Source organism: Numenius arquata, chromosome 22 (assembly GCF_964106895.1).
Source record: "Numenius arquata chromosome 22, bNumArq3.hap1.1, whole genome shotgun sequence".
NCBI classification, from domain to species: Eukaryota; Metazoa; Chordata; class Aves; order Charadriiformes; family Scolopacidae; genus Numenius; species Numenius arquata.
Window position 1 is genome coordinate 2,512,705 of NC_133597.1, and position 137,204 is coordinate 2,649,908.

General features: G+C 55.1%; 7 protein-coding genes across 11 annotated transcripts; 2 read left to right on the forward strand and 5 right to left on the reverse strand.

Annotated features, from left to right (window-relative positions):
• Positions 1-1,437: 1,437 nt before the first annotated feature.
• On the forward strand, positions 1,438-44,725 carry CBL (Cbl proto-oncogene). Its single transcript, XM_074162353.1, has 16 exons — positions 1,438-1,584; positions 9,238-9,485; positions 24,198-24,344; positions 25,674-25,830; positions 27,331-27,452; positions 28,484-28,621; positions 29,430-29,517; positions 30,059-30,190; positions 30,614-30,817; positions 32,350-32,481; positions 33,595-33,972; positions 34,871-34,965; positions 35,505-35,660; positions 36,154-36,257; positions 36,726-36,908; positions 40,064-44,725. The coding sequence occupies exons 1-16, from the start codon at positions 1,438-1,440 to the stop codon at positions 40,342-40,344; spliced, it is 2,712 nt and encodes a 903-aa protein (XP_074018454.1). The 3' UTR covers positions 40,345-44,725.
• A 4,199-nt stretch (positions 44,726-48,924) lies between these two features.
• On the reverse strand, positions 48,925-60,370 carry MCAM (melanoma cell adhesion molecule). Of its 4 annotated transcripts, none has more exons than XM_074162375.1 (15): positions 60,279-60,365; positions 55,393-55,520; positions 55,069-55,282; positions 54,875-54,945; positions 54,699-54,786; positions 54,323-54,502; positions 54,113-54,240; positions 53,786-53,948; positions 53,576-53,697; positions 53,130-53,268; positions 52,897-53,018; positions 52,660-52,795; positions 51,798-51,939; positions 51,233-51,350; positions 48,925-50,367 (listed from the first exon to the last, which is right to left on the reverse strand). In XM_074162375.1, exons 1-15 carry the CDS (start codon positions 60,343-60,345, stop codon positions 50,338-50,340), a joined length of 1,848 nt encoding a protein of 615 aa, XP_074018476.1. In that variant the 5' UTR covers positions 60,346-60,365; the 3' UTR covers positions 48,925-50,337. The 4 variants fall into 4 exon arrangements, with proteins under 4 accessions (XP_074018476.1, XP_074018475.1, XP_074018478.1 ...); XM_074162374.1 differs by having other exon boundaries at positions 55,387-55,520; positions 60,279-60,345; XM_074162377.1 differs by lacking the exon at positions 51,233-51,350 and having other exon boundaries at positions 60,279-60,370.
• An 8,676-nt stretch (positions 60,371-69,046) lies between these two features.
• On the forward strand, positions 69,047-70,474 carry RNF26 (ring finger protein 26). Its single transcript, XM_074162483.1, has one exon. The coding sequence runs from the start codon at positions 69,047-69,049 to the stop codon at positions 70,472-70,474; it is 1,428 nt and encodes a 475-aa protein (XP_074018584.1).
• A 7,682-nt stretch (positions 70,475-78,156) lies between these two features.
• C1QTNF5 (C1q and TNF related 5) lies at positions 78,157-81,004 on the reverse strand. The gene is made up of 3 exons (XM_074162489.1): positions 80,930-81,004; positions 79,827-80,059; positions 78,157-79,216 (listed from the first exon to the last, which is right to left on the reverse strand). Exons 2-3 carry the CDS (start codon positions 80,050-80,052, stop codon positions 78,699-78,701), a joined length of 744 nt encoding a protein of 247 aa, XP_074018590.1. The 5' UTR covers positions 80,053-80,059; positions 80,930-81,004; the 3' UTR covers positions 78,157-78,698.
• Positions 81,005-82,804: 1,800 nt separating this feature from the next.
• MFRP (membrane frizzled-related protein) lies at positions 82,805-86,739 on the reverse strand. Its single transcript, XM_074162500.1, has 13 exons — positions 86,686-86,739; positions 86,470-86,581; positions 86,090-86,218; positions 85,659-85,829; positions 85,337-85,580; positions 85,113-85,243; positions 84,830-84,955; positions 84,609-84,685; positions 84,321-84,469; positions 83,998-84,128; positions 83,378-83,512; positions 83,108-83,235; positions 82,805-83,029 (listed from the first exon to the last, which is right to left on the reverse strand). Exons 1-13 carry the CDS (start codon positions 86,737-86,739, stop codon positions 82,805-82,807), a joined length of 1,812 nt encoding a protein of 603 aa, XP_074018601.1.
• Positions 86,740-88,948: 2,209 nt separating this feature from the next.
• On the reverse strand, positions 88,949-99,966 carry USP2 (ubiquitin specific peptidase 2). 2 transcript variants are annotated; one of them, XM_074162325.1, is made up of 12 exons: positions 99,235-99,966; positions 91,593-91,643; positions 91,176-91,299; positions 90,737-90,848; positions 90,548-90,658; positions 90,316-90,380; positions 90,119-90,222; positions 89,956-90,036; positions 89,723-89,801; positions 89,510-89,617; positions 89,154-89,274; positions 88,949-89,036 (listed from the first exon to the last, which is right to left on the reverse strand). In XM_074162325.1, the coding sequence occupies exons 1-12, from the start codon at positions 99,964-99,966 to the stop codon at positions 88,949-88,951; spliced, it is 1,776 nt and encodes a 591-aa protein (XP_074018426.1). The 2 variants fall into 2 exon arrangements, with proteins under 2 accessions (XP_074018426.1, XP_074018427.1); XM_074162326.1 differs by lacking the exon at positions 99,235-99,966 and adding an exon at positions 94,272-94,412.
• Positions 99,967-106,001: 6,035 nt separating this feature from the next.
• THY1 (Thy-1 cell surface antigen) lies at positions 106,002-111,735 on the reverse strand. Its single transcript, XM_074162428.1, has 4 exons — positions 111,633-111,735; positions 109,183-109,264; positions 108,709-109,044; positions 106,002-108,054 (listed from the first exon to the last, which is right to left on the reverse strand). The coding sequence occupies exons 2-4, from the start codon at positions 109,217-109,219 to the stop codon at positions 107,942-107,944; spliced, it is 486 nt and encodes a 161-aa protein (XP_074018529.1). The 5' UTR covers positions 109,220-109,264; positions 111,633-111,735; the 3' UTR covers positions 106,002-107,941.
• Positions 111,736-137,204: the final 25,469 nt, after the last annotated feature.

A 137,204-nucleotide genomic window follows, 5' to 3' on the forward strand; every position in this document is an offset into this window, starting at 1 on the left:
CCGTGTTGTGAAACTGACTGAAGCGTGTACCAGCCTCACGAAGGAAGTGTTCTTCTGCCTGGGAAAGGAGGCTGAAAAGAGGTACTGAAGGCAGTGAAGAAACAGAACTTACTTTTGAGCCCATGTTGTAATTTCTGAAGGTTTGGTGCCGTCAGCTCTGCCAAAAGATTGACCTACTCCCTCATTTCCTTTTCTCTCCCTGTTCTTCCGTCCGCTCTCAGCCCCTGGTCTGTGTGTGCTCCCGCTCCCAGGGGCCTGTTGGAGCTGGGCTACAGGTAACAGGGAGCTCCAATGGTTTTTCTCTTCCCCTGTCTTTGCAGAGGGAGACACCTTGAAGACACCGACAGCAGCCAGGTGCCTTCCAACCGCACCACGGTGCTACTAGCTGTTCCCGTTTCCATCCCTCCGAAGGAGACGTTGGTTCAGCTCCCTGCCGCTGGCTTTGCTCCTGCCTGGCATCCGTCACAGGGGAGCAGTGCTGCGGGAGAGGGCTGTGCCCCCCAAAGCAGGGGCAGTGCCCGGGGCGCTGCTGCATCCTCCACCCTGCATCCCGGGGGCGGGGTCCCGGGGGCACCGGGATGGGTTGGGGTCGGTTTTCTCCGCCGCGGGGGCTGGCAGCCCCGCTGCCGAGGGCTCGCCTTTGGGGTGCTGTCCCCGCCCCGGGCCGGGCTCAGCCCCGCTCCCGCCGTCGCCCGAGCAGGCGGAGGGCCCGGCTTCTGGTTTCCCGCGGCCAGGACGAGGACGTTTCGCCGGCCCGGTGCGTAGGGCGGCGGGGCCCGCCGGCACCAGCAGCCGCCGGGGCCGCTTCCCCGTTTTCGGGCTGAAAGAAGAAAAGGGAACCCGGCTGCTGGAAAGGGGAAACGATCGTGTTTCGCAATCTCCGAAACCGTGACCGCGGGCCCGGGGAAGGAAGGGACGGCGGGCAAACCGCCGCCGGGGCCCGGCTCCTCCCGGGCGGCGGGAGCCGGGCAGCGCGGCCCGGACGCCGCCCTCGCCGTTCCCATAGCGACCCCGCCCCGCCCGCCCGCACCAAACATGGCCGCCACGCCGCCCTCGCCACCGCCCTGCGCCTGCCCTACGGCGGCGGGGCGGGGCCTCGCGGCCGGGCCGCCGCTCGCCCGTCCCTTCCCCCTCAGGCCAATCGGCGCCGGCTCCTCCCCGGCGGAGGGGGCGGTCCCGGGCGCGGCCAGCCAATCGGCGCGCGGCGTGGCCGGGGCGGAAGGCGGAGCGGCTGTAGAGCCGGGCGCCCCCGCTGCCGCCGCCACCGCCCGCGGCTCTCGCTGCCGCCGCCTGCCCCGGCCCTGCCTCGCCCGGCCCGCGGGAGCGCCCCCACGCCCGCTTGCCCTGCAGGGCCGCGGCCCGGTGCCGGACGGGGGCGACGGGCCGGGCGCGGGTGTGGGCGCGCTCGCGGCCGCCCCCCGCCCCCGCGCCGCCCTCATGTCGGCGCCGCTGAAGAAGGGCCCCGGGGGGCTGATCGGGCTCATGAAGGACGCCTTCCAGCCGCACCACCACCACCTCGGCCCGCACCAGCCCGGCGCCGTGGACAAGAAGATGGTGGAGAAGTGCTGGAAGCTGATGGACAAGGTGGGCCGGCCTGGGCAGGCGGGGAGGGGCTGTGGGGCGGCTGCGGGGGGTCGGGCTGGGGCGGGAGCGGGCCCTGTGGGTTGGGGTTGGGCCTGGGGTGGGTAGGGGGGCCGGGGGTTAGGATAGGGCGGTGAGGGCTAGGGCAGGCCGAGCTATGCGGGGTTGGGGTAGGGCTGGGTGAGGAGTTGGGACCGGGGGCTTGGCTCGGGGGGTTGAGGGAGCTGTGGGGTGGGGTAAGCCTGGAGCTGCAGGGTTGGCGGGGCCGGGGGTGGGGGGGGGGAGAGAGCTGTATGGCTTGGGGTGAAATGTTTGGGTGGGGGGCAAGAGCTGTGTGGGATAGGGTGCTACGCTTTATGGGGGAGGGTGTGGGAGCTGGTGGAGAGGTGTGGGGTGGAGGAGAGGCCAGAGGTGGGGTGGGAGTGGGATGTGAAGACTGGAAGGTGCGGAGGGAGAACAGCAGCTCTGCGAGGGATGAGCTGCCTGCAGAGCAGTGGGGGAAGCAGGTTGGAGAGAGAGGGGGAAGATCTTCGGGGGGTGGGGAGGAAGTAGAGCTGCTCAAGAAGATGTGGGATTTGTACCATCGTATTCTCGTAGAGACTGGGGGGTGGGCAGTGGTGGTGTTGGTGGGGGGAGAGGCTGGGTATGGGTAGGGCCTGGTGGGGTGCAGGTGCATCCTGATGGTGTCAGCAGTAAACCCTACCTGCCTATAACTGCACGAGGGAGGAATTTAGGATTTGCTTGTCTGAAGGTGAGCCTCGGCCTGTGATAGAGCCTGGTGTGTGGGTACTGAATGGTGAGCCTGAGTATCTGCTTTGTGGCAGTTCAGATTATCCCTTTCTGAATTAATTAGGGACACGTTACTGAGCTCAGCACAAAGCCTTTTCCTTAAACCAGGAGTTAGATGAAAACTGTGTAAAAGTCTGAATAAAGCCCTCTGCAATAAATGCATGTAGTTACACAAAGATAAGGCGTATGAAATCTAATGTTAAACAACAAAAACCTGTGGGGAGGGAATTGGAAAGGCCATCTTCCAGTCCCATGCCTTTATGCGGGGCACTGCACTCTGGGGTCATTAAGACTCCCCCCTCCTCCACCTTCTAAAATGCCAGGAAATGGCTATTGCCGGGGGGCAGGACACCAACCAGACCTTTTGGCCTGATGGTGTGATGGGATATGGCAATTGATTTACTAGCCTGACTAGGTGTGTTGGTAAATCCATTGTTTTAAGAAATCCTGGCGAGTTGTTAGTGGATGCTAGTGTTATTTGCAGAATGATACAGTAAATGAGCATAGGCATTCAGAAGCGGACATAAAATAAATGTCTTCTAACATTTTTCCTGGGATTTTGATTGATCCTCCAGTGTTATTACTGTTCAACCCTGAGAATTGAGGCTAAGCTTGACATGTTGGGAGTCTGAAATGTGCAGTGCGTTTTATAATGCTGGGTTCAGAGCCCTAAAACTAGTGCAGATTAAGAGCATTGCCAAAGTTGCCTGCGGTACTTGGGGAGTGTCACCTTGCCACCTTCTTCCCCTCTGGGAGCACAGCAAGCAGGGCTGATGGGCTGACCTCATCGAATTGCCCCGCAGGCTTATGCATTTCAACTTTTCTTTCTCTTTTCCCTGCATTGTTTATGCATGCAGTGTCTAAATCTGCCTGCTTTAGCATTTACTGCAGGAGAGTAGATGACTTTTTTTTAAAGACATGTTAAATTATGTTCATGCCAAGAAATCACTTTGTGTTGGCTGGCTCAACAAAAGGCATGGTTTACAGTTGTGCCTTGCTGTGCTTGTGATGAGCTTTGATCACCTTCTACAGACAGAGATTAGGGTAAAGAAAAAAGCCTTTTGAGAAGTGCCAATCGCTCGCTTACAAGCACTGAGGGCAAGCATAAGTGCTAATGTGGGAAAGGTACTTTGAGCATGGAAACAAGGTCCTCTTAGAAATAAGTTTAACTTGCAGATACAGCTTGTAAAAATGCATGTCTTCATTCTCGTGCACGTGATACGGTTGTGAATGTCAACTTGTGTTTGACCTCGTAACCTGGTCTGGTCAAAGGAAAAGGTTGGCCTGATTACCTTGGCATTTTGAATTGCAGTGGGATGGTTTTTTGGGGGGATAGTTTCCGTTTCAGATCTGCATAGCCAGTCTTTGGCTGGATACCCTCTCTACCGTAGTACCACTTACAAAAAAATCCAAGGCTACTGTTGTATTTGTCACAAGTTAAAGTACCCTCTTTTAAATGTGCACTGACTTCACAGTTTTGCTTGGAGGCAGCATGCAAAGGTTCAGTCTGATTTGTACAGGAGGAGAGGTTTGGCTATGAAAAACCTTTCAGATTTCAGTTAGATTTTAGTTGTACTTATGCGCACTTACGAGAACATATCTGAATTAAAAATCTTTTTTAGTAGGGTAGCAAACTTCCAGGCAAACCCAGTGCCTGTGAAACTAGTGGTGAGAAAGGTTAAATGAATGAAAGGTGTTGAAAATGGGTTAGTCTTCTGGGCCAAGTAAATGGAATTACAGGTGCAAATAAAAAAAGACCACTTGTGTGCATGTTTAATAGATGATGTGTTTGCCTTTTAGAAACGTGTGCTGTATTTGTGTGCATACAGTACATTCACGACCTGATTTGTTAGTCTGCATAATTAGTTGGTGTTGTCAAAGCATTTGTGTATCTCTGTTTTCGGATGCGACTGATGAATTTCCTATGCAAGTTGATTCTTGTCCAAATATTTTCCCCGTAATGTTCTCCATCAGCTGCTTGACATATTCCTGTCTTTCAGATTCTTTTGCTTGAAGTTCTAATTTTTGTCAATACTAACTATTCCTCCTACGGTTGCATGTGGTCACATACAGTATGGATGTAAAATACCCCTTTTCATCACTGGGCAGCAGGATGTTCACCTTCAGATGAATTAGGTGACGTTTGTATGTTTATCTATGGAATAGAGGTTGAATGTGTTTTCAGGCGTCTTGTGAGCCTGGGAGCTTGCAGTGACAAATAGCACAGTAAGCAGCATAGCAATTACCTTGCAGTGCCTTGAACCCAGTAAAGTGTATAGACTGGTTCGAGTGGGGGAAAAGTGTTAATTTGTTTTTATCGTGCTTGCTTATATTATCTCTGTCTAGCAAATAACGCAGTGCTTAGTATAAGAAAACGTATGCTGTATTGACTGGTGAAAACAATTTGTATTTTTTGCACAAAAGATAAGGTTACGATTCAGTTCTTGCAAAAGTGATCTGGGCAGCAGATAATGCAGACCACTTGAGTTCATTGCTGTGGATGGTATTTGAAGAATAGGTGGTATAGTCACGAACCGCTCAGGATGAGGCGTAAGGGATGTAGCAGAAGAACGGTAGAGTACATGTAAGACATGGAGGAGGAAGACGAGCTTTGAGATAAAGCTTCTCTAAACAGTGTACTGACACCACTCAGTTTCTAAAACTCATACAGAGAAATGCCACTATAGGTCACCTTCATTGTAAGTAGAAGAGAGGCCAAATACAAATTCAGTAGAAGATAAGAGGCATTTGAGTAGGTTTTCTTTTGCTGTTGACTGAAGATGAAATGAGATGTGATTTCGATAAAGAAGTTAGCTATTTAGCTCTGAAAGGAAGGAAGGAACTGTGGCTTTTCAGAACTGTGATAAAGGGGTCTGAGCTGGAAGGGAAAAACTGTTATCTGCCACAGAAGCACCTGGGGTCTTGTCGGGCCTGGAACTCTGTGACACTGTCCCACATCTGAGGTAAGCAGGTGGGTGCTGTCTGTGCCGGGATCTTTCTGCCAGAACAAGAAGTGGGGTGCCGTACCAATGGCTGCAGCAAACAGGCTGGTGGTGGCTTTTTTGTGGGTAGGGCTGGGGATGAGCAAAATGGGGAAAATAATGAACCAAGAGGATGGGACGGGTAGATGGGGAGCTGAGAGAGGGGGGGTTCAGGGTGTGTTAGAGGAATCAGCCTGCTAGTGTGGCAGTTGGTAAGTCTGCCTTGAGAGGCCACACTTTGTGTCCTCTGCTAAGCAGCACTGTCTGCCCTTCCTAAAAAATACTGTGTATTGTTAAATGAGTGCATTTGCTTAGGTATCTCATTTTACCCGAATGCTTCTTCCTTGCTTCTACTGACTTGTACCTAATCCGACTATGTAACCTGCCTGCAGTATTTAAAAGAACTCATGGGTTTTGCTGTGTTTCTCAGGTTATCTATATGTTGTGCCTGTGACAGAGCTCTGTACATAGTGTCACTGTTTTCCTACGGTAGTTACCCAGTTCCTTTATTTGTGCAAGTCTAATGAAGCAGCGCTGAAGAGAAGTATTTTAAAACCAGAGATCAGTCAAGGCAAGCTGCAGAATCTTGAGGGGAAAGACTTAGTTCTGGGCCTAGAAAATCTATGTAAGAGATTTTTTTTTTTTTCCTTGAATGAGTAGATACCATTCTTTCTTCAAAACTGAGGGGGGAAACTGTTTTTGATTATTTTCTTCTCTTGAGTTTAGAAAATGAAAATCAGTGAAGTCAATTTTAGGGTTCTTCACAGGCCAACCTCTTAGAATCTTTGTGCTAAACTTGACATGCTTTATTGGTATTTCTAAAAACCCCAAAATGTCTCTGTAAAAGGCTTGTTCCTGAGAGTACAAAAGCATAAGCCAGGGAAACTTGGATGAGTTTGGATGGTAGTTGAAAAACATGGACTGATTATGTTTGTTGCCATCGCACCTAATCGAAAATATTTGCTGCTTTTTGCTCGATTTCCTACCATGTTGCTGGTCCCTGTGGAAGGCAGGGTAGAGGCTGAGGGGTGGCTGTTCCCAGGGCTGGGAACATTCCTTTTGAGGTTGTCACCATGTTGCAAGTGCACGCGTAGAGAAACAAGCAAAATGCAACTGGTTTTGTTGCTGCTGTGTTATAAAATGACCAACTTTGCTCAAGAGGCAGCAGTTCCTAGTTACGCAGCTTTGTTTAAATGCTTATTTTAGCTAATTTTGGTCTACTTGGTAAATAAAGAAACTCATTTGATAATAAAATCACAGCGCTTTTGGCCTTTCAGTTAACTATTAGCGATATCTTTGCAAGTCACCTCTTGGGAAACGTTCTCATAGAGGCTATGGGAAAATTTTTCTAATTAATATTGAAGTTTGTTACATTACTGAAACACAGTGGGTCTGCTGCTTCTAGAGCTGGATATTTTCAAGGGGTAACAGCCAAACTTTTCTATTACAGATGACCGAGAGAAGTGCGTACTCCGACTTGTACGCTTGCTTGATGTCGTTTCCTCATAAGAGCTGACTGTGTTTTTATTAAGGTTTTAAACCCACTGTGGAATAAACAATTCTGTTGAAGAAAAGATTTTGCTCTTCATAGCTCAGTTCAGCTGTGTCTGAGGAGCATATTTAGAACCTAGTCATGCTGTGTAGTGAAATTAGTTTTATTCAGGGGACAAATGTGTTGACTCAGTTTGTTGATATGGTTCATTGTACAATGTTCACAGGCTCCAAGGAAGCAGCAGTTGAGGCATCAGAATCAATTGGATAAGTCGGTTGTCTGGCCATCCATCTCCTTATCTAGACCTCCTAATCCTTGGCAGCCTCTTCAAAATGGAGGGAAAATTTTGGTAGTTTTTTTTCCATGTATTCTTGCAGAGGCTTTTTTAGCCATGTAATTCTTTTAATGACAGTTTGGTTTTTCTGTTAGTGTCTTGATACACTGGGTGCCTTCCCTGGAATTGAGTCTTTCTCAGTCGGCAAGTCCGATATAATTGGAGACATCAGTTAACTCGACAAGGTTGCTTTTTGCACATACCCTGAACGGCTGTTTCAGAATAAATTTGTTTACCGTAAGCATTTAAGTGTTTAAGGGAAGTAGGTATTTAAGTATGCATTGTAGGGAACTAGTCAATTCCTCTTGAAGATTTCACAAGATGTTGTGGAAATGCTGTACTGCAAAAGGTTGTTAGATTGTTCTTTTACCTTTTCCAACCCACTGCCCTTAAGCTTTGCATTTTGCAGCGCTACATTGTTTGATGCCAGTAATACACTTATACCTGGTGGTGTGATTAGTTTAGACCTTGTTCATGTGCTTGGTATTAAGCAGTCAGATAACATTGAAGTGAAGAACTTTAGGAAGCCATTTCATACTAGCCCTCTCTCAAGTTTGATGTAAATCACAGAAGCCAGAAGCTATCAGCCAGCAAGACAGCAGTAAGACTATACCAACTGCTGGTTCTTGGCTTGTAAACTTCATCTGATACTGACCTTTCAACTCTAGAGGTTCAGCCCTTTTTATAAGTGAAAGTGCACCACTGTTCTCTCAAATTGCTGCTTTGCCATTATCTCTCTCTATGATTCTCTCAGTCTAGATAATGGAAAATTTTGGCTATTGCATAAACATATCGTGAGCTTTTGGCATGTAAGCGCTCTGTTCCTGTATGTTAAAGACCTATATTAAGTTCAGCTTGCATCCTGAGGTTTGTGTGGAGGTATAACAGCTGTATTGCTTGTGAGTTCTGAACAGGAATATTCTACTTGTAGTGAAGGCACAAGTAACATAGTGCAGAAGTAAGTGCCTAAAATTATTTTATTGATGATCCAGTAAATTCACTGTAGATAGCAAAAAATTTGGGTTGATAGATTCAAGTTCTTAGGTTTGAGAATATGTGATCTCGCTGCTAAAAAAAAATTAATAGAGAATATATGGCTTGGAAGGAAGAAAAATGAGATTTTTAGTTGTATGCAGAAGACAGGTTGAGGTCATCTAATAACCTTTTAATCTAATTACTAGTATCACTGTGGATGTGTTATAAAAAAAAAAAAAGGACAAAAAGCCAAACAAAACCAGACAAAAACCCACAGAAATTATTGTGAAGAATCTATTTTTGCTATGAGATTCATCTAACAGAATTCAGAAGCAAAGTTGATGCATAACTTGGGAAACAAGTTCTTGGGAGCTAAACTTTTACCCAGACTTCTCTTACCGTATCTATTATGCTACTGCTTATTTCTCATTCTTGCACAGAAGAATCCCTCTGCATTCATTCTTTCTTGATGGTCATCATTATCCATAAAAGCTGTTGTTCCTCTTAGTCCTTGTATGTATTCAAGGAGGAAGAAAAGGTTCTTCTAGCAGTGTTGCCTTAAAAGACTTTCAGCCTGGGAACGCTTACTGGCATCAGTGGTATCTGTAGCAGTGGAACTTCCTCTGTGGGCATGTTTGTCCTGAAAATATGGATCAGTGTGAAAAGTCACTTTTGCAGCCAAAATCAGGGCAGCTAGACAGGTAAAGCTCTGCCTGTCGGCATGTTCAGAGTCCAAAACATGGCAGGAAGCACTAGGCATGTACATGGTAAGTTACATCCTTGCCATTTACAAACTCCATATTGAATTTTCTTGAATTTCAGTTTTGAAAATGTATTTCATGAGGCTGCGCTTCACAAGTGCAATCATATGTATGTTGGGAGTTGTGTCAGTCCATGTGCACTCCAGTCCATATGCTGGATTCTTTTATGGTGGCTGGGCTCCCTATCTGGACTCAAGCAACAAATGCAGTTTGTTGAGAGTGAATGTTTCAGTGTAGTGTGTTTGTAAGTAACACTGAATTGTGTAACTGATCGCTACTTGCTATTTGTAAATTTTCAAATGGTATTTTCTTCATTAACCGTAGGTGGTGCGTTTGTGTCAGAACCCAAAGCTGGCATTGAAGAACAGCCCACCCTATATCCTAGATCTGCTGCCTGATACCTACCAGCATCTACGAACCATCCTATCGCGCTATGAGGGGAAGATGGAGACCCTAGGAGAAAACGAGTATTTCCGCGTGTTCATGGAGAACTTGATGAAGAAAACCAAGCAAACCATCAGCCTTTTCAAGGAAGGGAAAGAGAGGATGTATGAGGAGAACTCTCAGCCTAGGTGATGTGGAGAAATGTTTTCAAATGTTTGTGACATAAATTTGCCTTAGTGAACAAAAGCTTGAACAAATGTCTGCTGTTTAATATGTTGTCTGTACATGAAAACATACTTTAAAGAGATATAAGTCTGAGTGTAGAGTTTTAAGTAAACTATTTTTGGGTATATTGAAATCTGAGTGCTGTAAGTGTTCAGAGCCTATATAGCCGTAGTTGTTGTGTAGTTCAGCTATGCCAGGTTAATATTAAGTCTGCTATGAAAAGGTTTTGCAGTCCTGTACATTCTCACATAGAGAATGGCTTGCGAGAGAGGATTATAAGGTTCAGAATGATCTTTTAGGCAATTTTAGGAAACTGTATTTTGTTACATAGGAAAAGAGTCATCCGGACTAAAGCTTGTTGTAATCGGTCTTTAGGCTTTACAGAACTTTCCTTTTTCTGGAAATAAAATGTGTCCAGTATTTCCAGAGGAGGGGAAGTAACCTTGTTTTGTGGGAATAAAACATCTTAGTAAAACCCCATAACTTTTGAATATTGGAAACTTCATATTTAAGGTAGATCAGGGTGCCACGCTTGCAAAGCCTTCTTTCATTTTGTTCAGAAGGCATAGCTGAGATCAAGGGACATCTTCAAGGTGAACTGTACTTGCTAAGAAGGGTAGGTGGAGGTAGAAACTGCAATTACATCTGAATATAAGGCCCTCTCAAACAAAGTAGCATGAATTTGATGTGCGCTGTACTGTACTTGAAAAGGTGCTTCTTTCTTTCATCCAGCTTTAAGGAAAAGGAGAGCCAAGGTGATTTAAGAGTAGAATAAAGCTCTGGAAAGGGTTCATCTTTCATATTTGTCTAACTGTTGGCAGCAGGTCTAACGGGCAAAGATGTACAAAGCATGTTTGTAACTTTAAACTTACTTTGGAGTAGGCACTGAATTAAAAAAAAAAAAAAGTGGAAAAAAGTGAAACCCACCCAGTGGCTAAAAATAATTGCTCTGAGGAGAATATGTGGTTAAGGCCCTGGCAACTACATTCTTGAATTACTTGGTGGGGGGGAGCGGAGAAGTGCTGGCACATGTTTCTGGTACATTGAACTCTATGTAGCATATTCTATAATACTGAACTCCAACAGAAGACTATGACAGTGGCTCCAGAAAGCGTTGCTAATGCCGTTTTATTTTTCATCGACAGTGTTGAAGAAAGAAACTTAACTTTCTAAATTCATTCTGGATTGTTGTTTAGCATAACTTCTTTGAGATTATAAGACTCAAACTTGGAGAAACTCTCGGAGCTTGCTTGAGACAGGGTTTGGGGAGTGTAAATATGGCATTTTCATGTGGTACACTTGCTTATTTTAAAATTTTAGTTATCTGTATGAGGCCTTGAGGAATTGGGTTCAATGCAATGTGTAAAGTCAAAAGTTAGATGTAATATTATCTGCTTGCCCCTCTCGCACTGGCTTTGGGAGAATGTGGTTAGTGTAGGCACAATGGGTTCTGTGCAGGTCTGAAGTAGGTTTGGGGAGATGCTGATAGCTGGAATTTTCAAAAACTCTTATAGAAGATTATAAATATAACAAGTATGGGGAGAAAAAGAGTTCATTAGCCTCATGTTTTGCGGATGAGGTGATATTTAATGGAAAATTACATATTTGTTTTAACCTTCACTCAGTTCAAAATGAGCCACAGTATGTAAAGCACTTCTTACTGTGAATGAATTTATTAAAGTGATTAAAATTAATCTCTGGGTCTTCTGCTAGAACTGGTAATTTTCTTGTATCATTCTTTGAGATATTAGCAATGTGGATTATCATTCAAGACTGAGTGATTTTTACAGTGCAGCGGGTTGCTCAAAATATTTTAAGTAGCATTTTTCTTGAAAATGGTTTTATGTGTTGCTCCCATGTAATAGAGTTGATGTTATTTTCTAGAACACTTACTGTTGCCTCCAGAAGTAAGGTAAAAGGGTAGATGAAACCTTTTAGAATTTCTGTGATATTTTTTCTGATTAACTGTGCATGCATTGTGATCTGTCCATCATAGATAGGGAACATTTGATGAGTAAATGATAGCTAGCTATTTTGATCATCAGTCTAACATCTCACCTCCAGTCCCTTGTTTTTCAGAGAGAAGCAAAGAGAAATAATTCCAGAGTTAATCATCCTAGTCAGTTTGTAGTCCAACTAATTGACAAAAGGTGGGGGGGAAATCGAAATCAATAGATGTGAACTTCAGAAACAGGGCTCCAGTAGAGGCTTGCTTTCTCACAGAGGTGATGGGAGTCTTTGGGGAATTGCTAATTGTACCATTTATGAATAAACAGCTTACCAGGGAAGCAACTATGGTGAGACTTGTAAACACAAGCGTAAAAGCAGAATCACATCCCGGCTAATCTCGTCACATCTTCCTTAGCTTTTCACTCAGCGCAGGAAGCAGCAGTTACTGTTTTGTCATAAAGGGGAAATATCAGACCCCCTTTTCCTGAAGGTGCTGGAAATGAGCCCGGTAACTTTCTCAGTTCTCTAATTTGTTATAGAAAAGAAGGAGGTTAGAGTAGTCAGTGCATATGGTTTGTGTACTAGTTCAAGAGCTAACTCCACAAAGAATGGCGCTTTTGGTTCCATGAGGTCTTCTGTTAAATGCTGCGTGTCCAGTGTCAGACTTTGTGGTTTTGTGAGCTTTTGGAACCTGATCACTTAAAGTGCTATTTGTTTCATCTGAGACTTAGGTGAATGAAATTTTGCTATAAATTCATATTTAGATTTAAAATGTATATAATAATTTAAGGTGAATAAACTTAGGAGATTTTCTCACCTTGTTAGGAGTTGAAGAAAAATACCAATTTTGTTTGGTTTTTTTTTTTTTTTTTGCAAGAATCAATGAATTCAAATATTCAAAGTGCGGGGGAAGCTTTCTGGAAGGTTGTCAGCAGCCTGTAAAGCAAGCAAACAACCTGAATCTGGTGCTCACTGGAAATGTACTCATGGCAGTTGTGTGTATATGTATGTATATATAAAAAAATCTAGTTTGTTCTTGGTCTCTTGTAAGTTTGCAGCTAATGTTAGTCTTTTGAAAACATGCCTTTAAAAAAATCTCATCTCTACTGAATAATCTGTCTTGACTCTTTCTGACTTTTTTTTCCTGTTGTCCTTGAAATTTCTTTTTTCCTGTCTTCCAGATTTAGCATTAATTTTGTTTCCTGTTGTGTGTGCCCTTATTTTCCTCCCCCAAATGACTCTTGTTTTAAAGCAAAGGCACTATTTTTCCATTTGCATAACTAGTGTGAAATCTGCGCAGATGTTTGCTACTAGTCAACAGGCCAGTAATTAGAAATGACTGAAATCTCTTAGATTGTAGTATCAAAATTGTCTTGATCACTTGAGCATCAACCTTCTCTTTTTATTATTTCTAAATTGCTCTTTGTGCATTTCCTCTCAAGCTTTTCAGAGATTCTCCAGTGTGTTCCTCCAAGGTGGATTAAGGCAGAATTGGAATACAGCTGCGGAGAGCACCGTGTGTTGTAACTGCTTGTGCTGCTTTGAGAGTTTGTAATAGCTGCAAGATGTGTGTCATCTAGCGTTGAGTGGTTTGGTACGCTGTGCTGTGTATGTGTTTAGACTGTGTGGGAGTATAATATGGATGCTATTTGCCGTTTGCTCTAAGGCAGGCGGTTTAAAATCCAGTAGTACAAAATAAGATTGCAGTTGCATATTGGACGTTTAAAGGTGTGTATGTAAAGAGAGCACACGCCTTGATGTATTCTCTGCTTTTCAAACTACAGTAGAGGAGCAGGGTTGCTAAGAACAGGGTTAGAAAAGGCTTGTGTTAACACTTGCTGTGTTTACGGATGTGGGTGAGTGTTTGTTCCTTCAAACTAGTTGCACTCATAGAGTTGCTAAAAGTAAATGCAGCCTTCCTATGTCATACCTTAACCATCAGCATGCTGAAAGCAACCTCCCCTTGTGGCTAACACCACAGTTAGCATGACGTCCAATGCTATAAAGGCTCAATGGCTTCCTTTCTTTTCTTAGCACTCTAACGGTTGTTTTGTCTCTGTAACGTTGTGGGTTTGATGTATGGTCACCGAGATGAAATTGTTACTCTTGCATAAACTCATACTGCAATTTTTGTGAAGAGAACTCATTTTATTAGGAGAGCTTTAAAAGACATGCTATTTAAATTCTACTTTAGCTTACTTCCATATCTGTTTAAAAATTAATGCTGTTGAGAGTGCTTTTAAAGCCATGTATGCACTTCCTGACTAATAAGTATATGCAGTAACCTCTAGTTACTGTTTAAAGACTGAGTTTTAGCAACTAGATTGGATTCAACTTGGTGATTTTTGGGTGGGTGTGGGTATTTTAGTGGAGATACTATATCGCTCCTCTGAGTTTTGACAGCCTAGGAGCTTATTTGGGTTGTCCTTGCTAATAGGTAGGTTGGTCTCTTAAAATAAATCATGTGTTTGGGCATCTGGTATTTAGCAGGTCTATATGCAAAGGAGAAAGGTACACCTGTTTAGCACCGAGTGGCTTGCTGTGCTGCCTACAGTGGTAAATAGGTGACTTCTGACCCTGTAAATATTGTGCATTTCTTAAGTTTACTTTTTAACTAGTAATTACAAACACTAGTTAAACACAGATATTTTTTTCCTGCAATGTGATGGTTCCGTTGATTGATAGTGCTATTAATGCTAATGCCACAACTACTGTGAACATGCTAAACTTGGCGAAGCTCTTGATTACAGTTTAATTTAGAGGCTCAGTGGTTATGTTGGAATATTTTCTGTTTCTGTTGCAGAAAGCTTTTACTTCTCCAGACCCCTTACTTGCACAGAGGAGCTGTCATTTGTCAGTTTTCCCCACTACATAAATTACTCATTGCAGCAGCTTTTTTGCAGTTGTGTAAATAGATTATACTTCACATAGCAGGACAGAAAAATAGCTTTCTGATCAGCAGACAGAGATAGAAATTGTCTGTTACTTGGGAAAGGATGAATTAGGCTGAAGAGTCCGTTTTTAATCAATGAATCAAATTGACTGCTTATGTTAAAATAGTCTATTATGAGAGAAAATTCAGAAAACTTGTTTTCTAATAAAGTCAGATCATTGCAAATGTTTCCATGTGAGAATGCAGTTATGCAAGCTGGAGGGTGGGGGTTAGGTGAAAGGCTGAGGAGAAGTAATTACTCGGGATGTGGACTGGATGTTTAGGAAATAGCACAAGTTATTTTACTAGTTTAGCTTGCATACTCTGGAAACAAACTGTTAACAAACACGATTAACAAAACTAACATATCTATAGAGAAGAAAATGGAGTTAAACAGGGAGTATCATAAACCCTCTCCATATAACATGGAGTTGCAAAAAATGTGTGGGACGCTAGTCCATATTTAACTGTTGTGTCTCTGACAATAGACTTACGGGATGCTGGCTCAGCAGGATTTCATATTCTTTTGTAGCTCCAAGGTGAAGACTTACTAATTTACACAGGAAAATGCTCCCAATATTTAATGTCTACTGGAAATGACCATGCATATCTCTAAAGCGGAAGGAAGCACATGAAGAATGACTTGGAAAAAAAATTGGGATTTTAAAGAGGAAAGAGTTGGAAAACGCTTGTGCTAAGCCATGAACCAGAAAAGCTCTCTGGGGGGAGGGAGGGTTAGTGCTCTAATCTCATATTTTCGAGTGCTTGTGCATACTTCTGCCCAGTGAAAAAGAGATAGTATAAAACGTAGAGCTCAAATGGTGCGTGGTGTGTGCGTGTCCTCCTTCTGTCACTTCCTTCTAATACAGCTAATACTTTTTTTTCTTTGACAAAACCCACTAGTGTGAAGTCTGCATCTGCATTTAAATTAGAACATCTTAAAGAAAAGAACAGGCTCCAAAGCTGCCCACAAGAAAGGTTTCCTTGCCAGGCTCCAGCATATGAACACTAGCTAACTGCTTATTACCCAAGAAGAAATTCATTGTCATTTAAATGTTGTTGGAGAGAGGAATGTGAATTATTTCTTTTTAATTTGGCTTTAAATTGCTAGTTTAGGTGATAGTTGTGGAACTTAAGTAACACTTAGCATGATTGGCATAAACTTGCACTTATTTTAGTTATCTTTCCATCAAAAACTGGAACTCTGTCTTGAACAAGTTTATGCACAAATTTAAGCTTTCAGATTATTGCATAGTAAGGAAGTAAGATTTTTATTCCTATAAAATCATAGAGTTTTATGGAAGGCTAACTCTATGGGTTTCATACTGTGGATGGAAGTGCAAACATGTTACTTAGTTTGTAGTAATTATCTTTTGAAACATGGATAGATTTCTTGACACTGTCAAAAATATGTTACTGCTACTTGGCAACTGCATGGTGTTTCTTGGGTGCTTGGCTTGTGGATTAAGGGCTGAGATGCCATGTTTTGGATTTTTGTTGGTGTGAAGAAGTCTGCAGCCGTAGCCCTTTCAGCCAGAAAACAAATTGGGTTGGTGCGTGAAAGCTGTTCTGAACTACAAGGTAGTGTTGAAAAAAACTTCAGCTTACTAGAAGGTACTGAACAAACTAAGGCCAGCTGCTTCCCACCAGTTAGAAGCAGTACCTTCTGTGGCATCAGTTTGTGAACTTGCTGGCTTTGTCCTGTTTTCATCTCTGGAAGGCAGATCAGATGGCACTCAGTTATGTGCCACCCACAGCTGGCTCAGGTAATGCGTCTTGCTGACTGCTACCCTCCTGTAGAAAGGACTGTAAAATTACTGTAGAGGATAAGCTGGTCATGGTAAATGAGCGTGGTGTGAGGGGGAAAAATGGAGATCTGTTCCTGAATCTCTCAGCCGGACACCTCTGGGCCGGGCAAGTACTGCCATTAGCAAACATGCCAGAGCTCTGTTGTACTGGAGCGTGTATGTTGCAAAATATCTTGGGTTTAGTATTTTGACAGGATTCAAGTTGGGAATGAAGCGATAGAGCTTACAGCTACTTCTGCTGTGGAAAGCCCAGTGGCGTCATGATACCCAAGATGGTTTTGAGGCAGCTGAAGATCAAGTGTGAAATACGGGGTCTTCTTTGACTTGTTTTTCCTTTTAACTGAAGCAAGTAACCCCTGAAATACAAGCTTTGACTCCAGTGCAGAGAGCCCAAATATAAGTATAATGAGTAGTGGTGTTCTAAGCAGTATGTTTTGCCGTGTAGTCTCTTGAATCTGGTAAAAGAATTAATCTCTTACCTAGGTAAGAGGTTATCCTTTATCCTCTGAGTATACATTGAGCTCTTTGAAGTCCGTTAATCATGACAAATTAAATATTCTCATTAAAGTGCTTTCTATAATATTTAAATACAGAAAAAAACTGGATTTTCACGCTGTAGCCTGTAGTTCTTTAAATGCAGAAGTATGGTTGGAGCCAAATATCATATTAACAAGAGGTGATAAATGGTATGTGCTTGTTTCCTTTTTTCTAAAGGGTGCCGGGATGCGCTAGTCTACAAAATCAATGCAGCATTAGCTGATGCTGTAAAATTCTGTAGTACAAGCAATTAATTTGCTGATTCTAAAATGTCTGGTTTGCCATTAGTCTGCTATATTAGTTGTCCTGTGGAAGAACTGTAAATGTGACAGAGCAGTGGTCCAGCATAACTTTGTAAGGTGACTTCTGTTGAGCCAGTAATAGTTAAATGGAATTTCATTCACTTCCTGTGTTGCAAGTTTTGTTGAAAGTAGTTCCGCTGTTTCTATTTTTAAAACTGATTACTGTGTGTAGAGGACTCTGGAGCTGTCTCAGAGTTATAAAAGACATCTTGGGATCACCTCAAGCGTTTCCACTTACTGCTTATATGCATAGGCTGGAGTTCTATGTTAATGTGGAGAACACGCAGAAAACTCTTTGCTGGTGTGGTAGTAAGGTATAAGATACAGTTGTTCTTCCTGCAGCCAGGCGCAGCCACCATCTGCTGAAATTGGGTCTAACTGCTCATGTCTGGTGCATAGTTCGTAACGTCTGAAAAGCGTGCGTTATATGATAAACTCACACCTTTGTTGTTTTTGAAAGGTGCATTTTAGTTGTCGGAGACTTGTTAAAAGAGCTGGGGTTTGTTTGTTGTTGTTTGTGTGGGTTTTTTTAGCTGTTAAATCTTCAAAATATCAAATTGTTAGATGTAAAGTACTTACAGGAAAAAGAAACGTTTGGCTCTTTGCAGGGCTCAAGAACTGTGATATTGGGGATATATATTTTTTTTCTTATGTACTGGATCTTTTGTTTACCTGTGGTGGATGCTAACCCTGTCACCTAAACATCATCTGGTGCCAAGTGTCTAATTCCAAATTAACCCCAGAACTGAGAGGGCAGGAAACTTGTATTTCCTTAGTTATAATTTCTTGCAGTAGTACTTATTGCAGAATACTATCCACTTACTAATGAGCATGTGATAAGGAATTAGAAATTCCCTAGCTGTAGTTCTAGCTTCTAGCACTTCCTCTCTCTGTCCTTTAGCTGCCTCACCTGTAAAATGAGGTAAAAAAACCTTTTTTTGTGCCTCAGAAAACTTAATAACCCATATTCAGAAGAATGTCAAAGTGCTGAAGGAAGTCTTATCCATCAATAAGCTTTTGAGGTGTGATTTACGGAAAAGCAAGCATTGATTGCTCAACTAGTGAAATAATTAGGATGAGCTTGCAGCTCTGCATGTCAGAAACTTACGGGGAGAGCCACTGGAGACATGAGACTGGGGTACTACAGAAGCCATTTGGACTGCCAGTAGTTTAAAAAAACACAAGTTTTCAGCAGAAGCAATGAATAAATAATAGTACCGCAATTACAGTGTGTTTTCCCTCAGTTTAACTGAGCAATCCTCTCATTTCCAAGCCACGAGTTTGTAATTCTTTCACCAAATGAACATAGAATTTCTGAAGAAAGGAAATGGTGCATCTGAGTTTTCCTGAGTGAACATTCTGCAATTCTGTGTGGACAGCAGCAGTCAGAAACTGCAGCATCTCTTCTAGGAGCCTTCAGTCTATGAGTTTAGTCCTAAGGTGTCAGACTCTCCCACATCCTCTGTAATGCTTTTTCCCTTAATCTTGCATTAGAATAAATAGGTGTACTTTTTAGAAAATGCTGTGTAGTCATCCCTCCAGTGTACTGAGTGAATTTCTTGTTGTGAGCTGCATTTTTGGGTCATGCCCCTTTAAACAGCCAAGGTGATGTGTAGGGAGGGCCTTCTCTTGAGTTTGAAATAGGATGGTTTTACGGTAATTTGTGGCTGCCCCATCCCTGGAAGTGTTCCAGGCTAGGCTGGATGGGGCTTTGAGCAACCTGCTCTAGTGGAGGTGTCCTTGCCCATGGCAGGGGGGTTGGAACTCGATGATCTTTAAGGTCCCTTCCAACTCTAACCATTCTATAATTCTGTGATAACTTAGGTCCTATGATTTGAATTCTTTTTAACTACTTGAATCTTCATTGTTGCTGTGTAATTTTAGCCAGTTTGGTGCTGATCTCATGAAATAGTGTGTTTTCTCAAAAGTGTGTTGAAATGAAGTCAGTTGAATCATGTTCAGCTTAATTTCGTTTTGGGGCTGAGGTGGAGGTGTGGCTCTGTTTGCTTTAGCTTCCGGTGAAGAATCTTTGTTAATCGCAGCCTATTCTTAGAGTGGCTGAATGCTATTTGTGAAAACCCAGTGTTCACGTGTGTAACTGAAGTCACTGGGATTGCAAATACAAAAATCCCTTGGAAAACTTGGTCCTATATAAGAAATATGCACTTTTGTATTTGGTCGTGTTGTGTTACAGCTCTTAATTCCTCTGTACAGCGGTGTTTGTAGCATGCTTTGAACAGAATGAGCTTTACAGACTTGACGTGTCAAATTATGGCATGTGAGAACAATATTGTGACTGAATCATCCAGTGGAGCAGTCTCCTTGCTATGTGTGAGGAACAAAATTACACTGTGTCAGTTGGTTAGCTGTGAAGTAGTGAAGAGATATTGGAAGAAAATGAAAAAATTCTAGCTGGCAGCGGCAGAAATGGTAGTACTATATTAACATTGCCTTGAGGTAAGAAAGGCATTTTAGTCATTTGTAACGTGAATGAATTTAACTAATTGTGTCGACAAAGCTGAAAGAGGCGATGCTCTGATTAAAGCCGTCCTCTGCCGTTAATGGTTTTGCAAGACTGGGCTTATACAGTGGAAAAACGCTTTTGTCCAGCAAACAGGAAACTGGAAAAGAAAAATCTGCTGCAGGTCTGGGGGAGGCAACAGCATCAGAAAGCCCAGCTGGCGCCCGGCCCGCAGTGCAAATGGAAGTGCCTGCTCGACCTTCTGACTTCTGCTAAGATGCGTGGAGCAAAAGCAGTCATGAAGCAGGAAGGAAGTAGCACAACCACAGCGGAGGGGGGCACGGAGGAGGGAGGATGAAGGAACATGCCTGTTCAGCCTGCAGAGCCGCCAGCAGGCCCAGCCTGGCCTTGGGGAGCACCGGGTAACTGAAGAAACAGTCTTGCTTCGTGCTGGTCTTTGCTCCCCAAAAATGGTTGCTTGAAACCTGCATCTTCAGAGCCTTGTCAGTGTCAAGGTGGCAGGATTTTACAGGCGAGTGTAACTGCAGCTGAACAGGCTCTGGTGATGTTTCTAGATTGTTAAAGAAGTGGTTCTCTGTTAACATTGTGTGTACGAAAGGAATAATGCCTCCATGCTAGAGCTGCGTATGTTTCTTAGTAAAATATTTGGTTACTGCATAGGGTGGAAAAATATTTGGCTTTCTAAGCTTTCACTTTTTACATTGTCGTTGATTCACTGTCTAACCAGACGCTTTACATGTATGTGTGAAAGCACTTGCAGGAACATAAAATCCTACCTAAACTGTAGCTGTTGCTCTGTCTCTGGACGTAACCACTGAACAGAAACATGCCATAGTTTTTCGTTTGAGGCTGGTACAGGTGTTGCCTTCAGCTCGGTTGCAAACAGTGAGGAGAGCCAACTGATGTGGCCTGCGGTCCCTGGGTAACGTTTTCAAAAGTGCTTATATGACAGATGTTTAAATTCCACTGACTGTCAGTGGGATTTAGGCGTCTAAGTCAGTGATTCCCAAACTGCGGTTGGCATACCCCTGGTGCAGCTCTTGGTAACAGTATTTGTGTTCATCACTGTGTTTAGCTGAAAGTTTGGAAGAGGGCCATTGTGGTCTAAAAGAAACATGGAAGATTGCTGGAGGTCTGTGGCCAAAAATGTTTGGGAATCTCTGGTCTAAGTAATTTTAAGTGTTCTTTGAAAATATTACCCTTTTTCCGGGAGACCTCTTGCTTCTGTTTAGTTGAAGCAATTGAGATGAGGACAGTTGCTGATGTTACTAAAAATAAAATAAAGTCATAATCACTAAACTTCACCGTGCCAATTAAAAAACATTCACTGTAATTGCAAGCATTTATTTGGTCTGTGTGACTTGGCTTGTTAAAATAAAGGAGTGCACTCTTGAAAGAAAATGTCCTTTTAGCACAGGATGGGTAACTGGTTGCTGTATGTAAAAGCTAGTTACTAACAAAATATTCTGTAATTTGCTGTTCTTTATGTTCACTTCCTGTGTTTTTCCTATTGTTTACCTAAGATACATCTGAATATTTGTAAAAAATGATGCTTACCTTAAGAATTGAAGGTGTTGAGGTATTAGAAACTTTTTTGTAAAGAGTCCCTCTGTCTGTGTGTAAAAAAAAAAAAACAAAAAACAAAAAACAAAAAAAAACAAAACCCAAAAAAACCACAAAAAAACCCAAAAAACAACAAAAAAACACAAACAAAAAAAAAAACCACAAAAAAACCCCACCAAAACAAAACACCCCCAAAAAAAAAAAAAACCCCAAACATTTGTTTATCCATCCTTATGCCTGTGGAAGTTCTTACTTCTCTTGCTGAAATGATGTGCTCAGCTGAGTGCAAGCACTTCCTGAAACTAGATAAGGGAGAAGGCTCTTAGGCGGAAGTGATAAGCAACCGGACCCAGCAATACATCTTGACTTCTTGCAGTGTTAACTGTTGCTTTGTTTAAACCATGCACTTGTTCCCTTAGCCTCCTGTTTGAGGGTCAGATTGCACACAAAGAGCGTGCTAACCCCTTAAAGGAAAGGATTCAGAATTTAATTCTTACCAATTACTTCCATGTAAGTGTAACAAAGTAATTAGCAGGTTTTGCTCAAGCCTTCGTTTTTATAAACTCAGCAAATAAAATACCATCTCTTTTGCTTGAGCTGCAGATGGATTAAATGTTTCACAATAGCATGTTGTTTGCTTTTTTTTCCTTGCACTGCCATAAACTCTCATCTTTTCTGTCATTTTATGGAAGTGAGGGCTTTCAGAAGACAGCTTGGGGAACAAGCTCTGCAGCTAGAACCTCTGATTTGCATTTTTTTTCTCTCATGTTTGTCAGCCAAAGACAGTGCAGGGACATGGTGGAACCTATCGGAGGGAGGGAGGGAGCTGAGGTGTGAGTTTACAGTTAAATAATCTTTGTAGGATTAGCCAGTGGCTGTGCCTCAGAATCTGAGCCTTCCCCTGGTAAATGCAAAGTTGCTTATCTGCTACTGGAAAGAGGAATACACAACTTTGAATTGCTTAGGGTTATACCAGGGTGGGGAGATGCACAAACAGATACTACTGGTAAAGTAACAGCCTGGTTTTGTACTGCTGCAGCTTCTGTGTATCCATATGTCTGGGTCCTGAGCCACTCATCTTCATAAATGTGATCGTGATCATACAGGAAACCCTTACTTTCTGATACAGCATAGTTTTTCCTACATGCAGGGTTCTTTATAGTTAGTTGGTTTCTTTAAAGATGTTCTTCCTAAAAGCAGAAGATGGGGAATTGCAGTAGCACTTCAAAGGTATAACAGAATTGCAAAACCAAGGTGACTGGAAGCTGTGATACACTGGTAAGGCAAGGGGAATTTCTGACAGCCCTTCTCTGGGGAGCCCAGTTAACTGACAAAGAGTGGTGAACAGCAAATCTTTTCCGTTTGTGTTTATAGAATCAAACAACCAAAATGTATAGCTGCTTTAAAATACAAACAGTTTGAGTCTGTAACACATCTAGCATCTGCGTGGTTTTACTTGTGTTAATCTTGAGCACCTGTTGTTATTGGACATGTATGAAATTGCAAAAACCAGGATGCCTTGCTGTATAGCTGGACCTTCTATAAACAGTTTGAGCACCTTTCACTGCTAAGACACAAATTAAAATGTAGTTGAATAAATAAGGGTAAAAGAGGAGAACTACTGTCAAAGAAGATTTGGAGTTTTGAGTCCTGTATACCTTCTGGTCTACCCAGACTGTAGCATGGAGAAAGGGCTCACGTGGAGCTGAGTTAAATGGTAGAATATACGTCAAGCAAAGTAGGTCACTTCCACTTGAGTTTAGACTCTATGAAAGTATGATATGGAGCTAGAAGACCTAAGCCCGAATGTCCAGGGAACTTTTTCAGAAAGGTTGGAGGCAGTTAGCTATCTCCCTTAGCTGGAGGTCAGTTCTGAAATCAGGGAGCAAGTTGTATCTGAAAAATGTCCAAGATTAATAAGTTGGAACCAGTCCAGCCAGAATACTAGAAATTCGTGAAAGGCTGAAACCTGGGGAAGCGTAGTTTGCTGCCAAACACAACTGTCTTCAGGGAGATGGCACACTACAATAGTAGCATACTTACAGAGCTTGGAAAACAAGGCATTAAGAAGATGCTGTGTGACTGGGGATGCTTCTAGCCCCTCTCTAAATGCTTCAGGATTTTGTAGTCCGCAAAACAACTTGTTGCTCAGTGTCATGACTGAGTCTGTGCAGTGCCTTGGTGGTTGATGCAGTCTTCTGACCAGCTCTGGTCTGTTGGACATAACTTAGCAGTTGTCCTTTCCCACGTGATACTAGTTCCTTCTTTTATCTTCAAGCATGTGACGTAGGGGTGAAAAAAAAGCCTCTGGCCTAGAAATATCCCTGCAGAGAATATCTGCTCTCATCTTCTTCCACTTTCCCTCTTCAGTTTAGAAAAGGCCGTACCCTGATGGACTAGAGCACTCCTGATGTATGAATGTCATCAGGTAGAGAACGGACTTGGGGTATCAATTTGTAATTCAAATTGGATAATTACTCAACAGAATATGGTTGAGCGCCCTGACCATATGTAAGTTATTACCATTTTAGAAAAACCCTGCAGGTGTTTTGACCTTCCCTTGGGATCTGGGCCTGTTATTATCAGTTAGACGTTCTCTGAGCAAATACTCTGTGTTGGGGCCCTCCAGAGAATTGGAAAGACATTCAGCTTACATGATCCTTCTGTGATCCAAGGCAGTAGTAGTTTAATGTTATCTCATAAGGAATTTTCAGACCCAAGAGCAAAGGAGTCTGATGATGTTTTGGCTCCGATTATGCTGTTACTTAATAAGTAAGGTCTGAATATTGAATTTGGACGTTTTCTGTGAATGTATTTCCTTGGGGAAGTTTGCCTTGGAAGTAACCTGCCCACCTCAAATTGGTTATGCAGAGTTAGTCATTGTTGAAAATGTCTCAACACACAGAGGGCTTGCTGATAAGTACCATGTGATGGATGTGTTCTGAATGCTGGGTAAATACTTGAAACATGGTCCCAAATAAGAGGAGTTTTCTAGGCTGGGATACTTCTTGAGTTGCAATAGGTACTGTTTTTGTTTTGTTCATGTGTAAACCACATCTGTCTTTTCTAAAAGAAACGTTTGTTTTTGTGGTCCTTTGTAGGCGTAACCTGACAAAATTATCCCTGATATTCAGCCATATGCTGGCAGAACTCAAAGGCATTTTCCCAAGCGGCCTTTTCCAGGGAGACACTTTCCGGATCACCAAGGCAGATGCTGCAGAATTTTGGAGAAAGGCTTTTGGTGAAAAGTAAGTTTCTAACTGTGCTTAAAAGTAGAGATGTGGGAACAAATTGTACAAAGCACTGTGTATTTTCAAAAATTCTGTTTTGCAGTTCAGAAAGGTTTTTGTCAGGTTAAAATGAATGATGGGAGGGATGAGTCATTTGGTCCACTCTCTGGGGTGAGATACAGGATTGTTCCTACACTATATTTCCTAGTTCTTTGTCCTGTCTTGTTTTAAGTGTGTCAAGTGATGGGTCTTTCCCCACTTTCCCTAGGAGACTCTTGTACTGTTGAGGGTTTCCCTCGATTATTCAGCTGAAATTTTCTTCTCCTTAATTTAATTCCTTAACTTGTAATAAGCTCCACAAACTATGCAAAATAATCTGCTTTCTTCTTACAAAGGTTACCATGCCCCCAGTATTAGTTGTCCTTTAGCTAAGCCATTATATTTAAATTCTTTTCATCTTCCCTCCAATTAGTCTTTCCAATCACTTAGTCACCTTTCTTCTGACTTCTCTGAACTTTGTCAGTTTGCCTAATGGCTTTGTTAAGATAGAATGAAGGGGAAAGCAAAGTGCAATGTATATTTGCCTGCAAACTGTTGAAAAGTCAGTTTTAACTTTTGTATCTAGTAAAACACTAAGTGAACTGTAGAGCAATGTTTGAGGATTGAAGTTAATGGAATTGGATACTGCTTTCTAACTAAGGTACTTCACATAAAGAGTTTAATTAGTAGCTGTCAGAACAAAAAGCAATAATATATTTACTCATGAATAACACAGTTGTCTGAAGCTAGGCTTGTTCTTTCTATATTTCTATTCCACTTGATACTTTAAAAGAAGGAAAATATTCCTTTAAACAGGAACCTCTGTTTTGACTTCTGATTATCTTACTTCTGTTAATCACTCTTTAGAGAATTGTTTGCAGTTTTTAAATTATTTTTTGTTTAACTACCTAGACCTCTACTAAAAGATTTCCTGTTAACTCCTTCTCTACCAGCTGCAACGTTATGAAATTCTTACCAAATGATGGTGTTGTATACAGGCCAGGGTACATCCAAGCGTTGCCATGATAGGGCTGCAGAAAACGAGAAAGGAGAAAGCAGAGCTGGACTTCAGATTCCATAATTTTATATATGCAGAGAGAATTGTCTGAAGTTCATTTAGCTGCTAATTTCCTGCAGTACCAAGAAATCCTGTGCTTGTATAACATGAGTAAATCGCCTGTGGCTAATTTTGATATTCCTCTCTACCATTATCATGAAGTGCATACTCACAAAAAAAAATATGTAAAGTGCGTACATGGTGGTGGTCTTCAGAGATAGCACACTTACAGATGGCTTGGTTTTCCACAGGACCATCGTTCCTTGGAAGAGCTTCCGTCAGGCCTTGCATGAAGTGCATCCAATCAGTTCAGGGCTGGAGGCCATGGCCCTGAAGTCAACAATTGACTTGACGTGCAATGACTACATTTCAGTATTTGAATTTGATATCTTCACGCGACTTTTTCAGGTAAGAACTGAAGAGTGGGAATCAATTGAAACGTGTCTCAGTGCTTCAGGTTAGACTCTTTTCCCAGGACAAGCTGTATTTTACACACTAAAATGGCATTATTTATGCTGTAAGGGATTTGGTTGTCTTGCCCTTCATCACCTAAACAGCTCTTACAATACTTAGGACCCTGCAATGTAGTAAAAGTGTGTGATACTTCTGGTTGTAGAAGAAAAAATTGTCTAAAGACATACTGCAACTGTAAGGCACGTTCAGTATCCTCCCATGAATCAGTTTTTCCCTTTCAGAGGTCACTTTTAGACTGAAGTTCTGACACAATTTCTGTAAGCCAGGAAATATGAAGCGTAGTTTATCAGTCTGTCTTTCCTTGTCCTTTTCTTTCTTGTCAGATTTATTTTCCAGGGGGTGGGTGGGTGTTCAGGGTGGAACACAAGCATGGAAATTTGGGCTTTGTAGCTTTTGAACTGACACAGCCAGGATGTTGTGGACATGTCTGTGTTACGTGCACAAGAAATATCTATATTACTGAAGTGATATTAATAGTAGGTAAAATTCTAACCCACAGTCTTTAATAGTGCTGAACTCAAAAACACAGCTTCTGGTGGTGCAATTGGGTATTTACAAGAACAAACACTTACTTCTTTGGCTCTGACTTGCCTTTTCCCCTGTGATAGGGTGGGTTGTAATTAAGATGTGTCTAGATGAAAAATTCCCATGTTCGGTGTTGCAATGTAGTTGATCTCATTCAGTACTTTTTCCAACTATAGCACATAAAGAGCAAGTTAAGAGTTGCTGAGGTTTCCAAGAGATGCAAAGTTCTTAGAGAGAGCTAATATCTTCTTTTAGACAAGCTGAGAAATTTGGAAAAATTGGATGTGATTTAGACACTCAAGCCCTTCTCAGGATTGAGACCTTTCAAAGGGTTATTATGACTTTTTGTGCATCATATGTGCTGGTTTATTTATTCAAATCTTAGACTAGCCGGTAATCCTTGCCACACCCAAGTGAGGTGAGGTGGTTAAGGAATAGTCACAAGCACCTTACACACATTGAAACTGAGACAGAGAGGGGAGGTCACTTTCCTGAGGCCATGTCGGAAGTCGGTGTTGGAGATCAGACTAGTCATGGTTTCTGGTCCTGTGCATAATCTTTTTAATCTCCTGTCTTTATCCCTGTCTCAGGAATGAGTCATTTTCTCTGCAGAAGCAACACAAGTAGGTAGCTATTCTTGAGCTGTCTTTTTGTGACCTCAGTGACTTCTCCCTTGGTATTTATTAAAGGAGTTTTGATTAAGGTCTGTCTTAGTGATGTTTTTATCACCAACAAGAGAGAAGCTCAAATGCTAGGGAGAATGTAGGTTTTTGTTCCTCTACTGGATTTATGGTGGGTTAAGAAACCTGCTTCTTTACTGAAGAACTGATCCCTTTGATTAAGGAATATTGTATTTGTTGATACCTCTTAGAAGTGCATGGTTAATATATTTCTTTGTTGTTTCTCTAGCCATGGTCCTCTTTGCTCAGGAACTGGAATAGCCTAGCGGTGACTCATCCCGGTTATATGGCATTCCTAACCTATGATGAGGTGAAAGCACGACTTCAGAAATTCATTCACAAACCTGGCAGGTTAGTGCTTGGCAGCAGTGGCTTTTTTGATCATTCTTGCTAACATTGCTGGTTACTGCACTGCACTGGCTGAGGAGATTGGGTTTATTTTATTTTTGTCCTCCTTCCTCAGAAATTTAAACTGTGAAAAACACTATCTTGCCCTGTATTTGGAAATTATCCTCCGTGTGGTGACTTACCTCCTGCCCACCCCCACGGTTGTCACAACAGCTCCCTCAGGCATGAGCAGAAGGCAGAGGCAGACACGGGCAGAATAAGCCGAAATGGTGGGCTGCTTAGGATCATGAATAAGGGAATGTGTCTATAGGTCCCATAACTTTCTGGTGTACGTGCATAAAACCAGGAGAGCTGAGCGGATTGCAGGCCCCAGAAACAGTGTGTACGTTTGAAGCAAACTTCAGAGGGACAAGGCAGCTGACCAGTGTTTGCGCTGGCAGAAAGCAGCATGGTAGGCAGAGTAGGCTGCAAGGTAATACTGCGGGCTGGTGGACTTCAGAGAGTGTCAGGGGCAATGCATGCTTCTGCAGAGGTTGTGGACCTGAGCAGTTTTGGGCTACCTAATGTCCTGGGTAGAACTTGGCCCAGTACAACAGGGCTAACAGATTTCTCTTTATGCAGGAAGGACTGAGTGTCAATTTCTGGAGGTTGCTACTGTAATGTTAGTTCTGTGCTGGTTTTAAAAATGGAAGCCTTGTTTAGTCTGTTTGTTGGTTTTGTTGTTTGTTGGTGTTTTTAAAAGTTAATTTGAAACAAATGATTTTAAGGATGCTAACTTTTCTTGCTCCTGATTCTGTGTTTAATTTCACCTGGAGGCCAGTGCTTCGATGCTTTTCTGGCTTTGTATCAGATTGCAAGGTTCTCTTTTGATCTGCCTGGGGGTAAATTGAGGAAAGCCGGTGTAAAGCAAGTTATTCCTACTAGTTTTTATTTGCTGTCTTAAGATAACCAGAGAAAGGCTGCCTATTTGACATTTAATCTTTTCTGTCTGTTCCAGTACAAACTGAAGTTTCTTTTCCTTTGTGTGTTTTTAGTTATATTTTCCGATTGAGTTGTACACGACTCGGTCAGTGGGCCATTGGCTATGTCACTGCAGATGGGAACATTCTTCAGACAATCCCCCACAACAAACCTCTTTTTCAAGCACTGATTGATGGCTTCAGGGAAGGCTTGTAAGTAACTTTACAAACATTAAGGTTTTTTTGTCCTTTTTCACTGTGAGCTCGTTTTAGAAATCTTAATCCTGAGGTGAGGTCTCAAAGCCAGTTGAATGGTAAAACGTACCCTCTGGGTTCATCACACATTATCTGCTTCACAGGAGAGCCAGCATGTTGTAGAGGTCAAGCAACCACTATTGACATCACTGAGCCCCTTTTGGACATGTCTCAGCTCTTCCTTTTAATTTAAATCTTGATTCAGCAAAACAGTTCAATCATGTGAATAGTCCCATTGATGTCAGTGCAATAATTCATATACTTAACTGTTTTGGCACTTGAGAATACTCAGACAGCTGTCTTTTGCACTGGAGAGCTGTGCTGTCCTTTGCAGTAGCAGACGGTAAGTGTACGTCAGTGTTTCCCTTGTCATAGATTCTTTTCCAGTTGAGTCCTTAATTTGAGCCACCGCAACTGATATTATGGCATCAATTTTTTTACTCTGGATATTACAGTTTCACTATAGGATGATTTAAGAAGAATAGCCTGGGACCATATAACATCCTGTTTAAAATAAAAATTGCTGCCAGGAAGGAAGACAAGCTTCTTTTTATTTTTAAGAATGACGTGTTTGGGTTTTGTCCAGTAGGAAAATTCTTCCAAAACTTCTTCTGAATGTAAATACCTTGAATTCCCACCCTTGTTCAGCCTCGTTCTTTCTTTCCTCCACCATCCCCCCAAAGAAACCTCATATGTGTGTTTGTGTGTGTGTGTGTGTATGCATATATAGAGAGATATATCTCTTTTTTCCCCCAACTGCTTACAGTTATTTATTCCCTGATGGCCGGAATCAGAACCCTGACTTGACTGGCCTGTGTGAGCCTACGCCTCAGGACCACATTAAAGTTACACAGGTGAGCAAAGCATTCTGTCCCATCAAAATTGCTTGCTTTCTTTCTAATGTCTAGCCTCTGTAGCTGTTTATCCAATTCTGTCATGCTTGGTACCCGCAAGGCTTGTTTTTAAGGCTGACATATTGTATTTTACAGGAGTTGCAGAAATCTTTGATGGTAGGAATGGGCAGAGGAGATTGCAAAGGTTAGGTAAAGCTTTACCTAAGCTGACAGATTTCAGGATTTTTTTTAGAATATTCTGCCAAATATTCATTCTTTTGTGCCATCCAGCATATCTTGAGCCCTGCTTTCCTAGACTGTTCTTGGGACATCTAAATGAAAAGCTAGGATAACTTGAAGCTTTTTTCAGAGCTTGATAGATGTATGATATATACATAAAATTATAGTGAAATCTTTGCAGACTTCTTTTCTCCTTTGCAGTGTGTTCTTGTGTTAGGAATATTTTTTTTTCCTGCAAATCTTCTGTTGGGTTTCTTGTAGCTATGACTTATCATGCTTGTTATTTTACAGTATCAACCATGTCTATCTATCTTTCCCCAAGGAACAATATGAATTGTATTGCGAGATGGGCTCCACATTTCAGCTGTGTAAAATATGTGCTGAAAACGACAAGGATGTGAAGATTGAACCATGTGGCCACCTGATGTGCACGTCCTGTCTCACTGCATGGCAGGTGAGGCATTGCCTCTTGTTCATCTCTCTGAGTGGAGGTAGTTGCTTTTTAACAGAAGCAGTATATTCTCTTCTCAAAACTGTTCAGTTTCCTTCAGGTATGGAGATGATATAGCATAACTGAGGACATAAGCTCATAGTTCAGTAATATCAATGTATCAGTGCCAACTTCATCAGCAGAGGGAGAAACGGGTTAAATCTCTTAATCTAGGAATAGCAAGTGTGAGGTCTTGCTAAAAGGCTGGTTTTCTACTTCAGAGGGAAGATACTCCCCATAACTGTAGCACAGTTTGCCTTTGTGTCTTCCTCTTAGTTGAAAGGTACCTGCCAAAAAGCAGGTGTATTGTGTATTTTGTGTATTACCTGTGTGTTTCATTTCTGTATCATAGTGGCTATTGTAACAGATCTCTTCTCTTCCCTGAAGGAATCAGAAGGCCAGGGTTGTCCTTTCTGCCGCTGTGAAATCAAAGGCACGGAGCCAATTGTAGTAGACCCATTTGACCCCAGAGGAGGAGGAGGATTATCACGACAAGGGGCAGAAGGAACTCCTTCACCCAATTATGACGATGATGATGACGACAGAGCTGATGATTCCCTCTTCATGATGAAAGAACTCGCTGGTACCAAAGTAAGGTCACCAGAGTGTGTGCTAGAAGATGTTGCAGTATGTACAAAGACTGCATGTTCTCTATCAGTTTTCTGTGGTCTTAGTGATTTGTGCATGTGAGGGTTGTCAGAGCTTATAACTGGAAAGATTTTACTCAGGATGGAAAACGGGGATTTAGGTTCATCGTTGTCTGTTCAGTTTACAATGTCAGTTCTAGTAAGCAATGGTGATCACACTTTGAAATCTTTGATCTTTTGTGGGTTGTCTTGAGAGAATCCTTACAAGGGTGAAGAGGTTGGCTTGACCTATTGGAATATAAGATCTAGGTTTATAACATGTCTCTGCATGCTTAGCAATGCTGTTTTTGATTTATTAGCCATAGTTTACCCATATCAGCAAAAATTCATCCATTTTTTCCAGTGATGTATACAGCCAACCAGATAGTCTTCCTAAGGTCCAGATGACTAACTGGGTAGAGGGCAGGCTATTTTGCTGAGGAAGTCAGTTTGACTGTCATCGTTTTATATGGTGTCTGATAAATTTGTTTAATAAGGGTGCCATAACTCTCTGCCATTAGTGCTGTTTCCTGCCAGGAGATGTTTACAAGACAGGCATTCTTTATGGATCCCTGCCTGTTTTTTTCTAAAAGCTCGTTGCTGCTCTCGCACATCTGCACTTAGCATTGTCTTACGGCACAGGGAAGTGGGTTTGAATTTGGTGAATTTTTAATAGTTGAATTCACTAAAATCACCTGCCTTTCCTGATTAAAAGAATACTCTACACTGGTTTACGTGTGGTCATATTTCTCTGTAGTGGAAATAGCGTACTGTGAGATAGCATACTAAACAGTGAACTCTATTCCTGGAGGTAGTTTTTGTATACATATCTTGGGGAAGCAAAACCGTTTCCTCAGTGTGACATCCTGTGGTGGTTTGCAGCAGGCTAGTGCTCTTTGCCACTAGTGAGTTCAAACCGGTGTAAAGCTTTTCAAAGTCAGAAAGCACTAGCCTTGCTTGTAGAACAAACTTTATGAAAAAGAGAAGAACAGGCACTGTTTTGATTTGTTAGGTGGACAAACAACTTGCCAGGGACAAACATGGAGGTTTTAGTGCACACTAGTGATTGCTGCAACAGCCATGACACTGTAGTCAAGGTAGCTCGCACAGTGGTGCCTGCAGTGATAAGTAGGTTTTGCAGCAGATCGTGCCCTCTTGTGTTGAAAAGAAAAGCAGCTTGCTCCTGCTCAGAGCCCAGTAAGACAGGTTTGTTCCTCTAGCAAAACAGCTTGTCTTTTATTGTGCCACTGCTGAGCGTTCATTTTCAGTTGTGTGCTACAGCTCACCCCACTGGTGATCTTCAAGGTTTGCTGCAAGTCAAATGCTGTTGTGCTGTGAAAGTGCGCTCATTTACTGGTGCATGGTTACTAATGTTGTCATTTGTTATCAGTAGTGATACTGAAGCCAGTACATCATAGAGCCTGAAAGCCTCTCTAGAGAAAAGGAGTTCTGCTGGGTTTTGTCATTTGTTGATTTTCCCATTCTTTTCTTTTTCAGGTCGAGCGTCCTCCTTCTCCATTCTCAGTAGCTCCACAGGCCACCCTTCCTCCCGTGCCGCCGCGACTGGATCTTTTGCAGCAGCGAGTGTCCAATCCACCTGGCGCGTCCAGTCCTGGGACCACTTCTAAGGTCTAATACACTGTTTGCCCTTTCAACTAAGATTTTGGTGGGGCAGGCAGAAAGATGAGCATTCTGGTGAACCCTGCATGTTCTCTGTGACATCCCTAAGTACTTTCACACAGGACATTTCCTTCTTCCATTTCTGTAGTTCCATTAGGCCACTTTCCTTCCATTCCCCATGAGAGCCTACTCTATCCTGAAAGTAAATGCTTCCTTCTGGCATCCATGGTAGGACAGTCCCTTTTGGCTGTTTAAAGGGCCTGTCTTTTCTTCACGTTCATCCATGCAATTGCTAGAGAGAAGCTGGTCTTAAGCTGAAGTATTTGCGCATTTAGGGTGACGGGTGTCCTCCTCTCAACTACCAAGTTATTGTTATTACCAGTATCTTTACTGGTTTTCAGCCTCAGCCACTGCTGCCTATGCCTTTTGAGCTGCATTTATGGGCTTATGTTTTTTTCTAGCTCACAAGCTAAGTGTGGGATGGTGTCATATTCCCATCCCAACTTTTCTTCACAAATTTTTTCCAGCGAGCATTTTTTCAGATTGCAAACTAAGGAAGGAATGAAATGTGTGTGACTGGGAGAGAGTAACTGCTTTTCTGATTGACTAGCTGAAGGCAGTACTGTGATCTTGGTGGCATTTGATCATTGACTGTTGAGATATGGCAGCTGTTAAGTATGAAATTATGCTTGAAAGTTCAGGCAGAAGAAAATATCCAATTCTATGAATATTCATTGCTGACTGATGAATGTTAAATTGTATAAATAACCCACAATTGAGTATTTTTTTTAAAATTATGGGTATACTTTGTTTGGAATCCAATCTGATGCTGCTGTAACCTTTTTTTTATCATTCAAGAAAAATAATCTGGGGTGTTTAGTGCCTAGCTGTAGCTGCACATAGTTACTGTGTTATCTCTTTAAGCCGGTAGAGAAGGTGTCTCTGGAGGGTTAACTTGTGGAGATGTGGAGAGTTATCTCCACATCCTTTGAGATAATTTCTTGTAAAAATAGATCTAACAAAACCCAAAACTCACCTTTCTGCCACCTGCCTCCCTCCTTTTTATGTTTTGTGGCTAGACTACTTGTGTTAAGCAATATTTTACATTCTTCTGCCTTCCAGGCTGCACCTGGTACTCTTCACAAGGATAAACCTTTGCCAATCCCACCCACGCTCAGAGATCTCCCGCCGCCACCTCCTCCAGATAGGCCACATTCCATTGGGACTGAAGGTCGACCTCAGAGACGTCCCCTGCCCTGCACTCCAGGAGACTGTCCTTCAAGAGACAAACCACCCCCTGTGCCCTCCAACCGTCAGGCGGATCTGTGGACATCCAGGCCGATTCCAAAAGCCCCATCTGTAGCTCTCAGCCCTGGTGACCCTTGGACTGGGAGAGAACTGTCAAACAGGCACTCGCTTCCCTTTTCCTTGCCCTCTCAGATGGACTCCAGGGCTGACAGCCATCGGCTTGGGAGCACGCTCAGTCTGGACAACCCAGTGGTGAGTAGATCTGTTGGAGATGAAGGTAATCTTTGAGGAATTAAGTCTTCCAAGGTGCCCTCTTTTCATAGTTTACATCCAAACAGGGCGATTTTGTGCCAAGGGGGAGATGGAAGGGAACTGGTGAATGCCCAGCAAGGGAGAATAATGGGAGGACTTCTTCAGGAACTGCTTTCGTGCCTCTTGGGAGCAAGGCTGAAATCCCAGTTTGAGCAGTCATGAGCCCCAATTTTATGATCGCTGTTCACCTTTCAATTTTGAAAAACTAAAAATGTTTTGTATTGGGAGCTGGTATGCTGAAAAAACATAATTTACTCTTCTCGGTTTTCAGTCCTGTAAACCCTGCACACAGTAGCTATGATTACTTTAACATATTAAAATCTGAGTTAAATTTGGATCCATTACTGTTACCATGTCACGATGTGTACCGGTAGTCCAACGTACTTGTTCTCTATAAGAAATCCCAGGCAGTTTTGCTTTCTTTGATTCCATTCCCCTAATTTTTCCTTTTAAAACCTCTAGTCTCCTAAAACTGAAAGCAAGTAGATTTTTAGCCAGATTGTCTAAGCGAATGACACTTGCACACTTGTCATTCTGTCTCTGTATGTGTGTGCTTGTCTGCATCCTTTTCCTCTTGTCCTCGGTTTCGGCCTTTTGGCCTCTTTTATCTGAATTAGCCAAAGACATTGGAATCTCAAAAGAGATGAAGTTTCTACAGTTTTTGTGTAAAAAAACAGTTGGCTACTGGAGAAAAACTCTGGTTTTGCCCTCACTGAGGAAAACTCTCACAGAACTACTGGATTTCTAAGTTGCTTCATTCCTCCGGAGGATGTGTTGAATGACAGCTTTGCAACTGCACTGGTGTTTCTGATTCCTCGTTTGGAATTTTTTCTTTCAGAGCTTGAACAGTGGTCCACCAACAACCTCAGAGTGTGAACACCCCAAAATCAAACCCTCCTCATCTGCCAATGCGATCTACTCCTTAGCTGCCAGGTCTGTTGTTTTCTAGCAAAAGTGCTATTTTGTAAGTTAGAGAATGGTAATTGTAGGTGCCATTCTATGCTGGTGTCTCTCTATGCTGGTGCCAGGGACAGAATTTGACACAACTCTGTCAGCCTTAGTTTAAATCTCTGACAGGTTCAAAATACACAATCTAGAGAAAGTAGATGAAATCAGCATCCTAAAGATCTGTGGATAATGGTGACAGTTACCTCTGGCTGTGGCAATAGGAAACAGGGTAGTGTTTTCATTAGCTCTTTGATGAATTCACTTCTGAGTCTGGCTTTGTGTGAAGTAGGTGATGTATAATGTGTATGATATTGTCAACTTCCTTTTGCGTAATGACCTTGTGCCAGTGTGACCTTGCAGCTGGGCTGCTTAGAATCCTGAAAGCCAGGTTATGTTTTTCAGACAGAATCACTATAAGATGACTGCTTGTTACTTCCACTGTGGATTTTAAAGGCCACTTTACTATTAATTGGATTTGGCATAAATGTTTTTTTGGTGTTTATATCTTAATTCTTCTGCCCCAGACCACTGCCTGTACCAAAACTGCCTCCCGGGGAACAGTCTGAAAGCGATGAAGACACTGAATACATGTCACCGTCCTCTCTGCCTGTGGTGCCTCCAGGTCCTGCTGTACAAAAAACAGAGATCAAAATGCCTTTGGAAATGACTCAGAGTTTACGGTAAGATTCTGTTTGTATGTGCTGTGCTTCTTCCTCACAGCTCCAGGAAAGCGTATTTGTTCACTAGGGTGGAGATTTTGCTTGCTCGCTTTACGAATTTCCCCAGTGATATTCACCAGACCTAGACTAACGTAGCTAACTGTAAATGAAATGTGACCTCTGCTCTTCTGCAGAATCCTTATACAGTATTAAAGGAGTCAGATAACAACTCCGTGCTCTTTTCTGCTGTTAACCTTTTGAGAGTAGCAGCAACTGAAATTCAAAATTCTATTAAAAGGTTGTGTTCTGGTGGTATCAATCAAACTCTTTTAAGCTCATATGCTCTATTGCAATAGACATTACTAGAGCATTTTCTGGAACAAATAGTCTTTCACAGAACAGTGGTGCTTTCACTTTGAAGCAGGGATCTGTGCAGAATCTCACTCACGGAGACTAAGTGTTGGTGGTTGACCACTGTCACTTGTCTGAAGGATGTATGTGTTCTCTCCCTCAGAGTTTTAGACTGCGACCAGCAGACGGATGGCTGTATGTATGAAGCAATGTACAACATTCACTCCCAAGCAGCATCCTCTGCTTTCGAGGCTGTCAACGCTTCTGGTGAGTAGGTGTACTAAAAAAACAACTGAGAAATTGAGGTACAAAGAATTGGTCCTAGTTGCATTTGGAATAGTGCTTAGGTTAAATTAAATGTTACTTGGTTTTGCTGTTAAAATAGCTAGGATTTATGTGGAAACATCTGGGCCTGTGTACTGCAGACTGCATGTTGTGGGGATGTTGTTGAGAAGCCTAGGCGGAATGCACTGTAAAAATACTCAACAGTTGTTAAAAAAATTGCTGCTTGAAGATATTTTTTTTCTGGGCATCAGTTGTCAGCCCACATCTATCATAAATATTTTTAATCCAATACTACCTTCTGGAAAGAGCATCCATTGAATGTGCGGTTTTGGCATCAAAACCTTAGTTCTGTGTCCTGTCAATGTTTGTGGACTACAGGGGAACAGAGTCTGCCTTGAGAGACAGAGGCTCTGTTCAGTCCCAGTGCTCAGAATGTGCCTCTTATTCTAGATGAAGGGGATCTGGCAGCAGCCACTGCCAGCAACGGCCCTGAAGAGTCAGAAAATGAAGAAGATGGCTATGATATCCCCAAACCACCTCTACCAGTTGCTACTGCTCGTCGCACACTGTCTGATATCTCCAATGCCACACCTGCCTTCAGCCGAATGTCTTTGGAAAATGACCCTGTAACAGGTAAGACCACACCAGTACTCTTCATGTTGTAGTGGGTACCGATGGCTTGCTACGCACATTTGAAATCTCTATCACTGACTCAAGGTTTTGTATGTAAGCTGTGAAGTCAGGTTTACACGGCAGAATTTAAGTGTTCAGTTTGATTCACAACTTTGACTTCACTTGGTCATTTAGTCATTGAGCTAGCAAATCACATTTAAATCACAATTAGGAAAACCTTTCCTCAGCTTAAGGGATATTCCTTAAGCCAGTGTTTCCTACAGGACGTGGCATACCTTTTGTACCAGGGCATACCAGAGCATGAAACAGAACTTCAGAATATTACTGCTTTTCACTGGTGCAAGTAAAAGATGACACACATGGCTGGCCTTGCCCCGCTCGTCTGGCTCAGTCTCGGTTGCAGTTGTTGCCAGCAGGTGGCACAAGTGTACTGTTTGAGGCTGCCAGTGCCTTTGAGCAGGGACCTAGTCGCTCAGCAAGGTCAGCTTTTTGTCCCTGGGGAGTAGAGGACATCTTGTCCTTCTGGCTGCAAGGCATGTTCTCCGAGGGAAAAACTGAAGTTTTATTTCTGAATAATGGTATCCCTACAACTGACCAGCAGCTCTAAAGAAAGTGCTGAAACTCTTCTTGTTGTGGGGGTTCAGCATTTCTGAACACCCAGGCGATTTGCCAAGAGGAGCGAGTTTCTTGTTCCTTCTGGAGGTAGATGAGAGGCAGAGCCTCCTGTAGCCAGGACCACTTACCCCAGGGAGTCTTCTGTTCACCTGCTTCAATGCTTCTCCTTCCCTGAGCTTGCCCTTCTTCAGCACAGAAAAAAGTTTACTAGTGAAGAGAAGTTTCTCAGCTTTTGCCACTCCTCCCTGCTCCACACCTCACTTTTTAAGTCTGTCACTGTGTCTGTAGGATGTGGCTGACAGGGATAAGAAAGGGCAGAGAGAGCTCACGTCCTCCTCCCCAGTGAATTACTGAGCTTAATCATTGACACTGCTTTGTTTCTACAGCCCTGAAATAAGAGCACTATTGTCCTGCTTTGTAGTGTTAGGAGATCTGCTAATGAAAAACGCTGTGGAAATGTTGATTGTTACTGCTCTGGGAAGCATAAGCGGTTATCTGAAACACTGGTTACTGGCTACTGCTCAAGCTTGGTCTTAAGGAAGCCTGATTAGTACAGGATACATTTTGGCAGATTTCTGTTTTCATGTGTTGCACCCTACAGTTTAGTTTCTTAATCATTTACCAGAAAAGCCGTGCTAGTAGTTGCCTTTTCAAATTGACCCATGGTCTCTGGGATTTGATCCAGTTCAAACTGAACCAGCTATTTCAACAGACAATTTGAGGGAGAGAACTGGCTAGTCCTTTTTCTCAAATGTACAAAAAGCTTTTTACGTGTAAGAAGCTTGTACTTTGAAGATTAGGTAGTTGAGCTGCATTGTGGTTGGTGAGGAAGCTTCAATGAATTTGTTTCCTGAAGAGCCTTCTCTATCTTAGTGCTTTTGTGTTGCGGTTTGGGCCGAGTTGGCCAATGACAAGACAACAGATGCTCACCTCCACATCTTGTTCCAAGGAGAGGAAGAAGAGAGATAAAGATATTTATGCATTTAGAAAAAAACTAAACTACTTTAATGGAATATTAGTAATAAAGTAAGAAGGAAATAATAAAATAGATATAACATATAAAAATATATATACAAAACCATATCAAGCTCCCAGGGAGATGTCACCTGCAGGCACCGGGAAAGTTCCAGACTGGTGTCAGTGAGTGGGAACTGGATTCCAGAACACACTGATGGGGATCAAAGGTAGATGAACTGGGTCTTCCTTAGGCATCAGTCATCAAAGAAAGAGACCCATTGAAGAAGAGCCAACCCGACCCCTTTGCTCCCTCAGCTTTTCTACAGAGCATGGCGGAGGGGATGGAACACCCCATTGATCCACACCTCCCCACAGGTGGGACCCCTCCAGGGGTAAATAGTGAGTCAGCTGACCCTGGTTGCCACAGCAACAGGTGTAAGCAAGAGCCTCTCAATGAAAGGTTGGCTCTGCTCCACCCCAAACCAGGACATTTTGGTACAAGTTTTTCAGACAGGCTCCACAATGACTGCTTCTTTTCTGACCAGTGCTGCAGGGCCCTCTCTTAAAAATGGATTTGTTTGTTGTAGGCCAGTTCTGCTGCTAGAAAACTCTTCTCTTGAGTGCCTTGAGGAGTTTCCCCAGAAGACAAATAAAACTTTCTTTAAGGTGATGTCAAATATTCTTGCAGAAAAGTTTCTTGTTATTTGCAAAGTAGGAAAAAATGCTTTCTGCACTGATACGGGAGGTTAGAACTCAAAAATTATCAGATGTTGGATTAATGCATTAAGCGATGTGTTGGAGTGTTTGGTGTCTTGTTTGGTCTATTGGCTACTCTTTTTTCTCCCTGGGAGTAGTGCACGGTGTGGCTACTGCCAAGTAATGCGTCTGAATGACTAAGAGGAGAGGCAGAACAGGCTGAGCTTACAGATCTGCCGTAGCTGCCAGCCATTTGGTAGGGTGAGCTTCTGCAGGAACTCTTGCGGATGGCCGTGACCTGCTGATGTGCTGGCAAAGGAAGAGGAGCAGACCCTTCAGAGAACATAATTCAGTTGCTGGAACTGAACCACCTGGTTGTGGTGGATGAATTGTAACTGGTAGATCTGGTTATGTCCATATACTCCCTCAGCACACTGCAATGCAGACCACAGTTCTGTGAGAAGAGATTAGCATCTGGACAGTTAAATTGGGTGTTGCTGTCTGATTCTAGAAGGAAATGGGGTGTTTGGTAAAGTCGCATATTCTCCATGTCATTTTTTCCCAGCAGGTCTCTGCTTCTTATACTAAGGCTGATATCTGAGCTCCACTCACACACACACATACATCCCTCGTTATTTTTATTTGTTTACATAGTCTTGTCTTAATAAATGAGCCTGATGTGGCCTTCTAGTTAAAAAAATCTCCAGAGCCGTTTTTGCACATGAGGGGAAGCTGAGCTAATCCGTACTGGCTGGAGAAAGTGGCGTAGGTTTCAGTGGTGTGTTTTTGAAGTGCCATTTATCAGTCTAATGTCATTCCCGCTTTGTTCCAAGCAAGAATCGTATGACTTTTTTTTAAGTGATGCATTAATCATGATCTCCTTCCAGGTTTTTCAGATGGCTCTCAAGTTCCAGAAAGGCCGCCGAAGCCGCTACCACGGAGAATAAATTCTGAGCGGAAAGCGGGGAGCTGCCAAACAGGTGGAGCCAGCAGTGGGACCAGTGCGTCACTGCAGCTCTCCAGTGAGATCGAGAATCTAATGAGCCAAGGCTACTCATATCAGGACATTCAGAAAGCACTGGTCATTGCACATAACAATATTGAAATGGCCAAGAATATTCTCCGGGAGTTTGTTTCCATTTCCTCCCCTGCGCATGTGGCCACATAGCACATTACCTCCACGCCTACAACTTCTGTGGACCAACTGCCTGGGCAGCCGTAGCCCAGCTACGCACCAAAGGGGAAGGGGGTTCCTTTAGAGACTTTGTGCTGAGGTCAGTCTTGCCTCTTAAGAGAATCAGTTATCAGGTTTTTGTGGTTCCAGATTTCAAAGCAGTGGAATGAAATGGAGCAGAATGGTGTTTTCTACAGTGTATGTCTTGGAGTCCTTTACCCCTACCTCTTGTTTGAGAGAACAGATTTATTTCCAGGGTGTTGGTAGAGAAAGGTATCGCAACAAGGGATCCCCGAGCTGATACCCTGGAGGCTGGGGGGAGTGTTTTGTGCTGTGAATTCTAAGTGAATGCTCTGAGAAACAAAGTCTTGAGGTCGGTGTGGTGTGTCCTGTGGTTCATGGTACTAGGTTTGGATCTGTTCGCTGCTGTGTGTCTGGCTCAGGCTTTTTAGAGCAGCTGGGAGGTCACTTTCTGCTGGGAATAAATAGGAGACCTTGGAAGAATCCTTCGATTGCTTCCTGTTTGCCATGGCATTTCCCTTTTGCCTGTAATAATAGCATTTATTACTTATGATTCAAGTCCTCCCTTTTTGCCTGGAGATAGCGTGACTAGTTTCTGTCAGGCATTTTATCTTGGCAGTGCTGGGAGTTTGAATTCTCTCATACGTGTCCTCTTGCCAGCAGCACTGGCAGCACCAGATTCCAGGCAGCTAGACGTGCTGAAAGTTTTGTGTGTTTTTGAGGGGTGGGAGAGGGTGGGAAGAATTTGAGCGAGAGCAAAGAACTGGCTGCTGCTTCTCCTTTTATAGCCTTGAGCATTTTGTGCTTCAATGCTCAAACTTGATTGTGGCCCTGCTGGGCTTGAGCAGCCATCACTGGACACTCCCATGCGCTCTTTCTCTAGGTATGTTGCACCTGGTAAATATGATGTTTTATTTATCTTAATTGCATGGTGTCTGATGCAGACTAGTGGCCTTCACGCACATTCCATCATCTCCTTCAGAGAGCTTTTCCAGGAGCCAGCTGTCTTTGTGCCAGGCTGTTTTGTGGAATTGGTAGATGCAGCTGATGTATTTGTTGGTATCTTATCTGCTTTGCAGTAAAAGAAACGCAGCAGTTCTCTGCATGGCTATCAAAACAACATGGGGGCTCTTCTCTCCATTTCCATTACTTTAAGGTATTGCCAGAGTTTGTGTTAAACAGATCTGGGAAACTTCTGTATTTGTGAAACGATCACATGGCTTTAAAAGTCAGTACTCAGCTTTTACTTTGAAAAAACCTGACTTACATACTCAGCTACTTAACTCTGTTCATGTAGGCTCAATGTGCGAGAAGTGAGTGGTTTCTTTCGAGAGGATTTAAATCAAGTAGGGATACGCTGATCACAGCCTGACAGACAAACAAGTGCTCTGTGTACTCTGAGAGGCTGTTAGTGTTTTGGAGCATGTCTAGCCTTATTTGCATCTCTCTAAGGGCAGCAGTAGTCACTAGGCAAAGGGTTGCAACTTGAAATATTGTTGGAGTGATTATGGCAGTTGGATGCAGTTTAGCCTCTTAAAGGATCTAGTAGCTGGGCCCAGATCTCAAAGAAACAACTTGCAATTGGCGGAGAGGACTTAACAAGTATCAGCAAAGGGAACTAAGCATAAAATGTTTGTTTTATGCAGGGTATAGGTTTATCTCTAGATCTACAGCTTTATAAATTGATGCAGTGGGTTCCAGCCAGTTTAAAAGCATGAGCTGTTTCTCTTTACTCCCCATCTTTCTGTAGTAAAGAAAATGTTCTCTGAAACTGTAAGGAGATCTCCTGCAACACTTTCACCCCATCACCACTGTTGCTATTTTGAGGCCAGGATTGAAAATTGCAAATGCGGCACACCGATGAGATTTATGTCAGTGGGCATGGTGCTCTGCAGTGGTGCAGAGAGAGGTCAGGCGCAGCAAGGCCAAGAGTCTGGCCTTGCTGAAGGTGCTGAGCTGCAGAGAAGGTGAGGTCAGTGCATACTGCACTCGGGGAAGAAGAGCTGCTCTTTTCTTCTCTGCCCATACGTGCAACAGTCAGCGGTATCATGAACCAGTCCTGCTCTTGCTCTGTGAAGTGCTCTGCCAATCATGCATGGCAGCCTTGGTCAGTGTGTCTGTGGGAGCTTCTAGAGAAGCGAGCCCAGCACTGGTGCTGCTGAGACAGGAACGTGGGGCAGCTCTGGTTGTTCTCTCAGTAGATCTGCATGTTCCACTTGTGAGCCTGAGCAACCAGTCCTGGCGTATGAGAGTTATTTCCTGGCTTTGTCTTGGAGAAGCAGGTGAAAACCCTTTTGTGAGGGAGCACTACGGTTTTATTTCCCTCTTTTTCATATTCTCTCCAGTGCTGCCGCTAGCTCTGTGGTGGGTATGGAGCCACTTCATTTCTGACTTGCTGTGTAAACTCAGCGCAAGTGTGTTCAAGTGCAGCGTGTGACTGGTTCACACAGACAGAGGTGCCTCTGCCAAACTGCGGAAGAGCCAAGTCCAGCCAGCTAGAAAGCCTTAACTCTTGTCTTGCACAGTGTGCGTGATCAGAGTAGTGATGCCCTGTCCCATACAAGCCCTTTATTACAGGCTTGTTGTAATGTTAAATTAAATCATGCCTAGCAGAGCTATTACAGGCCTGTCTTTGGGTTCCTGTGGGTATTGTTCCAGGTATTAGAGAGCGCAGTCTTTGTGGCACGTATCACTAATTTTTCTGCATGTGTCCTTTCTGTGCACTGTTTGTGTCTCAAACTGATTTAAGAAACTTAAGTCTTGGCTTTTCTTCCTTAGAAATGTAAGTGTTTGCTAGTACCACTCAAGTGCAGCAGAGTCTTATGGCTGTGCTCTGTGAAGTCAGTCCAGGCACTGTACGGTGTATTTTTCTTGTTGTTCTTTCAGAAAGGTAAGCCTAAGATTGATTTCTCTTTTTTCCCTTCCCCTCCTTGATCTTTGTTCTGAAGAAGTTAACTTAATGACGCTACTTTAAAAAGAAAAAAAAAGCCCTAAAGGTCTAGTGCCTTTCTTAAGGGAATGCTGCATCGCTAGGCTGGATCTGAGTATCCGCCCCTCTGTGAAAATGAAGAGCCCAAAGCAGACAAGCTGTAAAGATGCCTTTGAGCATGAGACTGCTTTGAAAGGGGGAAAAAGAAGGGGCAAGAAAGACAGGCAATTGTCACTTCACCTATGACACTGTGTTTTGTAGCATTTCAACTGTGGAGGTTTCCTACTTTGCCTGTTACTAACAGTGACTTGTCTGGACTGGTGCTGTACCAAGCTTGGTGTGAAGACAGTAGAATTGTAGGACAGGATTGTTTTCGCTTGTAACAAAACATGAGTTCTGCTCATAAAAAGTGCTGGTTTTCTCTCTATCTGTCAACCTTGGACACAAAGCAAGCAGAAAACACTTTGTACAGTAAGAGCTGGGCACAAGCTGTGTGGGACCAGTGTACGTCTCTGCACAGTGAGCGGTAGGTAGCTGTGGAAAGCAGGCAAGTACCGTCTGTTCTGAACAGGGTTTCTGGCTGACTTTAATGCCACCGTAGCTGCATGGGAATCTGCAACGAGACATATCCTGCCAGGGGAGTGGTAAATCTTGTCTGCTACCTTGTGTCTCTGTCTCTGCAAGCGCTGCAGCTTGAGGCATGTAGTGTCTCTGCTGGGAACCGGCGGACTTGCTGTCACTACCAACAGCTTTTCTGCATGCCCTTCACTGAGCCCTTACCCTGGGGGAGCCGGACAGGCTCGGAGTACAGCATGTTGCTTCCTGCACTAGACTGATTACATTACTGTAGCTAATCCTGAGGCAGGATTACTGTAAATGTTTTTTTTTTCAGCTGAGCAAGAAAAAATGCAACTCCCGGGGCACTTTCTTAAAGGTGCCACTTTAAAAATTAGTGGGGAATAAGGACACTTATTTTTAAAGTTCCTAGTAGAAATCTTTTTTGAAATTCGCAGTGGGGGAGGGACAGTTGTTCTTTCTCTTGAATGACAAATACCAATTTGTATAATATCAGTGTTAAAAATGTTGAGATTTTCACAAAATATTTTAAAAAACTATAATAGTGTCATTAATATAAAAATATAATAGCAGTATTTAATCCTTTCAGATCTGTAAAGAATAAGGAAAAACAGAAGGTAAATATTCTTACAGAGAGTAGCTGAGCTTTAAGGTTCACTTGGTTTAAAGTCCTCATTTTGTTTGCAAATGCATTGTTAATGTTTAGAGGTTATACTAATGTTATTTATTAATTGTTTCCATTCTTATATGCTGCCCACTAAGAGCTTCTTTGTTTGGGATTTCATTCACCTGTGTCAGTAAAAAGAAAACAAAACAAAGTTTTATTTTTAAATAAAATTTCCTTTGTTGTAGCATACCGTCTGTGTTGTGTTGGTTTTGTGAGTCTTGCATAAAGAACGGCCTGCTAAAGCCTCAGTCACCTTCTTCAGGGTGCCCAAGTCTGAGACGTTCAGTTACTCGCCTGGGGCTCTCGCAGACTGTGACTGGCTGGAGCTATTTGCACTATTACCACAATAGCTGTTCAACTCAAATTCGTGTAATGGGTTCTAACAAACAGCGGGCAGGAAAGATTCATATAAAGTACAGACTAATAAGCCTGTTGATAACAGTTAACGTATTCTAATAAAATCGATTAATTAGATTAATCAATTAATATCCAGTTGGGTTCAAACGAAGAAATGAGACTTAAAGTGAACCTCTTAAAAGATGCCAGTGTGGGGGTCAAATGAGGACCCAAATTAACCCCATTTGACTCCACAGAGATGTCTTTAAGAGGTTCACTTGTCCTGAAGTGACCCCTAGTGTCCTCATTTGAACCCCGTGTCTTCATTTGACCCCCAATGAATGATTTGAGGGGTCGTTTGACCTGAAGTTACCCCTGTGTCCTCATTTGACCCCAAATGGATGATTTGAGGGGTCATTTGACCTCAAGTGACCCCTCCTGCCCTCATTTGACCCCTGTGTCCTCATTTGACCCCAAATGGATAATTTGAGGGGTCATTTGACCTCAAGTGACCCCTGTGTCCTCATTTGACCCCAAATGGATAATTTGAGGGGTCATTTGACCTCAAGTGACCCCTCGTGTCCTCATGTGACCCCCAAATGGATGATTTGAGGGGTCATTTGACCTCAAGTGACCCCTCATGTCCTCATTTGACCCCAAACAGATGATTTTAGGGGTCTTTTGACCTCAAGTGACCCCCCCATGTCCTCATTTGACCCCAAACAGATAATTTGAGGAGTCTTTTGACCTCAAGTGACCCCTCGTGTCCTCATGTGACCCCCAAATGGATGATTTTAGGGGTCATTTGACCTCAAGTGACCCCTCATGTCCTCATTTGACCCCTGTGTCCTCATTTGACCCCAAATGGATAATTTGAGGTGTCGTTTGACCTCAAGTGACCCCTGTGTCCTCATTTGACCCCAAACGGATAATTTGAGGGGTCGTTTGACCTCAAGTGACCCCTGTGTCCTCATTTGACCCCAAATGGATAATTTGAGGGGTCGTTTGACCTCAAGTGACCCCTGTGTCCTCATTTGACCCCAAACATATAATTTGAGGGGTCATTTGACCTGGAGTGACCCCCTCGTGTCCTCATTTGACCCCGGTGTCTTCATTTGACCCCCAAATGTATGATTTGAGGGGTCATTTGAGCTCAGAGGTTAATTGGGGTCAAATGAGGACACGGGGGTCAAATGAGGACATGAGGGGTCACTCGAGGTCAAAAAACCTCAAAAATCATCCATTTGGGGTCAAATGAGGACACAGGGGTCATTTCAGGTCAAATGACCCCTCAAATTATCTGTTTGGGGTCAAATGAGGACACAGGGGTCACTTGAGGTCAAAAGACCCTAAAAATAATCCATTTGGGGTCAAATGAGGACACAGGGGTCAAATGAGGACATGAGGGGTCACTTGAGGTCAAATGACCCCTCAAATCATCCATTTGGGGTCAAATGAGGACACAGGGGTCACTTGAGGTCAAACGACCCCTCAAATTATCCGTTTGGGGTCAAATGAGGACACAGAGGTCAAATGAGGACACTAGGGGTCACTTGAGGTCAAACGAACCCCCCCCCAGACATTCTTGTGAGGTCAAATTATAATACAAGGGGTCACCTGAGGTGAAGGTAACACCACAATGTCCTTGTGGGGTTAACCGATGTCATAGGGCTCAACTGAGGTTGTGTGCACCCTCCAAAGAAGTCACTGTATGGTGAAATGGGGTTAATTCTCTCAACTGGGGACAGGAGGGGCTAAAGAATACGAACTGGTGTCAAATGAGGGGGTGTGGGGGGTTTTGTCCTATCAAGCACCACCAGTCTAATTAGATGGAGTCAGTGGAGCCAGATGGATGACACGGGGTCTGGTGGTGGTGTCCGTAATTTGAACTATGTCTTAGAATCAGAATCTAAGAAGGAGCTGTGGTTATTGCAGGTGTTAGTAGCGTTACCTAGTGCATGCCCACGCATTCCAAGGAGCCAGGGGATTGGCAGAGTTATCTGTTAGCATTTATTGGCATCTACCCTCGTTGCTAGCACAGCTGTTACAGAATCAGAGACAGTGCAACAACAGAACTGCTAATCAGATTTATTTATTAGTGGTTACCAAGTGTCTATCGTAGCTAGTAAAACATTCCTCTGTTAGAACTTGATAGATTCTAATCCTGCAATTATGGATGAGTAACTATCAGTATCTACAGAAGCTACTACTTGTTATTTGTTAAGGTTATTATATTCATTGGAATCCACTAAGAGAGTTGCCTTTAGCATTATTAGCGTTTACAGCAGCTATTGTTAATAGATAATTCTGTTTATTGATTAGATTACATTAGAATATTAAGGCTATCAGGTAATAGGATCTGTAGACACTAACAGTTACTAATAGCATTGCAATTTTTAGAATCGTTTCTACTAAAACAATAGTCTATTAGTAATTATTGGCATTAACAGCAGCGAGTAGCAAAGTTTTCTTATAGATTCTAATAACAGAATCTATGGTACCTATAGTAGGGAGTAACAGAAACAGCTATTTCAACCCATACAGTATCTATTAGAATCTAACAATAGTTATCCAAGAGTAGTAGCTACATGAGCTGGTCCTAAAATTATCTATCAGAATTTATCAGAATGTATTTTTAGATTTATTAGTATTTACAAATAGCTGGTAATAAGATTTTCTTGTATAATCTACCAGTATCTAATAACAATAATTCATTAAGTAGTTACTAGTATCTGTATTCTCTAGAAATAGAATAGTCCAGTAGCATCTCTAACAGAATGTACTTACAGAATTATCAATGGTAGTTATTAATGCAATTATCTATTAGAATTATTGGAATTCATGAGTGGAATTTCTCATTAGTAGCTAGCCATACAATTTTCTCTTATCATCTATGAGAATCTTTAACGGAATTATCTATTCGTAGCTGTATTAGTATTATTGTAATTAGCTATTAAAAACTATTAGCATGTAAGAAATTAACTACCTATTTGTATTTAGTACCTATAGTAGCTACGAATACAATTACCAATTAAAATGTGTTAGAACATATCAGTAAGAATTATCTATCAGGATCTAGAGTAGCTAGTATACAAATAACAGTTAGAATCTATTGACATTCTTTAAGGGAAAAATCCATTAATATCTATTAATGTCTATAATAGCTATCAATACAATTATTTACTATAACGTCTCGATATTTATTAGAATCTAGTTACAGACTTATATCTATGAGTAGTTATTACTATATATATTAGCTGTTATAACTACCTACTAGATTCTACTATTGGGATCTATTAAATTCTGTTGACAGTATTATCTTTTAGTATCTACCATCACTAGTAATATAATTACGTCTTAAAATCTAATACAACCATTATCTATTAGAATACATTAGCAGACTTACTAGTATTGGTAGTTTTTAGTGTCTATATTAGCTATTAATGCAATTGCCAATTAGAAGCTACAGAATTATCTGTTGCCAGCTACAGAGGGTATAAAGGTAGGATTATCGATTAATTAACTACCAACAGGATTATCAACTAATAGCTATCTGCACCTTGTTGGCTGTTACCTCTTAGTATTTGGTTTGGGACCGGTGCACCACCACCATCAGCTCTTACCAGTGAACGCAACACGTTTTCCCGCCCCGGCTGCGGCGCCAAGGCAGGCTGAGCCAACCCTCTGCTGCTGCCTTCAACCGGGAAGCAAAGGGCCGTTTCTGGCGAGCGCCGCGCCACGGCAGCACGTGCAGATGAGAGCAGCCGGGCTGAGACCCCGGGGCACCAGCCACCAGCTCACCCCGACCTTCAGTGGTGTCCCGAGGGCCGGGGCGACGAGCGGCTCGTCCGCTGACTTAAGCCCGTGTCCGAGGTGAAGATCCTGTTGTTGTGGAAGCAAACCTGAAGGTGGGAGTGCGCAGGTCCCTTGGTAACCTGCTCCTGGGGAAGGGAGCCTGGAAACGGAGCGGGGACAGGGGAGACACGCTGCCCTTACCCTCCCGGTGGGGCTGCTGCCAGCGGGAACAAACTCAGAACCCAGCTTTGAACTTTGTACTTTATTTTCACATATATAAAAAAAACCTTGCAAGTTTCAGACAAAACTTCAGGAAATTTACACACAATCCAACAAAAATATATATAAACCAAAGCTTCCGCTTCGACAACACTTGTAGCTCACGAGTATAGCTCACCGCTTGTTAGGGGGCTGGCGGCAGGGCTGCTGCACGGCTCCCTGCTCCCGGCAGAGGATGCTGGGGGTGCGCGAGGGGACATCTCTCCTGTCGCCCAGGGTTAGCCTCAGCCCCTGTCCGAAGGGCTGGGGGGAGATAGGCTTGTGGACAGCGTAGCACTGAGAATACACGGTGACTTAGAGGAAGGAGAGGCTGTGGGGGCCGATCTCTCTAGGAGGAGGCAGAGCCATGTTTGCAGGCAGAGGGCTGGGACAGGCTAGAGCAGCGGAAGCTAAAGGCAGGCTGCTTGCCCCTCTCCCCTCTCCACCGTTCAGCTGCAGTAGGACTGGCCTGGCTGTGGGGCCAGTGCCACCGAAGCACAGAAATAAACCAGTTTTACCTGGGGCTGGTAATCGTTCAGCACAAAAAGAACCCTGAGACATTGCCAACTGGCCCTAGCCTAATATTCTTTAAATTTGGGGAGGGGGGGTGGTGTCTGGGACCTGCTGCTGCCAGCAGCTCTGCAGCCCCCCTAAAAGCAATCCAATTCCCTGGGGAGTGGGAAGAGGGAAGCCCCCTCATGTCAGCAAGGCTACGCTACAAACCAGAGCACCTAAGCCCTTGGTCTGGCATGTGTCCAAGAGATGGGTGCCCCTGCCCTTGCTCTGCCAGGTACTCTCCTCCCGTAGGATGACAGCTACCCGTCGTGGAGCTCTCTACCAGCACAGCATCGCCAGGACACGCTGGGCTAAACCAACAAGACAAGAAGTTCAAAGGAAAAGCAAAGCACTAACACCTCCCCAGCATCTGGCAAACGCTGCTCTAACACACCACTTCCATTCTTCACTCGTCTAACCCGCACACCGCTAATCTAAGGTGCCTGGGACATCCCAAAAATAAAATTAAAATTTCACCAGCTTTTCTGAGCAAGTTTGGGGTTAAAACGCATCAAAACCTTCCCACACACGTACAGGACAGATTTTCTGAAAAAGCCTCAAATCCTTCCACCAGGTAGCTTAATGGGGTATTTCTTTCTAATATTGCTGTTGGCTTCTCTGTAGTAGTAAGCAAGTCCAGCTTTGCTGCTGCTGAGTCGACAACCTGCAAGCCCACGGTTGAGGTAACGGAGAGGTGAGTCAGGGGGGTGTCCCCCGCGCACTGGGTCTCAGCACTGCAACGCAGTAATCATCTCTGGCCGTGCTCCCCAGGTACTGGAGCAGGGGTGGGACAAGGCAATCCAAGAGCAGGAAAGGTTTGAAGGAAGAAAGCACTTAGTAGGTTCCCTCTCTAGTTTCTCAGATCGATGTATTTCTCGCTCTTCATTCCACCAAAACAGAAAGAGGGGGGGGGGGGGGAAAGCAGTTAGGGTTGAACATAAAACCAGATCCTCTGCTGTCCGTGTTTCAGTGACGGGCAGCAATGTGATGGGGGAGAGCCACCAGCCCGGGCCACCCCGTGGTGGCCGAGCATCTGTGCCAGGGGAAGAGGCGGTGAAAACGAGCTGCTGTGCAGCAGGAGCAGGGGTAGGGTTATCTCTTGGCCGAAGGCAAATAAAACTGCAGCAGGCTCAGGTGCCTCATCCTGTGGCTCCGCAGCACACACAAGCGTGCCAACCCCTGCCTTAGCACGGTGACAGTCCAGCACCGATACTGTGAATAGTTGCTCAAGGCCCCAGTGGCTCTTGACCCCAGGTGAGAGGTAAGTGGCTCGGGAGCCTTCACCGCAAGCTTTGGCTCAGAGATGCCAGAGCTGGGCCCGATCTGGCCCCTCTGCTCTGGCTCCTGGCCAGAGATGTTTATGTAGTTCCTTCTCCCAGAGCACCCTGGGGAGCCTGGATCCTGCTCCAGGGAGGACGGAAGGAGGCAGTGCCAAGCGGGCTGGGCAATGGGCAGTGTGCTCCCAGGAGGTGCCAGGGGCTGGCACGGAGCAGAACTGCACACGCGCAGGGGGAAGCCGCTCCTACGTCCTTGGAGCAGAGAGCCATGGCTTTGTCACCTCCCCTCCCTCCCACAACCCCTCTTGAGCGCTGATGATGAATGATGAAGGCCCATGCAGGGTGGGGAGTGCTGGGAGAGGAGCAAAGCATTACCTCGATGCACCCCCCTACGCTCCTCACCTCTGCTCCCAGCCCCGGGAGCAGCCTTGGCCCTGGGGAAGGGCTGTGCACGACGCTCTGTCCTACCTGGTCTGCGGCAGATCTCTTCTCGCCGTTGGCACCCTGCAGGAGCCCCGCCTCTTCGGAAAGTTTATCTGACTTAACTTCAACTACAATCTTGTCTTTACGTGCCTCTGGCTTTGTGCTAGGGGAGGGAGGTGACAATTTTGAGACATGTTTGCGATACCAAAGAGGTTTGTGGCCGGTTGAGTGAGGCCAAGCCCTGGGGCTCCATCTCAGGGGATGCTCTGAAGTGGGGCCGGGGCAGAGGAAGGCCAGGGGTGAAAGAGGCTCTAGCTCAGAGAAAGCTTTGGGCTGCCCAGCCCCTCCCTGGGGAGGGGTCCCTTGGCTGCTCTACTACTCTGTTGTCCTCCTCATCGCCTCCCTGCGTGGACGGGGTGAGCAGTGCGGAGCCCAGACTGTGGGAAGCTGGAAGCGCGGCCGAGACCCCAGCACGGTGCCCCCGAGGCTGCACTATTGCCTCCCTCCGCATCGGGCAGGGAGCGGCTGGTGCAATGAGATGGGAAGCATGAGTGATGGCAAGCACCTCTGGCCCCAAGGGCTCCCTAGCAGGGCGGGCAGCAGTGCTTACATGTCCTGTTTCCCAGCGCGGCCACATGAGATCTTGCCTTTCTTGTGCAGGAAGTAGATGACAGACCCCAGCACAGCCACCACGAGGATGCAGACGATGATCGCCACAATGATCACCCCTTTGCTCTCTGGTGTCTTTTGATCTAAACACAATGGGAGAGGAAGAAGTTAATGCCTGTCCCACCCTGATGCTCTCTCGGCTTCTGCATTACTGCACCTCCCTGGGGGCAAGGAAAGGGTCCCTGCCCCCAGGAAAGCACCATGGGGACTCCAGTTCCCGGTGCTTCTCCAGCTCCCTGCAGGATGCAGATGTCAGTACAAAAACGCTCCATCAGGGCAGTTTATGTATGAACATATTGCATCCTGCTCCCAGTTGCCATGCTCCTGCATGCCGTAGGAGGATGGCTTACAGGGTTTCCTGCAAGACATCAGGACATCCCTTCGCTTCCTTGCAGGAGGCTGCATTTGATGGCCTTGCTGGGCTACAGGCTGAGGACAAGCGGGCAACTTTGACACCGCCGCAAACAGGTGGAGGCAGAGCCTCTGTCCCCTTGGCAGGGAGAGCAGCAGCGAGGGATGCGGTGCTGGAGCCAGCAGCCAAGGCTCCCTCCCCTGGCCAGAGGCGAGCATGACTCCCGTCGGTGGCACGCTCCCACCAGAGCCTGGGCTGGCAGACGGACACACGCACCCAGCGCGGTGCCGAGACTGACCTTTTCTGACGGACTCCACTGGTAGAGCAGGAAGGGAGGGAAAGAGATAAGAGCTCAGCCACGCCACGGCAGCACGGCACACAAGGGCGCCTGTGCGAGGGAGATTAATACATCTCTGGGTTCCAGGGGCTGAGGGCAGCGCCCGAGACTCACCCAGCAGCTGGATGTGCTTCTCGCTGACACCCAGCGCGTTGGAGACCCTGCACATGGCTCCTGCCCGCAGCAGGTCGTGGTTCACGCGCACCGTCAGGTTGCTGGCGATGTGCTGATTCTCAGCGTACTCATGAGCCTGCGAGGGAGGAAAGCAGTGAAGGATTCAGCGCCCCAAGCAATGTGCAGCCCCTCTTTGGGTGGTCACAGCCTGGACCCAGCACCCTCTGGAGCTCTCACCGTCCCGTTGACATTCCAGTGGACAGAGGGCCTGGGGAAAGCGATGGCCTTGCAAGTCAGGTTCACCACCTCGTCCTGCCGCACGTACAGCGGGGAGCTGACGGCGACGATCCGTGGCTTCCCTGTGGGGAGGGCACATCAATCACCTGTGGCTCTCGGGGGGGAGCAGGGCTGATACTGGGTGGGACGGGACTCTGGCAGGGCAGCACGCCTGCGCACGTGCCGATTCTTACCCTGAACAGCCACAGCCACCTGCTTGCTCTGCTCCAGCCCCGGCACACTTCGTGCGATCACCTTGCAGCTGAAGTTGCTGGAGGTTTCGAAGGTGAGGTTGCTCAGGAAGAGCTGGTTCCCTTCTGCGACCTTCCTGCCCTGTTGGGAAGCAATGCCCCCCACCAATGAGCCCCGAGTACCAGGCCCTTCTACGCTCAGCTCGCCAGGCTCTGCGGCTGTCCCAAAGGGGCTCAGCAAAGCAAGGGAGCCTGCAAGCACAGGACCCCTCTGCAGTACTGGTCAGGAGGTGAAGAGGTAGAGATGGACAACACAGGTCTGTGCAAATTGGGAATCCTACCCCTGGCCTCTCTCAGGAGAGATGGAGCAGGCTCCTGGCTCTGCCCAACTTGCTGCAAAGCCCAGGCTTGCCAAGCCTGAGCACGACAGTACCAGAATGCCTGCTCACCTTCTCATCCCTCCACTGGTAGTCCAGGGCCACGGGGCTGTAGGCATCACAGCTCAGCCTCACGCTATCCCCTTCCTGAAGGGGTGAGGATGGTTCCATCTTCACACGGACCCCTTCAATGTCTAGGAGAGGGATGAAGACCAGGGAAGGGTGAGGAGGAGGGATGGGGCACCAACCACGAGGTGCGCAGGGTTCTGTCCCCCGCCTTACAGTTCACAACAAGCTCTACATCCTTCTCCATCTGTCTCATATCATCCAAGTCCAGGGTCTGGCATTTGTACAGGCCGCTGCTGCTCTTATTCACACCATGCAGGTGCAGCACCCCACTGCTGGTGTCTGCCAGTGACGACAGGTCCTGCCAGTTGTCCTCCAGCTGAAGGCAGTGGGGAGAAAGCAGAGCCCTTAGCCCCACACAGGCACCCTCCATCCCACCTGCTGCATGCCACTCCTCAGGGGCCTTCAGGCATGGGGACAAGGAGCATCCAGGATACAAGAGGTTTGCCAAGGCAGAGGTGCCCAGGCCCCCTCCAGCCTCACCTCTCTCTTATAGAAGCTGAAGACAGGCGCTGGGTTCCCGTCAGCCTCGCAGACCAGCCTTATGTCATCCCCTTCCTTCACCAGCGCCGAGGATGGCATGACCTGCAGCTTCACGTGCTCTGCAGGGTCTGGGGGAGGAGGGAGCGGGGACAGTTGGTGCAGGGCCCTGCCACGCAGCACCAGGCAGCATGCCACCAGCCCCTGACTCACAGAAGACGGTGACATTGACTCGCTGTGACTCCACGGTGCGGCTCTGTCCCCGCAGCCAGTAGTGCACGGTGCAGTAGAAGAGGGAGTTGCGGTCCTCCCGGGTGACATGGGCAAAGAGGGTGCTGCTCACTGTGTACAGCCCACTTGACTCCCGAGTCAGCGTGGTCGGGATCTTCACCTCTGCAGGGGACACAGCTGCTGTTCCCAGCCCACGGGGAGGCCGCGGGAGGCAAGGAGGGCTCCCTTGGGAGCACAGGGCTCCTTTGGGTGGCCACGGGCTGCCAGTCCCCAGTCAGTGAAGCCCTGGATAGCACAAGTGCCCCAGCACCTCTCCCAGGCAGGTGCAGTTCCTCATCCCCATCCCCATCCAACTCACTCTTCTCCTCTGGCTGCAGCTTCTCCCCATTCTTGTGCCATGTGATGTTGGGGTGTGGGAAGCTGTTCCTGCTCACACACTGGGCGATCTGCGGCAGCAGAGAGAGCCTTGGGCACTGGGTGCCCCCCTGGGGAGAGGGGAGCAGGGAGCCTGGCAAAGCTGGAGCCTCTCCTCACCTGCGGGATGTCACTGCTCTGCACAGAGATGCCTGCTGAGTTCGCTGTGATCTCAGGGGCCTCAGGGACCTCTGGAAAGAGAAGCCACCTCACATGTATTAGGAGGGATGGGATGGGATGGGATGGGATGGGATCCTCCACCAGGCCCACAGCGTGGATACATGGCCATGCTGCCCTCCTGCCCCATCACTTACTGTAGACGTGGAGCTCAGTGTGGTTCTCGCCTTCGCCGTGGCTGCCTGCCCCGACCTGGCACACGAAGGTCCTGGTGTCCAGCACCGTCACCTTGCTGATGAACAGGGCCTTGTCCTCCCCCACCGACAGCCGTCCCTTGTAGTCCATGTTCTCCTCCAGGATCTCGCTGCCTGTGATGTGGCACAGCCTCACTCGGTTATTGCGGTGGTCGATCTGCAAGGCAAGGGATCAAGGCCAGGCTGACGGGGAGCCCAGAAGAAAGCCCTGGGCTAGCTGCCAGCCCAGCCCACCACCCACCACTCCTCTCCCAGGTCAGCACTCACGTAGAACCAGTTGATGTAGGTGTAGGAACCATTTCCAGGGATGTAGAAGTTGCACTCAAGCCTGGCCGTGCTCCCGATCTCCACTTCAACCACTGCTGGCATGGAGACCTCCAGCTTGCTGGCTGCAGCTGTGGGACACAGTCCATCAGTCAGGGGCAGGAAGCATGGGGAAGCACCTGTGTCTGAGTCAACGAGGGACCTGAGCCCAGGCCTGTCCCCATCTCCATCCCCCAAAGGGTGTGGGGCAGAGCCGTGTCCTGCACCGTCATCCCCCAGGCACCGTGTCCCAGCCCAGTGGCAGTGCCACCCAGGAGCATGGCCCCACTCCAGCCACCATACTGCCTTCTGCGTCCACAGACAGCCCTCAGGACCAGGCTACGAACCCTGTTCCCAGAGAGGGGACGAGGCACGCTGTGCTCGCACTACCAGTCTCCCCAGGACATCTGGAGACAACCATCCACCCCACTGCTGTTGCAGTCCCTGCCAGACCTGCCCTCCCCGTGGCATCCCAGCCTTGCTGAAATGGCCTCCAAATTCCTACCACCACCAGCACCAAGGCGGGGAGAGGCTGCACCCTGCCCAGGGACAGGTATGGGAAGGGCTGTGTCCCGCAGCTGGAGAGCCCGCAGACCGCCTTGCCAGCAGCTTCAATCAGAGCCCAGGGCAGCCCCTCACACCCTGGAGCATGCATTTTCCCCCCACCCCGGGTCTGAGCCAGCATCCCAGACCAGCGCCCCCCACGCCCTACTAGCCCCAAGGGCCAGGCAAGGAGGTGTCAGAGGTTAGCAGAGGCAGAGGAAGGGGCCGGGCGCTGGAGGCTGAAGCTGACAGCACAAAGGCTGCACCTTCCCGCGCCCCGGGACCAGAGCCCTGACGTCAGCCTGCGCAGCCCCCGCAGCAGCCCCGGAGCTGGGGCATGAATGAGGCACTGTGTTCCTCTGCAGCAGGACGGGGCACAGGCAGCAGCAGCTCAGGAGGGGTGTCCCAGCCAGCTGTGGCTGCCTGCTGCTCCCTTTCCCCTTTCAGGGCAAGAGGGCCCATCGGGGAGGCAGCATGCCCCCAGCCACCATGGCTGTGGCACAGCCAGGACTCCCGAGTCCCCTCCTCGAGCTCTGACCCTGCTGCCCGGGCAGGAACCCAGAGCCCAGCAGTCGGAGCATCCACTCCGGCTGCAGCATACCCAAGGCGAGCTCCTCACTGCTTTTCTGCTCCCTGCCCGCCAAGCAAACCCAGCGCTGCCCACCCATCGCATGGGTGGCACCAGGGACCTGCACCCGCGGTGAGCAGAGCCTGCCCACCCCAGCACCCCACCTTCCCTCCCAGCCCAGCCGCCCGCAGCAGTAATGGAGCTCCTGGCCACGCTCCAGAGCACAGGGGAAGGTAATGGCTATCGATCGAGGACAGGGAACAGGGAAGCTTCCCGAGGGGCCGGGGGCAGAACAGCCCCAGCCGGGCACGGCAGAGACAAGGGCTGTGTCACAGCAAGGCTGGCAGCGCCATTGCCACCGGCCCTGCGGGTGCCGAAGCAAAGGGGGTCTGCACGCCCTGGGCTGGCAAGCAGCCCTGCAGGAAGGGACAGAGGTCTGTCCCCCAGCAACAGGGCCAGCCGGCTCGGCACCCACAGCCCAGCCCAGGTACGGGAGCTGGGGACAAGAGGCTGGAGGAAGCCAGCTGTGTCAACAGCTCCCTAGATAGTGCTGCCGGGTAACAGCCACAGAGCCTGGCAAGTGAGGCAACTTCAAAGGGCAATGCCGTGCCCACAAAATACTCTTTGTCTGGAGTGGGTATGTGGTGGCACAGCGCCAAAATGCAGCCAGGAGCCCTTCTGCCACAGTAAAGGACAGGGCCTGCAGGACTGGCCGCCTCAGGACACCCCAGCAGCCAGCTGTTCATCCTCACCCGTCCCACCGGCACAGAACAGTCGGCTCCAAGCAAAGAGGGACGAACAAAGCACAGGAAAGGAGGTGCTAGAAAAACAGGTGAAAGTCCCAGAGACAAGCATGTGCTGGGGTCAGGAAACCACCAAACATACAAAGGAAAAGATAACTTTGTACCGGAGGCACCTGCCCACCTGTACAGCAGCGACTTGGCTGCCTGGTGCAGCCGGGCACCCGCAGACTTGGGCAAGCCTGGGGCTGGGGTGCACCCCGGCTGTCCCCCTGCACCCTCCCCTGAGCCCCGACACTTCTGGGCTGCAGGCAGCCAGCCCAGGCTTTGCCCGCTCCCCCCCATCTTTTTTAGACCTTCAAGATGGGCCCCAGGCACAGCCAGCCCCTGGGAGAGGGAGAGCTGCTGGCCCACCCCGCTGACCCGCTCGGCATGAGAGCCCTCATCCAGGCAGCGAAGCAGCTGAAACCATGAGCTCAGAGCTAGAGAATGGCTGGCATCTGGGGCTGGCATGAGGCACACGTCCCTCCCACCCACCCACTGCCCTTGAGGAGGTGGACATGGGCGCTGCATCCCCCACCCTGCCTGGAACAAGGGCTCACTGCTCCCCAACTCCCCTGGGCTGGAAGGAGTACTCGGTGACACCTCAAGTGTGGCTAGCCGGGGGACACAAGCCCCCCACAACCCTGGGGACACAAGGCTTCCTCCTGTAGCTCCAAGACCCCACAACCTGCCAGGCACTGGGCACAGGCACCCTGGCATAGCAGGCTCTGGGGACACGGCGATCCTCCCTTGTGCCCAGCGTGGCTGCAGGCACCGGTTCGGTGGGGGGAACCTGGGCAGGGCTGGAGACCCACCGGCCACGCGTGGAGCAGCCCAGCTGTGGAGCTGAGCTCCAGCCTGCACTGTGCACCCCAAGCGCCTGGCACAGCTCCAGCGGGAGACCTAGAGATCTGGAGAGGACGTCTGCAGCAAGCAAGCAGGGAAGGGAGGAGAGCCCCCGTGCCTTTCCATCTGGCTGGCGGACAGCCGGCCGGCAGCCAGAGCTCCACAAGAACAAAGATTTGCTTTTAGAGCCGGGGAAGGGGGTGGGGAGTAGCACAGCCCCTCCGCCAGCCTCCTGTGGAGCCGAGGTGTGTGGGGAGACGGCGAGGAGTGCGGCTGCGTTGGCGGCGCAGAGCCCCCAGCACAGAGCCCCCGGCACGGAGCAGTGAGAGGAGGGGCACCACAGGGGTCTAGAGCCGCACGTGGGATGCCTGAGGTTTCCGCGGATTTCTGTTCCCCTCTCAGGGAAACCAGCTGCGGCCAGATCCCTCCTGCTCCCAGCACACGCACACATGCTGCCTTCCTCTGCCCTGGCAAGGTTGCCCTTCCTGCACAGATCCCTGAGCCAAGGTGCCCCAGCACCCAGGGAGGGGGATCACCTGCACCCCTTCTTCCTCATAGAGAGGAGAAACAGGGTCCAGAGCCCCGGCCCCGCAGCAAGCAGCACCACCACCAAGTGCCCAACGGCCTCCGCCCCAGCCCAGCCCTCACTGTGCTGGGGATGGGGAAGGGGGCCAAGGCTCTGCCGCAGCAAGGATGGGCACCTTGCACCCCCTACACAAAGCCCAACACCCCATGAGGACCCAGCCTTGTGCAGCAGGAGAGGAAAGGTTCACAACCTCAGCCAGGCGACAACATTCACAGCGACGTTGTCTCCAACAGCTGGAGACTGCAGCAAGGAAGGGTCCAGGGTGGCACTGGCAGCCCCAGTGTGGGCTCAGTCCCCTGTCCTGGCAGCACGGTGAGTCCCCCGGCCCGCCTGGAAACGGCTTGACCGTGGGCCGCTCATGCTTCTGGGAAGCATCAAGCCTTTCACAATGGCTGGGCTTGCAAACGCACGGACGCCACCGATCAATAATCGCCTCGCTTGGCACATGTGCTGCGAGGAAGGGGATCCCAGCACGGGCCGGGGGTGGAAGCAGCCTGCCTTTGGCTCAGGCGTTCAGCTCTCCCGTGGCGCCAACGCCTTCGCCAGAGCAGGCTTCCCCAGCGCCTGGGGCCACCTCCGCAGCATGGCTGGGCAGGGACAAGGCGAGAAGGCGGCAGGGAGCAGCCAGTGCACCGGGACCACTCCCTGGCCTCCGGCGCAGGGAGAGCGTGCTGCGGGGAGCAGGGAAGGGCAGGAAACGCGGCCCCCCTCCCGAGGGTGAAAATGGACTGGAAAGAGGATAAAAAAAGAAAGCGTGAAAAAAGCCAAGAGAAACACAGTGCTCGGGGAAAAACTCCTTAGAAGGAAAGGGGTGGATGCTTCCTAATAACTCCACCAATTCATCCTGCTGTACACTAAACACACGTGGGGGCACCCCGGCACCCTGCCCCTCGCACCCTTGCCTCTGCCCCACGGAGCGCGGCTCCAGCAGCCTGCCTTGCACCTTTCCTGGCCACCGGGGCCAGCTTCCCCTGGGACACGGAGGCCACACCTCACCCTGTCCTGCCTAAGCGGGGGGCTGCAGAGGGGTCCTGAGAGCAGAATGGGGAATGGGGCGCTCCCGGTTCCCCCCACCCCGGGACCCACCCCCGCCGCAGTCCCGGAGCCCGGGGACGTGCGGGCGAGGCCGTACCCTCGAGGGGGCTGCTCCCACCCCGGCTGCCCCGGCAGCACAATTTTAGCATTCCTGGCCCCGAGCCAGGCAGCGCCCGAAGGGCGTCAGCTCTGCTGGATTCCTGGGCTGGCCCCGGAGCGGCTCCGAGGGAAGACCCCGCCGGCTGCCGCCCCCCCACCCCCAGGAGCCGGGCGCTGGGAAGCGAGCGGGGCCGGCAGAAGGCACGGGGAGAAGGGGCACCCCTGCCCGGGGACGGGGGGCCCCGCCACCCGCCCCGCAGGAGGCTGCACCCGCGGCTCCGCAGCGCCGTCCCCGCCCGACCGCCCCGCAGGTGCGCCCGACGGCCGCCCCGCGGCACCGGCACCGACCGTCCCGTCCCGTCCCGTCCCCGCCGCGCCCGGGGCCACTCACCGCAGCAGAGCAGGAGGCAGCAGCCCCAGCCCAGGGCGAGCCCCGCCGCTCGCCGCCCCCCAGCCATGCCCGCCACCGCCGCCGGCCTCCCGCGACTGAGAGGGGCCGCGGGCTGACGTCAGGCGGAGGAGGAGGAGGAGGAGGAGGAGGAGGAGGAGGAAGGCGCGGTACCTGCCCACCGCCCGCGGCCGCTTATCACCCCCCAGCGGCAGCCGGCCGGGCGCCGCCGCGCCGAGCCCCGCAGCGGGCTCCCGTGCGGATCCCCGGCCCCCGCGGGCATCGCTCGGGCAGAGCGAGGGTGACGGGCCGGCGACTCGGCTCTCCCAGACGGCCCCCCGCCCCCCGAGCAAACGCGGCCCCCCGCCCCGGTCTCGGTACGGGCCGTTTTCAGGCGTTTCTCGCTCTGCTGGAGGGGCTCGTTCCAGCTGCGCTTGCAGACCTGCGGCCTGCCAGGTCCTGCCTGCCCGGGCTTGCGGAGGCTGGTGGCAGCAGACTGCCGGGCGCTGGAGGTGGAAATCACAAAGCAGACCCGGCGGAGGGGGCAGAGGCGTGGGGTCGGGATGGTTTCCACAGGGGCTTGCGGAATGCTGGAAAGGGGGACAGTCCCCGAGAGTCCCACCTCCAGGCGTCAGTGGGTCCAGCTGGCGGTGCTTCGGGGCAGAAAAGACCGGCTCCCCTGCTCAGCCCCGCTCTGCCCCAAAGCCCAGCCACAGCTTCTGGGTTGTGGACTCAAAAACAGGGGGATCAAACCACTCTTCATCATTGCTTGGCCTCTGAGAGACACCTGGGGACAGTGAGGGACACGAGGGAGATGCCATCGCGGGCAGGTCAGCGAGGTCTGGGGGTTTGCACCCCAGACTCGCTCCGCCTCGGTCTCCCTGAATGCAGTGCCCCCAGCCCCGCAAGGAGACTCCCTGCAAAGCCCCGTCCTTGTCCCCAAGGCCGGGCCCCGCTCTGTGGTGCACAGCGAGCCGTGGCCGAGCCCCCGCGCAGCTGTTGAATGGGGCGGCTGTGGAAAAGCCGTTGGTTGCGGTGGCCGGGGCAGCACGCCTGGCCCCGGGCCGGCCCCGGGGGCGGAGGGGCTCTCAAGGCTGCACAAGGCTGCTATTATCCAGGGGTAATCACCCAGCCCAAAGACAGCCCAGCCCCTCCTGCAGCCCCGAGACAGGGCCCCGGCACAGGCCTGGGGGAGCACAACAAACCACCTCAGTTGCCCAGACCCAGCCATGCAGGACACTGGGTCCAGTGCCCTTGCCCCATCACAGCCTGGCTCTGCACCTCAGTTTCCGCCTGGGTCAATCAGAGCCAGCAGGGCTATGTTGGAGGACAAAGCGCTGGGGTCGTCTTCTCCTTCAAAGCCCTTCTTCTGCCTCCCACACTCTCACTCCCCATTCGCACAGTACGCTTGAAGCTCGCTGACCCATGTTCACCCCACCTGAGGACAGGCCCAGGGCTGCCCCAGCATCTCCCAGGAGCAGCAAGACTGCTCTCCTCCAGCTCTCGGCCCAGGGGCTCTAAACATCTGCATATCCTCTTCTCTGCCCCACTTGCTTTTCCTGCAGCGTGAGCTGCACTCCTGGCCCCAGCAGCATGGGCTGCGCCCCTCTGACCATCCTGAGCCACTCTGGGGCCAGACTGCAGGTCCCCCAGGGCCACAGCATCCCCAAAGCACCTTTCACGCCGCCAGCCTTTCCAGCCCCGACAACCCTGTGCTGGCCTCCAGCCCCAGCCCTGCTCCTGTGCTGGTGCCATGCAGCGGCCCTTCCCATGCCCTCCTCCTCCCTCCTCTGTATGCCTGGCCAGCCCCCCCCCAACACTTTCCCAGCCAAATAGACTTGATGATTCATCGGAAATGATTAAATTTTTTCCCCGCGAGATTAGTTGCTTAAAATGGCAATGCTGGGCAGTCATAAGGCTCATAGCCCTTGCGTCGCTGTGCAGAGGGGAGGCCTTCTCCCAGGCGGCACGTTCGGGAGGAACAAGTGCAAGGGAGCTGTGCCATCAGGCACAGACTGCTCACGAGATGCTCTTCCCCACACCTGCAGTGTGGGGATGCTCTCACAGCTGATGGCAACAGGAGCTCCCTGTCTGCAATGGGAACAGCCACCCCTTGAGTGGGTGCCCAGGCCTTGGGGGCCCACTGACAACGCGCTCACACTTTCCTCTCCCTTCAAAAGGCAGGATGCAGCACCAAAGGAGCCTCAGGCTCTGCTCTTCTTGGAAGAGGGAAAGGGATGTTCCATTTTGCTCAAAATACCATGATTTAAGCCCTGCAAATGCCACCCTGCGAGGGAAGAGTGCCCTTTTCCCGCGGGAAAGCATCTACCAAGTCAAACAAACAAGTGGGAGAACCCAGATGACACACTGCTGGTGCATTTTGTTCTGGTGCTAACTTTTATTCCGTGTTAAAAATAAAGCAAAATGTTGCTAATAAAACCTCGGCAGAAAATTCCCAGCAGTTGGAAAGGGCAATGCCTCTCCCTGGAGAAAACAGGCTGGCCAACCGCTGTGGCAGGGAGCATGCCACCCTGAAACAGCCTCCCGCTGTTACTGCAACGGCCGTGCCTCCAGTTGGCTGAGCTTCTGCTTTTGAAACTGTTTAACTTTGAAGAAAACTTTTTTTTTTTTTTTTGTTCCCTGCTACCAAACTAATGGTTCTGGGGAAGACAGGCAGGATTTGAAAGCAAGGCATGAAATCACACCCCCCACGCTGTGTGTGGCACCCGGTGCGCTCCGGGGTCTCTGCGTGGGGAGCACAGCAGGCTGGCCACCTTCATCTTCCCTCTCTTGTCGCCTTATCTCACGCCTTCTTATTTATTTGCTTGCTTAATGGATTTGGCTCCGGCACCCATTTACTGCTGTGCAAACAAACAGTGTGGATTGGGCTCCCGTGCGGAGGTCCCACGCACGCAGCCAGGGCGCAGGGGTCCGGCCCCCGCCGAGGCGCGGAGCAGCTCTCGCTCTCTGGCAGCAGGGAATATGGGTGTTTGGGCCCCCATGGCTCCCAGCGCTCTCCCCCTCCAACCCTCCTGCCACCTCTTGGGTGAGAGGCTGCTCTGTCCTGGGGGTGGTGGGACTCGCAGCCCCTGGCAGAACTGCCGGGACAGCCACTCCTCGCTGCAGGAAACCTGGGGTCTGCAGGACGGCTCGAGGGCACAGCCTGCCCAGGGCAAGGATGATTACCCCGGCGTTATCTGAGCTTTGCAAGTCGCAGGCGCAGTCTAGCAGCGCGTAATCGCGTTTGCCTTTCTCCTCCGGCTCCCACTGAGCCTGGCTCTGTGTAGCCAGAGGGGAGCGATGGCCAGCGTGATGGCCCTTTCCACCTTTCCCTCCCCTCTCAGCGAGACCCTTGGGGCTCGGACAATGAGGGAGCTGGCCCCAGCGCAGGCTGTGCGCGCAGGCAGCATTCTGCTCTCCCACTATGCATGCCCTGACGTGCTGCTCGGCATGCCTCAGGTAGGGATGGGGGGCCCTGTGTCTTCCCCAGCCCCTGCAACCCCTGACCCTGCCGATGGGGCCCAGAGCAGCCCAGGTGGCTCAGGAGGGGTCTGCGGGGTACCTGGGATGCTCTGTGTGGCGGCTGCCTCCCAGTGAGCCCCTCACCAGTGCCGGTGAGCGATGAGCTGTCGGCTGGCGCTGGTTCCCGTGCGGCTCCAGGGTGGATGAAAGGCAGACGTGCAGGGCGGAAGCCGGCTGCCGCGTCTGCCCAGGCCTGCACCTCTTCACGCAACACCGTCGGGGCCAAGAGGGGCCCCGCTCCCCAGGGATGGGATGGGATGGGATGCAGGCCAGCGCCATGCTTTCCCACACTGCCCGGGAATGGCCCATGGCTTCCCTGCTGCTGCGGCATGGCAGTGCTTAGGCTCACTTCCTTTGGGTAGAAGCCCCCAGGGCACCTTCCCACCGGTCCCTGGAGCCGCATTTTGGGGTGCTTGAAGGCTCATGCAATGCATTGCAGTATGGGGGAAGTACAGGGACCTGCCTGGGGTGTCCGACTTCTTGCTCCCCATGGAAGACCACCAGGGATGGGTTACCAGATGTGCCATGAGGGCAAAGCTGCCTTTGGGTAACTCCACCCCGTCTCTGTCCGCCGCTGGGAGCCCTCTTTGACACCCCTGTCCTACAGCTCAGGAAAACATCTTCTTCCACCCCCCTTCCTCGGCTGGGCTCCCGGCAGCTGCTTTGTGTCTCCCCTCTCCTTCCTCTCCTCTTCTGCGGGGCCTTTATGTGGGGATTATTAACCATGGCTACGGGGCCTTTGTTTAGAAGGGGCCAGGAGCCGGGAGCGGGAGCCAGGCGAGAAGCCCTCTGCCCAGGGCTGGTCTGTCACTCGGCATCCCCGGGGTACAGGGTCCCCATGACCCAGAGCAGGTGCAGCCCTGGGACAGCATACAAACAGCCACGTACCGCCCTCTCGCTCGCGTGTACACGGCTGGGACAGGCTGGTCACGTATGTCTTCCAGGTCTTCTCCTAGCCCCGGTGCACTGCTGCCCCACTGCGAGGAGCAGGCTTTGGGGATGGGTGGGATGGGGGCTGACGGGGCAGCAGGGGGAAGCTGGGAGCCCCGGGACGGCTATTTATAAACCAGCCTTTTCCTTCGGAAGACTTCCGAGTTCATCTCCCCCCAGTGCCGGCCGGAAAAAGGCCCCATTGTCTCGGCGCCAGATGGGCCGGGGCCGGGCACTCGCCCACACAATGGGGTGGATTATGCACCCGGCCGGCGGGGGTCCGGCAGCAGGACGCCCGGGAGGAGCAGCTGCCGTCAGCGCCCGCAGAGCAACCCTGCAGCACAGGCTGGGGTCCTGGCCACACTCATTCGTCACCCCCTGCTAATGCCACAGCTCTCACCCCGTAACTCCCTGGAGGAACAGAGAGAATGAACACCCCTTCCCTGCGCACCACGTCATCCAGCTTTCCCGGCTCGCTGCGGTGTCGCTGAGCAGCGTGCTCCCCACTGCCAAGGAAGAGAGAAGAAACCAATGCGGTAGCCCAGCATCACCCCCTGTGCTTGCCTGTGGTCCCATGCAATGAAGTCTTTTGTCCCGGCTCTGTCTGCAGGGCTCTCGGGGCTCCTCCAGGACAGCTCATTAGGAGCAACTGCAAGAAAGCATAATGAGAGATTAGCCCCAGGCAGGTGGCGAGGCCAGCCCCAGCTTTGGGGAAGCCCCTGTCGCATCCATGGGCTGTGGGGGATCCCTTTGGAGGGCCCTGGGGAAGGCTCCCCACTGCTGCGAGGGCACATGGAGTAGGGGTGAGGGCAGATGAGGGCTGCCTGGGAGAAGGCAGTCCCCATGCCACCTCCCCGTGCCACTGGCCCTGCACCCTGCTCAGCCTCAGAGCATCAGGGACACGCCAGAGCACAAGGGCCCAGGGGAACTGTGGGGCTGGCTGTGCTGAGCAGGGATTTCTCCTTGCAGGACTTTCCCATGGAAGAGGACTTGCTTTTCCCAGGACCGTCTGGCTGGGCTCCAGGAGAGAGATATCCCAGCTCCCTTTGTGGGGAGCCACACAGCCCTCCAGAAACACGGCAGGCAGCCCTCATGCTCCTACTCTTCCACCAGTCTGCAGGGGGAATTAAGGCAGGGAAGGTGCCCACTGCCAGGGACACTGGGGGACGCGGGCACCTTCTAGCTCCCAAGCCTTCCTGCAGACTCTCCCCAGCAGCCCCAGCCACGCAGCACACAGGGCGGATGCCGGCTGTCGTTCCCTGCCAGCAGCGATGCGTGCAGTGGAAGATACCATCACCTGCACCTCCAAGAATAGGCGAAGGCCAGAGGAAAAGCAAGACACGCCATCCTGGAGCTGAGCCCAAGTGGGGATGGAGGACTTTCCTGGAGCGGATGCACCAAAATGAGCTATTGTTCCAGCCTGGCCTGCTAGCACTGGGCTGCAGGCCCCCACTGCCATGCTGAGGCATCTGCCTGGCCCTCAGTGAGGGCATCTTGAAGGGGACCCAAGGTAAGGCTGCTGGCAGCTCCCGGGAGGACCATGCTGGCTGGCTTTTCCCAGGTGCTGGGGCTGCCGCATGGCTGGGGGCCAGCAGGTGAGGGCACCCTGGGGTTTGTTCCAGCTGCACAGCCAGTTGCAAGAGTGCTGGTGTGATGCCAGTAGGACCCACACCCCAAAAACACCCTTCCTGCCTCAGGGCAGGGCAGGGCAGAATGTGCCAGCAAGGGCCTGGGGAGGCAGGGGAATATGCTGGGTCTGGGGCAGCTTCATTTCGCCTGCGGAGGGAGCCATGGTTGTCCCCAGCACCATCTCCCCGCTCTGCAGCTGCAGACTGTGCTCCCAGCCCTTCGTCTGCCTCATTTTTCCCATTCCTCTGCCACCCACAACCTGTTCCCAGTCAGTTTGCTGGGACCTGCTCAGGCTGCGATGCCCCAGTGCTGCTAGCCCAGCCCTGGGCTCCGCACAGCCTGGACCCCAGAGCACACGGTCCTGATGCCCCCCCAAGCACATTGGGCTCCAGAGAGCTCCTCAAGCACCTGGCCCTGGAGTTGCTCCCTCCCTCTGCTTCGAGCTAAAAGCTGCAAGGACACAGTGGCTCCAAGGGCTGAGGCAGCCCTATACCTTGCTTCCTCTGGCTGCTCTGTTTCCCCGAAATGTGGGTCCGCTGCCCAGTTGCAGTGAGCTCAGCACCGGCAAGGCAGCTCAGAGGCATGATGCAGCAGCAGCCTTGTGGCCAGGCTCGGTGCCAGCACAGCCGGTGCTCCGCACAGCCCCTGCCCGGCAGTGGGTCTCCAGACAGGGAGACCCACATCCCAGGCTCCTGCACCCTCAGGGTGGGCTGTGGTGGCTCCACTTAGCACCAGCATAGCCCAGCAGAGCCCGGTCTACCCTGTACCAAATGAGCACTGAGAGGCTGATGAGCAGAGGCGGCTCACAAGTGGGGCCCATACTGTCCTGCTCTGGCAGCTGCCACAGGCACAGCTGGGAGCATGGTGGCATCATGCCCGGACCTCCAGCAAGTGCAGGGACAGCTGGGGGGGACCCTCCTTGCAAGGGGGAGTCCTGGCCACAGTCCAGCTGCCAGGGAGGCATTTTCCTTCCCTATACCCTGGCCTCACAGCCCCTCCACTGGGAGCCCCTCTCCAGCCAAATCGGTGTTCCAGCCTGAACCGATCCCCTGGGTGATCCCAGCCCCTTGCATCCCTTCTCACGCCGTGATGGGGTGCCTGAGCCCTGCACCTCTCTCTAGCAGGTCTGCACCATGTGGAGCCAGACACCCTACAGCAGGGGAGAGCAGACACAGGCTTCCCTTTGCCTCTCGGAGCATGGAACAATGATGAAGAAGCCCTGCTACAGAGCCACAACCTCTAAACCCTGCAGCCCCTGCCCCTCTCCTGCCCTGAAGCAGGGAGCCCACCAGGACACGGTGCCCCAAGCACAGCAGGGGCCTGGGCAGGCAGTTGGGAGGGGGAGGCAGGTGCACAGCCGGAGGCAGGGAATGAGCGGAACACACCCAGCCCTTGGCTCGGCTCTGTTTTTCCTTCTCCCGTTTGGTAAAGCAATGAGAAATCCAAACATTACCATAAATGCTGAAAGCATCCTGGCTCCGTCACGTGGGCACGGGCGTGCACACTGCTGGGGAATCCAGGCACCCGCTGTGAGGGAACCCACAGCCAAAACCAGGCAGGGAGGGGATGGCGCTGGTGGAGAGCCAGCCAGCAGGACAGACCCCAGGTGGGGACAGACAGACACACACGGATCTGCCATCCCAGCAGCCCAGCCGGTGTTGCAGCTGGAGGAGAGCTGGATGGCACCCAGGAGCATCAGCCAAGACAGAATGTGTCAGGACATGCCCCCAGCCCTGGCTCCTGCCCTGGCTCAGGGTGTTGCGGGGGGAACAGATATGGGGGAAGGGGCAGGGAGCTGCAGAAAGGGAACCCCAGCACCCTGCTCCCTCCTTTGCTGCCCAGGGGTGCAGCACTTCCCTCCTTGGCCCCGCGCTGGCCGGTCCTTCCCGGAGCTGCAGATATCTTTCCTATGGGTCATCTGCTCCGCTTGCTCTCTCCTTCCTTAAAAAGCCTTGGGTTCAAGGGCTGGATTTTCCTGAGCTTCTCATCACCGTCACAGCAGAGCAAGGGCCAGAGATACTGGCAGCCCCACGCCCTGCCCGGGAGCCGCCAGGAGCTGCTCTGTGGCTGTAACCTTGGGCCAGGCCACGGCCGTGGGTTTATTCTGGGAGCTGCCGCAGGAAACTGCTTGGTGGGGTGACAGCAGCCCTGCCCTGGGCTGACCCTGTCCTGAACAGGCTCCAGGGACCCCGCGAGCGAGCGCAAACCTTCCCCGTGCCAGGGCTGAGGCTGTCACAAACTCATCATATGTGTGATCCCAGGGACCCTGTGGGTGGTGGGTGCCCTACACACAGCTGGGAACCGGGGTGAGGGTGCCGCTCTAGTGCCCCGGATCCCCCTCGCCCCGCTGGCAGGGACCCGGGCAGCCCCGGGCTCCGCCACGGTTAAACGAGGGCCGCTGGCCCTTTAAATGCGCGCCAGTGGGCGGGGCCCGTCCCGGCGGCGAGAGCCAACCAGAGGCGCCCCGCCCGGCAGCGGCCACGCCCCCAACGGCCGCGCCCCCGCCGCGTCCTCCGAACGGCCCAATGGGCGGCGGGGAGAGGCGCGGCCCTCGCCGCCGATTGGCCCGGCGTCGCGCGGCAGCCCGAGCGAAGATGGCGGCGCCCAGCGCAAGGGGGGCCCCGAGCGGGCCGCGGCTGACGGCACCGTGAGGGCCCCGGCGGGGCGCCTGGCCGCAGCCCGGGCCCGCCATGGACCTGCTGTTCGTGCTGCTCCGCGGCCTGCGGATGGCCCTGGACCTGCTGGTCCTGGTGCTGGACGTGAACTTCTTCCTGGTGTCCTCGCTGGTGTCGGCGCTGCTCTGGCTGCTGGCCGCCGCCTGCAGCCTCCCCTCTGCCGCCGCCGCCGGGGCGCTGGCCTGCTGGGACGGGCTGCTCCTCTCGCTGGCCTCCCTGGCCCGGGCGGTCTGCTGCTTGGCCGTGAGCGCCCTGCAGGGGCTGGCCGGCCTGCTGCGCGGCTGCTGCTGCGGCCTGGAGGGGCTGAAGGTGGCCGGGCACCTCCTCTCCCACCTGGGGCTGCGGAGCAAGGAGCTGCTGCACCGCGGGCTCTGCAACCTGCTGGGCTGCGGCCAGGCCCTGGCCAGGCAGGTCGGCGAGGGCCTGGCCATTGGTACCAGCCTTCTGGCCTACCTCGTGAACAGCCTGGTCAACGTGTGCCTCATCGGCACGCAGAACCTCTTCACCCTGGTTGTGGCCCTGTGGGACTCCATCGCCAGCCCCTTCCTCAGAGTCACTGACCTGCTGGCCGCCTTCCTGGCGCACGTCTCCAGCGGTGCCATTGCTGTGTCCATCCTGCTGTGGTCGCCCTGCCAGCTGGCCTTTGAGCTCCTGACCTCCTTTGCTGAGCTCTTCATCAACATCTTCTTCGTGAATATTTACGGCCTGGGTTTGCTCCTCCTCATTATTGTTGTCAGCGCCTTTGTCTTCAACCCTGGGCTGCTCTGGACGCTGATGGACTACGTGCTGGGCTACTTTACCACGCTGCCTTCCTATCACCGCCTGCAGCGGGATGTGTGGCGGCTCTATCAGGTGGCAGTCCTGACGCTGGGTATGGTCATGACCTCCCAGGCCTGGCGCAGGTTGGTGGACTGGAGTCTGCAGGTGACCAACTGGAGCAGAGGAGGCAGAACAATGAACCGGGAAAGCAACCAGCGAGGGGCAGCTGCGGCCATCCCGAGACCTGCAGCCCCTGGTAGGCTGATGCTGGCAGGGGTCAACCAGCTGCCAGCTGAGCAGGAGGACCAGCTTGATGCAGAGCAGGTACCACAAGCACGTCCCGCTCTGAGTCGAAGCGCCCTGGCAGGACAGCGTCGCCAGCTGCCCAGGGAGGAACCAAGCACCTCCTGGGGGAAAGCTCCAAGGAGGCAGCAGCTGAATGCAGCAGCTGGGAACGGTGAGGGCACTCCGGATGATGACCCCTGGATGCTCTTGAAAGAGCAAGAGGAACGTAAGAAATGTGTTATCTGTCAAGACCAAACCAAGACAGTCCTGCTTCTGCCCTGCAGGCACCTGTGCCTGTGTCAGGAGTGCACGGAAGTCCTCCTGCAGCAGGCCATCTACCAGCGCAACTGCCCGCTCTGCCGCCAGATGATCCTCCAGACGCTTAATGTGTACTTGTGAGCCCAAGGGGCAGGTGGCTTGGGTCATTTTCCCAGGAGGTCAATGGCACCCCGGTCCGGCTCTTGCGGGGAAGAACTTCCCACAGCTGCCTTGAGCAGCATCCAAAGAACTAAGGATGGTGCTGAAAGGGCAAAAGGCTGTTGGGGGTGACTGCTAGCCACATTTGCTACCTAACTAGATTGTAGCTCTTGCTAGCAAGCACAATAACTGATCTCTGCAGCAGGCTGAAAGAGTTACCTTTTTTTTGTTGACAACTTTTGCTTTTTCAGGGCCTGTTGCCTTGAGCCTGCAGCAGTCTGAGATCCAAAGCAGAGTGCAGAAAGACGCTCCGGTCCCTCCCAGCCAAAGCTGATGGAAAGGTTAAAGGCTGTGCCTTCCTGGGAATCACAGGGGCTGGTGCAAGGCAAGGGAGGGGTTTTCCCAAGGTCTGACCAGAAAATTACCTGGTAAACTGCATTCAGATCTCTCTTTCCTCTTCCTACCATCTAAGTGGGGGAGCTCCCTGGAAGGGGAGAAGTGTGCCCCTTTTGCAAGGCCCTGGGAGAGCTAATGAGTACAGTCGAGCTTTTCAGGCTTTGCTATGAGAGGGCTGAGCCTGGCTCTCAGCTGGAGAAGAGCAGGTTTTCTGGGGTACTTCAGTGTCCCAGCCACCATGGCTTTGGTTTTTGGAGCTTCCTATTCCCCTTGCCAGGACAATGAGGAGCTGTGATGAACACAGGCACCCTGCAGGCCAGCTGACTGCAGAGCTCAGTGTTGCTGTTGCTTCCACGCATCACCTATGCAAGACTAGCAAGCACACATCAGGTTACTCGCCTGGGGAGGCCGCAAGGTATTACTCTTTCTGCAGGGGTGGTGGTGCTGCTTGAGGAACCTGCAGGGTGGCTGGCTGGCCAGTGCTCATAACCCTGGCAGTAGCAGCACGTGTCTGAGCCAATGCTGGAGAATCCTCTCTAGATAACACGTTTTCTTCAGGCTCGAAGTGCCACGGAGCTGGTGGTTCACACCAGTGCTTGCTTGCTGCTTCCCAGCCTGGGCTGGCTAGAGGAAGTAACTCTTTGGGAGAAGAGGGGACACCCCAAAGCTCTTGGGAACCCACTGCGACATTCCAGCTCCAGGCACATGTCCTGCATATCCATGCTGCGTATCTGCAGCGTGCATGGAGCAGTAGCAGGACCGTGGCTATCTTTGATTAGGGCAGGGTTATACTGCTGTTGTCTTACTGTATGTCATATGTGTAGCTAGTTTTATTTAAAAGTGTCCCCCAAAGTCTAATGAGGGCATCTAGTCCTGGCTGGGAAGGCCTGGGATGGCTCATCCCGGCTTGGTCAACCAGCACCATTCCAATAAATTGCTGGGCTGAAAGAGAGCCTTGCACTAAAAAACTTTTCCTTTTCCAGCTGCTTGCCTGAGGTCAGCCACGCGCCACAGCCAATTTTGGCTGGAGCCAGACTGGAAAGAGTCTTGACTCCTGGACCGCAAGCCAAGAGCCTGAGGGCAGCTGGCATGGTCTTCCTTCTCTATTCTCCTTCTTGATGAGTGATTTAAGCCAAAACAGAGGCAGCAGAGAGGCAAGGCCAGGCCAGGAGATGCCTCTGTGCTGTAAACCTGAGCTGTGGCAAGATACTATCATGTTGGAGAGTAGCTTTGCTCTCGGAAGTACTGCAGGGGTGGTTACTCATATGCTTTCTGGGAGCTGGAGGGGCTCCCTGGGCCAAGCTGGGCTCCTGATCACTAATGGGTATTAGAAGGGCCTGACCCCAGGGCTATCAGCTGCTTCCACTTTACTTTGCAGAGATGCAAAGCTCCCTGCCCAAGCTCTGTTTCTCAGCCTCTTGTCCCTGTGCCTCTGCAGACACACACCACCCCTGTTAGTGTTTGCTCTCTCCAGCCACCTCTCCTGTGGCTGCAGCCAGTAACACTTGCAGTTGAGTAGCCAAGCCCTTGCCAGAGCAGCAAATGCAGCCCCGCAGGCTGTGTTCCCCAGGGTCCAGCTTGACCCAGGCACTTGCAGAGCTGCACCGTTCCCTGGATGTGCCTCTGGAGACACCCAGGAGTGGGAGCGTGGCCATGCTTCTGGCTGCAGGCAGTGGTGTTTGGTCGGGACCAGCTCATGGATCTCAGGGTACAGTGCTTCCTACGTGAATTACAGGGGGGAAAGGACACCTCCCCAGGGCCGCAGTTTCTCCCCTCAAACCCTTTTTCTATTATAGCAGTCATGCTTATTGTTTTAGGGCCTCTTTATTTGTTGTCTATTAAAAAAAAAAAAAGAGAAAGCTTTGCCTTAAGTTTTAACTCTTTGCACTATGGACTAGATACTGAGCAGAATAAAGTCTCCTTTACCAAAACCTGCCTGCTGCCTCATTCTTGGGAAAGGTTTTCTCTGGCAGGGGGGAAAGGGGTCCCCTCTCTCCTTACCCCTGGGCTCCAGAGGAAGCCTATTACTCCTCACTCAAGGGTCAGAGCTGGAGAGCTGATAACACCAGCAAACTCAGCAGTACTTGCACTCAGAAAGGCAGTGCTGCGGGATACCTCAGAGCTAGGCTGCTGCATGGGAGAAACCTGGCATGAAGGTAATGAATCCACACCTGAAGACATGGTAGGTGGGCTTTCCAGGGCTGGCGTCCCCCAGCCCCTGCTCTGCTAACCCACAGCAAGAGGAGGTGATTGTGGATATGCCTGTGCAAGGGGGCAGAGCGTGCAGGTTGCGAGGCACCGGTGCTAATGCCTGCATCTTGCCTGGAGATGTGTTTGGTGCTGCAGCCTCTTCTGTGCCCAGGAGCAGCAGAGCGGCAAAAGCCCAGGACCGGTGAGCATCTTCTTTCCACTCCTAATTCAGGTAACTTTGAGCTGTTTAGCTAGGAGAGAAGCAACGGCTGCTTTGTGGAGGGGCTTGTACACGCAGCTTCACCTCTTTTCAAGAGCAGTCCACCTCTGTACTGGAATGAAGGGATTCACGCTCAGGTTCTTCAGAGCTGGAGCTCCCCAAAGCAGAGGGGATGGGATTTTCCGGGCTTGCAGAAACATGCACAGGGGTGTGTAATCCCTGCTCCCATGTGTCCTTGGCACTTCGATGTCCTGCTGCTTGAGATGGAGGGTGTTGGCAAGCCTGACTATCCCAGGGATGGAGGCAGCAAAGGATCTCACCTCTCAGAAAGGCTGTGGCAGGCTCAGCTGGGCTGGGCTACTGGTGAGCAGATGCACTCCCTGCACAATGAGTTACTCCCTGGCCAGGATCTGAGCTCTTGGCAGGTTGCTGTGAGCTCTTAAGTACCCTCTGCTTCTCCATCATCCTTGTAAATTGTTTGGAAAAATGTTTCAAGACCCTGATGGGCAGAGAACCCAGGAGTTCTGGCTCACCCTGCCCTGAACTCACCTGCCTCGGCAGGGCCACACCAGAAAACTAGCTAATTTTAACCAGGATCCTCTCATGCCCTGGCTAAAAACCAGTGGGGAAGCCGGAAAGAGACAATCTGCTGCAGGAGCGCAGCTCTGCCAGGCACAGTGCAGGCACGGGAAAGGAGGCCACGCCATCAGCCTGCCCGAGCCCCGCAGGGGCCTGGCGGCAGGTGGGGGACAACTAGGGAAACCGAGGCACTGCTCAGCCTTCCTCTCTTGCTCCCAGGGTGTGTGAGCTGAGGCAGGCTGGACACCCAGGGAGGTTGCAGAGCTGCCCTAGGGCAGGAGGACTGGGCCAGCAGGGGAATGTCTGCCATCCCCTGTGCAGGCAGGGTGCTCTCAGCCCACCACCCCCTCAGCCAGTCCCAGCAGGGGACGGAGAGGGCTTTCAGCCACCTCAGCCCACTGCAGCCAAGCCAGGACAGGATGTGAAGGACACAGCCTTCCCCTGGGAGCCATCCTGCACGCACTCGGCTCACTCACTGGCCACGCAGCAAGCAATTACAAGAGGAAAATGCAACCACCTCCCAGCTGATGGGCAGCACATAGGGTCCCCGAGACTGATGGTCAGCCATGCCAGACCTGCCTGCTCTGGCACTACAGCTTTTGGTGCAGAGCTGCACTGCTTGGGGAGGGCGTCCAGCAGCAGCAGTGCTCACAGGCCACTCCAGGGCACGAGACCTGGAGTCCCCAGGGGTACTCTCTGCTCCAGAGCATGAGCAGAGTGGGATGGTCTCAGCCCACTACAATGCCAAGACCCTTTTCCCTTCCCCAAAGGGGGAGCATGATGCTGCTAGGTTACCCCAGTTTAGGAGCACTGGGGTGGTAGGGGATGACAGCTTGCTGAAACCAACCCTCCCCAGGCCCTGGGAAAATCCACAGGATCCCTTTGTCAGCCCAGCTGCAACACCCCAGCCCTAATGAGCTGCTAGTCCCAGCCTGGGGACAACAGCCATCATCTGCCTGACAGCAGGGATCTGGCACGATAGACACTCGCCGCAGATGCGCAGCAGCATGAGCAGCTAATGATACCAAGCCAACAGGGAGGGAGCAGGTGATGATCAGCAGCCGAGCTGTGGGGGGTCTTTGGGCTGCTCCTGTGCACCAGCTTTGCTCCCTCATTAGTGGCTCGGCACGGGGAGCCACACCGGCAATCCCAGCACCTCGGAGCCACAGTGCCGAGGCCTCGGGGACACAGAGTGTCTGAGGCTGGCAGGGATCTCGAGATCATCCAGCCCAGCTCTCTGCTCAGGCAGGGGCGGCTGCAGCAGCTTGCGCAGGACTGTGGCCAGTCGGGTTGTGAATATCTCCATGGATGGAGATTCTACTACCTCTCCGAGCAGCCTTTGCCAGGGTTTGATCACCCTCACAGTAGAAGATGGACGGCCCTTTGCTGGACTCTCTCCAGCATGTCCATGTCTTGTACCGGGGAGCCCAGCACCAGACCTAACGCTGCAGCCGTGCCTGACCAGTGCTGAGCAGAGGGGAAGGATCAGCTGCCGCATCAGTCATCAACCCAGAGAGGCTTCAGCCTAATAAGTGCTCCCAGCCTGCTAGTTCCTCCTGTCCACACGCCCACTTCCCAGCAAGGCCACAAGAGCTTGCCTGCAATGCTGTCCTGCGGGCACTGCCCTATCTGTGCCCCTGTGCTGAAGTGATCCCACTTCAGTCCTGTTTTGTTGGTAGCAGAGTCCCTGCTGTTCACGCACCCCGAGCCCTTTGCTTGCCCACCCCATCCCCAGGTGAGTGAGGATTGTCCCCTCCCCTGCCATTCCCAGTTTAAAGCTCTCCTTACCAGGTCAGCTGGCCAAGGTCACTTGAAGATGACTGGAGAGTGCTCCCTGCACCTTGTCAGTGATGAGGGTGTTGAACTTATGCCATAACCACAAACTTTTGGGTGGAGCAGAAGCCATCTTTCTGCTGCCAGGAGTCATCAGGACAACCTTCACCATCAAGGGCATTTCCACTTTCAAACCTGGCAGGCGCACGCTCTACCACCACAGTTGAAGGTCTGGGCTCTCGTAGCTGTAGGGTCTCAGAGATGATCCAGTTGATCATGCCCTCTCTGATGCCACACAGCCTGCTGACCTCCTCCAGCAGTTCCTCCCCTTGGCAACACAGCTACAAGACATGCAAAACCACACACCTCTCGCAGGCTGCCAGCAAAGGTGCACCAGCCCCAGCAAGAGGCCCCAGGCACCCTCTGCAGCTCAGTGCTAGCCAGGCTGCATCCTCCAGCATTGCAGGATGAGTTGCTCCAATGTCTGCTGGGGACTGTTACCTTGGTACACCAAAGGCCCATGTTCTGCTCTGAGAAGGGGTGTTGGCACATTAAAAAACACAACAAACCCACAAAAACCAAAAAAAGAACCCCCCAGACCAAAACAGCTCACCTTTCTGCACAAACTGCTGCCTCTCTCAGCTGCACTACACCACCTGTGTGCTGAGCCTGGCTCTTATATAGGCTTCTCCCTCGCACTGGCTGAGGGATGCCGGCCCCTCCCTAACCTGGGCTCAGCTGGAACAGGGGCTTCAACCACTCCTTCGTTAGGGGCAGCTGGTAGAGCTCATCAGAAGCAGCTGGACCTTACTTAAAAACTTGCCAGAAGTCAAGGTCTCCTGTGGCTTCCCTTCTCTTATCCTTATATTTTCCTTATCCTCTTCCTCTTCCTCCCCAGGCAGCAGCAGGCTGTGTTCCTCAGAGGGTTCCCAGCAGTCCCCTAATGATCCTAGACAAAGTGCCCAAAAGACCAAGAGCATCTCAAAGAAAGCAGAGCCCAGAAACTGCTGTGCCAAGTGCTATGTCTGTGGTTGCCTCTGTTATCTGTGCTCCCCCACATCGTGATAGGGACCAGAGGATGCTCCCAGCCCCCACACGCTTCCCCTGGCCTCATCTCAAGAAAAGTCATTTTCCTTCTCCCAGAATAGACAGCACCAGCCATCGATCTGCTCTGCGGCATTGTTTGCCCCTGGGCAGCTCTGCTTACAGAAAAGGCCATCATCAACCCAAACAGACGCTTCCGCCGTAACACAATCCTGCAGCTGGGGCTGGGAAGAGGAGCTGCAAGATGGCTAGCAGAGCCCCTCTGCACCCCAGTGGGGAGCGAGGCTTCACTCAGGGTCCCAGCACCTCCACTGACCCCCATGGGTTAGGGGTGGCCCTTGGCACTGCTGGACTGTGCATCCCCCCCTGGTCCCACGCAGCCAGGCAGGTTGCAGTGACACGTCCGTGTCCTCAGGTCTCTGCACGGTGCCCAGTCCCGAGGCGGGGAGCTGTGGGGCTGTGGGCAGCCCCATTTGAGGGTGGTACTGGCCCTCCATGGGAGCACACAGTGTGGCTGCTGCCAGCTTGCCGCGGCTCCCGCAGGGTTTGTTCATCCCGGATGGGCATGGTCATCTTGGGGGCTCTGTTCAGCACAGCTTGGGGGGCAGCAGGGGAGCCGGGCCAGAGGACAGGTGGCTGCCCGGCCACGTAAGGGGGGTCCCGGGCTGGTGGGCGCCTGCAAGGTCCTGCCGGCACGGCCAGGAGAAGAGCCCAGCCCAGCTGCCACCCCACGGCGGGCAGAGCAGCCGTCGCCAGCCCGCTCCGGCAGCAGGACCCATTAAGGAGTTCGGCCCCTAGCCAAAAGCCCCCTCCCTGGCTGGTCCCCGCAGGGACCTATTTTGGGCAGGAATGAGGAAGCTCTTCATTCCCTTGCTAAAAATAGGGACCTTTCCCAGAGGCAGGTCACCGCGTTCACACTGGAGCGCGGGGCTGGCAGGGGGGGCGGCAGGAAGGGGGCCCCACAAGCCCCGTCCCGGGGGGCCAGGGCCCCCACCTCGCCCCGGGCTAGCCCGCTCCCACCGGGGCGGCCCTCGCCCGGAGCGGGACCCTCACGCCCAGCTGGGCGTCGGTCCCCGCCGTCGCGCCCCGGGGAGACAGGACACCTTGGGGGGGGGAGCTCCTCCATCCCCGCTCCCCTCCCCTCCCGAGGCCTTGGTGGGGGGGTACAACGGGGGACTGTGGCAGCAGCCTGTCCCCTCGCCGACACCTCCATCTAGTGGCTCCCGCTGGCCCTGCTGCGGGAAGGGAGGCGACCGGGGACCGTCCCCTCCGCTCCGGGACCCTTCCGGCAGGACGGCGCAGCCCTGCCGGCACCCCTCGCTGTCCCCGCGTGTCCCCAGCACCCACGCAGCCCCGCCCGCCGGCAGCAGCCTCCCCGGAGGGGTGTCGGCACCCCGGGGAGCCCGGCCGGTCCCCGAGGAGCACGGCAGGCAGTCCGGGCGCACAGGCAGCAGGCACACGCGTGGCTGAGGAGCCCTTTATTGAGGGTGAAGGAGGAAGGGAAGGCACCGGGGCGGCCAGAGGGCAGGGAGCCGGGGTGACTGCTAGCCCTGGGGCATGCCAGGACCGTGGCGGGACCGGGCCCCTTGCCGTGCCGGCGGCCAGGCGGCCTGGGCTCGCTCTGCGTGCAGGGAGAAGCTGGCAGCACGGGCCGCGGCATCGTGCCCGTGCCGGCGGGGCTATGTTGCGTGCCGAGGCGGCTATGGCGAGTAACATATGACAACCAGGTTATTGCGACTCCCCGGCACGGGCGTCTTGCCCCAGAGCCGGGTGCCAGAGATAATACTTAGCTCTTACACAGCGCTGCTGAAGGGATGCTCTCCGCCACCCCTGGGGCGGCGGAGGGGCTGCATTCCTGCCCCGCGCTGGGCAGCAGCAGTGGAGTGGGGCGGGGGTCCCGGTATCCCAGCTCCCACACAGCCAGACCCCAGCATTGGCCTCCCCAGGGCTCCGGTGGCTGGGAAGGGGCACGTGCCCTGGCCCCAGCCGCAGCCGAGGGCAGGCTCAGGCGAAGACGGCGGAGTTTTGCCAGTAGGAGTAGACGAGGAAGCCGGTGAAGGTGCTGTCCGTCTTGACGCTGGCGTAGAAGCCGATGTAGTCCCCCACGCCCACCTGCACCCACACCTCGTCCTCGGGCTCCAGGCGGACCAGGGCCCCCCCCGAGAGCGAGGTGGGCTTGGGCCAGTTCCCGTAGTACTGGAAGAAGGAGGCGATGGACTGGCCGTTCTTCATGATGTCGAACTGGAGACTGGCGCGGTAGACGGTGGCGTGGACAGCAAAGTAGTAGAGGCCAGGCACCTCGCAGGTGAATTTGCCCGTGGCAGGGTCGTAGTGGCCCTGCTCGTTGATGAGCACCACGTCGAAGCGAATGGGCTGGTCGGCCAGCGGCGGGCTGCGCGACTCGGAGCGCTTGGCACTGAAGGCTGAGCGGGGGGCCACTGCGCACTCGCCCTGTGCCCCCTTCTCACCATGCATGCCGTCCACGCCGGGACTGCCCACCTCCCCGCGGGGACCGGGCGCTCCTGGGGCAAGGCAGGAGGGGGACAGGGTTACCTCTAAGCCACTGCCACCAGCACAGCCCCCCCACCATCCGAGCTCCCCCAGCCCTCCTGCCCAGCCCCAATCCCACTGGGGTTACAAGCCTCCCACAGGATGTGGGTGGTAAATAGCCACCATAGCCAGTACTCTGCCTGGGAAAGCAGCACAAGAGGGGAAGACTAAGTGGATGTGATAAGTAGGCACAGCGGCAACAGAAAGTTGGAGAAACCCCCACAGGCTGGGAGAAACCCCAGCCCAGGAGCCAGGGTGGGGATGATACAACCGTATTCCCGGCATAGCTTAGTGGGCCCTGCTAAAGCAGGGGGTGGAAGGTAGGGATGGCAGTGAGGATGGGAAGAAATGCAGCTTCACCGGTGACAGGGAGCTGCTGCCTGTTGCAGGAGCACAGGGTTAGCACAGGCAGGACTGGAAGAGCAGTAGTGGCATGAAAGGGGCACTTTTGCAGGATTCGCTCTTGGTTTGGCAATGGATGGGCTGTGCCAGCATCCAGGACTCACCACCTGGCATGAGGGCATTCCCCACAGACAGGGCAGAGCAGGTCCCCCTCCCTGACCCCAATGTCACCTTTCTTACCAGGAGGGCCCATCTCGCCCTTCTCCCCGGGCATCCCCATCGCCCCGTCCCGGCCATCTCGTCCGTCTCTGCCTGGCAGACCCTGGCCCCCGTGCAGGCCCGGGGTCCCCGGGATGCCCGGCTGCCCTGAGCACAGCCCAGGGATCTTGTTGTCTTCGATCTGCAAGGAGCTGGTGATGAGCCCGAGGAAGAAGAGGAGGAAGAGCTCCTTCATCTCGTCTGCCATGGAGGGGCTGGAAGGGGGCAGAGAGGGGTGATAGCTCTGGGGACCTCAGTGAAGATGGCTGGGAAACAGCCTTGCGGTGCCCGGCAGGGAGTGGGTGCTAGGGGGCAGCGGGGGACTGTTCCTCCCTTGTTTCCCCCTTGCCTTTTTGGCTGCTCCCCATGGCAAGGTCTGACCGCTGGCTGCACCTGCCACAGCATCCCCATCACCGGCTGTGTCACCCCACTGTTCCGCCACCACGGGATGGCTTATGGGGGTGCCAGAGCCAGGGAGGTGGGGAGGGAGCAGCGGCATGTGCGGGAGGCAGTAGCTCTGTGCCTGCGGCTGGGGGCCGTTTGGGATGGGAGCTGCCACACCGGCAGTGTGACCGGCTATGGGTGTGCGTGGGGGTGCCGGCGGGGGACCGCTGGGGTGTCAGCTGGAGGGCAGCGGGTGAGCTGCGAGCCCTGCGTGGGGTGGGGTTGTTGCATCCGGGCGGTGCGTGGCAGGGCAGCAGCTCAGGGAGCGTGGGGCTGCATCGTGGCCCAGCCCTTGGCAGCATCCCTGCTGCTGGCGGCTCTGCTCCACGCCCGGCCGGCTGTCTGGGGCTGCAGCATCCCTGGACCACCCCGGTGCCGGGGACCACCCTGCTGCCCAGGCTGCCCCCAGTCCTTCCCACACCAGCACAGTCAGAGCGGAGCCCTGTAGCCGGCGCTGGCACCCTCCCCGTGGCCTTGCCCGGGGAAAGCTGCTCTCTTCCCCCTCCTGGACGCGACGGCTGCAACAAAGAGGAAAAGGAGGAGAAAAGTGTCTCTCCTCCGCCCAGGCGCCAGAGCCAGGACCCCATCGAGTCCCAGCTCCCCCCGGCACGGGGTGGACAGAGCTGGGTAGCCCCACTCACTGCGATCCTGTGGCTCCTGCCCCAGTGCCTCGCTGCTCTCCGGCGTGGAAGGGCTGCGGCTCTTCCTGACCACTTCGCTCTGACGAAGGCCCTAGGAAAGGCAGCCTCTCCACCCCCCCCCCCCCCTCCTCCTCACGTCTCTCCTCCCAAACTCCAAAGGAAATCAAGGGCCTTGGGAGCCAAAAGCTACAAGACAAGGGGAAAAAGAAAAATAATCCCATGGTGTCAGAAGTGCTGTAAGCAGGGGGAAGGGAGAGCGAGACAAACAGCCTGGCAAAGGGAGAGAAGGCAAGGGCTGCAAACCATCTCAGCTGAGCATGTCTGGACACTCAAGCAGCAGGACGGGGGGGAGGGAAACAAGAGAAAACAGGCAGCGGAGTCAAAGTGGAACAAAAGAAATGCCAAGGGAGGGAAACCCAGCAAAGGCAGGCAGGGTTGGAGTGGGAGAAGGAAGAGGGAGCCCTTGGGGCATGCGGGTCCCCTGACTGGCAGCCTTTGGGGTGGCTGAGACAAGGGGGGCTGGCAGTGCCAGCTCCCAGAGCACCCACAGGGAGCTGCAGGAGCCAGCCGTGGGGTGCTGGCATAGGGCCCGGCGGCAGTGTGTGGGGCTGAGTGGGCAGGGACCTGCCAGGCAGCGGCAGGCAGGTGGGAGTGCGGGCAGAGCAGCACTGTGGCCATGCCAGGGAGCAGGACTAGCCCTAGGGGACCACGGGGCACGTGGCAAAGCTGGGACGGTGCCGGGCTTTCGAAGACACTCCCAGCTTGCCTTTAACTCGTTCCAACACCGAGTGCATCCAAGGGACACGGTCAGATTCCGAGCGGTGGGACGGTCCTGTGGCTGGGGGGAGTCCCCGTGCCCTGCAGCCAGCTTGCAGCAGCTGGGACAGGCAGGGAGTGAAGGAGCTGGGTGGGCTTGAGCCCCCTGAGCAGGGGTGGCTGTGTGGGAACAGCAGTGCTGTGCTGGCTGCAAGGGCAGAGGGGTGCTGACCCGAGAGGGTCCTGCTCCCAGTAACCCCAGCCGGGCAGGGGACTTTCCCATGCACCCAGGGCGGGTGAGGGCAGCAGGAGGCATGCTGGCACTGCTGGCTTTCTCCTTTCTCCTCCCCATGCCGGTGCCCGCAGCGGTGCGGGTGACATTGCTGGCTGAGCCTTCCTGCCCTGGATGCCCGGGGACAGGCTGGGTGCTGGCAGGGAGCCGCCTGGCTCCTCTCTCCCAAGGTGTGAAAGGGCTGTTGTTTTTGGCCAGCTGGGAGTTGGTTTGTGGCTGCGGGGTGTTGCCAGGCCTGTGGCCATCAGGGTGGCCTGAAGCCAGCACGGCCAGCTCAACCAGCAGGGCCACAGCCCTTGCTGAGTCAGGATCCCCTCCCTGCACCATGGAGCCCCCAGTCTGGCCCCCTCTGGGTCCCATCCGTCTCCCTGAGGACCTGCGAGATCCCCAGCCCATCGAGGGCACAGCCAGCAGCCCATTCCCCCCTGCAGCCAGGCAGTCTCCCCTGTACCCCTCCGTTCCCGATTAGGCCCCCATCCCAGCCCTGGCTTCCCTCCCCATGCCTCAGTTTCCCCTCAGATCTGGCAGGACACACACACAGACCTCCCCAAATGAGCCAACTGCTCCATCAGGTTTGTCAGCTGCTCGTGCTGTTTATTCTGCTGGCTTTGGGTCTGCGGGACATGGGCAGTCCTGGGCTCTTTTTCTGCTTGCAGCCTGGCTCACCTCAGCCCAGCCTTGCTCCTTTTGGGGAGCATTAACCCTTCCCCTGCTAGGCTAGCATCTGCCTGAAGGCTGTGGGAAAGAGACTGAGGGCTGTGGACATTTGGGGCGGTGGGCAGCTCTGGGCAGGCTGCTTCAGCCCCTGCTCCTCTTCTCTTGCCAGTTCAGGGCTGGAAGCACTCTATGGGGTCATTGGAGTCGGGCAGGATGTTGCAGTTGATGGGCCAGAGGATGCCGAGGAGGCCGAGGGACTGCTGGCACCGCAGCTCGGCAGCCAGACACACGGCTCGGCAGGGCTGCAGGACACCACCATCTGGGGTGCACTTGGGCACAAAGAGGCTGCAGATGAGGAGACGGAGGTGCTGGTAGCAGGCGAGCTCCATCAGCGTCTGTGGGAGAGCGGTGGTGAGCATGGCACAGTGTGGTGTGGTGCGGGCAGACCCATGTGAAGCCCCTGTGCAGCTTACCTGGTAGTCCTGCAGCACCTCGGCGGCTCCCTCCTGGTCCGGTATGGCCAGCCAGATGTTGGGGAAGGAGGTGGCATTGTAGCCCAGCCCTAAGCACATCTCCACTTCCACAGGCTCACAGACAGAGCCTGCCACAGAGCGAAGTGCTTCACTTCTTATAGCGGCAGTGATGCCTGCCAGGTGTGCCTTGGGCATGGGGCAGCTGCCAGCACATATCTGGGCCAGGTGGGCTCAGGGGGGCATGAGGGGAGGACCTAGGGTAGCACTCACCAAAGGCTGGGTAGGAGACCCCAGTGCAGTTGAGCTCGTCAGTGCCATCAGGACAGTCATGCCAGCCATCACACACAGACTCCAGCGCCCGGCACTCACCGTTTCCGCAGGAGAACTCCGCAGGGCTGCAGGTCTCTGTAAGATGAGAGAGGCCAGTGCGGCAGGGCATGGGCTCGGGCACGGGCATGGGCACAGGCAGAGAGCAGGCCTCCCTGCTGGGGGTCAGCCTGTTCCCATGCGGACCACCCTGTCTCTGCTCCTCTTGGTCACTGGCCAGGGGACATCCAAGTGAGCGGTTGCAGAGCACTGCCACCTGGCAGCCACGGCTGATAGGTGACCATCACTGGCCCAGCTTAGGGGGATCCCAAATTCCCTGGGGAGGCAGCCCTCTGTGCAGGTGAGCCCTTCCAGTCCACATCCCCATGGCTAAGATCAATAGGGTTATAGGGTAATTCAGGTGAGAAGGGACCCCAGGGGCCTGTAGCCCAACCTCCTGCTCCAAGCAGGGTCAGCTATGGAGTGAGAGCAATTTTTTCCAGGGCTTTATTCAGTCTGGTCTTGAAAATCCGCAAAGACAGTGACTGCACAGCCCCTCTGGGCAGCCCTGCTTGGCTACCTACTCTCTGTTGCATTGCGGGCTTGGTAGGTGGCGAAGAACCCGTCGTCAGCTACTCCCTCGTCTGCCACGAAGAGGATGGTCATGACATGGCGTGAGGAGGTCAGGGTGGGTGGCAGCTGGTGGCCACAGAACCTGCCAGGGTCATGGCGTGAGGGATGGGGTCAGGGTGGGCAGGGGGCTGGCCAGCACCTCCCCAAACCCTGTCCTCCAGTGACTTGTCCTCACCAGCCTATCCCATGCCTCAGTTTCCCCAGCTGAGCCACAGGAGCCCAGTGCACCCAGACTGGTGCAGCAGGGCTGGAGATATCATGAGTGTGCCTATACCTGCCCATGAGGCTGGCGGCCCCTGTGCCCGTGCTGTCGTGCACCTCCACAAAGTCGAAGCTGCAATCCTCATGCGACTCCAGGCTGAAGTTGTGGAAGTGCAGGTCGATGACGTGGCCCATGGGCACCGAGATCTGCCAGAGGCACAGCTGCAGGGCAGGGGGCAGCCAGTGACACCTATGATGCCAGGCAGGGGCACCCCCAGCTCTCCCCGGTGGGAGGTTGCCTTCCTCCCTGCCTGCCCTCACCCTCCTCCTACCTCCATCCTGCCGGCATCCCTTCTCTCACCTGCTGGTGCGGGTATGGCCGAGGATGGCTCGGGGTGGAGAAGTGCCCCTCCAAGGCAGTCAGCGGTCCCCCACATTCTGGAGGAACACACACATGCGGCTTTACCCCCTGCCCCTCTTCCTACACCCCGTCCCCCCACTCCCCTGCCTCCCACCGCCCGTCGCCGTGCCCCCCGGCTGGGTGCCATGGTGGCTGCGGGCTGCAGGCAGGGGCTGGCCCACCTTTGTGTTTCAGGCTGCAGTTGGCCTCATCGCTCTTGTCCGTGCAGTCGTGGAAGCCGTCGCAGACGAAGCCCAGGTGGAGGCAGAGCCCCTGATCGCACAAGTGCTCGTCCCAGGCACAACTCTCTGCAGTACAGGCAGAGATGACCAGGCTGGCAGTGGTGTCCCATTGGGCACCCTCTCCTGCCCCAGTGCCCCTGGGCGTTACGGGAGACCCCCTGGCACTACCCAGTGCCTGCCCGCAGCGAGGAGTCCTGGCAGTGCTGGGGGCAGGGGTACTCACTCTCGCTGGGAGCCACAGCACGGTAGCGGGCACTGAAGCCTGGGGCGCCCACGCTGCTGTCAGAGACGAAGATGACACGCAGGTGGTTGGAGTTGCTGTTGAAGGTCGGGGGGACCACATTGCCGCAAAACCTGGGGGCACAACAAGGGGTGACACTGCTCGCCCCCGGAGATGCTGCCTCCTCCCCATGCACTGCCGTACTCCCTGGATGCGAGGGGCCCTACCTGGTTGGGCCCCCCCGATCCAGGGCAGGATCCGTGCTGCCAGCCCCCAGCTCCTCGTAGAGCTCCACACGATCAAAGAGGCAGGAGGCAGTGCCCTCCACGTTGAACGTCTCCATCTTCAGCTGGATGGCGAGGCCAGGGCCCACCTCGATGTGCCAGATGCAGAGTGCGTCGGGTGGGTAGGGGCCGGGATAGTTGGGGGAGCTGAAGGAGCCCTCGGGGCCCCGCAGGGTCCCACCACAGGCTGCACGGGGCAATAGCATGGGCATGAGCTAGTGCTGCAGGGTACCGCCATCCCGGCACACTGCCACACGTGACTTACCCGGTGCTGGCGGTGCCAGCGTGCCAGCTGTGGGCAGCCAGCTCTGACTTGGGGTGGCAGCTGTTTTGGGGGCTGGGGGGTCTCTTCGGGTGGGTGCTGCGGTGGTGGAGGCGGTGCCATGGGCGGGCAGGGCTGCAGCTGGGGCACCGGGTGGCTGCGGGGATGTCAGCTCTGTGCCCAGGGAAGAGCAGGGACAGCTCAGTCCCAGCAGGGAGAAATGTCTGTGGTGCAGGGTAGGGGCTTAGGAAGCCCACCCAGCCCCATATCCTGTGCTGGGTGCTGCCTGTGCACTCTCTCGTCGTGATCGGCAGACCCTGGGAGGTCCTGTGTAGGATGCTGTGCCCCTCTCCCCTTCTGAGCTGGTCCTGTGTCCCACCCACCATGGTCACAGCCACAGCCTGTCCCCCAGCCCTCCTTGCTTGGGCACTCACGGTGGATGATGATGCCCAGCAGGAGGGCAATGAGGAAGAGGAGGACGGCGCTCATCAGAGCCACACAGAGCCAGGTGAACTTGCAGTCGGCACGGTACCGCCAGCCTGCCTGGGCCCAGAGCTGCCGACCTGCGAGATGGCAAGGGAAATGGGCAGAGCCAGCGTACTGCGAGACATGCCCCCACCTTGCCACCTCCCTGCATGGCCAGCTGAGCCCTGGCTGGGCATGGCCCAACTGCTTGTCCCCAGGGTGCTAGCGGGTCCCCTAAATGGCCCCAGAGCCCTTTGGGGAGCTTGCCTTACCACCCCTCTCCCAGACCCATGGCTGCTCCTGGTGGCCCCGTGGACAGGGGCACGTGTACAAACCCCCAGGTGGGTACCAAGGCCATCCCGGGGTGATGCAGGGCTGGTCCCGTCCTCCTCTGGTGGGCGCTTGGCATTTGGCACTGCCTGGGGCTCCTCGCCCTCGAAGACGGGGTTGCAGAACTCAGTCTGCAGGAGAGCAAGTGCGGGTGGCAGCACAGGGAGCATGCTGCAGGGACCCACGGATGGCCAGGCAGGGACCCTCCAGCCAGGACCCCCACCCCGAGCCCTACCTTGCTGTTGTCCAGAGTCTCGGGGCAAAGAGTGATTTCAGTGAAGTCTTTCATGGCGGCGCCGATTCCCAGTGCAGCCTGGCTAAAAGTCTCCCCAGCGTGCTCTGCTCCCCGGCACAACCACCTGCCCCACCACCCTCTCCTCACCAGCTGCCCCCATCGGCACCTGGGTGACGTGGGGACACCCGCTCCACGCACCGGGACAGAGGTGGTGGCCTCTGACTGTGCCTACACCTGCTGCCCCCGTGCTGGACCCCACAGAGCCCTAAGGGCCATGCTCACCGTGCCATGAGTGTGGGGAGCCCCGGGAAGCCAGCAGCCCCAGTCCCCTCTGCAGGCCCCTTCCCCCTCGCCCCGTTAATCCAGCTCAGCTGAGGATGCCGAGGTCAGGCTCTGGCACGAAGAACCAGCGTCTTAAAGGGGAAGGTGTGCTCGCACCCGTCCTGCTGGGAGCCCGTCCCACCGGGGACCTTGCTTTCAGGTGCACGGAGGGGCCCCTGTGTTTGCCTCCTGCCTCCGGGCTCCCCATTGGAACAGGGCAGCACTGAAGGGGCTGTGTCGGGGAACCCAGGCTGAATGTGTCCCTCCCTTGCATCTCCCAGGCGCCGGGCGCCCGAGCCCCACTGCTTGAATTCCTGCTGCCCCTTAATGCCTTGGTGCCCGTCTCCGTCCCTAAGCAGGGGAGAAAGGGGCCATTGTTCAGGGGCTTTGGAGGAAGAGCATGGGAACTGGGAGCTCCGTGGGACCAGAGGAGGAGGAAAGGCTCCCTCTGCTCCCAGGACGAGAGGGACTGCCGCCGCATCCACATCTCCCTTGCTCCAGGCAAGTCCTGCTTCGTGCCTCAGTTTCCCTCCCACTGCTGGAGGCACAGTCCTTTGCCTGCCCAACCCAGAGACAAGCACATGTACACAGCGCTCTGTTCAAGCTAAAATTTATTCCTGCACGAGTCTCCCTTGTACGAGACACTTCCCGCCCATCTTGCTTACACAGTAAACAAGCCACCTGCCAAGCAGCAATGCTGCCCCAGTCCGGTACCTGCCGCGGGCAGCCCCTCCATCCTGGCCTGCCCTCCCCCAAGCCCTGCCGGGATGCCCCGGGCTGGGTGGGATGCTCATGGCGTGAGAGTGCTGAGCCTGTGGGCAAAGCAGGACGGATCGCTGGGTTGGACGTAGCTGCCTTGCGGGATGGGATTGTGCTGGGTCAGGCCCATCTCTCCTCCTGCTGCACCTTAGGCAAGGCAGGATGGGTAGGAGAATAAATTAGAGAAAAGGCTAAAAAGGCCACTGGCATTTGCTAGCTGGAGGACAGAGCAGCAGGGCGGGTGGGGACGCGCATCCCCGGGCACCCAGGGGGGCTCCTGATCGCAGGGAGAAGAAAGCCCCAATTGCAGATGGTCCCGGAAAGCCACTGTCCTCCCCTCCCTCTCCTCCGCAGGACAGACGTTCCTGTGCAACTCCAATGGCCTCCCGCTCCCCTAAATGGTTTAAGGCACCGTCGTATGAGGAGGCAGGTAAAAACCTACCCAAAGCACCCCCCGGCACAAGTCCCTGGAGAGCCAGGAAGCGGTGGGGTGCTCCAGGTTGTATGAGTCCACTATAAATACATATAAATTCCACAAAATGTTTTCTTCCCTCCTGTCCATGAGTCTAGACCTGAACTCAGGCTGCGTTGAGGAGTGTGCATGGGGGAGCTGGTGGGGATGTGCTGCCTGAGACAGAACAGAGGCAACTGAAGGGCCGGTGTCCTATGCCAGGAGGTTCGGAAGTGCTGGGAGGAGGCCAGGAACAGTTCATGAATCCTCTGGGACGGCCAAGCAGAACAGGAGTGCCAAGAGGCCAGGAGGGATGCAGGATGTTCTCTTGGGTCCCCAGATCTGTGTTCTCCCCTTGGGGAGCAGAGGTCCTGGCCAAGTCAATGGGGCAGGCAGCCCCATGCCCGCAGAGTCCCTTGCTCAGTATTTTTATTACACACCAACCAACCAAAAAAAAAGAAACTAAAACATACCCCAAGGTAAAAACCAAACGCCAGTGACCAGGAGGCGCCTGAGCTGCCTGGGCCTTGCCCTGCCGTGGGCTGCCCTCCTCAGTTCAGAGCAGGGGTGTCCTTGTCTGGGGTCTGCTCCTGGCTGCCTCCAGCCTCCTGCTGCAGCCACCTCAGGGTCTCTCCTCTTCACCTCCCTCTTGCACCTGGGGAGTAAATGGCCAAAACCTGGAGGGGCTGGCTCTGAGGGGTGGTGCAGGGGTCCCCAGGGAGGCAGGGCTGGCTACATGCGGGAAGATGGGCTGGCCAGCTCGTAGAAGAGCAGGTAGGCATCGCTGCTGCGGACGTGGCTGGATGACATCGGGGTAACACTGTGGAGAAGGGGAGATGTGCTGTGAGCAATGGGGATGAGGCACCGGGACACCCTGGGCAGGGGGTCTCTGCTTGCCCCGACCCCGCAGCCACCCCTGTCCCATGCGCAACCTCACCGGGAGTCGTTGAAACTGTGCCACTCGCTGGAGACGGGGCTCTTGCAGTAGGCGGTGTAGTGTCCCCCCATGGTGGTGCCCGAGTGGTTGGAGACAGCGTAGAGGTTGTAAATGGCATGGTCTGTGGGGAGCAAAGGCGGTGCTCCAGCCAACCAGCTGCTGCCCCTCTGTCCCCCAACGTGCCAGCACCGAGCTGGGGCCGGGAGGGACTGGCACACTGGATGGCTGTGGCTCCCACCCCCCATGTCTCTGCCCCCCCACCGCAGGCTGCAGCACCCTGGGGTGCATGAAGGACTCAGCCAGGAGCCACCGGGAACCCAGGGCTGGGCCGGAGCCATGCGGGGCTTGGCACTCACTGCAGCTCTGTGAGGCAAACTCCCGGAGGTCCAGGTCCTTCAGTTGGAAGTTGACGAAGGTGGTGAGCTTGCTCGTTCGTATCCTGGACTCTGAGAAGCGCTTGAGGTCTAGAGGGACGTGTCAAGGATCCAAGAGACAAAGAGGAGCACACAAGGAACCACCTGTCCACCCACCAGCACCCCCTGGCCCCTGCCCCTCTGCCTGAAGGATACGAAGCACCAGGATCTTGGGGAACTTCTGGATGCTGAATTTCTTTGTGCACCTCGTCCTGGCTTTGCAGCGACAACATGTCTGTGGGGGACGAACAGCATGAGCAGGAGGGTTAGGGCAGAGGCCAGCACCACTGGGCACCAAGCCCACAGTCCTGGCAACACAGGCATGGAGGGAAAGGGGCTCAGCTTGCACCACGGCAAGCCCATTTGTCCCTGTGCCCCACACCCCATACCGGTTTCTCGTCCCCGTCCAACACATCCTCTTTGGTGAAGAGCCGTAGGCAGTCCATGAGGGTGACCTCCCCGTAGCCTTTCTGTGGGAGCACAGAGAGGGTCAGTGATGGGCAGGGGGCAGGGCAGGGGGCAGGGGGCCGCGGGACGGCAAGGACCCCTTACCTTGGGGATGGGCAGGGACAAGTCCCAGAAGGGGTCAAAGGCTGTGGAGCAGTAGCCGCACTCGCTGCAGGTCAGTGAACTCTTCAGCTGCCCAACAAAGAGGTCTGGTGGGGATGGGACAAAGCAGGGTGAGACTCCTGGTTCCCAGCTCCACTCCCAGCCCAGCCCTGCCCTCCTCCCCTCAAGGCCTTGCTCACCACTGATGCGGCTGTCCTCCCTCTCCTGGTACCTCCTCCACATCTGGCGGCTCTTCTCATCGTCACTGCAAGGGATGGGGAGACAGAGCGGTACTGATTGTGGTCTGGGGGACACCAGCCCCTGCAATCCAGCCCAGAGGGACCCATGTGATCACTGTCCCTGGGCCAGGCTTGCAGGCAGTGAGCTTGTCCGTGGGGCTTGTTCACCGCCTCCGCCCCAGCCAGCACTTACGGGAGGTGGTCCAGGGTGTCTGTGCTGGCCCGCGGCCGCACCAGCACACGGTTCACCTCACTGTGCAGCCCGTCGAGGAGGAACCGCAGGAACTCCTGCGCATCCTGCTGGCTGCAAGACACGGGGCATGGCCAGTGAGCGGTGGCAGGGGCTCAGCCACCCTGCCACCCACACATCAACACCCCTTACTTGTAGCCGACAAAGCGGGGGGCGTATCTCTGGATCTGTGTCTTGAACTCAGAGGGGCTCACACTATCATTGGGGGACGAGGTCCAGAGCAGCTGAATCAGCTTTGCAAACTCTGTGGGCAGAGAGACAGGTCAGTGGCACAGCTGGCCCGGGCCAGCCCTGGTGCACGGCATCACCGTGCCCTCCAGGGGAGAGCTCAGCACCCTTCTCTGGGGTCCCTGTGGCCATCCCTGTCCCCTCTGGTGAAGGGACCCTGTCTCCCACCGGCTGGGCACCCGCAGCACCGCACCTGCCCCAGCAAGGCTGAGGAGAGGCACCAACCTCTGGTTGGGGGTCCCTCAGGACACGGGGTGGCCCAGGGGAGAGAGGATGTGCTGTGGGGCAGGAGGCAGGGTAGCCCCACAAGGTGTGTAGCCAGGGGTCGGTGACTGACGGTTACCTGTCATGAGCGCGGTGCGCATGCGGCTGTTGTTGTTGAGGTCCCGCAGGTACTGGTTCTGCAAGCAGTAATCCCGCAGCTCCTTGGTGTTGCTCAGGCACTGCAGAATGGAGTTCATGAAGCACTGGGGGAGGCAGAAGAGAAAACCATGGCAACGGGAGGCAGAGAGAGGCAGGCGGTGGCAGGGGGACACCCGGGGCGGGTGGGCAGAGGATGAGGATGAAGCAGTGCAGAGCACGGGAACCTCTTCCTCTGCCAGCACCGTCGGGAGCCGGGTGCAGGGAGCTGCTGGGGTGAGAGTGTGGGTGCTGGGGTCGAGGCAAAGGGACAGGGCTTCCCATTGCCCCACAGATGTGCCCAGAGAAGAGCACGGTGTGAGCTGGGGCTGCACAGCCAGGTGCCGGGGTAAGCACTCACCGTATTGCCGAGGTTTCGCAAGCCGGTCAGTCCCTGCACTGCCTTGGAGCTCTGCAGAGAGAGGGAACAGGGCTGAGACAGTGCCCGGCACAGGCTGGTTGTGTCTGTGGGCAGCCCAGGGAAGCCATGGTGCCACAGGCATCCACGTGGAGCATGCCCTCAAGTGCAAGCAGAGGCAGATGCACTCTGCACGGGTTGCATGCAGGACCGTGGCTGAGGATATGGTGGGAAGCCACTACTGGCCTGCCCCATCTTGCTTGCTTGGCTGCTGCTGCTTGGCTCCCTGGCCTGGGACAATGTGCAGGGCTCAAAGTCCTCCCTGCCTGGTGGCACTGCTGCCCCATGCCCTGGGCTGCAGGCCAGGCCAGCCACCCCTATGCCTCCCCTTGCCATTCCTTTGCCCTGGGAAGCTGGGGGGTGGCAGTGCCCCATGCCTGCCCCACAGCTGGAAGAGGTGCACGGTGCCCACCCTTTCCACACTGGATATTCCCTCCAGGACACCCGGCCCAAGCACAGCCCAGACTTTGGCACAGCTGTTTTGCAGGATAAAGTCCACCCGGGAAAGTGCAAGCCCAGCCCTGCAGCAGTCAGGCCAGGGGATGCGGCTGCTTGCCCAGCAGTGCCCTCCCAACCGCTCACTGGCCTGGCTGTGCTGAGCCTGTGCCACAGGGCTCTTCCAGGTCCCCAGGTACATCCTGAGCTGGACAGGCTCACGCCAAGCAGAGGTGGGCATGGGTAGCTGGGTGCTAGGGCCAGGAGGCATTGCCACTCTTTGCTGGAGAGACCGAGAACACGGAGGGGTCTGGGGAGCCATGGCGTTGCTCACTCCTCTCCCAGCATTGGGGACTGGGTGCTGGTGGAGACGAGCGGTGGGAGCCCACAAGCAGAGGGTCGTGGTGGGACGAACCTCCCCAGAGCCATGCAGGGAGCAGGGTGGGGGGCCAACAGGGCTTGTGGGGTCAGACTGCTGATCATGCCCCCCCAGCCTGGCCAGGTTTGAAGGATCCTCAGGTAAAACGCCCCAGCTGCCCACCCCGGGCGTGAGGAGGGGGAGGAGGAGAGGAGGGGAGGGGGCCCAGCAGCTCCAAAATAGCAGCAGCTGGTGTGTGTGGGGGAGGTGCTGAGCACCCAGCCCTGACAGCAGCCCAAAATAACCCAGATCCAGTTACACGTGCTCCTTAGCGACGGTGCAGGCATCACCCACCGCAGGGGAGCCCAGCAGCAGGAGGGGCTCGGACACCCTGTGCAGGCACACGCGGCTCCACCAGACCGACCGGGTATCCTGTGTGCCATGCGAGTGCCCCCTCAGTGCCCAGCGCACAGGGGTGTCCCCCAGGCATGGCCGGCCGTGGCGCTCAGTACTGGGGGGTGCTGCGCAAAAGCGACAGGCAACCCCACCTCTTATCCCCAGGGACTGGGGGGCAGGCTCAGCCGGGCAAGGGGTGCTGGCAAGCTGTGGCCGGTCAGTGTCACACCACAGCTGGAAGAGCTGGCCTGGCTCAGGTCCCTGAGCAGATGGGGCTGAGCAGGCAGCGGGAGAGGTGGGTCTGTGTCCCAACAGCCTACATCTCTTGTAGGGGCTGAACCCAAGCTTGCTGCTTGTGTCCCCATGCCTATTGCAGGGGAGGTCACGGTGCCAAGAGAAGTAGCAGCAACACCTGGGAACTGCCCCAGTGTGCCCCAGCCATCCCCACCAGGACGTCGTCCAGTTCCCTGCTCGTCCAGTTGCCCTGGTTGGGCAGCTCCCGCTGTGTGCCAGGAGGGACCAGAGTGTCCTGCCAATGTGGGTGCAAGCCTCCCCACAGACCTGACATTTGCCCACTCTCTGGCCAGGCCAGGACCTGGACTGCCCTCCCAGGGGCTGGAGCAACCCCAGGGGAGGGCTGGGACCCGGGTGGGGTGCCCACCGGGTGCCCCCATACTGTGGCACAAGCCTGTGTGCACCGAGGTCTGATTTCCCCCCCTGGTTTTCCCTCCCCTGGGTGACTCAACTCCAGCTAATCCCCACCGCCCGTCCAGGGCTTTATCTAGGACACGGCACTGCTCAGAGGCGGCGAAGGAGAGCTGGCTCACGCGGCGGCGGCTGGGGAGTCCCCGAGGCTGCACTGCAGGAGGGGGACGGGGGGACAGGGGATGGGGACAGGGGACAAGATCCGGACTGTCCCGTCCCATCCACGTCCACATGCCAAGTGCCCGGCAGCAGAAGAGCCAGAGCGGCCAGACTTACATAAGTGCCCAGACCCTGCCCTCCCTGCCCCCCCGGTGCTGCTGTCCCCGCAGGGGGAGACCTGCCGGCACTGGGGCTCCGAGGACAGCCAAGCTCAGCCCGGTGACACTGTCAAGGGGCTACCGTGGCCAGGAGCCCCTTCCTTGCAGTGGGTAGGCTGGGGCACGGGAACTTGACCAAGGTCATCGCGGGAGCAGGGCTGGGAGAGGGACCCAGGCGTCCTGACACGTGCTTTCACCTGCTCCCCGACCCTCCTGCAGGACACTGGGGCACCCCGGCCCCACAGCCAGCCAGGACGGACACCCACCCCCAGGCACCCCATCCTCCGACAAGGGGGATGCCACGGGGTACACCATGCTCCCCGGCGAGGGCAGGGGCTGCCCCCTCCCCACGCCCCCTTCTCTGCCCCCGAGCCGGAGGGCAGGGGCCGCTGGCAGCTGCAGCGCTCGTACCTTGGTCTTGTTGAGGACAAGCCCGACGAAGGTGGAGACCAGCAGGGACCCTGGCATGGAGGTGCGGGGACGCAGGTCCTTGTGAAGGTCGGGGAGCGCGGGGGGCTCCTCGGGCAGCGTCACCGTGTAGGAGTCCCTCATGATGGCCCTCGCGGGGACGGCGAGGCGGCGAGGGCCGGGCGCGGAGAGGCGAATGCCAGGGGGTGCCGGGCGGGCACCCCTCGCCCCGGGCCAGCGGAGGGCGAGGGCTGGGGCAGGGGGGCACGGCCGCGCTCAGGCGTGCGGTGCCGGAGCCGGTGCCGGCTCTGGGGCTGACGGCACCTGAGCGGCTCTGACATCAAAGGGGTGGAGAGGCGGACGCCGGGCTCCGTGACGGCCGGCCCCCGCCGCACCGCGTGGTACGGCCCCGCCGGCAGCCAAGGGGGACCGCGAGGGGCGGCCGCCGCCGGGGACCGCGCTCCCGGCACGACGAGCCCGCGGCGGCGGCGGCGCTCCGGCACCCGGGGCTTCGGGGCAGGACGTGGGCGGCCTCCGCCGCCTCGACCCGGCAGCTCCGGGGTGCCCGTCCCCCAGCACCGCGCTGGCACCACGGGAGGTGGCGGCCGGAGGCAGCGTCTGCTCCCCCCGGGCTCCCCCGTGCTCCTGGGGACCGGGGATGATGGGACCCTCTCCCCGGCCTCAGGCACGCCGTGCTGCCGGCGCGGTGCTGGCCCGAGAGCTGAGCAAACGCTTGGCAGGGAGTGGGTCTGCCCTAGCCAGGGGTAACTCGCCAAAACCAGCTGGGTAAAAATGGGGCAGCCTCACAGTATGTGGGTGCGGGGGGTGCCTGTACCCCGAGAGGGGCTGAAGGCTGTCTGAGAAGGTTGTAGGGCTCCCAGGCGTGTGCCTTCCCAGCAGGGCCGGTGCCAGGGTCCTGGGCAGTGCTCTTTTGGGGGAACTGAGCAATAACACGCCCCCCTCTTTGGGGGATGCATTAGCAGCGACCTCAGAGGGTATTTCAGTGCCTTGCTTCCCTCGTTGGGGAAAATGTTCCCCCAAATCCTGTGTGGAGCAAAGACCCCATCTGGCGTCTCCTCTCTGAGTGCTGGGTAAACTGAGGCACGGAGCAGGCAGGGCTCTGGCTCTTCTCCTGCAGCAAGGGCAGACGCGGAGGCTGGCAGGGAGCCCAGGTGTCCTGCATCCCAGTCCTGCGTCTCCCTCTGCTTCACCCCTCTGACCGCAGCAGGGCGAACGGTGGAGGCTTGCGACTGCTGTGCGCACCCAGGTGTCTCACCCACCCGCTCAGGGAAATTTCCATGGGCGACCGAGGCAGGGAGTACAGTTGGGCTGCTCCGAGGACAGCCAGAGCCTCCAGCCTCACCGAGGGGGCTGAAGGCACCGAGCAGAGGCTGCTTTCCTCCCATGCCAGCCCCCACCAGTAGACCCCCAGCCAGAGCCAGGGGCTGCCGTTTGATTCCTAATTGCTGCAGATGCAGCCTCCCCTGGCCGCGGCATGAGCTCGGCACAGCCAGTGGAGGGGCTGACTGAGGGGGGAGGGAGGGAGACTATTTTTGGCACCAGCAAAAATATCTGAGGAGGCATCTTGCAGCGTTATTCATCTGCAGGGCCAGGGCTTTTTGCATCACAACAGGATGCTTGTCGTAATCCCTGCTTGCGTATGCGCGCATGTGTATATATATACACACCCCGCCGTGTGTACACCATACACACACAGGGACACAGCGTGCACACAGGGGTGCGCACCCCACTGGCCTCACGCAGATGGCGTGGGTGCCCTGCAATGCGCTCTCGCAGCCCCTGCACGTCGCAACCTGGGCCTCTGGGCCGTGGCACCGCTCCCCATTGCGTGTACCAGTGTCGCGTATGCCAGCCAGGGCTTCCGCCACCCTGCCCTGCAGCCCGGTGGGTGGCCTGGGGGCAGGATTTGCCCCAGCGCACAGGCTGCCCCAAGTGATGTGCAGGATGCTGGTGCAGCACTCTCCCTGGGGATGCACTGTGCCGGCAGAGCCGGTTCCGTGACAAGAGAGGTGGTGTTCAGTCACATCCTGCGCGGAACCTCGTGCCCTGGAGACATTGGGTGCCCTGGGCCAAGGACCACATTTCCCTCCAGCCAGAGCAGCACACAGGCTCTCAGGGCAAGGCTGGAGCAGGAGAGAGAAGGGGACCTCCGGTGGGATGGCATCACTCAGAGCCAGCTCCCTGCCCTCAGCCGTCCCCTCTGCAGCGGTGACCTTCTGCCACGGGCAGAGGTTGCCACAGGCCCGGTTGGCACTGCGAAGGCAGGCAGGGCCAGGACTGGCTGCAGGCCAGAGACGTCAGCTGCTCAGGATGGGACTGCGGAGAGCTGCCGGCGATTTTGTGGGTGGCTCTGGCCTTCTGACCCTATGTTCACCCAGGGTGGTTAATGGGGCGGCACAGCTCCGGTCCTGCCCCTTGCCAGCCTGCCTTTCCTGGGAGCCAACATGGCCTTGCATGGAGCCGGCGGCTCGGCGCGCACGGCCACTCGCTGCAGCTGCACGTGCTTCCCTTTGCCCTGCGGGATGGTAAACTGAGGCACAAAGTGATGGTGGGGGTAGAAACAAATGTGGGCACCCTCGTCTCCTGGCTGCAAGCTCCTCTGGATGGTGGTTTGTGCGGTGCAGAGGCAGGAGGCGGCGGGGGAAGAAGGGATGGGAGGAGGCATGGAGCCAGCCCTGCCATGCCCTGGCTCTGGCAGGAGCGGGTGCCACTGGCACTGCCCTCGGGGCTGGGTAATGGGGCAGAACCGATGGCAGCGCCAGGGCTGCAACATGCGCTTGTTTCCTCCACCTGCCACGACCGCAGGCACCCAAGTCTGTTTTACGATCGGTACATTTGCTTCCCAGCTTGGGAAAGGGAGGAAAAAAAGCACAGCAGTGGAAAATAGCAGGTGCGCCCATCAAAGCACCAAGGAAACTTAAGCCAGTGTCACTGATCCAGCCTCCTCGCCTGCCCCGGCACAGGTGCTTGCCCCAGCACCCTGTGCCAGCTTCCAAGCCCTGCTCACCTTTGCCACCCTTCAACCCTGGCTGGAAAGTCCTCGGCTGCATTCCCATGCAGACCACAAGGCTGTGGTTTGGGAGTAGCAGCCCCAAGGCCATCCCATGGCAGCAGGCTGGCACCCACATCCAAGCGGTGTGTGGGCACCTGGGGGTGAGGACCCTGCCCTAGCAGTGGTGGCAAGGGCTTTAGTGAGTGCCCGTGGCTGGCGGCGGCTGCTGGGTCCCCCCTCGCTCCCCCCCACCAGGGCCTGGAGTGGGAGTGGGAGGCAGGAATTCCCTTCCACAGCACTGCTCCTCCTCTCGCCCCTGCCCCCCCCACCTGCTCCCTCACCCCGGGGCTGGGGGCCAGGGACCAGGCAGGTTGGGCACAGGATGTCCCACACCAGGGCAGGGTACTGCTGGCGCTGGATGTGGTGCAGCTGATTCTGGGGTGGAAGGTGCTTGGGGAAGGGACAGACAAGACGCTGGTGGTGGGCTGTGATACTTCACCCCCGCCATTGCCCCTGCCTGGGGGCCCAGGTGGGTGTTTAAAACACAGGTGAGTGCCAGAGAGAGGGAAGAGGGGAGCCAGCCCCGCCAGGAAAGGGATGGGAGGCTCCAGAGGGACAATGGGGAGACCGTTCTTGCTAAGCCCCAGCTGTGAGCAAGTGGTGGACAGGAGCCGCTGCCTCTCCTCCCTACTCCATGCCTCCCGCTGTGCCTTGCCAGCCCAAGGGCATGGGCCAGACCTCCAGGCTGCTCCTACAGCCCTTTTCCTCAGCCCTTGGGCACAGGGAGGGATGTGGGGGCACTGGCTGGAAAGATAAAGATCTTCCTCCGCTGCTCACAGGGAAGCAGAAAAGAATCCCCCAGCCCTTCTCCCAGTTTAGCGGACGACGATGGGACAGAGCCACAGGGAAGCAAAGGGCAGATCAGACCCTGTGCTGGGGCAGATGAGCCTCCACCATGGGTGAATGAAGGCTGACTGGAAAGAGAGCGGGAGACAATGCGGGCAGAGCCTGACCAGATCTTGGAAGGAAACCTGAGTGGAAAATTACCAGGCTGCTCCTCTGCGCGCCTGAGCCGGGCTGCGTTTGTGATGCCTGCCGCCGGCCCGGGCTGAGGCTCTGGGGATGGCGCAGCACCGATTGATACCTGGGGCACTGAGTGCCTGCCACCACGTGTGATGCTGTACAGAGCAGCCGCTGCCGTGGGGAAACTGCTGCTTCCCTGGCTGCTACGGCCAGTGCTGGGGGCTGGGGCACAGGGCCCCAAGATGGCAGCAATAGACCGTGCCAGGCATCGGGCATCACAGGGCACCGGTGAAACACCTGACTGGCAGCTGGGCACCAAGTCACCGTGCCAGAGCCAGCACCAGCCAAACCAGCCTTCCCAGCTGGGTGTCTCCAGCAGGGTAAGTCCCCAGCCCAGTCATGTCACCTTCTCTAGCTGGGACGAGACGGCAGGAAACCCTCTTCAGACCCACACGGGGCTGGAGCCAGAAGGGAGCAGAGGCCGGGGATGTGGGCACAGTCCCATGGGCGTGGGGACACGGTGCCCGGTGTGCACCCACGCAGGCTTGCAGGCACGGAGCTGTGAGTTTGCCTGCCTGTGCCATCACCCACATGCGGAAAGGCGCAGCGCACACGCTCCAGCCAGCGCACAGGCACCCTCAGCCGCAAGGCACCCAAGGGGAGCCCCGGGAGCTGCTCCCAGCGGTGCACAGCCCCTCAGAGGACAGCCGCCCGCCTGCCCAGCAAGCTGTGCCAGCACAGGCAGCTCAAAGGATCAGGGGCGGCTCTGCCTGGCACAGATGCAGAAACCGAGGCACGGAGAAACGCACCGAGATTCCCAGGGAGAGCACGCACGGTGCCTTGGGCTCCCCAGCTCCGCACAAGCGGGCATGGACGGCGTACCCCACCGCAGCACAGCTTTGTCCCCCACCCCCAGCAAGCACCACGTACCGTAGGGTCCCGGGTGGGCATGTCGCAGTAGCCGTCATCACTCTCGCAGGGCTGGCTGGCGCAGCGGGTGCCCGAGGGTGGCAGGGCAGAGCCGAGGGTTCCCTGTGAGGGGCTGAGGGGCCCCGTCTGGAGGCTGCCATGGCTGTTTTTCCTCCCGTAGCTGTCCAGGTAGCCACGGACGTAGTCGGAGCGCACGGTAGCCTGGTAGAGTCCCTGCAGGGCACCGAGCTCCTGGTGGCTCCGGGTGGTGCTGAGGGGGCCAGGGATGGGTGTGTAGACACTGTCTGAGGCGTGCAGCCCCGAAAATTCCCGTGCCAGGTCCGAGTGGCTGATGGATTTGCGGCGGCTGAGAGATGCTGCGGTGGGCAGGTAGCCCGGGGGACTGCTGGGGGACCCTGTGAAGGTGTAGCAAGCACCCCCACTCAGCCCGTTGCCGGGTGGCCGGGACTGGGTGCGGATGTACGTGGGGCTCAGGCGGATGCTGGAGTCAGAGTACAGGGGCAGCCGGCTGCTGTCATAGCCACTGGTTGGGGACAGCCCTGCGTGATGGTAGCGGGGGGAAGGCAGGTAGCTGGTTTTGAAGCCAATTTTGTTGCTGTCTGCATAGGATGTGGCCAAGGTGGATCCATAGGAGGTGTAGGAGCTGTAGCCGCTGGGCACCTTGCTGTAGGTGGTCTCAGCATAGCGGGACGAGTCGACATACCGCTTCAGGGTGGAAGAGAGCTGGGACATGCTGGAGGCTGGGGTTCAGCAGGCTTTCCCAGAGACATCGACTGCAAGAGAAGAGCCCAGGGGTCAGTTTCCAGGGGCCATGGTCAGCACAACAGGGTGCCCACCCAGTAGCATGCTGGCTTCTGCCTCGCCTGGAGACTGGGAGGGGCGAGCAGGCAACAGTGGGAACCCAGGGGGAGAAGGGTGCAGGGGGGCTGTGGCATGCAGTGTGGCCATGGCTCCTGCCACCTGCCAGCCCTCCTGGAGATCCTGGGACAGCAGGGCCCAGTTGGCACTGCCACCCATGTGCCTTCATACCGTAGAAGGGAGTCATGGGGCACAGCCAGAGGCACCCAGCATCCCAGCACCCACAGTCACCAAAGCCAAAAGACTGGAGCGGTCCTCCTCCCGATGGGAGGCGGTTTCCTGGTCACAGTAATCATGCTTAGGCTCAACTCTGGCTGAGACAGGCAGGCGGGATGGACTTATCCAGCCAGCCTAGCACCTCCCCCTGGTTATTCAGAGCGAGAACCGGGGCTTGGGAGGGGGCTGGCATTTCCAGCTGGCTGCTGTAACACACCCTGTTTGGCTGAGAGGGAGACTGAGGTCAGGAAGTCAGCACGGGAGTCCTCGCCATCCATCCCTGCTCCCCACTTGGTGCCTGGCGCCAGGCAGTGGTTGAAGACCTCAGTGCAGCCACGGCCACCCACAGGCCTTGGAGGACTGCGGGGACAACCAGGGATCCCTTCATTGCAGGCCACCCAAGCAGCCTGCCCGCCTTCCTGCCGCGGCTGTGCGCCGTGAGCCTCCCATCAGTAATTCAAACCGACGCAAGTCCTCCCAGTGAGGTGGCTGCTGTGCCCCCACCAGCCTGGCAGAGCCAGCCCATAAGGGTGAGGGGCCAGCCCAGCACTCGGTCCCCACAGGGAGCTGGTGGCTTCTGCCCCATGGCACCCACACAGGGCGGGAGAAGGGTACAGGGACAGAGGTGCCCAGAGCACAAAGAAGCCGGCCCGGAGCTGGGACAGGGCAGCAAGGCAGCCAGCAGCCTCCAGCACCTGCAAACACAGGCTGCCCGGAGCTGGAGGAAAGTTTCCTCTAGGCACACACACTGGTGGGACTGATGGCTGGTCCCCTACCTGTCCTGGGGCTGTGGGTGGCACCGGGGTGGGCAGGACCCCAATCGGGCTCCTCCGTCCTGGCGTTGCTGGTGCTCAGCTCCCTGGGTGCCTGGCGTCCCTTCCCTGGCAGGACAGTGGCTCATGTGGCTCCGAGAGTCTCCAGTCACCCGGGAGATGACCCTGATTCAGAGGCTTTTCCCAGCCCAGTTGGGGCGGGCTCTGGCTCGGCTCCAAGCCAGGAGGTGATGGAGACGGTGCCTGGCCTGGCCCTTGCGCAGCCCCGGCAGCACGCAGGGCGCATCCAGGCTTGGGGACGGGCACTGGATGCCTGGCAAGAGGAGCCAGCGGGCATGCCTGCCCCCAGTGGGACCCCCTGCCTGGGGGAGCTGGCAGCACCCCTCTGCAAGTGTCACCTCGGGGATGGGAGCCACCCTGAGCCTCCCTGCCGTGGCGCCAGCACATGTGCCCTGCATTTTCCATGGCAGGCAGCCGAAAGCGATCCCCATGAAACGGGAGTGACAGGAGGGTGCCATGCATGGAGGGGACAAGACCCCTTGGCTCCACAGACCCTGGGGCAGGGGTTGAGGTGGCTGCGGTGTCAGCTCCCGCAGCCACCCCTGCCCATCTAAGCCCAGCATGGAAGTGCCCCAGGACTGCTTTTAGGAGACAGGGGTAAGAAGTGCCACCCAGCCACCATGGCCTCCTGGCCGGCAGCCTGGCTTTCTGGCCAGCCGGCTGCATCCCAGTTGCTGTTGTTATTGCCCTGGGAACAACCATCCCACAGAGGAGAGGAAACTATTTACAAGCAAGAGCAAGGTGGAGCGCACAGACCTGTTTGGGAATGGAGGCTGAGGGGTGAATAATCTGCTCCCAGGCAAGGACTCCACGAAACACCCAGCTGTTCCCAGGTTGTGGTCGCCCTTGCCAGCATTGGGAGGGCCCAGCTGGGATCCGACATGCACAGCGGGGAATTTTGCTCCGAGGGACATGGGACCCCGGCCAAGGGATTGGCATCACTCACAGGTGCCAGGGTGAGAGCGATGGAGCCCCCCGATTCCCAGAGAGCCAATACCTGGCTGCCTGCCTTGCTGGGACATGGAACAGCCTGGCACGGGGACCCTCTTCCCATCCCTCTAGCCAGCAGGGATGATCTGGGCTCAGGACAGGCACCTCAGTGCCGGGACAGCCCCATTCCATCACCCACTGCCAGAGGTTCCTATGCTTTCCGACAGCACCCTGGTGCCATTGTCCGTTGCCAGCGGTGCCCGTGCCCTTCCACTGTGCCGTGCCACCGCTGGCACCAGCAGCAGCTCCCCGTGGCTCTGCGTAAGGAGCCTCTGCCCCCGGGATGGCCACCGGCTTGGCAGCGGGAGGGCAGCAGGTGCTTTCTGGCAGCAGGGCAGGTCTCCACAGGGCAGCACAGCCGGGGAAACCTGCCCCAGACACAGCAGCTAACCCACTGGCATGGCGGGAAGAGAGGTCTTACCACGGAGGACTGTCACATCTGCTAGGAGCGCCTGCGCTGCCGAGTCCCCATGTCACATCAGAGCGGACCCCAGGGCTGCAGAGAGCAGAGCGTGCCAGGAGCCAGAGGAGCTGAGGGGGTGTGAGAAAACCCCGGTTCCTCCCATCGCTTCCTGGCCTGCCTGGCCCCTCCCTGCCCATAATAGTGCTGAGCTTTCCTGCCGCCTGGCAAAGCCCTGGGGCTGCCATGGGCTGAGTCAGGCCTCCTGCACCCTCATCATCCTCTCAAGGTGTCAGGGGAGGCTGAGGCACTGGAATGTCCGGTCCCCCATCACGTGCCCAGGCATCAGCCAGCCTCAGGGACCTGGGAGCCGGGGCGCCGTGGGGCCGCTCGGGCTGCCGGGGTGTTCTGCCCTGGCCTCCAGCTCCAGCAGCCTTCCCGATGGGAAGCTCAGCCCAAAGCTGGGAGGCAAACCCTTTGCCCTGGAGGCAGAGGAGCAGAGACCCTGCTCCTTCTCCAGACGCTGTCGTCTGCCAGAGCCCTCCTGCCCGTGGCCCGGTGGCAGCTGTCCCCCTCGGTGGCCGTGGAGCCCCAGGGCAGGCTCAGCTTACACAGCACTGGCTCCATCCAAGGTGTTATGGCACAGCTGCTTCTCGCTTACGCAGGCTTGGAGCTGTGTTCCCTGTCCCCTGAGACACAATGTCCCAGCCTGGAGGTTACGTGGGAGCTCACAGCCCTCCGCAATGGCGCAGGCAAAAGGGGGACCCTGGGTGAAGCACTTTGCCTGCTCCAGCCTGCAGGTGGTTTGGGGCAGAGAGGCTCTGTGCCCACCTGACAGTGCCGGAGGGGTGGGACAGCCTCCTGCCTGTTCCCCGAGGGGGATGAGGCAAGGAATCTCTCTGGGTATCTGCGTTTCCCTCTAGGAAGGGTGGCCCCGAGCAGCTCCGTGGGGAATGTGCTGCAAGGCATTTCCTCCTTGCAAGGGGCCGGAGTCAGCAAGGGGCGCCCTTGCTCAGCAGATAGAGACCCCAGTGCCCCGGGGCCAATGTCAACAGCCCTTCTCCAGCACTTGAGGAGAAGCCGCCCTGGTACCAGTGCTGCCTCCTCACCGCTCGCACACCCCAGAGCGATGGGACCGGCCTAAGGTCACACGTGCAGCCAGGGCCAGCCTGGCCAGAGCCCTTCCCCTACCAGCCACTGATCCTGAGAACCCTCCAAACTCGTGCCACATGTGCTGACCGGGACTCATCACCCTGGACTCACTCTGTGCTGCTGACACATACCCACCTGGCTGCAGAACCTGCTACTTGCTGCTCCCAAGACACCCCCCAGGCAGTAAAACCCCAAACCCAGGGGGAACCTTGACGTAAGACCCAGGGCATGTTATTGCTTTGAGGTCTGCGGGTGGAAAAAAAGAAGGGACCCTGGGGAAGTGCCCGGGCACACGGCTCTGCCTGCGCTGGGGGACAAGGAGGGTGGCAGGGAGCGCAGCTCGCTGGCAGAGAGCTGCCAAGTTTTCACGCCTGAACTCTGAACCTGCTCTCCGGGGGATACAGAGGCTGCAAGTGGTTTTACCCAGCCGAAGGAAAAGGGAGGGCAGTTTTGCCAGCTCCTCTGAGTCTCTGATGCCACAGGCCCCTCCCCAGGGTCGACATCCCCACGGCACCCCCTCCACTCACCTGCATGTGGGTCGGCAGGGCAGGCAGCTGGTGGCTGGTCAGGGGCGCGAGGCTGGCATGACGGGGGGCGAGTGGCTGGTCATGAGGTGATGCCCACGGGGCTGAGAGCGGGAAGCCGATCCTGCCTCCTTGGGACGCTTCCCCTGGGGCCAAAGGAGAGTGAGCGATGCGGAGGGGCCGGCAGCACCCGAGCCCTTCGGAGGGGACAGGCCACCCCAAGGCTCAGCTCCTCCACCCTACACGGAGCGGACGCAATGGCCGGAGGGGGCCGAGCCGGAGGGACGTGGGGCCGTGTAAAAACACCACCACAGAAATTCATGGCTCAGGTTACCGGCTAGATAAATATAGTGTCTTTATCTGACCTCACAGGGCGCCGAAATGCTCCTCTCGCATTCCAGCTTCGGGGAGGCTTAAAGGGGACGTGAACCTGAGGAGGCTGGTCAGCCATGGCAAGGGGTTGCTGGGAGGGGGGGCTGCGGAGGCAGGGGGGAGCTGTGGGAATGAAGAAGGATGACTGAGGGTAAGTGTGGGGAGGGGAGAGACTTGGGGAGGGAGACGAAGGTCCAGGAGGGAAAGGATTGACAGAGGGTTGCGAGGGAGCGGGCTGGGACACAACTTGGTGTGGAGGTCAGGGAGGCAGAGAGGGGGGATGCCCACGGCTGCCAGTAAGGTCTGGAGCAGAGCATCACGGCAAGGGGAGGAGGTGGTGTGAGTTTTGCCTCCCTTGGGGCAAGCTGTAGGGAGAAGATCCCCCTAAGCCTGCAGCAAAAGTGGGCACAGGGCAGCCGGCGTGGCGGTGCAGGCACAGGAGCACCCACCCCTCATGGCTCCACCGGGATACCGGGGCACCCACCCAGCACCGCTCCCCGACGCCTGACCCACCCAGGGCGGCACGGCCTCATGGTGCGCCAGCACCCGGGTGGCTGTGACTCAGCGAGCACCTGCTGAGGATAATTAGGAGGGATGCAATTATGGTGGCATTTTCTTCCCTCCTGCCCGGCTCCAGCCCTGAAACAGGGAGGGCCACGCGAGGGACGCGTCTGGGTGTGCCTCTGGGAGGGTGCTATGGGGTCACCAGTGGTGTTAGGAGGTGGTGGCAGGGCCCTGCTCCCAAACCTGAGGGTGACCGTGACCCACGGCCCCCAGGTCCCAGGGAGGCATCTTGACCCCGGGCAGGGAGCAGTGCATGGCTGCTCCGTCTGCTCTAGAGGGTGTGGGGGCCCTTGGCAGCCCCGGGGGTAGCATGCAGGCACGGGCGCACAGGCAGGACCCTGGCGTGACAGGCACACTGCCCCAGGGCTGGGAGCTTCGGGACACGTATGCACACCCAGCCCGGCTCCTACACACGCTCCCAGCCCCGGTAATTCCCTCCCAAGAGGACGGCTGGGCCAGCACCAGCCCTGGGGTGCCCGCTTGTACCTACCCCATTTCTCCCCCCTGACGACACGGTGGGCAGCCCCGGCCCTGAGCTCACAATGGGGCAAAGGGAGGGCCTCTGGGACAGAGACGGGGGGGATAGGGACAGGGACAGGATGGTGGCAAAGGGCCTGGGCACAAGGGTTCATGCTCCAGGTGGGCAGGAGGGGCTTGCCCTCCCTGGAGAAAGCAAGTCTTGTCCCTGTCTGCTTTCATCCCGCGGGGCTCGGACTGCTGGAGGCCTGGGGGGAGGCATGCTGGGGGCTGCTCAGGAAGAGTGTTCCCCCCCAAGGCAGGGAGTCAGAAGGCACAGGCTGGAGCCCAGCCCCACCACGGCCCCTCGCCCCTCCGCCGCACACACGGGTGGCCATGGCTCCAACACACAACCTAGGGTTTTATTGTGCAGACAGAGGAACACTCCTGGAGGATAGGTTTTTTTGTTGTTGCTTTTCGTAGGGTTCTTTTTTTTTCTTTTTTTTTTTTTTTTTTTTTTCCCCCTTAACAGAATTTCTTTTACGACAAGCTGTGGAAACAACTACAAATGTTCACAAAAAAATGAGACTTGAGACGCATCCGCGCTCTGCCGGCTGGGCTCTGCGCCTGCCCCGGCGCTCACCAGCAAGCCCAGGGAGCTGGGCGCAGCCAGACCTCAGCTATACACGGCCTCAGCAGCACTAGACAGCAAGCAAGCAGGCAGGGACGGGCAGGGGACGGGCACAGGGGTGGGAGGCAGCTCACGGTGTCTGGAGAAGAGCAAGGAGTGGGGAGCAGCTGCTGCGAATCGCTCTCAGCCGTTGGTGGCACAGCCCAGGCTGCACGGGTAGCTCAGTGGGGCTGGGGTTCACCCCATGGACCCGGATGCTCCTGCCTGCATCTTCCCCTGCCCCGTGCCCTCCCCTGGGAGAAGGTGCAGCCTGTCTCTCTCCTGGCCTGGCGGAGGTGGGCTGTGCTCAGCGTCCCTCTCCCTGCTCTCCCCTGCCCCTTCCTGAGGCAGTGACCAAGAGCTGGGCTGCCCTTAGGGCCTTTTCTGCTCTTAAATGGAGACAGGGAAATGCTGAAAGGGAGAGGGCACATGGGCTCCTCCCAACGGTATGGTAGGACTGGAGGAAGACTGAGGTGGAAGAAGGCTGCTGAGCCTACCCAGAGCCAGGCACCTGGATGTGTGCCATGAGGAAGGATCGGGGTCCTAAGATGTCTCCTTAGGGATGACAGGGTGACAATGCAGAGGAGACCTTGGGGTCACGGTCCCATAGGGGAGCCCCCTTCCCCACCAGCCTGGCTGAATCCAGCTCCACGGGTCTCGGGGAGGGGAGCAGGCATGAAGGCAGGGCTGTGGCTAGCTCAGAGAGGCTCTGCTTGCCTCCACTGTGAGGGGGTGCTGGCAGCAATTCTCTCGTCACAGCTAAGGGCTGGTCTCCAGGGAGAGCAAGTGGTGTCTCGGGCTTGGGCAGCCCAAAGGTACCAGATGATGTCTGGAGGAGGCCTCACTTCCAGCTCAGCTGTAAAATACAGGTTAGGAAATACTTGTTGCCAAAGCACGTTTGCAGTAAGCCCCCTCCCAGGGCCCCAGAAGAGCCCTAAGGAGGCAGGGGCATTTGATGGGTGTCTCCTAGACCTGCTCCCCTCTCTCTTCCCAGCCTGGCCCGGCCCAGCGTCATCCCACGCTTCCCCTGCTCCCTCTGCCTCTTCCCTGCTCAACGTGAGACAGGACTCGCCTCGTGCCCCCTCCCAGTCGCAGCAACTCAGGGTGACTCAGGGTGAGAGGAGCAGGTTGAGAAATCAGTAAGTCACCTGGCTAGCGGGCAGGGCGGTTTGGGGACACTGGCAGCCCCATCTCCTCCAGGAGCCGTGGGCACAGCACCCAGCATGGGGACCCCTCCGCACGCTCTCCCATCATCTCTCTCTCTTACCTGCCAATCCAGCTGTCTTTCCCCAGTTGAGAACAGGCAAACCCCGAAAGTTAAAGGGATGGGAGAAGCGGGCTGCGGTGGGGCTGAGGCTCCAGTGCTCCCAGCATGAGCAAACCAGCCAGCCTACCGAGCGGGGAGGCGCGATGGGAGAAGCAATGCTGCCTAGCGGAGCCACCATGCTTTGGAGCAGGGCATGTGTGCATGTGATGGCGGGTCTCGGCACAGGATGGTGGTTAGCGTTAGATATACGGCTATATAGAGATAACACAGAGAGAGGTTTCACTTGTTCCAAACGGTTCGGCTTCTCTTTCCGAGGGCTGTGTTCTGGCGGGGGAGGCGGGTTTGCTGGGGTATTCGGTGTGTGCGTGCGTGTGTGTGTGTGTGTGCGCGCGCGTGCTCTTCCTTTCACAGGGACACGAAGTCCACGGCTTGCAGGAGAGGCAGGGAAAGGAGAAGCAGCAGGAGCCATGAAGTGTTCTGGATCAAGAGGCTGAAGCCGGCGCATTTCTCCAGTTTGTCTGAGAGGAGAGGGAACAGGGAGGGAGAAAAAAGCCACAATGAAATCCCTCGGGAACAGAGATCAGGCTGGTTTATAAGGAGTACTGGAACTCAGCTCCTTGCCTTTTCTCTGCCACAGAAATACAGCAAGTCCCATCCTGGCCCCGTGCCTGTTTCCCCTCCCACCTTATGCCCATGTAGCTTCTGGGAGCACAGAGACGCTGGGAAGCGTGACCCTGCCTGTGCCTGACTGAGGTGACAAGGGGATGTGCACCAGGTAAGGGCTCTGCAACCAGAGGACCGCTCCTGTGGGGCATAAGTGTGGAAAATCCCCACTGCCCTCCGGCTCCGGCCCGCGTACCTCTTCGGTCCTTCACCAGCAGACTTGTGCCCTCTGCTGGGACTGACTACGAAGCATAGCCTCTGGGAGGACACCCGAGGCAGGGCCCAAGAGAGGTAGGGGAAAGCGGTCTGAGACGGGGCAGAGTGAGGCCATCCGTGGGGCCGACTGCTCTGCTTGCAGTAGGAAGGGCACATAAGGGTGGGAAACATTTACGGGACTCGGGAAGTGTTTGGAAACACCATAGGGGTTTGTAGTCTTCTCTGCTGGCCCCGCAAAGCCAAGGAGCAAGTGGTTAGGAAGAGCTGAGGCCAGGCAGTGCTGCCCATCTCACCTTTGATGACAGTGATGTTCTTTATCTGGTTGCCGGTGTAGTCGTTGGTGGCCTTCAGCTCGCACATGTAGACACCCTCATCACTGGTGGTGAAGCTCTGCAGGTAGAGGCACACCAGGTTCTTGTGCATCGTGACGTTGGCTCGGCTCCGGTAGATGTTCTCAGAGACGCTGATGGTGCTGTGGATGACGTGCTTCCTGTTGTCCTTGGTGATGCTGAACTCGTAGGTCAGGGGATTGCTGGTTTTGTTCTCATAACGGCAGTCCACCCGGAGGCTCTGGCCCAGCAGGCAGGCACTCAGGTCCTTGATCATCTGGCAGTGGGCAACCTGGAGGACTGGGAGAGGCAAGAGGGGGTTGGAAAGGGGATAGCGAGCACTGGGGATGCCCATGCAGCCTCCTGGCTCTCGCCTGGCTGCTCCGGGCCGAGCTTGCTAGAGAGCAGAGAGAGGGGATATGCATCTGCAGGCTGTACCTGTCAGGATGACAGCGATGCCAACGGTGGGGTTCATCTCTCTGCTGAGGTGCCCGGCAGTGGCTGCCACTGAGAGGGGAGCCTGGGGAAGGAGAGAGGGAGAGGCAGTTAGCCAGGCCATTGCCCTGGCACACAGATGTGGGTGCTCAGTGGTGCAGACATGGCACAGGCAGGCAGGCTGCCCCTTCTCGCACAAATGATGCTCTATAGCATGCTCCTCATCATGGTGTCTGATCCACTGCACAGGGACTGGCTGGCTCTGCAAAGAGCGAGGCAATCAAGCGCTGTGTGTCTGGATAGCATCACCTTTCCACATCCCCAGGCAATGCCAGCCGCACTCTCTTTTCCCTGTCTGGATCCTCCACGCCAGACATTAAACAAACGAACATAGCACAGACCTGCAGCGTCTGCTCGCCTGCAGCGAGGCCTGCGTGCACTGCCCTCCCCTCCTTCTGCCCTGTTCTCAGGCTGGGTGCCTGGTTAAGAGACGGGCAGGAGGAATCAGGATGCGCCCCGGTGCCTGCAGATCACGGCCAGAGGGCTGTGGCTCGTGGGGAGCCCAGTGGGCTGCCAGGTGAGGGACCCTCCTTGGTGCTGGCGGGCACCAGGCCTGCCAGCCCCCCCTGCGGCTCCAGCGGGTGAGCTCAGCAAAGATGACTCATTGCGATGCAGTGAGGGAAAGGGGCCAAGAGCAGTGAGAAGGAGGGACACGGCAGCTGGACAGGGAGCCAAGACTGCCGAAGGACGGCTCAAAGTCTCCAGGGGCTAGGCTGAGCCTGCCCCGCCACGATGTGGAAGGGTTTTGGGGTGGCAGAGTTCACTCTCTGGACTGGGTCCCTGGCCCACTGCCCGTCTCTTCAGGCTGCCTCCCGGTCTGTGTGAATAAGGGGCCCGGGCTGTTTCGTCAAAACCCCAGGGCTGCTGACAGTCCATTCCAGCCGAGAGGAATCAATTAAAGGTTTGCAGCCCAGCCAAGCAGCCGCATGGGGAATCCAGCCGCAGACATGCGGAATGGAGGGAGAGGGTGGGGGAGCAGCAAAGCAGATGCCGGAGCTGAAGGACACACAGAGCGCCCTGCTCCTCCAGGTTCTCCAGGCTGGGGATGTGGGGCCAGGTCCAAGAAGGGGAGGTGAATTACCATCCCTTTGGGAATCCAGGCTGGAAGAGGGGAGAGCAGACCCCAGTTTGCTCCCTCTGAGCTTGGCTAAGCATCCAGGGAAGAGCTAGGAACTGCCCGCCCCGCAGTCAGCAGGATTTTTGTTTTCAGCATTTTTTGGGTCTTTCATATAATTTTCTAGGAGGAAATACCAAAACCATTTGCTCACTCTGAAGTTTTGAAACATCTCTATGTCCGCAGCCCTGGAACCTGGCTAGGAAGTTGCAAGAGGTTGCAAATGGGGACAAAGGCATGATGGAGGAGACTGAGCCTCCTCTGGGTTCCTAGAAACTGGCCTCTCTCCCTTGCTTTGTCATTACCCAGCTCCGACCCACTCCTCTTTGAATGTCCTGGGACACTATCTAGGTCACAGCCAGGCTTTCCTCCAGAAAATCAGTGCAGATAAGCTCCCAGAGAGGGGGGCTTCTTTCCATCTACATACAAAAGCACTCAGATCTTCTAGGCTCTGGGTTCACAAGCCCTTGGATTCCTTTCACCCCTCCTCTGCTCCTGACAGGTGCCAGGAGCAGAGCTAGCCAGGTGACTCTCACTCCTGCATGGTCTCAGGGGCTTTGCTTAGGGACAGGACTCACGAGGACGGCAGCATTAGGGTGACTCCAGCCCTTGCAGAGCAAAGCTTTCTGTCACGGTCTCTACCACCTGCTCGAGGCCACGCCACAGTGGCACCTCTGTGCCACTGCCACCGGGACAAGCTAAGGGTGACAAACGGGCTGTGGGGATGGTGGAGGGGAAGAAAAGAGCCAGCCTGGTGGGCTGAGAGAAACCAAGAGGCCCAGGAACCTGGCTGTGCAAAAAGGGAGTGCCGGGGGGCTCCCGAGTGTGCGAGGGGCAGGAGGGGTCGGGGTGCGAGCTGCCCCCCTTCGCAGGGAGCAGGCAGGCGTGTGGCAGCCCGCGGGAGCCGGCAGACGCGTGTGTGCGCACAGGCGCGCCCACGGAGGAATGCCGCAGTCCCGATCCTCGGCGGGGAGCGGGGAGCGGAGGGGAAGGCGGGGGGCGAGGGGGGCACACACACACACACACACACACCAGCATCAATGCGAAAAACCCCAGCGCATCCCCCCCTCGGCGACCGCCGCCCTCCAGACCCGGCCCCGGCGCCGCGGCCAGGGGCGGGCAGAGCATCCCACCAGCGGGGCAGGGGCGAGGGGCTCCCGCGGCCCCGCCGCCCCGTCCGGGGAAGGGGTGGGTGGGTGGGTGAGGGGGGGAAGGCTGCGGAGCCTCCCCGCTGCCCCGCCGGCCGCCGCTAGCCCCCCGGCGGCGGGGCCGTGCCTACCTGCCCGGCGCTGCCCGGTGCTGCCCGCGGGGCTGCCGGCGCTGTCCGGTGCTGCCGCCCGCTGCTGCCCGCCGGGGCTGTGGGCGGCGCGGCGCTCCCGCAGTTTGGGAAGGGCCGGGCGGGCGGACCCGGCAAATCAAGTGCCGGGCGGCGTCACGCAGGCTCGGCCCCCGGCCCTGCGGCGCCGGGGAGGGGCGGGGATGGGGGGGGACGGGGGGGGGGGGGGGGGGATGAGGCGGGGGGGGGGGGCCCGGGGGCTGTGTCTCTGAGGGACCGACAGCCGCCCCCGGGATGCGGCCGGCTCGGCCCCGGGGGGCTCGGCGTAAGCCCGAGGTGCTGGGCTGGGTGCGGGGGGTCGGGGAGGAAGGAAGCCCCTTGGGCAAGGGGGGTTACCGCCGGGGTGGCCCTTCAGCCTGGCCCGGCCAGGGCACGCTCTGGTGCGGGGGGTGCCGTTCGCCCCCACTCCCCCCCCCCCCCCCCCCCCCCGCCTTTTCCCTCTTTCTGCAGACTAGAAAGGGCGACAGGTCCCCATTGCCATGGGAACATCACATTGTGCAGAAGAGCTGCCAACCCCAATCCTCCCCCAGCCCGGTCCCGTGGGAGTTGTTTTGCTGGGAAAGGAGGATGCTTTGGAAGTGGAAAGGAGAGCTTGGCTTGGGCTTTGCTGAGGAGGGGGGAGGTATTCCACCACCCCAAATGTGCGATGCTCAAGTGCCCAACGAGGCCAGCCTGCACCGAGTCACCAAAGACCCATGCGATGCAGGTCTCCATATGGGAAATGGTGGCAGGAACAGTGGTGGAGCTGCTTCTGCACAAACAAAATGTGTCCGGACCCAGAAAGCAGCCTGGCAAAAGACCTCTTCCCTGCTCTTGCGGCAAGGTGGAGCTGACAGGAGAGGAGGGCAGCATCAGGGAGTTGCTCTCCCTGGGGGTCTGGGTCCCGAGGCACGCCAGGAAGGAGCAGAGGCATGCAGGGTGGCCTGCCCTGTCCTCACCTCCTCCCACACCCCCTGGCTGGGCTCTGCAAAAAGGGCTGGCACTGTGAAAGTTGATATGAAAAGTCATATTCTGCTCCAGCAGAACCTGATCCCAAGTGACATTCGAGTGCTGGAGTTTTGCAAGCTGGCTGTGCAGCAGGGTTTTGCTAATTCTACACAATCTTGGTGCCGACCGCTCGCTCAGTGTGTGGGCTGCGGGCGTGCTGCCCCAAAACAGGCTGATGGGGGGCCCGTGATGCCCAGGGAGCGTGCAGCAGGGCTCCCAGTGTGCTGCCATAAGGAAGGCAAAGGCCTGAGCCAACCTGTTGTGGCAGCTCAAAGGGACCCAGCCGCACGTGCACAGCAACACAACTACGCTGGTGACTGAGGACGGTACTGGCTAAGGACGGGATTAAAGGCATGGCAAACTGACTCAGAAAGCCACCGCTAACAAGACTGGAAGCAGATCGATGCAACACAAACCGACAAACCCAACAGGCGTGTTGCCACCTTGTCAGGGTGCAAAAAAGGCAAGCACGAGGTCTGCATCCAAACACAGCCGTGATGTGGGGCAGCACATGTAACCGTGCGCACACACGTGTGCACGCACGGGTCCCTTTTACATCTAGCCCCACATCTCTACACGCTGTGTCTCCTCCACATCCCCACCCTCACCCCCAGCTATGTGATCATAGGCAACCAAGGAATTCAAGCTTGAAGGATCGGCTTTTGGAGGAATGCAGTTCCCCGAGGCCCGTTGCAAGAGATTTCAGCTTCCTTTAAATCTGTGGCTGGTGGTGCTGTGGAGGCAGGCGTGATTGTGCAGTTTCTAGGCAGTGCTGGCAGCCAGCATTCTGCCTAGGTATTTGCAGGAGGCTCCTTGCAGAGGTTCTCCAGCTGGATAGTCCCTTCACTGCAGATTGCAGTCTGGCTGCCATCCATAAAATCAGTCCCCAAGTCACACGTAATGCAGAGGCCTCCGGATAGTGGCCAAAGGAAAAGAAAAGGGTGGGGAGAAGAAAATCTAATAATGACAGACAAATGGCGAGGGAGGCAGGCAGCGTTTGCAGTGGCAGGTGTCAGGCAGAGAGACAGACAGACAGACAGGCACAAACAGGGGCAAGGAGGTAGCCAAACAGACACAACACAGCACAGCAGTACAGATGCCAGCAGCATGGGTCAATGCAGCAGGACAGTCAGGCAAACAGGCAGAGGCAGGGCACAGACAGCGCTCCTAGGAGCTCAGATCAGCCAAACTGCCCCTAGCTCCTGTCTGGAGAGAAAGCCAGGGCATGTGGGGAGCCCTTCTTCTCCACTGGAGTGTGTCAGGGGCATCATTGCTCAAGGACCGTCCCCAGTAGCTGCAGGAGGCAGGCTGGGAGCAGAGGCACTGAGGGGGGACCATGACTCGGATGTCTGGTGCTGCTGCAGCAATTAAAACCTGGCCTTGCCCAAGGACATCCTGCTGCAGGGGACGTCCTCCTCCTAGGAGAAAGGTGGGTGCACTTCCTTCCCAAGAGGAACATCTTTCCTCTGCCCTCAGCCCAGGAAGAAGAGAGAGCGTCTCTCCCTCCTGCTCATGAATCACTGCACAGCAGTATGCTCTGGGTCCTGCTCAAATGGATGCCCACGCAGCAGCCGGTCCCTACCAGCAACCATTTGCTCCCCCACTGCTAATTGCTGGGGAGGGAAGACATGAGGTCCCAGCCACTGGGGCCTGAGGGCAGCGCTCCTGGCGAGAGCCTGCTGGTATCCTCTCCAAGGCCATTAGAGCTGAGGAGTTACGGGATGGAGGAGTGAGAGAGAGCATCCGAGAATCAGTACTATTGATCTAGCAGATCTGGCAGAGGCCGCAGCTCGAGGCCAGACTGATGGAAAGGCTCACCCGCCTCGCAGCACAGCGCCTGCCCCTGCAGGTCCCCACTCTGCCTGGCCCCAGAGCTCCAGCTGGCAGGAGGGCTGCAAGGGATTCGTGCTTCTCAGTGCACGAAGCCAGACCCAGGCACTTCCCACCCCATCTTTGAGGGACAAGAAAGAGAGGCTGCAGAAGAGCTTTGCCCTTGATTGGAGCGACAGAATGGCCTCTGGGAGCCCAGTGAGGCCCCATGGATGCTATATGTAGCATGGCCCAGATACAAAGCTCCTGGGCTTTGTGGCACCGCTGCACAGAGCAGGGGTGGAGGAGACTGTGCTCCCCTCCTTCCTGCACGCAGTACACAGCCACGGAAACAGGGACAGGCAGGGTTCCTGCTGCAGCACTGGCCTACGGTCTGCTGTGCTTCGAGCAGCCACGTTAGCCAAGCAAGGGAGGCGGCTAGCTGGCACAAAGCCCCAGCTCTGCCACGGTGGTTTGCCTGCAGTGTGCAGGACTCCCCCTTGGTAGCCTCTACCTGTTTTATGGCTGTGTTGTGGGCACAGAGGAGCCCTAGAGGCTGAAGACCTAGTCTAACAGAGAGGGATCCAGGGTTAGGAAGTGCCTGTGGGATACCAGCTCCAGACCCTGCACTGACATACCTGCCAGCAGGAGCATCCCTCCCTTCCCCTCATTCCTCCCTGTTTGCTTACACGCCCTGGCTAGCAGAAAGGCCTGGCTCTGTGCTCACACGCAGTCGTGTAACAGTGCCCTAGACTGGGGATGTTGTGCCCTCCTGCTTGTCGTGGTGGCTTGCCTTGAGGGGAGGCTGCCAGCAGTGAGCGTTCACTACGGTGTAGGATCCCCTGCAGTAAATCCCCGCTTCATCTGGCACTGCTGCCTTTCCACAGTACTGGGATCTGGGAGCCACCAGGCAAGATCCCAGCAAGGCAGCTCTCCTGCCTAACCAGAGCAGAGCAATTCTCTTGCAGTCTGGTGTCTACCTGGAGGAGCGGGTGACCATCTCTGTCTGCCTCTAGCCCTTCCTGCCCAGGGCCACTAAAATCTCCCTGCAAGAGAGTTGGAAATCCTTGTTGGAGCCAACCAGAACACTAGGAGCCAACTCGGCCTGGAAGAGGGGGTTGACTGAGGCACAGAGCTCTCGGCTTGCTCCATCTGCTCCCCAGACTGAGTGGGAGCGGTGCTTGGCTGCCTGCTCCAGCCTCCTCCTCGCTGCCTCCCATTGCAGCCAGCGATGCATCCTGCTGGCGCTTGGCTGGGGCTAAGTTTTCTCCCACACAGCTGCTGGGGTGGGAGAGCTGCTTTCGGTACCATGTCCCGCAAACCAGATCTCTGCTGAGTTTAGAGGGAGACTTGTCCCTGGGGGAAGGAGAAACGTCTCTGCCAACTGAACCAGGCAGGTCTGACAGATAAGTCAGCTCCTAGCTCAGAACCTGCAGATCTACATCTCTTACCTGCAGGGTGAGCGGCCAGAGGGCCTGTATTCAGCCCCTTTGCAAGGGTGCCACATCCCACGGGCTCTTTGTATGAGAGTTAACATGGACAGAGAGTTTGAACTGGGAAAAGACGCCACTTCAGATGGCAAAAGTCCCCTCCTCCACCTGCTAAACACCTTACCCTGTGACACAGCACCACTCCCCCTTAAGATGGCAATCAAGGGGAGTACCTATGGGGGCTGATGCCAGCTTGTACAGCATTAAAAGCCCCAGACAGGCAGCTTATTCCCAGAGCAGCTTTAGACCCCCTTGTTTTGGGGAAATTTACCTGTGGGGGAAAGGAGAAGCGCCTGGGGGCCTCCTGGGAAGATGCTGGGCAGAGAAACGGGCAATAGAGCACAGCACTGCTTCTGCTCCCCATCCCCAGCCTAGCTTTCTCCTCTCTGTCTCAGGAGGCATGAATAATGCAAGCTACAGAAGATGGAAATAGCTTCCCCGAATCTTCTCCTCCTACCTGCTGGGCCTTAAGGGATGGAAAGTGTTTATTAGCGTTCCTTATTTATGAAGAAACCATCAGGCCAGGATGGTTAACTCTCCCCACGCAGGCTCCTGCGGAGATTCTGGAGAAGCAGCACTGGAAGCGGGTGCCTGCAGGGTCCCCCTGTGCTCCAAGCCAGCCGGAAAGCTCCTCGCTCTGGAGAGAGGCAGGTTAAATGAAGGCGGGAAGCCACTCGCTCTGGAGAGAGGCAGGTTAAATAAAGGCAAGGCAGGTTTGCCCCTTTCGGGTCCAGAACGGAGCTGGGCTGGAGATCGTCAGGAGGCCCAGCTCTGGCCCTGGCAGCGCTGGAAGGGCAGGGGCTGTGGCTGCAGCACACACAGTGCTTCCCTTTAGCAGCCAGCCAGCTGCTTCCCGCACTTGGGTTTGTGTCATCGGCTCCAGCCCTCGCTCATCTCCCCCATTGTTAGGGGGGACAATGGGAGCGTGTACCCGGGCTGAGCGAGGAAGGGCTTCCCCCTGTTCTCTCCGCAGCTCAGGGGCCAGCGGGGCTGCGCTGCCTCCTCAGCCCTCCTGCTCAGGGACACCCACCCGGGCAGAGGGGGGGGACCGCTCTGCCGGCTCTCCTCAGAGCCACTCGGCAAAGCCCTGCTCGCCCTGTTACCCTTCTTCTCGGCGTCAGGCTGCAAACGCCAGCATCCCTCCAGCCACATCTGGCCGTGCAACCAGACTTCTGCGGTCCTTAGTCACTCAGCCATTCCTCCCAGCCCCTAATGACGCATCGTTTGGAGCAGAGGGAGATTTTCAAGCGCTTCCCAGGCAGCTTTTTACCCATTGTTGTCTGCTGCTGTGTGCTTAGGAGGCTGGAGAACCTTGTATTTCTGGGCTCCTGGGGCAGAGCTAGGAAGCCCAAGTCCCCCATCCCCATCTCTTCTACGGTCTCCTTCAGGGACAGTAAGTAGGTCACTTCATATCTCTGTGCATCAGTTTCGCCACAGAAAAACACTGAAGAAATTCCTTCCTTTCTCATCCAGGCCAACCTTCTGATTTTGATTATTGGTCTCTAGGAGACAGGCTGCCAATAAAGACAGCACAGCCAAAAGGAATCACTGAGCTTCTGTAAACAGAAACTCAAAGCCACAGGTAAAAGTTAGAAATGAAAGGGAAAGGAAAAAAACATCGATTGTAGCAGTGGAGGAGTTCCCCGGGCACCCACTAAAGTTGGCTCTGGAGAAAAAGTCTTGTGAGGAGCAGCTGAGGGAGCTGGGGGTGTTCAGCCTGGAGAAAAGGAGAATGAGGGGAGACCTTCTCGTTCTCTGCAACTCCCTGGAAGGAGGGTGCAGCCAGAGTGGGGTCAGTCTCTTCTCCCAAGGAACAGGTGATGAGACAAGAGGAAATGGCCTCAAGTTGTGCCAGGAGAGGTTCAGATTGGATAGTAGGAAAAATTTTTGGCACTGAAAGGGTTGTTAAGCCTTGGAATGGGCTGGCCAAGGAAGGGGTTGAGGCACCATCCCTGGAAGTATTCAAAAGCCGGGTTGACATAGTGCTTAGTGACATGGTTTAGTGATGGTTTTTGTCAGAGTTAGGTTGATGGTTGGACTAAGATGATCTTAAAGGTCCCTTCCAACCTGGACAATTCTATGATTCCAAAGGACTACAGAGGTGGGAGTGCTCTTCAATACACTCTCTGAGTTACCACAAGCCCCAGGGTGGCAGTCGGGGCCCTCCGGCAAACAGTCACCATCGCTTCCTTTACGCTACAGCACAGAAGGTTGTTTCCAAGAGCGGTACAACATCAAATGTCTGAAAACGCTGTCATCTTGGGCTTTTTCCATCCTACTGTCACTCAAGGCAGGCAAGAGGGCCCAGCCAGAGCCTCGTGCCTGGAATAGGACAGGGCTGTTTCTGCACCTTCCCAGCACCAATTCAGGCACTCCCAGGGAGCCAAAGCGTGCTCCCAAGTGGGGTCCTGCCACAAAAAAGCCCACTACGTTCGCTTCCCGTGTAAGGTGGTAAAGCAGCAGAAATGAGGCTGTCTAGAGGACCTACCTCTCACCAGAGAAGTGCTCACAGAGAAGTGCTGTTCCGGAAAGGGCTAGAACTCCTACATTGTGATAAACAGCATTAAACTGGCCTCAGGGGTATCCTTTCCAGAACATTTTCTCTACTGAAAGAGCTCACACCTGTGGAGCTGAATTATCAATGGCAAGCGGGTTTTGGGACAGTTTAGTTGGAGATTTATCATAAGCCTCATTCATATAATGCTGTTAATAACCTTAAACTTCGGAAACTAACTCCAAAGCGAACTCTGAACTCTTCCAAAATATGACAATAAAATGTATTTCCTCCACAGTCAAAGCCGAGGCCTGCCTTCTGTGTTGTTCGTGAGCAGAAGTTGCAGCAAAATCTTTCTTAACTGTTAAGTTTTACCCCATCACCACCATTTCCCTAGGAAGATAAACCTGAAACGCAGCTTTGGTTTGCGTGTCGGAAAGCAGATTAGCTCCCTCTCACGGTCTTGCCATCTTTCTGAGCTGTTGCTGCTTGGTCTAAAACATCGGTATCTGAACAAGCCGAAGCCCTTCTAGTTCCAGCAGGTTCTCAGTTTGGCCTAGTAGCACAGCCTAGATCACAAGAAACGGCACAGCCCCCTTCTCTACAAACAGCTGAACAGCTCTGTAGCCACGCACCACTCCGAGAAATAACCCAGTAAAGGTGGTACAGGAAGAATAAACCTCCGAAACTTTAAAAAAAGTCCTTATAGCAAAAAGTAAACACCTTTAGTGGAAGAAATGCCTCTGTGCGGCTTCACATAGCTTGAGCGTGTTCAGAATCAGCAGATACACACCACTTGGCCAATCGGTTGGTCCTCGTGGAGGCTGGGAACTCGCCAGCCAGCACTTGATCGCAATTAACTTACTCTCCTGTTCTTCTAAGATCATTTACATGGTTTGTTAATGTGTGCACTGCTTCTATCAACTTAACAATAACCTGTATCTTATATGCACAGCTTTATATTTTTCTGTGAACAAATCACCTGGCAAGAGGCTGACACTGTCAAAGTTGCAGAACCCCACCTGCCTTCTAGTGTGCTCAGCCAAGCGGCCCCCGCAGACCCCCGAAACACCACAGTTCTGCAAGACAGCCCCCTGTACTCCCCCGTCTCACTGCTCCCTTACCCGCTCTGCTATTTCTGTGATTATGGGCTCTGAGAGCTACTTACAAGCAAGTGCAGGATAAAAGCCAGACATAAATAACCCCAAGTGCAGCAGCGGAGCCACGCTCCCTTCTTTTTTTTTCCATTTTGAAAAGAATTTGTGTGTCCCCTTGCTTGAGCAAATCCTCTGCTGCAGTGAGTACACCAACTCCCCACTGAGAGTCCTGCTCCCAGGCCTGGCAGGGTGCCCAGTGGCTGGGTGAGGGGGGCCATGCCCCACGCATTTTTGGGCAGGGACAGGAGCACCCTGCAACACCCGTAAGAAGCCCTAGAGCTCTGCCCCACGAGGTATCCGCTGTGGCATTGCAATGTCAACTGACCGGACACCACCAGATGTCCGGGATACCGCTTGGAACCACCTAGAACACATACACAACAACCCCGTGACAGCAATAAGTACAACGGCTGGTACAAAGGTGAAAAACATGTAGCACAATATTATGAGCATAAGTAAAAACAAAAATAGGGTATAAAAAACGCTATAACTGTAACACAGAGTTTGAAAAAGCATTTTATTGAGAATCCAAAACACTGGATAATAGGAAAAAAAGAAGTAACAAATACTGTCTCAGAATAAAACGGGGAATACTGTCGGCAGATGCTGGAGTCTAGATGACTTTTGCCTGTATATAAGCTGCAATAAAAAAAAAAAAAAAATCACATTAAGGAAAAAACCCACTCCAAACAATTTCATATAAAGAATGGAAGACAGCCTAAAAACAAAGCTCTACCAAAAAGACCCCTCCATTGTACAAGGATTCCCCATTACCTACCCTTACATATCTACTCAAAAACTGGATAACAAGCTCTCAAAAGAAGCTCCCTGCATTAGAGTGAGACATGATAATCCCCACCAATCCAGAAAAGACCCTCTCCTTCAGCTTCTCTCACCAAAGCGACGCGCAGGGGAGTTCCAGCCGGTGCCGGAGCTGGGCTCAGAGGCAGGCACCCTGGGCAAATGGAGCTGGGCGTGCAAAGCAGCGGCCAAAGAGCCTGCACCCCTGCTTACAGGGAGCTCAAGCTGCTGCCTGGACTTCAAAGCGCCTGGGACTCCAGGGCACTGGCCAGGCCCTGACTTACAGGGCAGCCCTGGTCCCAAAGGCCCTCGGAGGCTCCTTCTCTCCAATTCAGGGGCACCCTCACGCGCTCCCCGCTAACGGGGCGCTCACCCCACACAGGCTGCCAGCAGAGCACAAAGGCTCCCAGACCTGGACTCTGATTACAGGCAGGTCGACACCCAGGGAGCCAGAGAGCTCGGCCTTCCCCCACAGCAGCAGGAGCAAGACTCAACAGACAGAGCAGCCTCAACGTGCTAAGGGGATTTACAGGGGGTAAAGGAGTTTTAGAGGGGGCAAAGGGGCAAATACTGTGACACACCCCGACACCCGGGGGTCACCGTGGACAGGCCACCAGCAGAAACAAAGCCGCCGGGGCAGGGGGAGGCAGGCAGGGACACGGCTCTTCCCCGATAAACAGGGTGGCCATGGGGAGGGCATTTTGCATGGAAGCCAGAGCAGCCTCAACACGCCAAGGGGTTTTAGAGGGGGCAAAGGGCTTTTAGAGGGGGCAAAGGAGTTTTACAGGTGGACAAGGGGCAAATACTGTGACACACCCCGACACCCGGGGGTCACGATGGCCAGGCCACCAGCAGAAACAAAGCCGCCGGGGCAGGGGGAGGCAGGCAGGGACATGGCACTTCCCCGATAAACAGGGTGGCCAAGGGGAGGGCATTTTGCATGGAAGCCAGAGCAGCCTCAACACGCCAAGGGGTTTTAGAGGGGGCAAAGGGCTTTTAGAGGTGGATTAGGGGTAAATACGTGACACATCCCGATTCCCGGGGGTCACATTGGACAGGCATTATTAAGAAGGGGAAGCCCGGACTCTTCCTCCACTCAGGGTCTCAGAGGGGACTCCCTGTTGCTACGCAGAGCCTTCCTTTCCCTCCTGGGAAGTTTAAACTAAACTGCAGCGATTCTAACAGGGGCCTAACATAAAATTTCAGTCGCTCATTCACACCAACACAGACAAGACACGGACACAGAGACAGAACTTTCCAGAAGGGGGGACAAGCTCTGCGCAGCCAATGTGTGGGGAGCCAGCCCTACCACCGAGCAGGAGAGGAGAGTATCAGACCTGCACCCTGGGCTGCATGGAAGCCAGACCAGCCTCAACATGCCAAGGGGTTTTAGAGGGAGCAAAGGGCTTTTAGAGGTGGATTACGGGTAAATACGTGACACAGCCCGATTCCCGGGGGTCACATTGGACAGGCCACCAGCAGAAACAAAGCCGCCGGGGCAGGGGGAGGCAGGCAGGGACATGGCTCTTCCCCGATAAACAGGGTGGCCAAGGGGAGGGCATTTTGCATGGAAGCCAGACCAGCCTCAACACGCCAAGGGGTTTTAGAGGGGGCAAAGGGCTTTTAGAGGTGGATTTGGGGAAAATACGTGACACAGCCCGACACCCGGGGGTCACCGTGGACAGGCCACCAGCAGAAACAAAGCCGCCGGGGCAGGGGGAGGCAGGCAGGGACACGGCTCTTCCCCGATAAACAGGGTGGCCACGGGGAGGGCATTTTGCATGGAAGCCAGAGCAGCCTCAACACGCCAAGGGGTTTTAGAGGGGGCAAAGGGCTTTTAGAGGGGGCAAAGGGGCAAATACTGTGACACACCCCGACTCCCGGGGGTCACGATGGCCAGGCCACCAGCAGAAACAACGCCGCCGGGGCAGGGGGCCGGGAAAACTGCCCTCCCCTGCTTACAGGGTGGGCTTGGGGTCCAGTGAGCTCCATTTCCCCCTCGGGTGCGGAGACGGTGGCCCTCACCCTCATTACAGGGTTGCCACTCTCTCCGGGCAGCCAAAGGAGCAAGATGGCAAAAGGCCAACAACAGCAGAAGCAAAGACCGAGCCCTGCTTACAGGGAGGTCGCCCAGCACAAAGCCAGCCGGGGCACCCCAAAGGTGCCCGCCACGCTCTTACGTGACCGTGCCCTGATGACAGGGACGGAGGTGCCTTTGCCCAGAGCGCCTTTCCTCGCGCCCGCTCTCCAGCCCGACGCCGCTCCTCTTCTCGCTCACTCTTGCCTCGCCGTTCCACACGACGCCTCTTCTTGCTTCTCCGCCGGCTGCCACCAAGGAGGGAGGACACAGTTAGGCCCGAGAAGTGCCAACTCCCCTGCCTGAAGGAAACAGGGACGCCTACACCCCCAGAGGGACCTCCCCAAAGCACCACCTGCCCACCCGTGGACCCCCCACCTCTGCAAAACCCTCCTCCTTCAGCTTCTCTCACCAAAGCGACGCGCAGGGGAGTTCCAGCCGGTGCCGGAGCTGGGCTCAGAGGCAGGCACCCTGGGCAAATGGAGCTGGGCGTGCAAAGCAGCGGCCAAAGAGCCTGCACCCCTGCTTACAGGGAGCTCAAGCTGCTGCCTGGACTTCAAAGCGCCTGGGACTCCAGGGCACTGGCCAGGCCCTGACTTACAGGGCAGCCCTGGTCCCAAAGGCCCTCGGAGGCTCCTTCTCTCCAATTCAGGGGCACCCTCACGCGCTCCCCGCTAACGGGGCGCTCACCCCACACAGGCTGCCAGCAGAGCACAAAGGCTCCCAGACCTGGACTCTGATTACAGGCAGGTCGACACCCAGGGAGCCAGAGAGCTCGGCCTTCCCCCACAGCAGCAGGAGCAAGACTCAACAGACAGAGCAGCCTCAACGTGCTAAGGGGATTTACAGAGGGTAAAGGAGTTTTAGAGGGGGCAAAGGGGCAAATACTGTGACACACCCCGACACCCGGGGGTCACCGTGGACAGGCCACCAGCAGAAACAAAGCCGCCGGGGCAGGGGGAGGCAGGCAGGGACACGGCTCTTCCCCGATAAACAGGGTGGCCATGGGGAGGGCATTTTGCATGGAAGCCAGACCAGCCTCAACACGCCAAGGGGTTTTAGAGGGGGCAAAGGGCTTTTAGAGGGGGCAAAGGGGCAAATACTGTGACACACCCCGACACCCGGGGGTCACATTGGACAGGCCACCAGCAGAAACAAAGCCGCCGGGGCAGGGGGAGGCAGGCAGGGACACGGCTCTTCCCCGATAAACAGGGTGGCCAAGGGGAGGGCATTTTGCATGGAAGCCAGACCAGCCTCAACACGCCAAGGGGTTTTAGAGGGGGCAAAGGGCTTTTAGAGGTGGATTTGGGGTAAATGCGTGACACAGCCCGACACCCGGGGGTCACCGTGGACAGGCCACCAGCAGAAACAAAGCCGCCGGGGCAGGGGGAGGCAGGCAGGGACACGGCTCTTCCCCGATAAACAGGGTGGCCATGGGGAGGGCATTTTGCATGGAAGCCAGAGCAGCCTCAACACGCCAAGGGGTTTTAGAGGGGGCAAAGGGGCAAATACTGTGACACACCCCGACACCCGGGGGTCACGATGGCCAGGCCACCAGCAGAAACAACGCCGCCGGGGCAGGGGGCCGGGAAAACTGCCCTCCCCTGCTTACAGGGTGGGCTTGGGGTCCAGTGAGCTCCATTTCCCCCTCGGGTGCGGAGACGGTGGCCCTCACCCTCATTACAGGGTTGCCACTCTCTCCGGGCAGCCAAAGGAGCAAGATGGCAAAAGGCCAACAACAGCAGAAGCAAAGACCGAGCCCTGCTTACAGGGAGGTCGCCCAGCACAAAGCCAGCCGGGGCACCCCAAAGGTGCCCGCCACGCTCTTACGTGACCGTGCCCTGATGACAGGGACGGAGGTGCCTTTGCCCAGAGCGCCTTTCCTCGCGCCCGCTCTCCAGCCCGACGCCGCTCCTCTTCTCGCTCACTCTTGCCTCGCCGTTCCACACGACGCCTCTTCTTGCTTCTCCGCCGGCTGCCACCAAGGAGGGAGGACACAGTTAGGCCCGAGAAGTGCCAACTCCCCTGCCTGAAGGAAACAGGGACGCCTACACCCCCAGAGGGACCTCCCCAAAGCACCACCTGCCCACCCGTGGACCCCCCACCTCTGCAAAACCCTCCTCCTTCAGCTTCTCTCACCAAAGCGACGCGCAGGGGAGTTCCAGCCGGTGCCGGAGCTGGGCTCAGAGGCAGGCACCCTGGGCAAATGGAGCTGGGCGTGCAAAGCAGCGGCCAAAGAGCCTGCACCCCTGCTTACAGGGAGCTCAAGCTGCTGCCTGGACTTCAAAGCGCCTGGGACTCCAGGGCACTGGCCAGGCCCTGACTTACAGGGCAGCCCTGGTCCCAAAGGCCCTCGGAGGCTCCTTCTCTCCAATTCAGGGGCACCCTCACGCGCTCCCCGCTAACGGGGCGCTCACCCCACACAGGCTGCCAGCAGAGCACAAAGGCTCCCAGACCTGGACTCTGATTACAGGCAGGTCGACACCCAGGGAGCCAGAGAGCTCGGCCTTCCCCCACAGCAGCAGGAGCAAGACTCAACAGACAGAGCAGCCTCAACGTGCTAAGGGGATTTACAGGGGGTAAAGGAGTTTTAGAGGGGGCAAAGGGGCAAATACTGTGACACACCCCGACACCCGGGGGTCACCGTGGACAGGCCACCAGCAGAAACAAAGCCGCCGGGGCAGGGGGAGGCAGGCAGGGACACGGCTCTTCCCCGATAAACAGGGTGGCCATGGGGAGGGCATTTTGCATGGAAGCCAGACCAGCCTCAACACGCCAAGGGGTTTTAGAGGGGGCAAAGGGCTTTTAGAGGGGGCAAAGGAGTTTTACAGGTGGACAAGGGGCAAATACTGTGACACACCCCGACACCCGGGGGTCACGATGGCCAGGCCACCAGCAGAAACAAAGCCGCCGGGGCAGGGGGAGGCAGGCAGGGACATGGCTCTTCCCCGATAAACAGGGTGGCCAAGGGGAGGGCATTTTGCATGGAAGCCAGAGCAGCCTCAACACGCCAAGGGGTTTTAGAGGGGGCAAAGGGCTTTTAGAGGTGGATTAGGGGTAAATACGTGACACATCCCGATTCCCGGGGGTCACATTGGACAGGCCACCAGCAGAAACAAAGCCGCCGGGGCAGGGGGAGGCAGGCAGGGACACGGCTCTTCCCCGATAAACAGGGTGGCCAAGGGGAGGGCATTTTGCATGGAAGCCAGACCAGCCTCAACACGCCAAGGGGTTTTAGAGGGGGCAAAGGGCTTTTAGAGGTGGATTTGGGGAAAATACGTGACACACCCCGACACCCGGGGGTCACATTGGACAGGCCACCAGCAGAAACAAAGCCGCCGGGGCAGGGGGAGGCAGGCAGGGACACGGCTCTTCCCCGATAAACAGGGTGGCCAAGGGGAGGGCATTTTGCATGGAAGCCAGACCAGCCTCAACACGCCAAGGGGTTTTAGAGGGGGCAAAGGGCTTTTAGAGGTGGATTTGGGGAAAATACGTGACACAGCCCGACACCCGGGGGTCACCGTGGACAGGCCACCAGCAGAAACAAAGCCGCCGGGGCAGGGGGAGGCAGGCAGGGACACGGCTCTTCCCCGATAAACAGGGTGGCCACGGGGAGGGCATTTTGCATGGAAGCCAGAGCAGCCTCAACACGCCAAGGGGTTTTAGAGGGGGCAAAGGGCTTTTAGAGGGGGCAAAGGGGCAAATACTGTGACACACCCCGACTCCCGGGGGTCACGATGGCCAGGCCACCAGCAGAAACAACGCCGCCGGGGCAGGGGGCCGGGAAAACTGCCCTCCCCTGCTTACAGGGTGGGCTTGGGGTCCAGTGAGCTCCATTTCCCCCTCGGGTGCGGAGACGGTGGCCCTCACCCTCATTACAGGGTTGCCACTCTCTCCGGGCAGCCAAAGGAGCAAGATGGCAAAAGGCCAACAACAGCAGAAGCAAAGACCGAGCCCTGCTTACAGGGAGGTCGCCCAGCACAAAGCCAGCCGGGGCACCCCAAAGGTGCCCGCCACGCTCTTACGTGACCGTGCCCTGATGACAGGGACGGAGGTGCCTTTGCCCAGAGCGCCTTTCCTCGCGCCCGCTCTCCAGCCCGACGCCGCTCCTCTTCTCGCTCACTCTTGCCTCGCCGTTCCACACGACGCCTCTTCTTGCTTCTCCGCCGGCTGCCACCAAGGAGGGAGGACACAGTTAGGCCCGAGAAGTGCCAACTCCCCTGCCTGAAGGAAACAGGGACGCCTACACCCCCAGAGGGACCTCCCCAAAGCACCACCTGCCCACCCGTGGACCCCCCACCTCTGCAAAACCCTCCTCCTTCAGCTTCTCTCACCAAAGCGACGCGCAGGGGAGTTCCAGCCGGTGCCGGAGCTGGGCTCAGAGGCAGGCACCCTGGGCAAATGGAGCTGGGCGTGCAAAGCAGCGGCCAAAGAGCCTGCACCCCTGCTTACAGGGAGCTCAAGCTGCTGCCTGGACTTCAAAGCGCCTGGGACTCCAGGGCACTGGCCAGGCCCTGACTTACAGGGCAGCCCTGGTCCCAAAGGCCCTCGGAGGCTCCTTCTCTCCAATTCAGGGGCACCCTCACGCGCTCCCCGCTAACGGGGCGCTCACCCCACATAGGCTGCCAGCAGAGCACAAAGGCTCCCAGACCTGGACTCTGATTACAGGCAGGTCGACACCCAGGGAGCCAGAGAGCTCGGCCTTCCCCCACAGCAGCAGGAGCAAGACTCAACAGACAGAGCAGCCTCAACGTGCTAAGGGGATTTACAGGGGGTAAAGGAGTTTTAGAGGGGGCAAAGGGGCAAATACTGTGACACACCCCGACACCCGGGGGTCACCGTGGACAGGCCACCAGCAGAAACAAAGCCGCCGGGGCAGGGGGAGGCAGGCAGGGACACGGCTCTTCCCCGATAAACAGGGTGGCCATGGGGAGGGCATTTTGCATGGAAGCCAGAGCAGCCTCAACACGCCAAGGGGTTTTAGAGGGGGCAAAGGGCTTTTAGAGGTGGATTAGGGGTAAATACGTGACACATCCCGATTCCCGGGGGTCACATTGGACAGGCATTATTAAGAAGGGGAAGCCCGGACTCTTCCTCCACTCAGGGTCTCAGAGGGGACTCCCTGTTGCTACGCAGAGCCTTCCTTTCCCTCCTGGGAAGTTTAAACTAAACTGCAGCGATTCTAACAGGGGCCTAACATAAAATTTCAGTCGCTCATTCACACCAACACAGACAAGACACGGACACAGAGACAGAACTTTCCAGAAGGGGGGACAAGCTCTGCGCAGCCAATGTGTGGGGAGCCAGCCCTACCACCGAGCAGGAGAGGAGAGTATCAGACCTGCACCCTGGGCTGCATGGAAGCCAGACCAGCCTCAACACGCCAAGGGGTTTTAGAGGGGGCAAAGGGCTTTTAGAGGTGGATTAGGGGTAAATACGTGACACACCCCGACACCCGGGGGTCACATTGGACAGGCCACCAGCAGAAACAAAGCCGCCGGGGCAGGGGGAGGCAGGCAGGGACACGGCTCTTCCCCGATAAACAGGGTGGCCAAGGGGAGGGCATTTTGCATGGAAGCCAGAGCAGCCTCAACACGCCAAGGGGTTTTAGAGGGGGCAAAGGGCTTTTAGAGGGGGCAAAGGAGTTTTACAGGTGGACAAGGGGCAAATACTGTTACACACCCCGACACCCGGGGGTCACATTGGACAGGCCACCAGCAGAAACAAAGCCGCTGGGGCAGGGGGAGGCAGGCAGGGACACGGCTCTTCCCCGATAAACAGGGTGGCCATGGGGAGGGCATTTTGCATGGAAGCCAGAGCAGCCTCAACACGCCAAGGGGTTTTAGAGGGGGTAAAGGGCTTTTAGAGGGGGCAAAGGGGCAAATACTGTGACACACCCCGACACCCGGGGGTCACATTGGACAGGCCACCAGCAGAAACAAAGCCGCCGGGGCAGGGGGAGGCAGGCAGGGACACGGCTCTTCCCCGATAAACAGGGTGGCCACGGGGAGGGCATTTTGCATGGAAGCCAGAGCAGCCTCAACACGCCAAGGGGTTTTAGAGGGGGCAAAGGGCTTTTAGAGGGGGCAAAGGGGCAAATACTGTGACACACCCCGACTCCCGGGGGTCACGATGGCCAGGCCACCAGCAGAAACAACGCCGCCGGGGCAGGGGGCCGGGAAAACTGCCCTCCCCTGCTTACAGGGTGGGCTTGGGGTCCAGTGAGCTCCATTTCCCCCTCGGGTGCGGAGACGGTGGCCCTCACCCTCATTACAGGGTTGCCACTCTCTCCGGGCAGCCAAAGGAGCAAGATGGCAAAAGGCCAACAACAGCAGAAGCAAAGACCGAGCCCTGCTTACAGGGAGGTCGCCCAGCACAAAGCCAGCCGGGGCACCCCAAAGGTGCCCGCCACGCTCTTACGTGACCGTGCCCTGATGACAGGGACGGAGGTGCCTTTGCCCAGAGCGCCTTTCCTCGCGCCCGCTCTCCAGCCCGACGCCGCTCCTCTTCTCGCTCACTCTTGCCTCGCCGTTCCACACGACGCCTCTTCTTGCTTCTCCGCCGGCTGCCACCAAGGAGGGAGGACACAGTTAGGCCCGAGAAGTGCCAACTCCCCTGCCTGAAGGAAACAGGGACGCCTACACCCCCAGAGGGACCTCCCCAAAGCACCACCTGCCCACCCGTGGACCCCCCACCTCTGCAAAACCCTCCTCCTTCAGCTTCTCTCACCAAAGCGACGCGCAGGGGAGTTCCAGCCGGTGCCGGAGCTGGGCTCAGAGGCAGGCACCCTGGGCAAATGGAGCTGGGCGTGCAAAGCAGCGGCCAAAGAGCCTGCACCCCTGCTTACAGGGAGCTCAAGCTGCTGCCTGGACTTCAAAGCGCCTGGGACTCCAGGGCACTGGCCAGGCCCTGACTTACAGGGCAGCCCTGGTCCCAAAGGCCCTCGGAGGCTCCTTCTCTCCAATTCAGGGGCACCCTCACGCGCTCCCCGCTAACGGGGCGCTCACCCCACACAGGCTGCCAGCAGAGCACAAAGGCTCCCAGACCTGGACTCTGATTACAGGCAGGTCGACACCCAGGGAGCCAGAGAGCTCGGCCTTCCCCCACAGCAGCAGGAGCAAGACTCAACAGACAGAGCAGCCTCAACGTGCTAAGGGGATTTACAGGGGGTAAAGGAGTTTTAGAGGGGGCAAAGGGGCAAATACTGTGACACACCGCGACACCCGGGGGTCACCGTTGACAGGCCACCAGCAGAAACAAAGCCGCCGGGGCAGGGGGAGGCAGGCAGGGACACGGCTCTTCCCCGATAAACAGGGTGGCCATGGGGAGGGCATTTTGCATGGAAGCCAGAGCAGCCTCAACACGCCAAGGGGTTTTAGAGGGGGCAAAGGGCTTTTAGAGGGGGCAAAGGAGTTTTACAGGTGGACAAGGGGCAAATACTGTGACACACCCCGACACCCGGGGGTCACGATGGCCAGGCCACCAGCAGAAACAAAGCCGCCGGGGCAGGGGGAGGCAGGCAGGGACATGGCTCTTCCCCGATAAACAGGGTGGCCAAGGGGAGGGCATTTTGCATGGAAGCCAGAGCAGCCTCAACACGCCAAGGGGTTTTAGAGGGGGCAAAGGGCTTTTAGAGGTGGATTAGGGGTAAATACATGACACACCCCGACACCCGGGGGTCACATTGGACAGGCCACCAGCAGAAACAAAGCCGCCGGGGCAGGGGGAGGCAGGCAGGGACACGGCTCTTCCCCGATAAACAGGGTGGCCATGGGGAGGGCATTTTGCATGGAAGCCAGACCAGCCTCAACACGCCAAGGGGTTTTAGAGGGGGCAAAGGGCTTTTAGAGGGGGCAAAGGAGTTTTACAGGTGGACAAGGGGCAAATACTGTGACACAGCCCGACACCCGGGGGTCACATTGGACAGGCCACCAGCAGAAACAAAGCCGCCGGGGCAGGGGGAGGCAGGCAGGGACACGGCTCTTCCCCGATAAACAGGGTGGCCAAGGGGAGGGCATTTTGCATGGAAGCCAGACCAGCCTCAACACGCCAAGGGGTTTTAGAGGGGGCAAAGGGCTTTTAGAGGTGGATTAGGGGTAAATACGTGACACAGCCCGACACCCGGGGGTCACATTGGACAGGCCACCAGCAGAAACAAAGCCGCCGGGGCAGGGGGAGGCAGGCAGGGACACGGCTCTTCCCCGATAAACAGGGTGGCCACGGGGAGGGCATTTTGCATGGAAGCCAGAGCAGCCTCAACACGCCAAGGGGTTTTAGAGGGGGCAAAGGGCTTTTAGAGGGGGCAAAGGGGCAAATACTGTGACACACCCCGACTCCCGGGGGTCACGATGGCCAGGCCACCAGCAGAAACAACGCCGCCGGGGCAGGGGGCCGGGAAAACTGCCCTCCCCTGCTTACAGGGTGGGCTTGGGGTCCAGTGAGCTCCATTTCCCCCTCGGGTGCGGAGACGGTGGCCCTCACCCTCATTACAGGGTTGCCACTCTCTCCGGGCAGCCAAAGGAGCAAGATGGCAAAAGGCCAACAACAGCAGAAGCAAAGACCGAGCCCTGCTTACAGGGAGGTCGCCCAGCACAAAGCCAGCCGGGGCACCCCAAAGGTGCCCGCCACGCTCTTACGTGACCGTGCCCTGATGACAGGGACGGAGGTGCCTTTGCCCAGAGCGCCTTTCCTCGCGCCCGCTCTCCAGCCCGACGCCGCTCCTCTTCTCGCTCACTCTTGCCTCGCCGTTCCACACGACGCCTCTTCTTGCTTCTCCGCCGGCTGCCACCAAGGAGGGAGGACACAGTTAGGCCCGAGAAGTGCCAACTCCCCTGCCTGAAGGAAACAGGGACGCCTACACCCCCAGAGGGACCTCCCCAAAGCACCACCTGCCCACCCGTGGACCCCCCACCTCTGCAAAACCCTCCTCCTTCAGCTTCTCTCACCAAAGCGACGCGCAGGGGAGTTCCAGCCGGTGCCAGAGCTGGGCTCAGAGGCAGGCACCCTGGGCAAATGGAGCTGGGCGTGCAAAGCAGCGGCCAAAGAGCCTGCACCCCTGCTTACAGGGAGCTCAAGCTGCTGCCTGGACTTCAAAGCGCCTGGGACTCCAGGGCACTGGCCAGGCCCTGACTTACAGGGCAGCCCTGGTCCCAAAGGCCCTCGGAGGCTCCTTCTCTCCAATTCAGGGGCACCCTCACGCGCTCCCCGCTAACGGGGCGCTCACCCCACACAGGCTGCCAGCAGAGCACAAAGGCTCCCAGACCTGGACTCTGATTACAGGCAGGTCGACACCCAGGGAGCCAGAGAGCTCGGCCTTCCCCCACAGCAGCAGGAGCAAGACTCAACAGACAGAGCAGCCTCAACGTGCTAAGGGGATTTACAGGGGGTAAAGGAGTTTTAGAGGGGGCAAAGGGGCAAATACTGTGACACACCCCGACACCCGGGGGTCACATTGGACAGGCCACCAGCAGAAACAAAGCCGCCGGGGCAGGGGGAGGCAGGCAGGGACACGGCTCTTCCCCGATAAACAGGGTGGCCATGGGGAGGGCATTTTGCATGGAAGCCAGAGCAGCCTCAACACGCCAAGGGGTTTTAGAGGGGGCAAAGGGCTTTTAGAGGGGGCAAAGGAGTTTTACAGGTGGACAAGGGGCAAATACTGTGACACACCCCGACACCCGGGGGTCACCGTGGACAGGCCACCAGCAGAAACAAAGCCGCCGGGGCAGGGGGAGGCAGGCAGGGACATGGCTCTTCCCCGATAAACAGGGTGGCCAAGGGGAGGGCATTTTGCATGGAAGCCAGAGCAGCCTCAACACGCCAAGGGGTTTTAGAGGGGGCAAAGGGCTTTTAGAGGTGGATTAGGGGTAAATACGTGACACATCCCGATTCCCGGGGGTCACATTGGACAGGCATTATTAAGAAGGGGAAGCCCGGACTCTTCCTCCACTCAGGGTCTCAGAGGGGACTCCCTGTTGCTACGCAGAGCCTTCCTTTCCCTCCTGGGAAGTTTAAACTAAACTGCAGCGATTCTAACAGGGGCCTAACATAAAATTTCAGTCGCTCATTCACACCAACACAGACAAGACACGGACACAGAGACAGAACTTTCCAGAAGGGGGGACAAGCTCTGCGCAGCCAATGTGTGGGGAGCCAGCCCTACCACCGAGCAGGAGAGGAGAGTATCAGACCTGCACCCTGGGCTGCATGGAAGCCAGACCAGCCTCAACACGCCAAGGGGTTTTAGAGGGGGCAAAGGGCTTTTAGAGGTGGATTTGGGGTAAATACGTGACACAGCCCGACACCCGGGGGTCACATTGGACAGGCCACCAGCAGAAACAAAGCCGCCGGGGCAGGGGGAGGCAGGCAGGGACACGGCTCTTCCCCGATAAACAGGGTGGCCAAGGGGAGGGCATTTTGCATGGAAGCCAGACCAGCCTCAACACGCCAAGGGGTTTTAGAGGGGGCAAAGGGCTTTTAGAGGTGGATTTGGGGAAAATACGTGACACACCCCAACACCCGGGGGTCACATTGGACAGGCCACCAGCAGAAACAAAGCCGCCGGGGCAGGGGGAGGCAGGCAGGGACACGGCTCTTCCCCGATAAACAGGGTGGCCAAGGGGAGGGCATTTTGCATGGAAGCCAGACCAGCCTCAACACGCCAAGGGGTTTTAGAGGGGGCAAAGGGCTTTTAGAGGTGGATTAGGGGTAAATACGTGACACAGCCCGACACCCGGGGGTCACCGTGGACAGGCCACCAGCAGAAACAAAGCCGCCGGGGCAGGGGGAGGCAGGCAGGGACACGGCTCTTCCCCGATAAACAGGGTGGCCACGGGGAGGGCATTTTGCATGGAAGCCAGAGCAGCCTCAACACGCCAAGGGGTTTTAGAGGGGGCAAAGGGCTTTTAGAGGGGGCAAAGGGGCAAATACTGTGACACACCCCGACTCCCGGGGGTCACGATGGCCAGGCCACCAGCAGAAACAACGCCGCCGGGGCAGGGGGCCGGGAAAACTGCCCTCCCCTGCTTACAGGGTGGGCTTGGGGTCCAGTGAGCTCCATTTCCCCCTCGGGTGCGGAGACGGTGGCCCTCACCCTCATTACAGGGTTGCCACTCTCTCCGGGCAGCCAAAGGAGCAAGATGGCAAAAGGCCAACAACAGCAGAAGCAAAGACCGAGCCCTGCTTACAGGGAGGTCGCCCAGCACAAAGCCAGCCGGGGCACCCCAAAGGTGCCCGCCACGCTCTTACGTGACCGTGCCCTGATGACAGGGACGGAGGTGCCTTTGCCCAGAGCGCCTTTCCTCGCGCCCGCTCTCCAGCCCGACGCCGCTCCTCTTCTCGCTCACTCTTGCCTCGCCGTTCCACACGACGCCTCTTCTTGCTTCTCCGCCGGCTGCCACCAAGGAGGGAGGACACAGTTAGGCCCGAGAAGTGCCAACTCCCCTGCCTGAAGGAAACAGGGACGCCTACACCCCCAGAGGGACCTCCCCAAAGCACCACCTGCCCACCCGTGGACCCCCCACCTCTGCAAAACCCTCCTCCTTCAGCTTCTCTCACCAAAGTGACGCGCAGGGGAGTTCCAGCCGGTGCCGGAGCTGGGCTCAGAGGCAGGCACCCTGGGCAAATGGAGCTGGGCGTGCAAAGCAGCGGCCAAAGAGCCTGCACCCCTGCTTACAGGGAGCTCAAGCTGCTGCCTGGACTTCAAAGCGCCTGGGACTCCAGGGCACTGGCCAGGCCCTGACTTACAGGGCAGCCCTGGTCCCAAAGGCCCTCGGAGGCTCCTTCTCTCCAATTCAGGGGCACCCTCACGCGCTCCCCGCTAACGGGGCGCTCACCCCACACAGGCTGCCAGCAGAGCACAAAGGCTCCCAGACCTGGACTCTGATTACAGGCAGGTCGACACCCAGGGAGCCAGAGAGCTCGGCCTTCCCCCACAGCAGCAGGAGCAAGACTCAACAGACAGAGCAGCCTCAACGTGCTAAGGGGATTTACAGGGGGTAAAGGAGTTTTAGAGGGGGCAAAGGGGCAAATACTGTGACACACCCCGACACCCGGGGGTCACCGTTGACAGGCCACCAGCAGAAACAAAGCCGCCGGGGCAGGGGGAGGCAGGCAGGGACACGGCTCTTCCCCGATAAACAGGGTGGCCATGGGGAGGGCATTTTGCATGGAAGCCAGAGCAGCCTCAACACGCCAAGGGGTTTTAGAGGGGGCAAAGGGCTTTTAGAGGGGGCAAAGGAGTTTTACAGGTGGACAAGGGGCAAATACTGTGACACACCCCGACACCCGGGGGTCACGATGGCCAGGCCACCAGCAGAAACAAAGCCGCCGGGGCAGGGGGAGGCAGGCAGGGACACGGCTCTTCCCCGATAAACAGGGTGGCCAAGGGGAGGGCATTTTGCATGGAAGCCAGACCAGCCTCAACACGCCAAGGGGTTTTAGAGGGGGCAAAGGGCTTTTAGAGGGGGCAAAGGAGTTTTACAGGTGGACAAGGGGCAAATACTGTGACACAGCCCGACACCCGGGGGTCACATTGGACAGGCCACCAGCAGAAACAAAGCTGCCGGGGCAGGGGGAGGCAGGCAGGGACATGGCTCTTCCCCGATAAACAGGGTGGCCAAGGGGAGGGCATTTTGCATGGAAGCCAGAGCAGCCTCAACACGCCAAGGGGTTTTAGAGGGGGCAAAGGGCTTTTAGAGGTGGATTAGGGGTAAATACGTGACACACCCCGACACCCGGGGGTCACATTGGACAGGCCACCAGCAGAAACAAAGCCGCCGGGGCAGGGGGAGGCAGGCAGGGACACGGCTCTTCCCCGATAAACAGGGTGGCCATGGGGAGGGCATTTTGCATGGAAGCCAGACCAGCCTCAACACGCCAAGGGGTTTTAGAGGGGGCAAAGGGCTTTTAGAGGGGGCAAAGGAGTTTTACAGGTGGACAAGGGGCAAATACTGTGACACAGCCCGACACCCGGGGGTCACATTGGACAGGCCACCAGCAGAAACAAAGCCGCCGGGGCAGGGGGAGGCAGGCAGGGACACGGCTCTTCCCCGATAAACAGGGTGGCCAAGGGGAGGGCATTTTGCATGGAAGCCAGAGCAGCCTCAACGCGCCAAGGGGTTTTAGAGGGGGCAAAGGGCTTTTAGAGGTGGATTTGGGGAAAATACGTGACACACCCCGACACCCGGGGGTCACATTGGACAGGCCACCAGCAGAAACAAAGCCGCCGGGGCAGGGGGAGGCAGGCAGGGACACGGCTCTTCCCCGATAAACAGGGTGGCCACGGGGAGGGCATTTTGCATGGAAGCCAGAGCAGCCTCAACACGCCAAGGGGTTTTAGAGGGGGCAAAGGGCTTTTAGAGGGGGCAAAGGGGCAAATACTGTGACACACCCCGACTCCCGGGGGTCACGATGGCCAGGCCACCAGCAGAAACAACGCCGCCGGGGCAGGGGGCCGGGAAAACTGCCCTCCCCTGCTTACAGGGTGGGCTTGGGGTCCAGTGAGCTCCATTTCCCCCTCGGGTGCGGAGACGGTGGCCCTCACCCTCATTACAGGGTTGCCACTCTCTCCGGGCAGCCAAAGGAGCAAGATGGCAAAAGGCCAACAACAGCAGAAGCAAAGACCGAGCCCTGCTTACAGGGAGGTCGCCCAGCACAAAGCCAGCCGGGGCACCCCAAAGGTGCCCGCCACGCTCTTACGTGACCGTGCCCTGATGACAGGGACGGAGGTGCCTTTGCCCAGAGCGCCTTTCCTCGCGCCCGCTCTCCAGCCCGACGCCGCTCCTCTTCTCGCTCACTCTTGCCTCGCCGTTCCACACGACGCCTCTTCTTGCTTCTCCGCCGGCTGCCACCAAGGAGGGAGGACACAGTTAGGCCCGAGAAGTGCCAACTCCCCTGCCTGAAGGAAACAGGGACGCCTACACCCCCAGAGGGACCTCCCCAAAGCACCACCTGCCCACCCGTGGACCCCCCACCTCTGCAAAACCCTCCTCCTTCAGCTTCTCTCACCAAAGCGACGCGCAGGGGAGTTCCAGCCGGTGCCGGAGCTGGGCTCAGAGGCAGGCACCCTGGGCAAATGGAGCTGGGCGTGCAAAGCAGCGGCCAAAGAGCCTGCACCCCTGCTTACAGGGAGCTCAAGCTGCTGCCTGGACTTCAAAGCGCCTGGGACTCCAGGGCACTGGCCAGGCCCTGACTTACAGGGCAGCCCTGGTCCCAAAGGCCCTCGGAGGCTCCTTCTCTCCAATTCAGGGGCACCCTCACGCGCTCCCCGCTAACGGGGCGCTCACCCCACATAGGCTGCCAGCAGAGCACAAAGGCTCCCAGACCTGGACTCTGATTACAGGCAGGTCGACACCCAGGGAGCCAGAGAGCTCGGCCTTCCCCCACAGCAGCAGGAGCAAGACTCAACAGACAGAGCAGCCTCAACGTGCTAAGGGGATTTACAGGGGGTAAAGGAGTTTTAGAGGGGGCAAAGGGGCAAATACTGTGACACACCCCGACACCCGGGGGTCACCGTGGACAGGCCACCAGCAGAAACAAAGCCGCCGGGGCAGGGGGAGGCAGGCAGGGACACGGCTCTTCCCCGATAAACAGGGTGGCCATGGGGAGGGCATTTTGCATGGAAGCCAGAGCAGCCTCAACACGCCAAGGGGTTTTAGAGGGGGCAAAGGGCTTTTAGAGGGGGCAAAGGAGTTTTACAGGTGG

Bases quoted from the DNA above. Each gene is read 5' to 3' on its own strand.
- CBL (XM_074162353.1), top strand. From the start codon at position 1,438: ATGTCGGCGCCGCTGAAGAAGGGCCCCGGGGGGCTGATCGGGCTCATG. The intron at 25,831-27,330 runs GTAAGAACTGAA...TTGTTTCTCTAG, and splicing joins TCTTCACGCGACTTTTTCAG to CCATGGTCCTCTTTGCTCAG. The intron at 27,453-28,483 runs GTTAGTGCTTGG...GTGTGTTTTTAG, and splicing joins TTCATTCACAAACCTGGCAG to TTATATTTTCCGATTGAGTT.
- MCAM (XM_074162374.1), bottom strand. From the start codon at position 60,345: ATGGCTGGGGGGCGGCGAGCGGCGGGGCTCGCCCTGGGCTGGGGCTGC. The intron at 53,949-54,112 runs GTGAGGCTGGAG...CACTGCCTTCAG, and splicing joins TCAGCTTCTATAAGAGAGAG to CTGGAGGACAACTGGCAGGA. The intron at 51,940-52,659 runs GTGAGTCTCGGG...CATTGTGTTTAG, and splicing joins GAAGCACATCCAGCTGCTGG to ATCAAAAGACACCAGAGAGC.
- RNF26 (XM_074162483.1), top strand. From the start codon at position 69,047: ATGGACCTGCTGTTCGTGCTGCTCCGCGGCCTGCGGATGGCCCTGGAC.
- C1QTNF5 (XM_074162489.1), bottom strand. From the start codon at position 80,052: ATGGCAGACGAGATGAAGGAGCTCTTCCTCCTCTTCTTCCTCGGGCTC. The intron at 79,217-79,826 runs GTAAGAAAGGTG...GCCTTGCCCCAG, and splicing joins GGGCGAGATGGGCCCTCCTG to GAGCGCCCGGTCCCCGCGGG.
- MFRP (XM_074162500.1), bottom strand. From the start codon at position 86,739: ATGAAAGACTTCACTGAAATCACTCTTTGCCCCGAGACTCTGGACAAC. The intron at 84,470-84,608 runs GTGAGAGAAGGG...CCTGCCCTGCAG, and splicing joins GGCCATACCCGCACCAGCAG to CTGTGCCTCTGGCAGATCTC. The intron at 84,129-84,320 runs GTATAGGCACAC...TGACCCTGGCAG, and splicing joins GCCGCCAGCCTCATGGGCAG to GTTCTGTGGCCACCAGCTGC.
- USP2 (XM_074162325.1), bottom strand. From the start codon at position 99,966: ATGTCCCAGCTCTCTTCCACCCTGAAGCGGTATGTCGACTCGTCCCGC. The intron at 90,037-90,118 runs GTAAGGGGTCCT...GTGCTCCCACAG, and splicing joins TGTCCCTGCCCATCCCCAAG to AAAGGCTACGGGGAGGTCAC. The intron at 89,802-89,955 runs GTATGGGGTGTG...CGTCCCCCACAG, and splicing joins TGGACGGGGACGAGAAACCG to ACATGTTGTCGCTGCAAAGC.
- THY1 (XM_074162428.1), bottom strand. From the start codon at position 109,219: ATGAACCCCACCGTTGGCATCGCTGTCATCCTGACAG. The intron at 109,045-109,182 runs GTACAGCCTGCA...TGCCTCTCCCAG, and splicing joins CATCGCTGTCATCCTGACAG to TCCTCCAGGTTGCCCACTGC. The intron at 108,055-108,708 runs GTGAGATGGGCA...CTCTCCTCTCAG, and splicing joins GAACATCACTGTCATCAAAG to ACAAACTGGAGAAATGCGCC.